Below are 138,525 nucleotides of genomic sequence, written 5' to 3' on the forward strand. Positions count from 1 at the left end.
ACAGACATTACATTCGAAGTACTGAAACTCGCTAGTATTACGTGCATTTTTCTGCTGTCTTGAACTATGACAGGCAATACAGGTCACCAATGAGCAGGTTTCACGTTTGCAGTGCTGTTAATATGTCATATCTATTCTCCAAGATGCGGTGAACTGTGCGATGGTGTTACTATTAGCCAGCGCCGAGTAACATTGTTTGGTTACCATGTTTGATAGTTTCTCATTATGCTGGGCTAGCTCATCTACAGCTGCAGCTTTTGTGGAACTAACTAGCAGAGGTGTCCGAGAATGTTCGGCTTGCAAACGGTTAATTTTAGGTTGTCACATGTGTTGAAAGCAGGTAAAATGCTGTTGCCTAATCAAAACTTCCTGTGTAGACAGTCTTGCAGCATTTTGAAATTGCACTGCACTCGTGCGTATGTAACTGTTACAGGTGTGTATCAATTATGTGTTTTGTTCGTTTCTGTGTTGTATCATAACCTATGCCCTTTTTTTTTTAGTGGAACACCGAGGAAAAACATGTTTAGTTAGGCCAAGCAAGTTTGTGTTAGCCCATATTTAATTCTCCCATAAGTATTTACATGACATGAAACAGCAAACTGTGGATAGAAAGAAAAAGGGGGTAGAAAAATCAAAACTGCAAATGTCATTAAACATATCGTTCCATAGCAGCACTGTTGTGCACATTTGGTCAAAAGGTCTTCCACTGAAGGTTAAGCCGGGCAGATACGAAACGTGGGATTTTAACTGTAAGCGCAGGTAGCTTTATGCCCTTGGCTGCATTTGTATTCCCTGTTTTAAAAATGTGTATTTTGTATGAAGATGTCTTGCACTACAACATGAATCACTCATACGCAAACCTGACTGCAGGTTCGAAGTGCCTTTTTCAGAGTGCACACTCTCGACAACTTGGCTGTGTGTCGACAGCATCCACTGAACGAAGCATTTCACTATTGTTACATGTGCAGCATTTCAAGCTGTGTTGCGTCGAAAAACTTCCTGTGACAGCTGTACAATTTGGTGGTGCAGTGGCTGATTGTGAGAAAGGTTTGGCTCCCTCCTCATTGAAATACATTTGTGCACGCTGAAGACTCTTTCCTTGGGCGACTAATAAGGTGATTTATACGAAACTGCTTTCGCTTGAATGAAGTGGAATTTTAGGAAATCTTTGAAGCGGATTCTTTAAATGTCATGTCTAGAGTCGTGCAATATGATTTTTGTAAATGGTAGCCGTTTATATCACGTGAGTTCTGCGCATGACGTAACTTGTAAAGCATTCGCTCACAATAGTGTATGTATACTTCCATCTTGCCTGCCTTGCATGCTTAACAGGTTTTATCCAGAGCTGCAGTGTTCACTGTTGCAAGAATTCCGCAGCTGCGAATGTGATGGTTGATTCACAAGTACTCCAATTTACATCACCTCTCTGCATAAAACTCTTAAAAGTAAATTTTAAAGTTATGCCTTTTTAACGTTTTATCCAGCAGTTGTCTAGCAAATACATTCCTGCATTTTGCGAGTACTAGTGTTTGAATGGGAGGCTGTGCGCTCAACCTTTCTCTTGACTGTCCAAATGCACACGGCTGTCTTGTAAATCAAAAGGACGACTGCTAGTGCTTAGTGCATACTGTCTGTATTCTCATGTCCATGCATGTTGTTGCTTTGTGTGTGCGATATTCCATGCTCATTTCACGAACATATTTTTGCTACCGATTACATCTTTACTATTTAAACATCCTCAGCAGAACCATCCCAAAAAAAAATAACATGCCTTTACTTGCTGTGCAAAACGTCCCTTGTATTGTTGTGATGTTGGAAAATATGTTGTTACGAGCGTATTTTTGATAACCAAGTTTCACCTTGCTGTGTAAATGTTTTTAAAATATGGGACGCAGTTTCTTTTGGACAGTGTAATAAAATTGCTACACAAGTGGTTGTCTATTGAAGAGTCCAATTTATGAAACAGAATGCTTTAGAACTGGTTACAGCACTTTCGTGAGTAAATTGAACTTTTTTCAAACTTGGAGTGCTAAACTTGCCATGTATACCAGACGAGCTGCACAGAACTTTAGAATTAACGTCATCCGCAACAAGCCACTCAATATTCAACCTGCATTCCTTAAAGAGGTGAATGGCACTTGCAAAAGAAATGGAAACGCATAATTGACTAAACAAAGTTTCACTAAAATGTTTCAGCTAATTAGTTTAGGACACATAGCAATTAAAAAAACCACTCTCGGGATCCCTTATGCATTCACCTAAGACAACTCGAAGGCGAAAGCCATCTTTTTTACCGCCCCCCTCCGACAGCTTTCTGCACCTAACATGGTTTTGCACTGCCTCCGTGATCAGCCAACCAATCATGGAGGCAGCGCAAAGTGACAATGTCACATCATGGTATGTGATGCCAGATCACAAATTTTGGAAATCTGCAATGTCATACGGCGACGTCATCATGTGATGATGCCGCCAATGCAGGCTGCTGCTGCCGGTCAATTTTCGCGTTTGACGAGGCATCTAAGGCTTTCGCCTTAAATAATGGGGTCACATCACTTAGAATGAGTTCTGAAGTAACATTTTTAAAAGTGAGCAGGCAACTGCATGTAAATGCTAACATATATAAATGATAACATGGCAACTTCCACGCTCGGATAAATACAACTTTTGGTGCTAGCTGGATTTACATGTAAAAGATTTAAAAGGTACAAGTGCCCGTCTAGTCTAGTAGTACTTTCTTGCACGTCCTCCGATTGCACAAAAACTTGCAGCATGCAAGAAATGAGCCCAGCCAAGCAAGTGCATCGAGACTTGAAATTTATTCACAGGCAACACGTAAATCGTGCACTGTCTGGGCAACAAAACAGCTTCGGAAATTTACATCAGCATCACATGTCTTGCTTAGTTTGGACTAGAAGTGTCCCAGACATTATATGACAAAATGGCACATGGCAGTGAGTAGCCGATGGTCACATGAAAAATGCAAATATAGAATCTATGTGCGCGTACTATAACAAAGCATGGCAGCAATTGCGCTGAACGAGAACACGCACAAAGTGATCATAACACAGCAAACAAGAACAGCTTGTTTAAGAAGTCGTGAAGCAAGTTAGCTCCTCATTAGCTTGAAAAATGTTGCAAACATGTACACTTTGGAAACTAGGTAACCTATGCTACATTAAAAAGTTCATAAGCAACTTAATTCTGCTGCCTTCAAAACACATTCACAACAGTAAAACCATAACTGATAATGTTGTGGAATGTCATTAAAAAGAACAATAAAGCCTAACACCACTCCAAAATAAAAAGTCTTCAAAAATATATTCGCCAAAGAGGTTTCATCAAAAACAGAAAAAGTGCTCTAAAAATGTTCTAAAAAATATCTTCAAAACAGATTTATCCACAATGGAAAGTTGCTTCTAAAACATCATAAGACAGCGAAACATCACGAGTAACCACAATGTCTTCAAAACAGGTTTATCCAAAATGGAAAGTTGCTTCTATAAACTTCATAAGACAGCAAAACATCACGAATAACCACAAGCCCAGGGCACGAATGTCAGAAAACAGCGAAGTGTAAAAGACAGCTTAAAAAACAGTAGCATAAACACTATTCACTTTTTAAAACAATTTTCAAAACACTAACTGCGTCAAGGACAATTACATAACATTAAAAGGTTCAGTTGCAGATGTTTGTGCTCTTCAGAGGGTGTTTTGTTTCAAACACAAACATGGCCGAATTGCTTAAAAGCACTGAAAAACAAGAAAAGGTCTCGCTAGAAACTGCTAATGGCACTGAATTCGATGAGATCGACATTTACATCCATAGCTGGTTTAACACTATCCCATTATTTCTTTTTCCTTCAAAAGTGATGCAGTGAGACTTCTTAAACTAACATAAAAACAATTTTTGTAAATTTGGTGAATTAAATACGTAATAGCAACAAGTAAATTAAAGGAATTCGTTTTACCTAAATCACAGTTTTCAAAAGTGCTGGAACTTGACATCCTACCTATATTAAATGAAAAGCAGTTGAGCCATTCTCTTTTAAATCTAGCAAATCGCATTCAAACTTTCGAAGCAAATTTCTTATGAGAACATATCTGTTTCAGTCCAGAGCACATAATTAAAGCCCAAGTTTCCGGAAATTTTAAAAATACATGAAAATATTTCTGACGCGAAAAACAGCTCAAAACAATGAGCTTGTCAACAGGCAAAAATTTTAAAAGAAAAGTGACAGCAAACAAGGACAAGTTGCATCAAATTGACTTAGCATGATTTGTTTGCTTACTGCACAAAGCTGTACAGCTCACTTTGAATAATGCTGATATGATTTTAAAAACTTCCTAGGTTCCATGGTTCTAAGTTATCTAACTAGAAAAAAACAGTCCAGTAGTCATGTTCAAAAGTTGCATGTCACATGACCCAGTCATTTGTATAAGGTAGTTTCACGTGCTTTGATGGTTCACTCAAACTACTCTGCTGGTCAGAGAGGTTAGAGCAACGTGTTTTGAATGAGCTTACCGCGTAGTGGAAACTATGGAAACAAGTTCCATAATATGCAAAAACAAGAGTCGCGATGATATATACAATATGGCATAGATTACAGAATAGTGCAAACACACACACCCCCATCTCACAGATGTTTGAGAGATTCTCTGAGAGCTAATCGACAGAAGTGTGACTGCAACAGCTGAGTGCTGCACCACTTGACACCATCCTCAACAAGAAGGAAACTGCGGATGACTAAAAATATTTTCAGGATGTCAAGCTATGCCTCCTTGAGCGCGTAGTTGACATCGTCAACGCTGACGTTCAGTTGGATCTTGTGGAAGAGGTCGTTTGTTCCGAGCTCTGACAGCAGCAGTCGGCAGCTGGACAGGCGCGAGCTGATGCTTGAAACCTCGGAGAAAGTCGGGGGCTTCACTCCTACACCGATAAAATGAAAGAAATAAGCTGTTATCAAAAATGATTAACAAAAACATATGCATTATCAAAAAGCATCGGACAACTGTCAACTAGTAGATTTTTGGCCGTGCGCCTAGTTATTCGCACATCCTTCCAGCATGACGACTGAAACGTGAACGTTGAACTAGCACACTGCGAATTGTGCAAGCTTTTGTGCAGGTGTTTGCAGAGAGTTCGATACATTTCATACATGCTGAAGCGTGGCACAAGCTAGGACATCTGCATCAGACAGATGACACTTTGCAAAGCTTTTGTAGCAAACATATGCATTAAGAGGTGCTTGTGAGGAGCGCACGCACTTCATTTATCGCTAAACAAATTCGTACTAAAAAACCTTCTAAAAAAATTTTGAACATCCCACACACTGCTCATTAGACAGTAGTTGTCTGGCTTCCTTTAATGCACACTTACCTTCGAGCCTGCAAATGGTAATGTGCTGATTGTAGACCTTAGAGAAAGTAGTCTCCTCAACACCTGTTCGACGAAACTCTGCAACTACAGCTCGCATGAAGAGCTGCTCCTGTTGCGAAAGGCACCTGCATAACGAGATATGCCAGTCTACGATGTAAAGGCATTCAACAACCACAATTTTGGAAGCGTTGCAGATGCAAACTATTCAAAACTTCTGCAAGAAAGAAAACTGTACAAAGAAAAGTGCATCCATGCAACCTTCCATCCATAAGTTTTCCCTACTGTACAGAACGTGTAACATGCAAGCTGCCATCTCAAATCACCGTTTCTCGAGTGCTGGCCTATTAATTGATTGACTGGGGCATTTAACATTTTGAATTAACTGAAGGCTTACAAGGGATGCCATAGTGGACGACTCTGGATGTATTTTGACTGCCTAGGTTTTCTTAATCATGTGCTCAAACAGCCATTCACAAGTGTTTTTCTTTTCCCATTCCAGCTCCATCATTTTAAAGCCACAAGGGCTTCAACCCGTAAATTTGAATTCTTCAGACGTAACTAATGAATGATTCGCCATGGTAGGTCCAACCAATGAGAAAATGCCCTTGCATTAATTATGTGATTTAATAGTGTAGGAAAATTATATTTCGGGGAGTGTTTGTGCAGCTAAAGCAATTCGTTAGCTAGCACCACCATGGTATTTGCAGGTGTTTGCAGACCACCAACACCACCATGGTGTTGGTGGTCTTTGCCAGAACAGGAAACAGATGATGGTTCTTTCTTTTTTTTAGTTCCAAAGCCTGCCCTTAGGCATAGTGATTCACGGTATCAAAAATACACATGTAAATTTGCTTTGTGTACAAAGTCTAGCAGTGAACGGCGGTAAGGTCTATAAATCTAGACCATGGTTCTAAGACATGAAAGAAGAAACCTCACCTCATGGCAAGTATCTTGGGTGACGAGAACATCTCCTGAATTGCACGGTCGACGTGGCTCATGCCGACGACGTGCCGCGTAGTCTTCTTGGGACTCTCATGCAATGAGTGCTCCGCGATTTCGGCGGCACGGCGGCAGACGTCGAGCGCCCGCCGTGCGTCTCCGGACACTGCTGCCACCTGTTTCGACGAGAACAAGGAGAACTGCCACGGTCACAAAATTGTCGGTTGGTCGTTCTGCACATGATGTACAAGCTGCCCCAGCACTAACGCATTTTTAGAAAGACCAAACAGGTCTAATTTTTATTGTTTAACCTTCACACACACAAAAGCTGCAGTGTTGCCTCCATACAAAGAAATGGACCGGGTAAACACAAATGTTCTGTCAAGCTCCTAAAGGGACACTAATGGAAAACACCAAGTTAGATCAGATGATTATTTGTGTGGAGGTACATCGCAATTTTCTCTGCATAAATACGAGTTTGTTGCTTAAAAATTGCTACTAAAGGTACCATTGCTGCTCCTGCATTTGAATTACCCTTGCCAAAATGAACTAGTTGACATAATTTCTACATGATTTCCCTCTTTGCTGCTCTTAAGAAGCAGTTGCTGCTGATACTTCACGAGACGTACCATAGTCCAAAACAGGGGGTGCCACTCATACTTTGGAAGTTCGTCAATTCCACACTTGCAAAAGTTGCATTTTCATTACAAGCAATGAATTCGTTATTAGAGTTGTTCATCCTGGCATAACTTATTACATTTTTTAGTGTTCCTTCAACTGCAGCTGCAGTATAACGGACAAAAGATATTAAAGGGAGTAACGGCAATGTCCTCACCTTTCTCGCAACAAGCTGTACCGCATCGGGGTCGAAAGCTTCCAGACCTTGCATGCGGGACAACACTATCTCTTGCAGCTGCTTGTGGTTGTAGGGGTGAAAGGTCATCCTGGTCAATCCCTGCAATAACATGAAAGGACGTGGTAGACTTAGGAAATGCACTGCAGAAACAACGGAAGCATTTAGACTTTGTTGTCTTGACATTTGGTACATGCCACATTCTTCCAGTTGCCGTGCAGGTGCTAAAAACATGCACTAATCTGAGCTTTGAGCTACTGTAACTCGTTTGTTGCATCGTATGGTAAGCTTGGCACACAACCAGGCTAAATATTTATCACTACTCTGACGCATGCTTGTGATTAATGCTAACCACTTTTCCAAGTAATGATCTCATAACCTCAGTATCAGAGTTTACTGCCTCCCGAATCGATAGCCGCAAAAATTTCTCGAATCCGTCAAGAATGAGCGGAGTTACGGGGGTTTGGCGCACGCTCTCAGCGCTTTCTCTCTTTTCTCGTGCCGACGAGCGCACTGGAAGCTAGACAGGGAGGGATGGCACGGGGGTAAGAAGTTACGTCAGCACGCGTCGTGAAACGCGATCGCTCTTCCGCTGTGATTCGCATGCGCAAGTGCGGCTACCGTGTAAATTTAGCAGACTGAGGAGTGCGGCGTGGGCAAGTGGCGGCACCCCGTGGCAAGAAGCGCATCTCATCCGGCTTTCGGCCAATAAGCATGCTATGTCTCTTGCTACGTAAACAGGCAGATCCGTGACGTCGTCAGACGCCCCGCCCACCGACGAGAGTGAGAACCGGCCTCTGTTTGAAAAGAGGGCGCCTGAGGAAACGGCAACTTCGCGCTCCGCTTGTGGCCTTTACGCGGCCGCACGACTGTAATATTTTGCAGAGCAGTTCATAGCCGTGTCAGCCTTCCGCAGGATGTGTTTTTTCAACAAGCCCAAGGGGTGCTTCATAACCCCTTTAACGGGACCTCACATGGATACGAATTTTCTCCGAAATATTGAACGTCTTCCAGATACTACACTCACTGCCTGTTCAGATAGCATGCTTGCTGACATGAATACTTTGCCATGTGTTTTTGCAGCGTGCTGTTAAAATTAACAGGAGTTCTGAAAACACCAAGCGAGCTGCAGTACACTTCCGTTAATTCTTTTTTTGTTGGTTTATAATAATGAATCACTTACATTCACGCATACCGCATCACATCTTTGAAACAAGCTACTCACAGACCTAACAGAACCACGGTCATTTACCTGTTACAAAACTAGCCTACGTTCTTTTACATTTGCATCACTTATCTGATGAGAATGCCCCATATTCCTGCCGTTATACTCTTCTCGTGAGCTCTAGTGTTTGTATAGCAGAATATAACATAAGGGCCCTCTTCACAACTCCTATGCGAGTTATGGGGCCCTGCCTTTATAACATAACTGATGTGCTTATCGTCAAGTGAACCATAAAAGAATTGATCGAATGAATATTTATACTTTGTGTAGTTCCAGCCATCACCATTGAAATGATAAAATGAGGGCATAAGCAGTTATCGCGTAGTGCAATGATGCCCCACTTTAAGTCTTTGATTATGAATGTTCTTGGCAATCTGGAGAGCTGCACAAATTGGAGGACAAACAATGGAAGCAATTAGTCTAGGTGACGGCTGCCATGCCGTTTGCGATTCCTGCCAAGTCGTAGAAGTGTTTCGAGTCGATATCGTTTAAAATAAAATAACAGCTATTGTTACTACTATCGTTAATGCTCTGCTTGCAATACGGAACAGCTCACTAGGTGCAAAAATTTGATTTCGCTTACATTGTCATTTCATGAATACGGTACGTATTGTTGCAGAGAAGCCGATGGCATGCTAGTTGCACACGTATACAAAGCCGCAATAAATACAGCAGACTTTTGTTAAACGAAACGCGAAGGGAACATAAAATATGTTCCATTTAGCCAGAGATCAAATTACTGAGAGATGAACAGGGGTGCAGAATTCAACTATGAAACCAATCATATCGAAGGCAGTTGTTCCATTTAGGCAGCAATTCCGTTTAAGAGATGTTCACTTACTGAGGGTCTACAGTAAATCATTAATTAGTTACAGTTCATCATCCATCAGTGAAATCACATGAAATTACGTGGGCCGGTGAATATCAGAAACCCAGAAACCCACCAGTCTGCTCGAGACTCGATTCGACATGAGCCTTTCGGGTAAATCCATGGTGTTGGCGATGGTCAGCACAATGAGCCTGGACTTGGGCTTGGTGGGCCAGTCGAACAGGTTGTAGAGAACTTGCTGCTTGCGTGTCCACAGCAGGTCAAGCTCGTCGACGAGAAGGACAACCGGATCGTGCCGAGGACCGGGTCGCTCGAAACGACGACTCAAGAGCTCCGCCGCCTGCTCTGGCGTTGCATTTTCTCCGGTCAATGCCTGCAAGAGAGGATGAACGTAACAGCGGGAGTTGTAATGGACTTTCTTGTTCTTTTCTTAAATGCACCACTTTAAATGTGAAGCATTTCTTTGCCTATTGCACCATAAAGAATGCTTCTGACTTGATCCGACTTTAAACAGAAAGGCTTAAGCAGTTTGGCAGTTTCGCACATCGTACTACGTACTCAACAGCCCAACAGTTAATGTCTTACACCATTACACTGTGCGCATGCGCTTTGAATGTACAAATAAACATTTAACCATAAGCATGATGCATATGGTTAAAGTACATATGGATGCAGTTTCACGTGAAACGGCAAATGCTCTTACATGACATGAAACTTCATGTAGGGGAAGTTTAACAGCCACTTAAGCCCATGTACATCTAGTTTTTTTTTCTCCTACGAAAAAACCGAGTAGGGTAGACTGTCATTCAACAGAACCTGAAGGGACGAAAAAATTATGCTCCATTTACTGGAGTTACAGGAATTCCATTTACTGAGAGATGAACAGGGGTGCAGAATACAAGTACGAAACCAATCATATCAGAGGCAGTTGTTTCATTCAAGAGATTTCCGTTTACAGAGAGTTCACTGTATATGTAACATGGCCCGTTCGACGTGAACCTGTTGAACCTTCAAGTTCGGGTTCACGGTTCTTCATGGCAGCATACCAAATGCCAGAAGGCTGCTGCTGCAATGAGTCTTGCGACTAAAGGCGACAACTCACCCTGAGTATGTGAGTGTAGCACTGTGCGGGGCTGGTGAGCTTCATGCCGTTAACCTCGACGAACTTGAAGGGCTGGATGTAGCCGCCATCGACGGACTCTTGCAGCACCCTAAGGACGTCGTGAACGGTGGCCGTCTTGCCTGTGCCAGGCACGCCCGAAATGTACATGCACCTGTGATGCACAAATGAATAATGACATTGGCTTTCATATTGCTGGTATGCGAGTTTGCTGTGCAACTACAAAATGGCGTTTCTAGGGGGTTGGTGAATTCCTCAGCCTTGCAGACAGTCGGTTGCAGTTACAGCGGGCTAACCAAAAAACAGTGATGGATAAACTGTTCATTTTACAAGGTAGGCCACAGCAGGCGAATTAAATATCACAGAGCTTGAACAGCCCAAAGCATGTGCCGCACCGTGATGTAATATCTGGGTGTGCTTACCATTACAGTGTAAGTCTCTTTCACATGAAAGAACCAAGGGCGTAGATAAAGAAATCTGATCCCAGCAGTCACAAACAAACATCACATTATAGAACAACAACGATGGCTAATGTTCACTCCTGATTTTCTTTTCACTGTTTGCTAATGCTCATGTCGAACAGCAATCATTGTTATATCAACGTTCATTACATAGATGTTTCAGTAATGAGCAGGAGTGTCAACTTATGATGGCAACAAGTGTTGCTGAGACCCACGTCTTCGCTCGCACCTTCACGAGAAACGAATTAATGGATTCTGTTCTCACGCAACAGTTAAAGAAAAATTTCAGTGACTCACCCTCCCGTGCCATCTTGCAGCTTGCCCTCAACAAACGAGTAGATGTCGGCAAACTCCTGCTCTCGACACGGAAGGCAGGTCGGCACGGCAGACACATGTAGCCTGCAAGATTGTAAGCGTGCAGATGGTGGGAATGAACATTCGGAACACATTGCAAAGGATGAGATAGGTGGGCTAGTTGGTATTTCATATTCGTTAAAAGTTTGCTTTCAGATTCATTGAAGCTAAAGCTCCTAAGTGCGCTTTCTCATTATAGTAAGCATTTCTGGCTTTGTGAACACACTGATGTCGGTGCAAACATTTGTGAACACACAACTTTGCTTGACTAAGCAAGTGTTCTTGCTATTTGCTGCCCATTGAAAAGCAGCTGCTCCGGATGCTACTAAAAAACCTGACTTCAGCTCCAGTGGTGTAGCCAGGGGATGGCGGCACATCGGGCCCGTGCCCCCCTCGAAATTTTCTTTGCCATGGCATACAGAGCACAAAATGGCAGTCGATCACATCTGCTTGCCCGGCCCCAAGGAGTTGACGATGCTGAATGAGATGGATGAGACGATGCTGAACCGGTAATGTTGCTAGAACCAACATTTCGACGATGGCTCCAGCACCATCTTTTGTTCAATGTCGTCTAGTCACTTCTAAGGAAATGGCAGCAATATCACAAAGGAGATGCAGGGAAGAAGTGCAGGTGTGACCTAAAATAACTTGCCAGAGTTTGTAGACAAGAATTCCACACATAGTTATCTATGACCACAAAAATGGCAACTGTAGTGGTGTAAAAGATATTGAAAAATGAGGCATCGTCAGCCCATGTCTCACCTTGACTTAGCTATGTCAAGTGGTGTCTGTGGTCCCTCGACAGCCTGACTTCTCTTTGGAATAGATGGAGTGAGGCACAGTGTAGACATTCTTGGGGTTCGTGGAGTCCGTGGTGTTCGCGGAGTCCGTGGAGTCCGCGGAGTCCGCGGTGTTCCGGTGAGTGATTTCTTTGCGGATGTGCGTGGAGTTCGCAGTGAGGATGGCTTCTGATTAACAATAAAAAAAGAGAGAGACAGAAAACAAGGACTTACAGCACAGATATTGGTCAAAAACTCTTCTAGTATCATAAACTCAAAATCGTAGAGGGCACAGGTTTCGTGTTGAAAACAGACTCAAGATGACTGACACACAACTTAAATACAGCAGACTCTCGGTAAACAGAAATCTCTTAAACAAAACTGCTGCTTAAATGCAACAGCTACCTCTAACATAACTGGTTTCATACTTAAATGCTGCCCCCCTGTTCATCTCTCAGTAAATGGAACTACTGTTAAACGAAGCGTATTTTCCTGGTCCCTTCCGGTTCCATTTAACAAGAGTCTACCCTACATTTTGTCTCAACATTGTACAACACGAAAAGGTTGAATATAGAAGCACAGTGGTCCAAGTTCTAAACTGTTAGCTAGAATTTTCAACACAATTTTTCAAGAATCTTGCTGTGCACCTTATAATGACATACTAATTACTTTAAATTTCCAAGAGCTTACAATGCTACCTTAGTTCTGTTTTTACTCCTACCTTACAGTGACTCTCTTATACCTAGCCTGCATTTTCTCGCCGACAAATTTCAACGTTTGCAACTTACTCTCTGTTGCTTCTTTGTTGGCGTCTGAAAGTCATCGTCCTCTTCCTCACTGGACGATAAGGAGCGTGCGAAGACTTCGTCAAAATTTGGGTCGTCATCATCGCTCGTGTCGCAGTCCTTGCCCGTGTTGAGCTGCAACTTCTTCAGCTTTGCATCAAGGTCGAGTTTCCGTCTGCTCCGTGGCGTCTGCTTCCGGTCCGCCTCACTGGATTGCAGTTAAACAGACACTTCAGCAAGAATTTGACAAAAGAAGGAGACATCTGATCAGGATGAATGGCGTTAAGCGTTATCATTGCATCAGTGACCGTGGAATAAACAAATTGGTAATTAAAATTTGCTTCCTTTACATGCGCATTGAACAATGTACCTTTCTAGATTGAATACACACGACCCATCTCCATTCCCTTTGGCCAGCACATTGTGAAATAAATCCGTTTAAATCGTTGACCCAATCAGTACGTGACAGCTCACTACAAGTTCAGAGGTCATGCAACTCTAGTTCGGTTGGGCAGGCACAACACGACGCTAGAATATGAATAGTGAGGAGCCGACAAGGTGAAAACTTTGAACTTTATCCATATAATCCTCAATTCATGCAAGTTTGAGAGGTTGTAAACCGCCTGTACGGTCGGTTTCCGAGATGTAAACAGACCCCACATTGCATAGATGCAGCAGATGCATGCAAATGTGGTTTAAAATGGTGCCCGCAACTCGTGTGCAGTGTTGCCTGCTGTGCTGTTGTTTCGCAGCTGCATGTTTGCACTGAGCTGGCACTGTTGGTGGGGGCCTTTCCACACTGTGACCTTTCTACACTTGCTGAAGTGAATGGCATGGTTATGAGGGTGCTATTGCTGCAATACTGATGCAAATAGCAGGATGCAGCACCCCATGAACCACCGTATTTTCTTGTGTATAACCCACACCCTCAAGAATGATTCGCGGAAAACTTTTAAAAAATGATTTCCGCATATTGCCGCAAAGTTAGATATTTTGCATAGCTGTGAAGCACTGCCACGAAGCCACCATTGCAGATCGGAATTTGCGCTTTCTTTTCTTGATTTAAGCTCCGAATTTCTCCAGTTTTTTTTTTATGCGGGCTATACACAAGAAAATTTGGTGTGCGGGTGAATTGAACAGACCAACATGTACACAACACTGCGCGAGTTAGAATTCTTCTCGCTTTAACACATCACCTACTCATTGTCACCCTTGCTAGCATTCGCATAGGCTAGGAACAACTGTACAACGAAGAACCATGGGAACGGTTGAAGGTGTAGAAGGGAAAGGTGGTGATAATGAACAAACCTTGCAAAGACTTCGTCGTCATCGGAGTAGGAGATTTCGGTATAGCGAACGCTCCTAACTTTGCGGCCAGACCTAGTCGATGCGGGTCTGCTGGGAGTGAGGGTGCCGGCGTCTGCGCCTTTTCTGGGTTCTGTGTGAGACTTCGTGGCCCGAGGTAACCGAGCGTCATCGGCCGTCTTGCTGCGGGGTGGCGTCGCCTCGCAAGACTCGTCAACCACGGATCGCGCCTTTCTTTCACTCCTTGACACTGGGGATGCGCATGAGCTGCTTGGGAGACATGGGAGTAAAAGAAGAAGGAACGAAACAAATAAACCAAGAAATTAAGAAAGCATCCCAAGTAGAGCGAGCAAATGTTGAAGTATGAAATGGCAAGTACGACACAGTGGCGTAACCAATCAGTACATCCGAGACAACATTCAGCCCCACATTTTGTCTTGTAGCATATGATCTATCGCCACACTAATAGAGGCAGGCAAAAAGAAAAGAGAAAAGCGAGAGTGCTGCCTGTCATAATATCTGAAAGTACACTGTATGCAGATCTGTCACAGCTGGTGTGGACCATATCTCAGCATAAAAGCATACAGGCCTGACATAAATAATACGCATCACATCCACCCAAAAATTAGGGGTGTGCAAATACCGAATAGTAAGTCTCGAATCGAATACCGAATCGAATTAAGAAAAAAAAGCCGAATATCGAATCGAATATCGAATATCAAGTTTATTTAAAAGAAGCACAAATGTTTACAAATTCTCATGCAAAAAAAGCAGCTGGTGTACGTGATCTGGTCAACTTCTCCCTCCGGGCAGCAACAATGTTACCAGCCGTTGAAAACAACTTTTCACTTGGTACACTTGTTGCGGGAATGCCCATGTATTTCATGGCCATCTTGCACAATTCTGGGAAGTGCTGCTTGCCTGTTTCTTTCCACCATGCTAGAGGGTCTTGATCCTTGCTGCAAGTGGGCTCTCGAAGGTACCGCTTAAACTCCTTGATGTTGGCTGTTTCAGTGCAGTGTCTTCTTTCTGATGACACCGCCAGCTTCTCAATGCTGTTCCAGATGCTGCTGACACGCTCCTTGTGAGCTGTAGATGTCAACGCTTCGACACAGTCACTTGATTCTTTTTCTGGAGGGAGCTGCAACTCAGTTCTTGCAAGCTCCAAGAGCCTTGTTTCCTGGAATGTTTCAGTACAGAAGAGGTTCTTAAACCTTGGGTCACAGGCAGTTGCCAGCACATACTCCTTTTGCTCGTGCTGCCCTGGAAACCTTGTCCTCATGCTTTTCAGCAAATTTCTAGCAAACTCTGAGGTGTCATCATCGGCTGCAATACAGTCTTTCAGAACCATCTGTGTTCCATACAAAAACGGTACCACTGACGACAAAGTTGCATATTTGTGGCCACTAAGATCTTTGGTCGCCGATGCAATTGGTTCAAGAGCTTTGACTAGTCCAGCCACAGCTTTCCACTCCTGTGGTGCCAGGTTGGGCACAGTTGTCTCAGAGGTGGCCAGCTCCAAACAGATGGCTTCCTTCAGCTGCACAAGGCGCGAGAGCATGTCGTGCTCGCTATTTCACCTTGTTTCCACGTCTTGAATAAGTTCCAGAACTGAGAGCTCCATTCGTCGCTGGCAGTCCTTCAGTCTTGCCACAGCTTGGGCGCTGTGTTTGTAATGGCCAACAGTTGCGCGACACTTCTTGAGAATGGCAGGCACTCCTGCTGTTTCTTCCTTGGCATCTTTTATAGCTAGTTGCAGTGTACGGCCCATACACTGCATTGGGACGCAAGAAATACCCCTAAGGGCCGTGCGAAAGTTTGACGCATTGTCCGTCACCACATAGACTGGCACTTTCTGCAGTGGCAGCTCCCAGTTATCCATCGTTGCTTGCAGGTGCTCCGGGATGTTGCAAGCAGTGTGGCTCTCGGTCACGCTCCGGTTTTCCAACGCAAAGCTTCTCATCTCGAAGTTGGAGGTTAAATAGTGGCAGGTGAGGCTGATATAACTCTGGTTAGACCTCGACGTCCACATGTCACTTGTCAACGAGATCGACTCTACGCCTTCCTGGAAGTCCGCGTGCATTCTCTCCTTCACAGCCATGAATGTGTCTTCGTACAACTCCGGGATGATTGTCCTTGAAAATGTAGTGCGGCTGGGTATCTTGTACAAAGGCTCCATGTGGTTCATCAGCTCTTTGAAACCCCGATTTTCAACACACCTGTAAGGCTGGAGGTCGAGCGCCAGCATTCGGGCAATCCTCGTGGTTATCACCATTCTCTCGCACTGCGACAGGTCCTTGCCCGACTTCAATGCATTTTTGATGAGCGGCTGTGCTTCGTCTGGTCGTCCTTGCTTACCGCTGTCTCTCATGAACACACTGTGCAAAGAAAAATGCTTGTTCTTGAGATGATTCGCAAGTGGCGTCGTCGTACTCGATGGCGTGCGAAGTTTCATGTCGCAGCTTTTGCACGTTGCCTCTTGGGCCGAATTCTTTAAGAAATGTTTCCTAATGGCACTTTTCGTTTGTTCACTCATGTCGCACCCGACCAGCAGGACCGTCGGACGACGTTTGCCGGCAGCTAGCGCGGATACAATTCGGTAGCAGGACACGTCGGCGTGGTTTATGATTACGAGGGACTTGGTGGTTTCGGATTGCCCAGAGGAATGACGCAAACATGACGCAAACGGCCAAACGGCGCGGAGCCAGCGGTTGGATTGGACTGGATTTGTGGCCCCACCCAACCGATGCCCTGGCCTAGAGAACTAAACAATGAAATTATATTTAAAAATGAAAAAGTTAAAAAGCGCACGCAGGAGTGGTACCACCACTGACTACGAATATGTTCACGAGAAAAGCTTCGACGAGTCTGAGAAGTTAAACAGTGCCACCTCTATCCCGTTTGCGAAAGTAGAAGAGAAATTGGGTGGCTCTGCGGCTGAGAGGTGGCGCGAGTGCTGCCCAGCCAGCTGTACGCCGAACTTGGGATCTAGGCTGTTGTGTGCGCGTCTCCTGCCTTTGTCGCGTGTGGGTTTTATTGATTCTGTTTTTTTCTGTTTTTATTTGTTTTTTGAGGCCACGACACTGAGCGCGTTCCCCCTTTGCAAAGGGGCAAGTCACTACTACGTCATCATCATCATCGGCCGCGCAGCGACGCAACCAATGCGTGGTTTTGCGGTTCGTAATGGCGCGCTTTCGTTTTGTGCTTGCGAATTGCAGTCTGCGATTCCTCCCAAGTGTATCTACAACTGTTGCATGTGTAGGAAGTGAGACATAGTGCAGCCTGTGTATTCGAGTAACCGAATACTTCATATTCGATTCGCGAATCGAACTATTCGACAAGTTGGAATTCGATTCGTATTCGTATATTCGAGTATTCGCACACCCCTACCAAAAATATAAAAACACACTCCCTTGTGTAAGCATTATACTCATGCGAAGCCCTAGAACTGCAGTTTTTGGCACAACTTAAAAAAATGCAAATTTTATCAGCGCTCTTGAACTCATGCAGAGGATATGGGATGCTCTAGTGGCCCATTTATTACTTTTTTTTTTTGCTCCCTACATGTACCACAACATGCACTGCACAGAACAAGCTAGTTATATACTTCATCTGAATGCTATTTTTCTCAACCCTGATGGCACATCGGATTGAGTAAGAGGCAGAAAAAATGCCAAAGCACACTGCTGATTTACTACAGTAAAAGCTCGTTAATTCGGATTTCACCGGACCGGAAAAAATGTCCGAATTAACCGAATGCCGAATTAACGAATGAACAGGGAAAACGACATTAAAATCAAGTTGGAGAAGCATACCTTTATTTGCTGAAGTATTTTGTAATGGTCGTCCGCGTTTTCACGCAGATTCCGGCTTACATTACAATTTTTCTTAACTTTTCCAAATGGCCAACAGCACGCAAACTGTCGGAAGTGCTCAGGCAAACGCCCTCTAATATCAAAAGCGCCTCCGAGACTTCCCGTGAGGTGCGATGAAGTCGCGACATCATTAATAATTTCTTGATCGGGCAGGAGACCAGTCGTGGCGACACAATCATCAATCGCGATGTAGTCCTGAAGGGTCATATCTGTGGGAAGGACAGCATCGAAGGTCGGGCAGTCACCGTCGGTGGACTCGGCTGACACCTCGTCGATGCCACCGTCGGCTACTGCCGCATGCTCGGGCCTCACATGTAAACACGGTCACAACGGGAAAAAACAAGAACTCCGCAAGAAGAGATGGTGCCGACACAACACAAGGGAAAATGGCGTCGGAGGCGCAGTGGAGCATGCAGTAGAGCGAAGAAAGAAGACGCCGACGTTCGGTGACGCTGCGATCGCCCCCACTAGTTGATGATGATGGCGATGTCACTCAAGTTTCGGTTTCGCCCCAGTGGTGCCAGCGCTGCTTTACCACACATTTGTGTAGCAGCAGCCGTCAGAATTTGTCCGAATTAAGCGGTGCGGAGCCCAATTCTGACGAATTAACGAAGGTTTGGTCCCATAGATTAACATGCACTTTGGCCGGGACCAATAGAGCCGTCCGAATTATCCGAATTTCCGAATTAACGGGTGTCGAATTAACGAGCTTTTACTGTATTTGGAAGCTTTTAACATGCTCCTAAATGGAATGTGTATCTTAGCAGACTGTAGGATTGGGCGTGTTGGTACAACATGATTATGAGTGCAAAACAGCGCAGCCGACAGGAGGGGACAGAAGAGGACAAGTGTCCTTTTCTGTCCCCTCCTAGTTGACACCAGTGAACTTTACCTTCAGTGGATGGAAATTTCTTTTCACTTAAGGGGGGACATGGCTTCGTAATAGAATGCTTGACTGCCCCGCAGAGGGCCTGGGTTCAAATCCCGCTTGATCCTGGATTTCTTTCTCATTGTGCGCGATAGTGGCTAAGGACACCAGCGGCAGACAACTACGCCACCAAAATCAGCTGTTGCTGTGATCTCATAACAGCTTTCGCTGTAAGAACAGAATGCAAAGACTCACCCAACTTTTGGTGCCTTGTCTGAAATCTCTGAGAAAGCCACGCTCCGGCTTTTGCTGCGTGGTGTCGTGGTTGCCTTGGCGCACAGCTCCAGGGTATTTTTTCGAATCCTTCGAGATGAGCGGCTCTTCTTTCTTTCAGCGACGACTGCAGCATCACTGTCCCTCAGCGATGGGCTTTTCTGTAGAATGGCCTTGTCGTCACTGGTGCTGGAATGTTCCTTCTCGATGGTTACGTCAGCCACCTTCCCGGATGCCGCGTTCATGTCAAGCTTGCGTCTGCTGTGGGGCGTCGTCTGCTTTTGCAACTCGCTGTGGAATGACAACAACAGCCTTTAAAGGGCCCCAATAAACCACCTCCGATATCTTTTCTTTAACATTTCAAGTAAATGCGCGAATCGAGTTCAGAATGCCATCACTATCAACAGTGCCAAATACGGCAGTGCTACGAACCACGAGCGTGGGGGAAAAAAAAAGGACAAGGGGTTTTCATGCTCCTCTTCGGGCCTTTCGGTATCCCCAGCACAGCACACGTCCCGGAATTTACAATTAATTCTCAGTCAGCTAGAAATCGTTTTCTCTTCTCTCGACAAAAGATGCCATATACCCAAATGACCGCGCCATCTACCCCAATTCATGGCCATTGGCCGATTTAAGCATCTTGAGCTGCACAGCACCACGATCACACTGAAAAGCGCGAGTTCGAAGAAAAAAAAAAAAAGGAAAAAGTGCTCAAGGTCACAATGTACATGTGACACAACCTCTTTCCCCCGTGCTATACCTATACCTGCTTAGCTTCCAACGTGCTCGTCAGGACGAGAGAAGAGAGAAAGCAATTACAGTGTGCGACGAATCTCTGGAACTCTGCTCGTACTTGAAAAATTATTGCGGCGGTCGATTCGTGAGGCAATAAACTCCTTTAAAAAGCTATTTGATGGATACTTGAAAAAATGTTCCAGGGCCCTTTAAGTCATAATGAATACACTACAGGGAAAAACAACAAATAATGTCCTCTATGCCTTTCTTGGCTTGTCTGATGGTTTCATTGGTTAAACAGATGGTATTCTGTGCTAAGCAGCTAATATTTATTTGCGTTGCATTCACTTGCGCACTTACTCTTAGCTGCGAGCAACCAATGCGAAATTTTGTTACGAGTCACGACTCACCTTGAGGAGTCATCATCACTATCGAATGAGTGCCGCCAACTTTTTTTCAGCAAGCGTCCTGACCGCGAGAACTTGCGTTCGTGCTGTTCCCGCTGTGAACATGATGTGCTGTTGCTGCGTGACGCTGCTTTTCCGGGTTCTGTGTGCCACTTGCGATGCCGCATCACGACTTGAAAATCGGCACTGCGCGGCGGTGTTGCAAAAACGTCGTCGTGCAAGAGACCGAGGTCACGGTTGCGGAGTGTCACCGGCGATGCGAAAGAGCTGGAACACAAAGAAAAGCAAAAAGTGGAATAATGAGTAATGGGAAGTAAAGGCATATAAATATTTCGGTTAGAAGAACAGTAAAGATTACTGTATTTATTCGAATCTGGGCCAATAGTGTTTTTTAAGTACCCACGTACCCAACTCTAGGGTCGGCTTAGATATGAGGATTAAAAGGGACACAAAAGAGAGAAGAAAAAATTTTTTTCTTATAGTAGTAAATTGCGATTTCACAATACCGAATGCACCACTCTTACGTCGAGAAGACACTTGGCGAGAAAACACACAAAACAGGAAATGCAGGTGGCGACGCCACATTGAAGTTTCCGCACCAGCTCGCCGTGACTTCATAGATTTTGATGGCATCTGCTAAGGACTACGTAACTGTTTACAGGTAAAAACTGTTTACACTGTGTTCTAAGGAACACAGTCTTAGCGTAGCAAGTTTCAGAAAACTTCATTGAACCAATGCGGCCAAAATACACAAGAACACTGAAATTTGTGACATCACACTGACATTCATGCGCTGAAGTTTTGGCACTATAATTTAAAGAATGAAACTTTGACCTCCATTTCCTCTTCTAATAATTATCATACGATAGCAAAATTAATGACAATAGAGTTCTGAAAGAATAGTTTATCTGTCTAAGCTGAATTAATATTTCACTTTAGCGTCGCTTCAAAAACACACGCCAGACAAGACCCACCTTGCTTCGAGCAGTTCTGTCTCGGTGGTGGTTTTGCGTTTCCCGGGGCTCCGCGGTGGAGGAGTCGATTTCTGGAGGCAGTTCCAAGTGTCACACTCTTTACGCATCTTAATCGGCGACACGAGAAGCAGCTTGTGCGGCGATGACTGTGATTTGACTGGGCTTGGAAAGTCCGTTCGCACATCCTCGAGAGTGACCGATACGCCTTCTCGTTGCCGTGCCGACGGGGTCGCCCCTCTCAACTGTGCTTGCTTGCCTGTAAGCAAGATTTAAAATTCCTCAAAACTGGGTGTGTTTGTTTATTTGCTGGTACTGTTATCCCCCAAAAGAACATTACAGGAGTGGTAATACAAAACGTAAGACGTGCACACAGAGTTGTCAGATGCCGCCGAGCTAACAAGCAAATAATCGTCACTAAAGAAGCCTAAAAAAAGCGGCGAGGCTTTTGTGAAGCCTAAAGGAAGTGCCAGTTTAATAAATTGCCTCATTCTTGAATATATTTTTTATTACGAAATATGTTGCTCAAATATGAAGGAAAGGTAAAAAATATACCTTTAGTGATATTGTACAGCGAAATTATGTGCAACTTTGAACGAAAGCACATATTCACTTTTGAATATTGGCTCCAGTGTAGTCTCCACAATGTTCATTGCAGGTTTGCCAGTGCATGAATAACACCACAAGTGGACTCTCCTAACATGTGATAATTCAAAGCTGAAGTCCAGAAAGTCATCAACAAATGCTCTACTAGTGAATGTGAAGAGCGCTAAAACAACTATATTTGCAGGAAAAATGCAAATAATCCACAAAAAAAGTGCCAGATGACTGGAAAATTCTCCAAGAAAATTGGCGAGGAAAGAAGCTCAAATCCGCTTATAATACAAGTAGAACTGGCAACTCTGCTTGCATAAGACATATGTTACAGACAAAGCATAAACATAGGAGTAGGCGTAACAGTGCGGATGTTTTGCACGTGCTAGGCAGTAGAATTCTGGGTAACAATAAATATGTTTAACATTCACAGTTGGCACAAAATAGTGCGCAGTAATATTATGGTACACAAGGCAAGAACAAGAAGCTGTAATTATAGGGAACCACGCCGTTGGAAAAACGAATGGTTCTCAAGCACCGTTCAAATTTCACTCACAGAAGATGCTACCACTGAATCAGGAGAAATAGGGATTCTCAAATTACCTAGAGCAAATGAGCAAATTTAATGGCATTGTTTTGTGTAAGCAGTGGTGGGACAAGCATACTACGTCAATGTCTTGAATACTAAATTGACTGAAATTTAAGATATTTGGGTGCACTGATATTTACGTGATTCATTACGAGTTATTACGAAAATAGGCATTGTCTGCCTTGCTTGCATTTCCTTTTGCGAGAACTCCATGCTTCCTGTTTTTTGTGTCAAGTATGCCATATATACTGTACCATGCTAATACGTAATGCTATTTGTGAGAGGAATACCAGTGCACACACCTAAGCAGACTATGTTAGGTTAAGTTCTGATGAGTGGTAATGGCAGATTTATTTTCTATTTCCATACTGGAAACAGCTATGTTTACCAGCTTTTCATGATGCTTCCGCCTGTATTTCAAACATTTTCAAACATCAAGCTTTGCATGGAGCCTCCTCCATATACACGCTATTTGAAACAAAGCTTTTTATACTATCTAAAATTTTGTTGCTTAAGGCCTTTAATCCTTAAAATCAGTGGTTAGAAAGTCACGCACGGATCGGTGTTGAGATGCTACGGCGTGGTGTGTTGCTCAGGGACTGCTCTCGAGACAACGAAGGAGTGCTTCCCTTCGACGATAACTTTTTGCCAGAGGAAGGCGATGGAGGCCCGAGCGCAGGGGTGATGCCATGACCGTCATATTTCCACCGGCAGAAGAAAAGTGGGTTTCCGTTGCTATCAACCATCTCGAAGACAGCCTTGGATGACACGCCAGCAGGCACCGTCAGCACCTGCAACGGGAGAGGGTAGTTGTTGGCTAGGACACAGAGTTGAAACGAATGCTGTTGTAATTTTGTTTTGTTGCCACGCCCCTTTAAATGTTACTACTCAAGTAAACACACCCCTCCTAAATCAAATGCAGTAAAACTTATTCTTCCAACTTTTTGAGCAGCCGTTGCAACCAGCAACAACTAACAAAAGACAGGATTTTTTCGAGGGGCTTGTTTCTTTGTTACACACAGCCAAATGATTCGAACAGACAATCAGGCCAAGGGGAGCATAGGGGACATTAATTGTTGCCTTTATAACTGTACTATAGTAATTATGACGTAAATTGAAATGAATTGAAGTGGACAAAAAAATCACTCTTTCCGGCAATGGGATCCGAACCCACAACCTTAGACTTACACGTCCGATGCTCTACCAATTGAGCTGTGACGAAAGGTGCTTTCCCTGTCCACTTCGTTGGGATGCATGCGTAATTCAAAGGTTGTGGGTACGGATCCTACAAACAGAAAGTATACTTTTTGTCCACTTGAATTTGCTTTAATTTACATCATAATTACTACGCTGCAGTTAAAAAGACAGCAATTAATGCCCCCCTTGATTATCTTGGCCTAACTGTCTGTTGGAATCATTTAGTGGTAGCAACAACTAAGATAATTAAGCCTTGAATTTATAATCACAACTTCAAAAATTTTCTACATAATAAAGTGATTGAACATTGTGCTCAGACAAATAACAATAGTGTAAAATAATGCTGTGTAGAGTGCAAGACCTGCCTGCTAATGTATACAGGCAATAACTCGTAGGTTTGAGACGCTGCGCTGATGGTCGTGCTCAGCCTGACAGACATGCACAACTGCACAGGCTGCTTTTCATGAGCAGCAATTGATAAGTATTTTTTTAAAAAATTGGTTACCCATACGACAAAGCATCATACATCATACAATTCTGCTTACCCACAGAGCATTGGCACAGTGCCTTTTTGTTCAAGTGCACACGTGCCAAAACAAAAGTGCTCAGTAACATCACAGCTCATTAGAAACAATAAGTGATCATATGACCTGCATGTATATTAGATCGTGTGTTTTCCCAAGTGGACTATGTCTCGGATAAAACAAAAACTGCTGGGCGTTGCTTCCCATATAGAAGTGAGAACAGTTGTGTTGGCATAAGTAAAACTTTCTCACAAGCAGGCCAGCCTTCCTACAGGAACTGTAAACTTTGAACAAATTAAAGACAGCTACACCTCTTTTGACGAAGAAGCACACCACCTGTTCACTGTACAGCCGGCCGCAAAATAATACAGACTACGCGAGCGCGTGGCGAAATAACCTTCTGCACCTTCTAGTGGCGAGCTGTTTGCTGTCGAGAGCAATGCTCCGGTGATTGCGTGGCCAAAGCAATCCTCTCGACTGCAGACGGTTCACCACCAGACGACTCAGCAGAAGTTTTGCCACGCGCTCGCGCGGTCCGTATTATTTTGAGGCCAACTGTACAAGCAGAGGTCAAAACAGAGCCAATATTAGTGCAATAGCTCTACGTGAATACTCATATCGTGACTGGCATAGACTATTCCCATGAGTCGAAAGTGCGAATTTGAGAAGCAAATGACAATGAATCAAAGTGGAAAGCTAGCAAAACTCACCGAGCACTTTCCAAAAATTGTCTCGATGTCGACCGTGTCGGACCAGAGTTTGCGTTCATCAAGTAACACTTCACGAAAATAGTCGACGTCGACAATCTTGGCCTGTTGCGAAGGAGGCAGCTCGATTGCCCGGATATACCAGGCCACAGTGACGAACCGATGGTCTCCATCCGTTTCACCTAAACAAGAACAGCACGTTGTAATCAGTGACTAAAGACTGAATGTAATGAAATGGGCCATGCAAAAAGAACGGGATTTTGTGCCCATTTCAAAAAAAGATCGTAAAGGTAACTATGAATGAAGGAAGAACACGGATCGTTCTGCGTGCCAAACAGTGCTGTTGCTACATTCTGTAATATAATCGCACAAGGATTTTGTGAAAGTCATCACACTCAACCAAATATGAAAACTTTCACCAGGAACAAATTCAGATGGCGCGCACACCAAGGCGAAAGGTGCTCAGAACGATCCAGCATGATCACGATAAGCAAATGATCAGCAAAGCTTCAAGTTGGGCTAGTTGGTACGATTTTCTAATGTGGCTGCGCTGAGCGAAAGGCACGAAGGACACAGCATGAAGGAGTCTAAGGCACATATATGTCCTGTTCTCTTTGTCATTAGTCCTTCGTGCATTTCGCTCAGCGTAAGTGCATTAGGAGGATCCAGCATGCATCAGTGCGACTGCCTTACCGGTGTCGAAGGCGCTCTTGATACGGCCAACGTAGCAGTTGCGAAGAGCTTCGGGATCCATGCTGTCGTCATCGCGGATCAAAACGTAGTCGCCGACGGCGTAGGTCCTTCCCGAAAGCTTGAAATTGCTGCGGGTTAAAACATACGACGAACGGATTAGAACACGTCCGACAGATCAAGCAAACAACTACGCTCTCTCACAAAGGCTGCCTGCCGCAAGCGACCAATTTGGCACACGCACCTCCTAACAAACGTAATTCCGGGTTATAAGGGCATCGGTACGCAGTCTTAACACTTCGAGAAGGAAAGTTTGGGAAGCGCTCTATCTTAGGGCGCAAAAACACTGTTACGCAACACTTTGCAGAGCCAAGGTCACGGACCTTTAAATGTTAAAAGGACGGCATGCCCGCGAGGTCCTTCGGCGAATGCGACTGACCTGTACAATCTGTGCTTGCTCCTGCGGTTCCGCACTTCGTAATCGCCGATCCATTCGAAGTCTGCGTCGTCGCCCGGTTTTCTAGCGACGTCTGGCATGTTTCAACGTTTTGGACTACGTGAACAAAGCATACGGTGAAGGCAGTGAAGGCGCAAGATCACACGCCAGCGGACGGTCGCGCGCCAAAAATTGTTATTTGGCGGGAAAACGAGGACCGGCTGTTTTGTGAGCCTGTCACGTGTGTGAAAAGAGCGCTGCCACCGTCAGCGTTGTTTCGGTAGTTATGAATGATTACGGACTCTTGTTGTTGCTGCCTTGTTTCAGTTATTGTTTTCTAATATTTTTTGAAAAATTGCACTAATTACACAACACAGCAATAAAACAATCTCACGAACGTATTATGAACAAAAATTATCGCTATTTTTTTTTGCTTAGTCGTGAAGTGTTGCCGTTTCTCGCGTGTCAGCGAAAGTATGATGCTAGCCACCATAGCGAAAGTGTAAAAAAAAGAAAAAAGAAAAGTTGCTTGAATCGAAATGTGGTCTAGGCTCAGGGAAGTGCTGCCACCTGCGAACTAAGAAACAAAACAATTGCCGATTGCCCGTTTCCCGCCAAAGTGATTTGTTTTCGTCGTGTTTTCGTTTCACCAAGCAGAGCTGCAGAGGTAAGACAATTCTTTTATAATTAGGTGAGAAGCACCTTAGGGGCTCGGCTTGTCCGCGTGTGATGTCGTCACTGTCCATCATAAAACGAGTATGCGCTACAAAAATTGGGTAAATCCCACTACTCGCCACCGGTCCGCTTACGAAGGCAACAGTTGGCCCAACAAATAGCCGACGACGTTAGTGGAGCTGAAACACCCTTCCGACATGCCGTAAGAAACTATGTAGGGATGAGAAAGAAGGAGAATGTAGGGATGAGGAGGAAAAGAAGAAGATAATCAATTCTTGATCAATCCCCCAGAGTGGGTATGAGCCATGTCAGAGGTTACAACAACATCACATTAGAGTAAGCTGCATTCCGACGCAGTTTTCCGATAACCTTAGTGGAGCGGAAACACCCTTCCCTACATGCCCGGTTTCAGGCTTGTCACCACTAGTGCCTTATCAAAGAAATATCTCTCAAAATACTGCATGCTTAGCAACTGCCCAGGTTTCACGTTAGTGGAGCTGTCATTTCGAACATTTAGAGTTTGCCTAAATGCACTTCGCAATAAATTTATTCGGTGAAAATTATACACGGCTCACGGAGGTCAGCTTTTCTTGCCTCCCTTTCTGTTCAAATATGCCACGTATTTTCATTAAAAATTTCGTTGATTAGCACGTGTATCGTGTACTCTCTTGTGTCTCCTGTCAAGTTAATTTGTGCTGACCGTCATGAGGACATTTTAATATTTTACATAGTTCGGTTACTTCTTGATTTCATTCGAAAACAGAAATAGTTATTGATTCTGTATTTTTTCGACTATATATCATACCAAAGTATCACTGGTCCGTTTCCGGCTCTCAACCCGCTTTTTTCCCTGACAGTACACTCAACATTCTTTCAGGGTAGCTCCTAATATATGATATATTTCAGCAGCTTACATAAAGTACAGCAGAATTTCATAGAAGTGAGGGTTACCCGGTACTTGTCGAAGCAAAGGGGTGTGTTCAGATAAGAACGTCGGTGCATGTCAGCCGACCCCCTGTAATTTCGGCGAAAATAATATATTTTGTTTTCCGAGCCCTCAGGACCACAAAACCACTTTTGGTCTCACGAAAAAAAATTGACGTTCTTTAAAAAAATTCACAATTCTCCACTGAGCCGAAACCGCCTCTTTCGAATTTCGCGAAAATGAGAGGCTAAAAAAAAAAGGAAAAACTATTGTAGCTGTAGGTCAGATAAATTTTCTCGAGATACAACGGATAGTTTGCATCGACAAAACATTATTACTTCGCAATTTTGATGCTATTCTTTTAAGAAAAAAAAGTCGCGAAATCGGCACAAAGTTCAATAATGCTCAAATTTAAGATTTTTTTTTCTCCGCGCGTATAAACGCCAGACTTCCCCAAAATTTTTAGAACCTTGCCATATGTTAGGTTAACAAATGTATTGAACGAAATTGCTGAGAGTGACTTCAAACGTTAACTCGAAATGTTCAACTGAGGACAAGTCTGTAAAAATGCAATATTTCGAAGATCATTAAAAAAACACCATCTTCGATTTTTTTTAAACTCTTCAGAACTAAAGCCAAGCACGTGTTCTAACTTTATCGGTAAAAACATGTTGCATTATTTTTGCGAGGTAGGAGTTATGAAGCACGAAAAGTGGCCAAATTGACGTAAACTGAGTAACCACAACATTGAGCGAGCATGGAGCAATAGTTTCCAATATCATTATTTTTAGGTCGTGAATGTGTTCTGTGGTGCTCGAGGGACAAGAGCTTGACAGAGAAAACCAATAAGTTGCCTTAAAGTGCAAATTTGTTCATGTGCGTACGCGTGCACGCGTCGTAGTTTTGGTCCTGGCGTAAGGACTAACCGCAAGATTTCTAGAAATGTAGTCGAATCGTGCTCTCGGAAGGAACAGTTTATTTACCCCTAATGTATACACAGGGCGTCAGAGTCACAAGTCATAGTCAGACAAGTTAGACAATCACAAACATCACTGAAGCAGTTGTGTTTTTTGCTCTTTGTGAAGCAACCGTGTGATCTTGATTACATGCGGCAAGGGGGGCGCCTTGCGCTAGGTGTTAGTGGCACCCAGGGTGACCGTCGTGGAAAGCCGCGGTCGAGCGGAAAAAAAATTACTCCCAGGTGGGAGTAAAATGCTTGTCCTCTATCGACTCCCCCATTGAGATTTTTTAAACTCCGGACTTCCGGAGTAAAGCTTTTACTCCGGCTGGCCGGACTTATTGCGTGGCGCCTCCGGAGTATCTTTTGCTGCTCTTTCACTCCGGCTGGTCGAAGTTCTTGCGTGGCTTCTTCGGAGTATGTTTCGCTGTTCTTTCTCTCCGGCTGGCCGGAGTTCTTGCGCGGCACCTCCAGTGTATTTTTTGCTGTTCTTTCACTTCGGCTGGTCGGAGTTCTTGCGTGGCTTCTTCGGAGTACGTTTCGCTGTTCTTTCTCTCCGGCTGGCCGGAGTTCTTGCGCGGCACCTCCGGAGTATTTTTTGCTGCTCTTTCACTCCGGCTGGCCGGAGTTCTTGCGTGGCTTCTTCGGAGTATGTTTCGCTGTTCTTTCTCTCCGGCTGGCCGGAGTTCTTGCGCGGCACCTCCGGAGTATTTTTTGCTGCTCTTTCACTCCGGCTGGTCGGAGTTCTTGCGTGGGTTCTTCGGAGTATGTTTCGCTGTTCTTTCTCTCCGGCTGGCCGGAGTTCTTGCGCGGCACCTCCGGTGTATTTTTTGCTGTTCTTTCACTTCGGCTGGTCGGAGTTCTTGCGTGGCTTCTTCGGAGTATGTTTCGCTGTACTTTCTCTCCGGGTGGCCGGAGTTCTTGCGCGGCACCTCCGGTGTATTTTTTGCTGTTCTTTCACTTCGGCTGGTCGGAGTTCTTGCGAGGCTTCTTCGGAGTATGTTTCGCTGTTCTTTCTCTCCGGCTGGCCGGAGTTCTTGCGCGGCACCTCCGGTGTATTTTTTGCTGCTCTTTCACTCCGGCTGGTCGGAGTTCTTGCGTGGCTTCTTCGGAGTATGTTTCGCTGTTCTTTCTCTCCGGCTGGCCGGAGTTCTTGCGCGGCACCTCCGGTGTATTTTTTGCTGTTCTTTCACTTCGGCTGGCCGGAGTGATTGCGTGATACCTTCGGAGTATTTTTCGCTGTTCTTTCCCTCCGACTGGCCGGAGTGATTGCGTGTTACCTTCGGAGTATTTTTCGCTGTTCTTTCACTTCGGCTGGCCGTAGTGATTGCGTGTTACCTTTGGAGTATTTTTCATTGTTCTTCCACTCCGGCCATCCGGAGTTTTTTTGTGGCACATCCGGAGTATTGTACGAATTCCCTTACTCCGTCCGGGCGGAATTTCAGTGACATGCATCGGGAGTATTTTTCTCTTTGCTCCGCTGTTACAGTTTCTTTACTCTATGCTGATCGTGTAACGCGTTGGTTAAATGAAGGAATTCTTATCAAAACACTGCCGAGTCACTGTGTACTCTTTTTTCCACAGAGCTCTAGCAGATGAAATTCAGGAGAACACTTGAGTTCTTATTATTTCATTTATTCACAATAAGCTGCAGTTTTCGGTTCATGATCCAGCATTTGGGAAAGCAATACAAGAAACAAAGACGCAAAAAGCCACCAAAGAACAAAGCAGAAGTCAGATCACGTGAAATCAACAGCACTCAAGTTTTATTGCAGTGTGTCAAAATGAAGCCCAGAACGCTGCAAAAGAATGCACAACAAACGAAGGAAGCGTAGTCGCCGGAAACCATCCACGACGGACCATCCATCAGATCCATTTACGACGCAAGGGTTCAGCTCATTTCTTTCTGCATAATTTAGCAAAAAAGTAGTACATGAGAACTGTAAATCATGCCACAGACACGAAAACTGAGGACACTGAAGCCACAGATACTCATTAAATCCCATACAGGGTGCCAGTCCATGTGAACACCCAAGTTCTTACAGCATAGTCAACACTAAAATTAACGACAAAGTTTGACAGAGCAGCACTAATTAAACGTACCACACAAAGAACACAATATCACAAAGAAGTCAATATCAAGAAGCACATCCCATGGACTCTGGTGTCAGCCAGGCGCTCTGTGATGAAAACACACCTCTGCGCCGCGAACAGAGTGCGAAACGCGCGTAACTTTTCCATACATTTCTAAATCGATACCTGTACTCCTGCTCAATTTTTCAAAACCATCTTTTTTCACTAAAATGAACGAATTTCGGTACTCTCGACGAAGGTATCACGAATACCTCTCCCGATTAACTTGCTAATTTTATAAAATATTATTACTGGTTATTACAGTTGCATTTCAATATGTGCTTATCGTCCTACTTCCCGCACATTAGGCGCTTCCAGTTTGTATGCTTCCGGCCGCTCCATAAGAAAAGCGTACCAGTATCTTCCTTGCAAAACAGGCTTCGGGCCAAGTTGGCGTTGTACCTTTCTTTCTTAATTTGCTGCGCCCGCTCTGTCATGAAACTTTTCGTAGCGGACATTTTTCAAAATAGTTTTTGCGTGAGCATGTATAGTTTCCAAATGTACAGCATCGAGCACAAATTAAATAATTACTCCCACTTAACAAAACAAATTGTCAATAAAAAATACAAACTTACGCCACCTATGCCGATTGCATCTTCAGTACATACTGACAGAAATTAGGGAATGTCGAGTCCTTGCGAACGTCGGGCAGGAGGCCACGGATGGTGTTGCACACCGAGGCGTCACGATGTGTGCACCAGGATTCGAGGAATTTCCTTTTTCCCTCTTTTGTTCACGGGCCAGCGTCGTTGCATTGTGCAGGTCCAAACTATGTCCCGTCTTCGAGCACTGTCGTGAGAGAGAGATAGAGAGAAATGTTTTATTCACAGAGACACTCTACTTGAAGGTGAATATCTTGACAGTTTTAACTATCTGGTCGGAGAGATAAACTGAGATTTTATTCTGCCTCCAAACCTCCCCCCCCCCCCCCACAAAAACAAACAAACTACATACACGGCCTTGGCATCAGGTCGTTCATTTTCTTTCATATTCGCGACTCCAGCAATTCATGCGGCACCTAGCGGTAGTGGGAGGAAACTGCGCACGGAGGTCCAAAACAGTCCGTATCGGCTGCAGTCGTGGGCGGTAAGATGGAGCCGCCAGTAAAGAAAAAACGAACGGCCAAGCACTTCTGCTATGTTTCTTAGTGCGTGTCTGCGAGATGGAAAGACAGCGCTATTTCTTTTCATGCATTTCCTTCCGAGGCCAAAGACCGAAGCCGCAGAGCGCGGTGGATTGCGAATCTCCGCATCGGCAAGCCTGTGACGCCGACGATGACCGTTTGCTCGCGGCGTTTTGCACGGGATGATTTCTTCTTTCCAGGTGAGCCACTAGTGTAAACTTGTGAACTAGAACCTATTACATGACCATTGTATCCAGCGACTTTACATGTCGCTGCGGCGCCTGAAGTATGTCAACAAATGTGGCACTGCGAGGTCTCGGTGCGCCATGTGCATTACACTTGCGATTGAGCTGTACCTTATTTTCTTTGTATGTTAACAGGAATACGAGGACTTGATCTATTGGGCACACTTGCGACTATTTGCTGCATGTATCATGCCACTGTTCGGGCCCATGTGCGACCTTTGAACGGTGTCTGCGTTGTTCGCGTCTTCTGCACTACACGTGGCGTCAACCCGAAAGGCATCCTATGCACGTTACAGCACAACGCTCGCGCATCGTGAACGGGTGTAGGAAGTCTTAGTGTTTACTACTGGCGTACCAGCAAGTTCGGGGAAGCGATCATTGTAACATTGGCACTTATTGAAAGTGCAGTCTCTTGCATGGCACGGACGAATTCGCAGTGCACTGAAAAAGCTCTTCGCGCACGAGTACGGATTTGTATTCCAATCACGCACGAATGTGTCTATATGATGCTGGTATTTTACTCAGCCGGTTTATTCAGTAATTGGTGACATGCACGCCACCCTCGCGACAATTTTACTCGCCCTTGCAAGTTAAAGAAAATCAACCGCATCCACTTTTTTGTTGGCGTATACCGTATTACAAGTGCAGTATTAGTACCTAAAGTAGCGTTATGTGGATTATTTCGATTATGCTGACGTCAGCGTCATAAGCATTCATCATTTTATTGTGTTACAAGCAACTGTAAACTGTGTCTTGCAGATGGTACGTTTGGTGTGCAATGTTTCATAGCACTCCAAACATGATCCTAATTTGCTTGCAAGTGCCCTTTCTTTTTTTTTTTTAAAACATTGTGTTTCTGTTGTGAAAAACTAAATGCAACACACATCGACACATAAAGCTTAAACAATTTATTTTTCAGATGCCCCATGCCAGCGAAGACGGCTAAAAAACAACGCCGTACCAAGCCAGAGCCAGAACCCATATAGTATTGTTGTTTTTTTTTTACTATGTTTAAAATAAAATGTGAGTTGTGTCGGTGTAATGCAACAGACTCCTTTCACCGGCCCTATTGCTATCCCAAACTGCTGGTCTGCAGCAGCTCCTTGTGCGTCGGACACGATGAATGATGAAGCGCGAACTGCGTTAGAGGAAAGGAAAAAAAAACGAGTTCGGAATAGGAGCAGGGTCAGTTACGTTATGCTAGCCTTGCTTCAAAAGCAATGAAGCAGTGAGCTTGCTCTGCTTTACCATGCACGTCGATGTAACTAGTCACGGGTCACCTACCTGTAACAGTGGATCAAGACAGCCGAAATGTGCGTGCACTTCGCGGACAGTCCAGCTGTGCACGAGCACTCCGCTTCAGTGATGGAGGGCTCCCGGAAAACACCGGCGATTCGAACGAGGATCTCGTGTGGGTCCGCAGTCACGCCGGATGTTTGCACACACAACGCGACCACTTCCAGCACGCCACTCGCGCTTGCAGGACCACTGGTTCTTACTAAAATGAGATGTTCAGCATCGACAACCCGCTCCCCTTCTACAAAACATCGCGAACTGCAGTCACATTGCAAAAAAGTTAATATTTGTGTCAGACAGCGGATGCGGGGACCTCCGTCAATCCGCCATGCTGCACAGTGTGGCCAGACCGGATGGATGGATGGATGCTATGAGCGTCCCCTTTATAACGGGGCGGTGACATGTCTGCCACCAGGCTCGAAGAAAAAAAAACTTCCTTGTTTTATGTTGGCCTAATACCTTATTCACATTGATTAAATCTATGTTATTATACAAAAAAATATAAATTCACGGTCCATCTCTCTGCCTCTTAAGGCAGAATGACCTTATTTTTCCCCATTATTTATTTTTGTACTTTATCTCTACCTTTCTGCCACCAATACTCTAACCCTCTCTTACTTATTTCTATCGCGGACGTGTTCAGCTTTCCACTGTTGTCCCTAAAACCCAAGGCTTCCTGTAGACTCGTGCCCACACGTATACCTGGGTGAATATCGCCACATTCAATCAGTACATGTTCCATCGCTTCCTTAGTTCCCCCGCAGCATGTACATTGTTCTTCTTCGTTACTGAATCTCGCTTTATAACTACGCGTTCTAAGGCAGCCCGACCTTGCTTCAAACAGTAAAGCGCTTCCCCTTGAATTATCATAAAACCTTTCCCTCCTTATTTCGTTTTTTCCCTTTCGGCAGTTACTCAGAGCCGGCTTCTTTTCCATCGCGGTCATCCAATAAGTCCTCTCCGCCTCTCTGACCTTCCGCTTAGTGCTCCTTGTTGCCATATCGCCGGCACTGCTAGCCGTATATTTACTGGTGAGCCTCCTAGTTCTTTTTCTCCACTGCATGTCAACGCTTTTTCTATACAAATATACCTGAAAACCTTCTCTCCCCATCTACTCTTCTTCATTTTCCTCAGCCTCTCTTCGAATCTCATTTTGCTCTGAGCTTCCCTCACTTCAAAGCCTGTCCATCCCATATCTCCTTTTACATAGCCTCATTTGTCGTCTTCCCGTGAGCGCCCAACGCGAGGCGGCCCACCGTCCTTTGATTTACATCCATTCCTGATTGTACCTCTGACTTCATGCACACCACTGAGTTCCCAAATGTAAGCCCCGGGACCATCACACCCTTCCACAGCCCTCGAAGCACCTCGTACCAATTGTGTCCCCATAAAGCTCTGTGCTTCATAATTGCAGCATTCCTCTTTCCCTTTGCTACCGATGCTTTCTCTTGTACCTCCATATATCTATCCCCCTCATTTACCCATACTCCGAGGTACTTGTACTCGCTTACCCTCGGTATTTTTTGGGCCTGTATGAAGACCGCATGGTCTTCGTGATCATTGAATACCATCAATCCACATCTTGTTGCACTAAATCCTAGTCCTAGAGCCTCACGTTCCCTTCCGCGTATATCTGCCAGTCGCTGTATATCATCTTGACTGTCCGCAAATAAGACAATATCATCAGCATAAAATAGACCTACTTCTGCTCAACCATCGTGCCGACCTGTTTGTGCGACAAATTAAATCCAATTTTGCTACCTTCTAGCGCTTTTTCCATCCTCACCATGTACAGCATGAATAACAGCGGGGACAAAGGACGTCCCTGTCTCAGCCCCTTGCTAATTTCAACGCTGTCCTTGCTACTTATTCCTTCCCATTCTATACAAACTGTATTTTCTCGGTATATTTCCCTCAAAAGCTGTACACAGTCGTCACCTATGCCCACTTCTTTCAATATATCCCACAAAATTTCCTGATTAATGTTGTCATACGCCCCGGTGATATCTAGATAAGCTACGTATAAGGGCCTGTTTTCTATTTTCGATATTTCTATACACTGGGTAAGAACAAACAGATTATCGTCTAACCGCCTGTCGATTCGAAATCCATTCTGAAGTTCTCCCAAAATATCATTTTGTTCTACCCACGCTTCTATTTTTAATTTTACTGCCTGCATCGCCAACCTAGCACCGATGTAATGGTTAGCGGTCTATACGAGCGAATGTTATCCTTTTCTCCCCTGCCTTTATAGATTAAGTTCATTCTAGTTTTCGCCAACTGTCTGGTATTTCCCTCTCCTGTAAGCACTTTTCTACGGCTTTCAGCAGTGCTTCTTTGGTGTTATGTCCGAGTTCGTTAATGAGGCTGATGGGTACCCCATCTAAGCCCGGAGTAGTGCGCTTAGGAATTTTTCCTTCGGCCTTCTTCCAATTGAAATTCTCTAGTACTACATCTTCGTCAGTTGCACTCCTTTGCGTACTTTTACTCACTAAGGGAATCCCCTGGGTGACCTTTTTAAACGAATCGGCTGTTATCTTTCGGATGTAACCTAGCGCTTCACGCCCTTCCAATTGATTTCCTCCTTCATCTACCAAACGTTGTTGCATTGTGACAGACTTCCTACCTAGCGCTTTTAGGTGGCTCCAAAATATCCTAGGTGCGGACTTCTTCTTCTCGCGAATCTCTGTCATCCAGCCTTCACTTTCACCTTTAATTTTTGCCTCGACTAATTTCTGCACAATGGTTTTTTGCTCTAAATATATTTCCCATATTTGGTTGACTTCGCCCTGTGGCCGCTTCTCCTTTTTTGCCTGTCTGTGCTCCCGTGATGCGTCACGTCGCTTCTCGATCGCCTCCCGGATTTCTTTGTTCCACCAACGTTTTGGCTTTCTCTTTCCTTTCCAACAAACAGTTTTCTTCTCTTTTTCCATTTCTTTCGTGATTACATGTAGCAGCTCACTATACTTCCAGTCTTTGCCTGGTAGTTCGTCTACTTTTTCCTCAACTCTTGCGGCTATATTTGTTATTTGTTTGTCATTTAGATACAAGCTGCCAAACTTTGATTCTATGTTCTTATTTTCAGTTTTATATCCCATTTGTAATATTATGCGTTTATGATCACTACCCAAGCTGTTAATGCCTTCCTCGTCTATTCTCATCTCTCTAAGTTTGTCATATATTCCTTCTGTCATGAGACAATAATCAATGCTCGATTGCCTGTTTCCGACTTCCCACGTCAGACTCCGTCAGACCGCGCCAGACTCCGCAGCGCCCTCTCATGTTGATTTGAGTTGCGAATATTAATATCGAAAGCGGACAAAAATTACCCTTTATTTATACTAACCAGGCCAACAATATCTCTTTACCAATTAGGTTTAATTATAACACTTAACTCTTTATTGAATTAACCCACAACTATGATGTTTTCCGTCAATGCATATCTCTAGGGTCACTTCGCGCTCCAAATATTAGTGCCGTGTTTAAAGTTACCGCAATTATCCATATTTAAAAAAAAACACCTGGTCCAAACAACGCGTTTTCGAAATTTCCTCTGGATTTTTTACTGCCATCTTGTAATGGTAACCTCTTTGGTTATCAACATAACAGTACCCAATTTTAGCATTTTTCGACAATATTGACGCAGATAATTCAACAAGAGCTCACTCACCAGGTTTGCGCCGCACCCGCGACCGTCCGCTTGTTCGCCACTCGCGACATCACTATATGTCGTTTGCTGCACGGCACCATCACGCGATTAGGGTCCCGCAATTTGCTGTTGTCGATGAGATGACAAACTTCGTTGACGCTTGTAGTCGCTTGTAATGTCCGCAAGGTGCACGGAACGATTTCCTTTTTGCGAACGCGGCCGAAGGCTTCGCACAATCCTCGCTGCACTTCGATTCGCGTGGCTTGGATTTCAATAACTCGATGATGATAGGTTTCCAAATTATACAAGGAGTTCATTTACATATTTACAGCTGTTAGAGAGCTAAAATGGAATCCTTCATCTATCGTTGCTTGAACGTCTCTTAACTCTTCGGCCGCCGACTTCCTCCGCGCCGGCCACCCTCTCTCCTTGTCAGCTGCACCGTCTTGTCCAGCAAAGCCTGGTCATGATCCCGTTCCCAGAATATATACGCAGGGGTGCCAAACCTCTACCGTGGGAAAGCAAGTGTCGGTCAGAGACGCCGCGACGGTTCGGGGCAAAGGGAAGGCAGCCGCACCGGCCGGCTGGCGAGGCTGCCTACGTCACTCCTCCAGCAGCCAATGGAAAGCCGCTGAGCGATGCGCCGGAGTATTTGCGGCATGAGCATCGGAGTATAATCAGGGAATGGGCGCCCTTTTCCTCCCTCCATCGCCCGCGGGAGGAGAACGGCGGGGAATGAACGTATATACTCCGGTACATTCCGATGTGTTCGAGTTGGGGAGAGGTCACCGGAGTTAGGCGGGAGCATCATCCCCCAAGACCTCCCAGCTGGACACATTTTCGTTTACAGTCACCCACAAGAGTTCACAACACTTTTAAATGCGAATGCATTTCTTAGTCGGGGCATGTCAGGCGTTTGTCGGTGTCCGCGCGCCGGCAGGTGTTACCTCTCCGCTCTCACTCCCTCTCCCATAGCAACAGCTGCGGGCGCGCGCGCTTATCCTCGCCCCTAGCAACCGGAGCAGATGGTGCGGGCGGAGTAGCGGAGAGTGAGTGGAGAGGAGGAGCGCGCTCTGGCGTGTGAGGGCGCTCGCATCGCGGGAGCTCGGCGGAGCTCCCGCGTGTGTGGAGAGAGTGTAGGAGAGGTAGGTGCAGTGCTTCGCCGCTCCTTCTCTTGCCGTTCGCTCTCTCTCCTCCCTGCGCCCCACTCTCCCGTCCGCTCGCTCGCACGTATATATAAATGGAGTGAAGCGATTACTACGTCGTGTACTCTCGGCGCAAGAAATGCATTCGCATTTTCTCACGATTCCCTTTGGGGAGGTGGGGGCATTTTTACACTTAGCAGCTGCATTATTGTTGGTGACCTTCAGTACGATGTTTTCTTTGCTGCCTGTATCGCTGCGTTCTTCGGAACGATGCTCCCTGCTTCTTTGCACGAGGCATGGTTGTCACTCAATAAAATTAACCAAATTTTGCAATGAACGTTTTTCATTTTGTAGAGACTCATTTTGAGCTGATGAAGCACCGCTGTGGAGTTATTCTTGCTTCGTGCGCTGCACCTTTTGTAGAGGTACATGGTTGAAAAGCGCGTCTATTCTGGCACTTTCTTTTTTGGAGATTCGGCTGTTCTTGCAACAAGCAATTCGTGGCGCTCTTGGCTGACGCGCGTCCACTGCCATATGTAGAGTAGAGTAGAGTAGAGTAGACCCTAGAAGCTGTGGCTCATACCCACACTGGGGGATTGGCCCGTAAAATAGGCTGACGTCCTGTTCCTGCGCATCTGATTGGTTCACAGGTGAAAAAATTACAGCATATCCACGGGTGAATGATGAAGAGCTTGGGCGAATCTCCTGAAGCAATCATGGTTACACCGTGAAATGTTCAGTGGTTTCGCCCAGCCGTGATCAACGCTGGTTTTTGGCAGTTATTGTTGACGGTTCTGGCCGGTATTTGAAAATTTGACCGTGCGGGCGGTGTAGCGTAGTTCGCAATACGCGGAAGTAACGCTTTGAAATATTCATGTTCTGCGGACTGTAGGCAAGAAATCACTATTCCCCCACCCCGATATGGGAACATTCTTACTGTTCTTTAATTTTCCGGTGACTATCCAGCCAGAAATGGTACGGGAATGGAGGAGTACACGCACCAGACAAGAACTGTCAAGTACAAGTGATGCTGGAAGAAGCGGAACGTCTTGTGATGACGTCACGAGGTGAGTACTTTCGTCTCAAAAAGAAATACGTATGAAACAACTTATGCTGCCGAAAGGAAAACCTGAAAAGTAGCACTAGTACCTCAGCTTGCTGCCCAGAGCTTATTACTTAAGAAGGGTACGGTGCAAATTAAGTTTAGCTGTTTTGGTGAACTACACTAATACAATACCGAGCAACGTCTTACCACGAGAAGGTCCTTATTAAAGTCATGCAAACAAGTAAAAGTGAAAGTCGGTTGTCGTCGCCGTCTTGAAGTAGCTGCGACGCCTAGTCATGGCGATATTGCCCCGCCACGGTGGTCTAGTGGTTATGGCGCTCGACTGCTGACCCGAAGGTCGCGGGATCGAATCCCGGCCGCGGCGGCTGCATTTTCGATGGAGGCGAAAATGTTTGAGGCCCGTGTACTTAGCTTTAGGTGCACGTTAAAGAACCCCAGGTGGTCGAAATTTCCGGAGCCCTCCACTACGGCGTCTCTCATAATCATATCGTGGTTTTGGGACGTTAAACCCCACATATTATTATTATTATTAGTCATGGCGATATTAATTATGGCACTGTCTTCCCGGGCTCGGCAAAATGTTTACTGCGAAAAGATGATACATTCTTGGTGTCACAGTGATAGCACTTGCAGCAGTGCTTGCATACCTCACGCTGTTGTCATGTTGCTAATTTTGCTACTCGCAGATGTCCTGCCAGTGAAAGCGCGTCCCAGGCCAAGCCGAAGCGGAAGTACGCCAACGCGAAACATCACAAGCTCGGCGTGTGCGACAAGGCTTTCAGCCGCAAATCGAACCTCAAAAGTCATCTCGCGACGCACGCTGGCAAAAACCGGCACGCCTGCCCATGCTGCCCGGCAACTTTCGCGAGGAAATCGGCCCGCGACAGGCACTTGGTGGCGCACTCGGGCGAAAAGAAGCACGGCTGCCCCACGTGCGGCAAAAAGTTCGCCTGCAAGGAGTCTCTTGCGAATCACCTCCGCCAGCACACTGGCGAAAAACCGTTTAAGTGCCATTTCTGCCCGGCGGAGTTCACGAATCGGTTCACGTTAAGAGGACACATTTGCACCCACAGCGGAGAAAAGCCGTACAAGTGCGATCATTGCGGCAAAAGGTACGCGCAACGAGAGACCCTTGTGCGGCATAACCGGATGCACACCGGCGAGAAGCCATTTAGTTGTGACAGGTGTCCGGCCGCGTTCGCCCGGAAGGGAACGCTTAGCCGTCACCTCCTGACGCACTACAAGGAGAAGTCGTGGCAGTGCAGCCAGTGCTCTAAGACATTGGCGACTAAGTACACCCTCAAGATCCACTTGCGGTTGCATACCGGCGAACGGCCGTTTAAATGCGACGTCTGTCCAGCCGCCTTCACCCAAAGATATGCCGTGCATGTTCACAAGCGGACCCACACTGGCGAAAGGCCCTACGAATGCGGCAATGTGCGGCCGCAGATTCACGACGAGTAGTCACCCCAACACCAGGAGCCTACCATCGCGGCCAAGTAACCAGGAGCCTACCATCGCGGCGCAGCAACCTGCAAGACGCCGTCGTAAAGTTGCTGCGGGCAATCCCCAGCAACAAGCTGAAGACGCGAGCCAAATAAAGCCCGATGGCCATCTACGCATCGGTAACAAAGATTCTGACATGTCACTGTTTTAGTCTGATGAAGACACGTGGTTCTCGGTAAAACTTCAGCTACTTATAAACGAAACCTCTGCCACGAACCCGTTTCTCTGGGAAGTGCTGCCGTCTTACGCGATTGCACATCAATCTTCATTTGGTGATCGCCTCCGCGAGGAGAAACACCGCGTTGCTCTGAAAGGCCACGCATTACTGCCTTGCTTTATCGTCTTGTGTTGTGATTCACTGTAATTCAATGTGATTCGCGTCTCTACTTCAGACGACGATTATGATCTCATAACATGGCTCACTGCGAAATTGGGCCAAAATATGTTAGCTGCGCCTTTAGTCAAGGTTCATGATGTAAACTTGGCAGAAGTTCACATAATAAATAATGAATCTATACCAACTAGCCCGCCGATCATCACGCGATCACGTCACCATGACGTCCCAGATCGACAAAACTTGTGACGTCACTATGACGTCATTCAACGTGACGTCATATGATGACGCAATCACATGACATAGTCGCTTTGCATTGCCTCCGTGATCGGTGGCCGCTCACGGAGGCAATGTAAAAGCAGGCGAGGTGCAGAAAGCTTGCAATGCCTTCGATCCTGTGGGCACTCCGAAACCACGTTATGTGGTTTCGGAGTGCCCACAGGATGGGAGAGGGGCGAGGGAGGACCAATGCATCGAGTGTCGAAAAAGATGGCTTTCGTTTTCGAGTAGTCTCAGTCGAATGCATAAGGGACCGTGTCTTTTCTTTTTTTCTATGATGTAATTTTTTCGCATACATTTTACCTATGCGGTCAGTTCTTGAAGATGTATGGATAAGTCTTACATGCTGGCATCGATATTGGTAACCACCACGTTTTTTATAACCTGACGGAAACAAATCGTCAAACCACACATCGTCAGAATTATTTCTGGCTAAAGAAAGCGGGTATGCGCGCCACACCCCATATTATTATTGTTAGTCGTCACGCAAATGGCAAGCATGTCAAGTTAGTGATGCCATGACCCAGGCCCGTAGCCAGGAATTTTTTTCGGGGGGGGGGGGGGGCACTTGCTGAAAGCCTTGACTATTTGAGAAAAAACGCCTATCATAATTTATGTTCGATAAAGCACCATGTGTCATCAAAATTTCGGGGGGGGGGGGGGCTGCCCCCCCCCCCCCCCCCGGCTACGGGCCTGCCATGACCTATCGGTCGTGTTAGGCATACATGCATTCGTGCCCCTCCGTGCCAATTTTTGTGTATACCAAGTGAACGAGACGCGAGTAATTTTTTACTTTTGGTACCAAGGCCACGCCGACTGACATTCGGCTTCGCATGAAATGGCTTGAAACAGCAGAGCGCGGGAGGCAGCTTTGTAAAACAAATCGAATGCACGAAATAAAAGATAGAATATGAAGGGTGCAAACGCGTTAGCATGAGCTGGTTACCACGTGCATATCTGCTACGTTCTCCTTGTTATCTCCAGTTTATTCTCTCCTGCAGCAAGTTTACGTTCGTCATTCCACACGAACGTAAGTTAAGCGCCTTATCTCACGATGAGGTGCGCGCAGGATGCGTTCCTGAAACAGCTGCGGAAGTGTGGACCAATGCGGTGACAAACCAGCTGAAAGGATATATACAAAATCCGCGCTTCACAACACGCAAACGCGTTCTCTGTGCGATGAGTCGCTGCAGTATTATGTTGCAGTGACGTAGTATTAAATATTGCCCAAATTTCCGCAATTTTAGCTAATAGCGGGCAAAATATCAGGCGCGAAGCAGACACTCGCCGCTTTCACGCGGCTTCCGCCGCGGAAAGAGCCCACGGGCATAGAGTAATATAAAAAAGGTTAAGAGAGGACACTCCCGTAGGCCCCTGCGGCTGATTTTAAGGTCCCTAGATAAAACAAGTTTTTTTATCTAGGGACCTTAGCTGATTTGGGTTCGCAGCGCACCAAACGGAAGTGGGGAATCCTAACAGCCGCCTCAGAGATCAAAAATCGCAAAAAAAAATTAAAAATGCCGATCTCAGAGGCCATTACTTAGCTATAGGTAAAATTACACGGCCCCCGAGACCACTTCTGTTAGTGTGATTGTCTCGGAGGTCATATATATATATATATATATATATATATATATATATATATATATATATATATATATATATATATATATATATATATATATATATATATATATATATATATATTGCAACAGGCGGGTTCTTCTAAAGAGGTTTGGCACGGCGCCTTGCACAAGGGTCACAAATGCGAGACAGCGTCAGCACAGAAAACAGACCGAGCGCGCAACACACGAACGTCATCGTCTTCACTCTCGCTGGCACAGAGCGGGCGCCGATGCGCACCGGTACAATCTCTCCTCGCACAAAAAGGAGCCAACCTGGCGACCTAGGGAGAAGATGCTACAGGCGGGTCGTAGCAGGGTTTGAGCCGCGCCACGTGAACTGTTTCGCGGCCGCGGCAGCGATGATCGGCCGTTGAGTCGACTGGCTCGACGACGTAGTTCACGGGAGATGTCTGCTCCAAGATGCGGTAAGGGCCTTGGTACCTTGACAAGAGTTTGGAGGAGAGGCCTGGAGCTGTGGACGGGACCCAGAGCCAAACCAGCGCTCCCGGGGAGTAATGGGCACTAGACGCAGCAGCGTCATGGCGTGATTTCTGGCGACACTGGTCTTGCGCAGTAAACGAACGAGCCAGTTGACGGCATTCTTCTGCGTAAGCAGCAGCTTCAGAAATGGGTTTGGCTTCAGAAATGTCCGGTTGGTAGGGCAGAATGGTGTCCATGGAGCATGAAGGTTCACGTCCGTACAGGAGAAAGAAGGGAGAGAAGCCGGTGGTAGTTTGGGCCGCAGAGTTATAAGCATATGTGACGAAAGGAAGTACTCGGTCCCAGTTGGTATGATCGTCCGACGCGTACATCGCAAGCATGTCGGCAAGGGTACGATTGAAGCGTTCCGTCATGCCGTTAGGGCCAAACAACGAAACGTTCCTTTCCTTCGACCGCGTCCTCACTTTACGTGAGGCCTCTTTACAGCCAAGTACCAACGGAGGAAGCAAGCGTACTCTGAAAGCTCCCTTCACCCGTCCTCGCGGGAGGAATGGTTGCCGCGCTCCTGCGTTCGAGATTATAGAATATAAGCTTTGCTCACAAGCGTTTATTCTGTAAGAAAAAGTTGGGTCACCACATCACTTCCAAATTGAAGTGTTAATATAGAGACGCGCGTACGCTTTCTTCCAACTGCGATTACTAAATGTGAAAAGCCACCGTAGTCGAGCGCAAAACGTGGTGCGTTCTAGCCACACTGAAATGCCCGCCTCTTCAAACGCTGTCAGCCTAAACGCGCTTCACCGTGCACGCACGCTCGCGTCTTCCCGCAGAGGTGGGGTGGGAGGGTTGCCTCGGAAACAAGCATCACGTGGGCTAGCTCATCACGTGGGCTAGCTGTGAGGTGAAGCGCTCGTTCAGGGCCAGGGACGCACGAAGGTAGCCCCAAAGCAACCTTAAGCTGAGGAAGCGCCAAGGAAGCCTTCACCGAGGGCTCCTCAGTGAGGAAGCTTTCAGAGTGACATAAGGCGGCCTCACCAAAATGAAGGCTTCCTTACTGAGGAAAGGAACGTTTCGTTGTTTGGCCCTTAGTTTGGGGATGGTATGCGGAAGCGGTGCGGTGTACAATGTGGCATTCTTTAAGAAGGACCTCAATTGCGTTTGAGAGGAAGACGCGGCCACGGTCGCTTAGCAATTCACGTGGTGCACCATGTCGCAGAATGAGGTGACGAAGAAGGAACCAGGCGACATCTTTCGCGGTGGCAGCTGGTAGCGCAGATGTTTCGGCGTACCGTGTGAGGTGGTCTATGGCGACTATGATCCAGCGGTTGCCGTCAGGAGTGTTCGGGAGTGGGCCGAAAAGATCGATTCCGACGCGGTCGAATGGTCGGGCAGGGCAGGGCAATGGTTGTAGAGGACCAGTGGTGCTGCGAGTAGGTAGCTTACGGCGTTGACACGCAGGGCATGACTGAACATACCGGCGAACGTATCGATACATGCCTCGCCAGTAGTACCTTAGGCGCAAACGGGAGTACGTCTTGAATGTGCCAGCATGACCGCATTGGGGGTCGTCGTGGAAGGCGCTGCAAATGTCCGTACGCAAATGACAAGGAATAACGAGGAGCCACCTGCGGCCATCGGTTAGGTAATTGCGACGATACAGCAAGCCTTCACGAACGGCGAAGTGTTGAGCTTGACGACGAAGGGTGCGTGAAACGGAGGCAGGGGGATGGTAAGACAAAATGTCAAGAAGGGAAGCGATCCAAGGATCTTTGCGCTGTTCGGCCGGCATGTCGGTGATGGTCAGAGATGACGAATCACATGTAGAAGCTGATGAGCAGGCAGTGTCAGAAGGCAGTGGCGATCGAGATAGGGCGTCAGCGTCCGAATGTTTTCGCCCGGAGCGATAAATGACACGTATGTCATACTCTTGTAGGCGTAAAGCCCACCGAGCGAGGCGTCCAGTCGGGTCTTTCAGGGACGACAGCCAGCATAAGGCATGGTGGTCGGTGACAACGTCAAACTGACGCCCGTAAAGGTAGGTGCGAAATTTACCGATTGCCCAAACAATTGCCAGACACTCCTTTTCTGTTACGGAGTAATTTGACTCTGCCTTTGTGAGGGTACGGCTGGCATATGCTACAACATACTCGCCAAAGCCGTGTTTGCGTTGGGCGAGGACAGCGCCAAGTCCGACGCCACTAGCGTCCGTGTGTATTTCTGTAGGCGCGTTGGGATCGTAGTGACGCAGGATTGGTGGGGAAGTGAGAAGTCGGCGGAGCGTCGTAAATGACTCATCACAATCGGTATTCCATGCCGAGAGGTCGGTGCTGCCGGCGAGAAGCTGCGTCAAGGGGGAAATAATGGAGGCGAAATTGCGAATGAAGCGCCGAAAATATGAAGACAAGCCGATGAAGCTTCGGAGCTCCTTTAGAGTGCTGGGCTTGGGGTATTCGGCAACCGCTCGAAGTTTGGCAGGATCTGGTGAAATACCGTCTTTCGAGACGACGTGGCCTAGCATGGTAAGCTGACGGGCGCCAAAATGACATTTCTTTAAAGGGGCCCTGCAACACTTTTCGAGCATGCTCAAAAAGCGCTGCCGATCGGTAGTCGAGGCTCCCGAGAACACGCGAGCCAAATATTATAGCGATGCGCACGGCCTGGAATTTACAATAAATTCTCAAAGTCAGCTGAAAATCGCTCCCTCTTCTCTCGACAAATGATGTATTAGTCCGCAAAATATGACGCGATTGTCGGCAGTTCCACCATTGGCTGATGTTATAATCACGATAACACCCTCATTATTACTTTCGTTGTTAATTTTGAGTTCAATAAGTAGATAATATGTATGTTTATATTATATTATCGCGTTAAAAACACCGAACAAACATTAATATTAGCACTTCCGGTCTCACCGACAGCTCGTCTGCTCGTAGTTGCGTGGTTCCGTTTTCTTCGCCATGCGCAGTGCCGAAAACGTGAATATTTCTGTGCTTTTGACCATCGCCGGTTGCCGTTGAGAGTGGCAGCCGTTCGAGTGTTGCCTCGTCAGCTGAGAACTGCATCGTCGGCACGTTCTCACGACCGACCGAGGCACGGGCGCAGCGTGTCTCCGATAACAATGCTGGCGTCCGGTAATGGCGGCGCTTCGGGGTCGTCTGCCAGTGCCGTCTTACGAGGCGGTGTATCGGAGTATGGGCCGAAACCGATCTCAGCTGTCATTCGTTCCAAACGAGCGGTCAGGTTTGCTTCCATGGTTGGCAGAGCGATGAAAACACTACGGCGTTCGAGGTGCACACCCAACATTACCAAACCGACGCGCAGTTTTCAAGCACGCGCGATACACAGTGCGATCGACTCCGCTCGACGAGAACGACGCAAGCCGACCGGAAGTGGCGGCACAGACCACGTGGTTGCGCCCAGACGTCAGAGAGAAAAAAATGAAGAAAAAAACTCCGCCGGCGCTCTTGGGCGGAGCCTCGCTCCTCTGCGCTCCCTCCGTCGACTCGCTGCCTAGCTTTCCGCGCGCTCGCGGCGTTGAGTTGAGGGAGAAAGCTGCGGAACGTGATCTCTATAATTTGGTAACACCACTTAGACTTGACGGATTCGAAAAATTTTTGCGGCATATGACTCGTGAAGAGTCATACGTCAATAATGAGACTATTCCAATATAACTAAGAAATGTGTTGCAGGACCCCTTTAAGTTTAACTGCAAGCCAGCAGTAGTGAGGCACTCGAGAACTTGTTCAAGGCGAGCGATATGAGATGGAAAATCTGCAGAAAAGACCACTATATCATCTAAATAGCATAGACAGGTCTGCCATTTGAGTCCTCTGAGAATAGTGTCCATCATCCTCTCGAAGGTTGCAGGCGCGTTGCAAAGCCCGAAAGGCATTACATTAAATTCGTATAAACCGTCAGGGGTGACAAAAGCTGTTTTTGGACGGTCGGCTCCAGCCATCGGCACTTGCCAGTAGCCTGAACGCAGATCCAGAGAAGAAAAATATTCGGCTCCTTGAAGGCAATCCAGGGCGTCGTCGATTCGTGGTAGGGGATAAACATCCTTTCTCGTAATGTTGTTTAGCCGGCGGTAGTCAACGCAAAATCTGATCGAACCATCCTTTTTTCGCACCAGCACGACAGGAGAAGCCCAGGGACTGTTGGATTCCTGAATCACGCCGCGTTGCAGCATATCATCTACGTGATCGCTAATAACGCGACGTTCGGCTTGCGATACTCGGAAGGGACGCTGTCGCAGTGGAGCATGGTGACCAGTGTCGATGCGATGAACAACCGCAGACGTGCGCCCCAATGATAATTGGCCGACGTCGAATGAACCACGAAAGCGTTCAAGCAGTTGAACAACCTTTGTGCGCTGAGCTTGCGTAAGCGCGTTATCGATGCTACGTAAGAAGGCGTCTTGGTCAGGTGAGGCGGATGCGGTGGCGGAAGTGACGGCATTTATCGGTAGTGCTGCCATATCGCAGGGTGCATCCAACGGGAAGATGGCATCAAAAGTGTCCAGACGACCGATGCATTCGCCTTGTAACAGAGTTGATGAGCAGGGGAATGGATTGCAAGCGTAGACTGCACCGGCACCATTCGCAAGTGTAACGACAGCAAAAGGGAGTAGAAGGTTTCGTCGGCGCGCACAGTCTTCAGACGGTGTAAACAGGGCACTGGAATCACAGACAGAGTCACAGGAAACGGACACTAAGGCGGCGGAGAACGGCGAAATGACGACCTCAGCAGCGACGACCAATTTAGGCGACGGGCTTGGGGAGTCCGGGACAGTGGTACCCAAAGGGGACAGAGCGAGTTGAGCACGAGCGCAGTCAACGACAGCATGGTGTGCGGAAAGGAAGTCCCAGCCGTGGATGACGTCATGCGACGCATGCGAGAGGACAACAAATTCGACAATATAGAATGCGTCGTTGATGAAAACACGTGCTGTGCACGCGGCCGAAGGCTTAACGTGCTGTGAGCTCGCCGTCCGTAATAGAAGGTCAGAAACCGGTATCGTCACTTTCTTGAGCTTGCGGCATAATAGTTCACTGATAACACAAACGGCAGCTCCTGTGTCAACAAGAGCGTTGGTCGCGACACCGTCTATAAAAACTGCGATTTCGTTAGGGTGCGAAAGATGAGGCCTTGAAATTTTCGACGAAGGCGCAGTTCTTGCCTCAGGAACTGCGGCTCTTAGTTTTCCTCCTGAGCAGAGTTGGAACGGCGGAGCATGGGAGAAATGGAGCGGCGCCGGGGAGAAGGAGATCGACGGGAGGCGAAAGTGGCACGGTGCGAATAAGTGTCCGATGAGTCAGCAGGGGTACGGCGTGCTGGTTGCTGTGGCATGTAGCCGAGGTTGGTGGCGTCATCATGCGAATGCAGACCGCGGCGACGACAGTGGCGTGCAACATGGCCAGGAATACCGCAGGCATAGCAGATAGGCCTGTTGTCTGGAGTACGCCAGGGGTTGTGAGAAGGTCCGGGAGGCGAGAAGGGTGGTGCGTGAACAGGGCGTACCGGGCGGACAGGGCGTGGCGACGAGTAGAAGTTGGTGACTGAGCCGGATGGTACTGGCGTCGGTCGAGCATATGAATGGGTAACGGCTTCAGCGTAAGTGAGAGGCGCCGCAACTTGCGTTGTTGGAACAGGAGGTGGGAGAGCCTCAGCAACTTGACTCTGAATGACCCGGCGGAGCGAGTGATCCAGCGCCGTGGGGCTATCGTTGACACATGCCACAAGGGAGAGCTGGCGAGCCACTTCCTCACGAACGTTCTGCTTAATTTGTGGCAGCAAGGCGGAATATTCAGCGCCAGTGCTTCTAGTTTCCAAGGCTGAGAGTTCCGCTGTCGGAATTCCGGCGCGACGGGTAGAAAGGCGCTCTTTACGCAGCTCATCAAAGCTTTGGCATAGTTCAATGACTTGCGTTACTGTCTGAGGGCACTTGGGTACTAGCATATGGAACGCATCGTCATCTATGCCTTTCAGAATGTGCCTTATTTTGTCAGATTCTGCCATTGACACATTCACCCGCTTACAGAGGTCGATGACGTCCTCAATATGGCTGGTGAAGGTCTCACCGTTTTTTTGGGCTCTGGCACGCAGGCGGTGTTCGGCGCGAAGCTTTCGCACGCCTGGCCTACCGAAGAACGAAGTGAGCTTCTCTTTGAAAGCCGACCAGGTGGTGAAATCGGCTTCATGGTTGAAGTACCATAGCTTGGCCACATCAGTCAGGTAAAAGCTGACGTGCGTCAACTTTCCACTTTCATCCCATTTGTTCGGACCGCTCACGCGCTCAAACTCTACCAGCCAGTCTTCAACATCCATTTCGTCAGTGCCGCTGAACATCGGAGGGTCACGTTGAAGAAACACCCCAGCACACATGACCGACGTGGGTGTAGGTGGGGCTGGAGAGGGAACGGTGTCCTCGGTCATTGCGGAGGCAGATGGTAAGGTGCGGTTGCGGAGCTCCAGGACGAGGAGGGGAACTACCCAGCAGCTCCACCAAATGCAACAGGCGGGTTCTTCTAAAGAGGTTCGGCACGGCGCCTTGCACAAGGGTCACAAATGCGAGACAGCGTCAGCACAGAAAACAGACCGAGCGCGCAACACACGAACGTCATCGTCTTCACTCTCGCTGGCACAGAGCGGGCGCCGATGCGCACCGGTACAATATATATATTTTTTAGCGCGTTACTTGCATGCATAAGTAGCTTCGTGTAAGCCACACCGCCAGAGCGGCGAGCACACAATGCCATTGTTTATGCAGACATGACAATCGTTGGGAGAGACGAAACATTTTATTTCAAGTCACATTCTCAGTAAGCACATACAAAAGATGGGTGCACTGCACAATGCAAGACAGCTGCCACATGTTGAGAAATTGCACAGTAGGAATAAATAGGCGATATTTAGAAAATTCCCACAATACAATAAAATTGCAGAAGACAGCATTAGCATCACAGAGGAAAAGGGGATTTCAGAGTGAAAAGGGGCCACTCGATTTAAGCGAATGAAGAAAAATCACAGCATATCCACGGAGTGAATGATGATGAGTGGGCGAAGCTGCGGAGGTTCATCGGTAAACCGTGAATCTTCCGTGAATTCTGCCCAGTACATCATCACCGACGTGAGATCGGGCGCGTTTATACTAAAGGTTCGATGAGTTATGACGACTTGCAGCTCACTTTAATTTTACATGTACGCTGTGAATTTTCATTGTTTAGAAAACCATTGCTTTAGAAAACATCTGGCGTCTTTCGTTAAGCAGCTGGCCTCTTTTCGTTGTGCTTTAGAAACATCTGGCGTTCTTTCGTTTTGCTTTTACAAAACATCTGGCGTCTTTCGTTGGTTTATTTCATCAATCAACGGCGTTTTGAACAAAATTTTTATTGTTTAATCACGCGCAGGAGAAATCTCACCAAGCACTACCTTGGAGGTAAACAATGGCTGCTAATGGGAATGAGAGACAGAAGAATTCGGCTTTTAGTTAACGCGCACGCTGCGAATTTTTTATTGTTCAACAACGCACAGGAAAAATCTCCCACCGGCACCACCTTGGAGGTCAAAGCGTAAGACTGGTTACGCACTACGACTACGACTACGAGGGACGAACGGGTGCCGCCTTAAGGAGCTTCGCCCCTAATATGTATGACCATCCAAACACTAACTAGCTGAACGGCAAAATAGTGCGAAAGATACGGACATACTTTGATAGTTAGCTAATGACAACCACAACTTCAAAATTACATCTTGGAAAGGTGCAAAGGGCTACCTGTCGTCTCGCGGAATCCTGAACCACTTTGTACCACGCTCTCTCCCTATCCTGCCGTTGTTGTTGCACCACGCAGCGCAGCAGTAGCTGCCGTAGTACTTGACTCCGGACGGCATGACCTGGAAAAGGAGAAAAAAGTTTACCGTATTTTCTCTGGCCTTCGCACAAATTGTCCGACGCACTTCTCAGCGCCCTTTAGCGAAAAAACAGTCCCAAGCAGTTGCCGCAGTGAAAACAAAGCAACCTTCGGTGCATGAACTACTGAGGCAGTATTTAACGAGAATATTACGTCGTAGCCACGGCCAACGAACACTGTTCTCATTTCTCATGTTCTCTCTAATTCGGCTCTTAACATAGGCGTCAAGCAAACTGCGAATACCACAAATAACGATTCTAAGCATAACTGCACTCTTTCACACATTTGCACAACCATGCAGTGAATTAGAACTGCGTGTAACGGCATTGTATGCACAAAGAAAACCTTACGACGCAAGCGGCGACTCATTTTTGGCAAAGCAATTCACGAGCATCATACGCGAAGCGTGAAGCACAAAGAATCTTTCGGCGCTAAAACACAAAGTGCGTCAAATGTCAACTTAAAGCTGTAGAGACAAATACATTGCAAAGTCATGATGGTAAAAAAGAACCCAATGAAGGCGTTCTTACCAAGCAGCCGCCAAGCAGAGTGACTTCCCGGCAGACGATCCCAGCGAATTCCACGGAGCAGGTAGAGCCAATTTTGCATGCGTCGCCGCTCATGCCGCGTCGTCTTGCCATGCCGGCAATCCTGACCATATATGGTCATGACAGCTACCAATCGATGATTTCGAACTGTCCAATCGCAGATGATAAAGACGGATTTAGAGCCGCACTGCGAGCCAGCGGAAGCCACTGCCGCAGCCACATAGTCTGACAAAGACAAGTAGATGTATCGCGAACCAGAAAAGGTACTTCAGTATCAAGGAGGTTATATACTATTTCTTCTGTCCGCCGCGGTGGTATAGCGGTTACGGTGCTCGGCTGCTGACCCGAAGGTCGCGGGTTCGATCCCGGCCGCGGCGGTCGCATTTCGATGGAGGCGAAATGGTAGAGGCCCGTGTACTTAGATTTAGGTGCACGTTAAAGAACACCAGATGGTCGAAATTTCCGGAGCCCTCCACTACGGCGTCTCTCATAATCATATCGTGGTTTTGGGACGTAAAACCCCAGATATTATTATTACTATTTCTTCTGGAGTGGAGGTGGCGCCCCCGTAAGTGAAGCCGGTCGCCGCCATATTGCAAAAGGAAAAACTCGGAAGCAGACGACGGAGTGCGCTCCGTTGCCCCGCCGTCGCAGTTGTCTTTGGGGACGGTGGCATGCTTTTGTAAAGCAGTTAAACATTTTACGAGGCCATGGCGACTTCGTGCGTCGCTTATGGCTGCACAAATCGCAATAAGAAGACGCCTGGGATCACTTTTCACGTGTAAGTGTCCTCACTTAGTTCGCTGACGATTGTCTGTTTTTCGTGCATGCTGTTAAACTGGAAACAATTTGAAAGGTGCGCATACATGTAATACATGCGTGCAGTTGTAGCGACGAAAATTTTACGCTTTAAATGTTCGCTGACACGACGTTGTACGTGACTTTTAAGTGTATACACGAAGTGGGTGCAGTCTAGCTGGACGTATACCGAGCAATATTGGTACGAGTAGGAAGTCAGAACGCCCTTAGAATTCCGAGCTTTCTGGTGTTTTCTTGCAAGTCAAGACTGACGGCGTGCATGCATATTTATCCGGTGCATGGATATCGAATTTGATGGATGTTTATCGAGGAATTGGCAAACGCAACATTCCATGACGTGATTATCCGTGTTACATGTTTCCAAAAGACTGCGCGCAGCGTTCTACCTGGGAACGTGCCGGTCGAAGAAGTGGTTAGAGAGCTAAGGACGGTTACCAGCTCGACCAGCTCTGACCACCTCTGCTCCATGTAAAACAATTTTATCTCTAAAATAAGGTGCCGCCCGTTTCATGGCCGATACCCCGCGGTGGGTTGCGCCAGGTTGCCAAGGAACAACCAACCAACCAACCACCTCTGCTCTATTCACTTCGCAGAATGCTGCTTCGACAGAACGGGGCAGATCGACGGCCTGGCACCTACAATTTGTACCTACAATTTTTCCTGCTTTCCCAGCGCATCTACAAAAGCCTGTTAGTTTCTACCTCCTTGACGTAGCTTCAACACAAATAGTTACGAAAAGAAAAAATTGCGGCAAAAGCAAGATGTAACTCTTTTGAAATCCGACCAAACCGAAATCGAAACACCGAAGGACGCGGCTGCTTTACTTTTTTATGCGTCTAGTCTGAGAGGGCGAGAGCTACCTCGTTCGAGGCTGTGCGCGCTGCGCTTGCCGTGATGGCACACGTCGCCCACGTAGGTTAATGCTTGCGAATCCTCCTTCTGGCCAAATGTTCGCGTGATTGATGTGTGCTTATGTAAAGAGAATAAGTGCGTTCCACGTTAGCTTGTGGTTACCCCTTGAACACTGACGCCGTTACAACACAAAAACCCAGTTCCTAGTAACACATATGTAATTACAGCGCGCTCGATATACGAAGCACCCCTTCGACAACAGATTATTCTGAAAGTCTGCAGCTGACGTAATAGTATGACATAATTTGTTTCATAAACGAGAAGAGGCAACTGTTCGTGGGTTTAAAGCAGTTTCCATCTCATTTTTTGATTGTGGGACTGCAAACCAACGCGCTCGCCGCGCGTATTCCATTGCCGTCTATGGCGGTCGCGCCGTGTTTTTCCTCTAGCTACATGGCCGCCGGCGGCTTCACTTGCTCCCGTTGGCGGCGGCCGGGACTGCCACTCCAGAGGTTCTATAGAACCTCCTTGTTCAGTATATAACTAGTACGCGCGTTCTCTTGGAAACAGGGAGTGACGTGCTGCCGTCTAACGGCCGGCGAGAAGCTGCGTAGCTCCGCCGCTTATAGGCTCGTGTGTCCACTCTTGTCATTTTCTGTTACTCTATGCCACGGGTAGGGTGGCTAGAACCATGGAGGAAGGAATACTAAGGAGAGGCCCTGACGTCACACTCGTGAAGCCGCCACATCGCAAACACCCGCATCGCCTCCTAGCGAAGGCGCAGCGAAACTTTTCGCGACTTCCGTTGCGACGTTTGCAAGCGCATGCGCGCATCGCGAAACTTTGCAGCCTTTTTTTTTGTTTGTTTGTTTTTCGCCGTGCTAGCGGTGTAGTCGATTCACGCATGCTGCTATTTGTGTGTGTTCTTTAGGAAAGCTACGCAATGCCCAGCTGTTGCGTATACCCTGTGCAAATCGCGTGTATACTGCAAGCAGTGCCGGGTGTCACTTTTCATGTGTACGTATACGTACGTTTCATTACTGATCACTAAGGCATGGTATTTGCATGCGGAGCACTCGGATGTGCGCTCTGTTGCTTCTTACTCGTTGTGTCAACTCGGAACATACGTGAAATTTTGTTTTTGGCGTCTGACGCGCCGTACATACCATGCGCTGAAGACATCGTACGTTTTAGAGGCTGTGTCGTTCAAACGAAAGGGCAATAAACTTTTGTTGTTGTTATCGGACTATGTGATGTATGTATCGTGCGGTGTGCGCTCGCTGCGTGCTTGTGTTGTGTGCGCACTGGAATTACAAACTTTACGTGCACGATCGCGTATACAATACGGCGGTGTCTTCTTTTCGACGTGAAGTTACGTCAACTATAGGTTGGCGTTAATTGCGCCGAATAGCTACTGCGCTCACTCCATATACACGAACAAAGAACCGCTAATCGGGCTAGAAGAAAGGAAAAGAAAGGCCTAACGCTCAGCAGAACGCGTAAGTCACTGCTAGGTGAGTTCGAATACGATGAGGCAGGGGCAGAATGTTTTTGATTACGGCACGTACCGGTAATTTCTGTACTGTTGCACAAAAACGCTCCTCGAAGAACTTCAGCACGCAACGCTCGGGCCTGCCGCGCACGAACAGCCTGGTAAACGTCTGCTTGCAACATTTTACTGCGTGCTCCGTGCAGACGTAACTCCGCTCGGCGTCCCTAGCGGCAAGAAGCGCAGATTTGGCGGGATGCTCTGACGCGCTCGAAATGGGGTGAAGTCGAGGAACTATGCCTTTTACGATGACTACACTTTCCGTGCTTCTCGCGCTTGGCTAGTGACCAGAGCGACGGTACGTCCGCGTTATCAACGCGATCAGTCAGCCGCAGGTGGTGGACGATAAGAATAATATAGCACACAACATCGCTCCGCGATTGCACCCCTCCTCGCTCCACGCTCCCGCTGTGACGGCGCGAGGTATTTTCGCGGGCAGTTCGTTTTGTGCCGGTTCCGCTGTTCGTAGGAATGCCGAACTCCAGGAATAATTGCTGCATTGTTGGGTGCAATAACCCCTACAGGAATTCTCTGGGCACGCGTTTTTACCGGTTTCCATTTAGAGAATATGAACGGAATCGGCGTGAACGGTAGATCGCACTCGTCCGACGACAAAAGCGAGTTTTGTAAATAGAAGGGTTTTTTTTTTTTTCTGGGGTTGCATTTGCCCGTGATTGTTGATCTGCCGAGGAACACCTCTTCCACGACGCCGTGAACGTGACCCCCTTCGAGGAGTTCCCTACCCTTCTTCAGGTTAGCTCCTCGGAAGAAACTATCTGTATCACGTAGCTCTCTGAATCCAAACGTAATAATAATTGGCACGCTTTGCAGTGCCATGGTAGCAAAACACGAGCCGCGACGACGAACTCGGCTGCACTGAATAAGTCGGCGCAGCGAATGCAGTGCCATGGCCGTTCGATGGAAAGCGTTTTTTTTTTTTTTTTTTCATTCAGCGGCCGTGACAGTGCAATTGCTGGTGTTCCCGGTTTCAAGCTGCCGCTGAGTTCGCTGCCGCGTTAGCTCGAGGGTGTTAAGCTGTGATTGTTTAGTGAGTGAGACGGCCCGCGTTACACGTGCGCAGTTTCGCTCAGCGGGCTCGTCACCTCCGTTGTCTTCCCCCAGTTAATGCATTTTATGTTGCCGCGTTCGCCTGAGGATACACGAGGTCTGGCGAAAAGAAGCACATGCGCTAACGCTACGTTCTCTGACAGCTGATAACAATTTGACGTTCAAGCGAAGCACTAAAACACGGCGCAGTGGCTGGCCGCCGCCTGTGTCGTCGAAAAGGGGGAGTGTCCAAAGCGCGCGGCGCTTTGGACACTCCCCCTTTTCTAGGTCAGGGGATAAATCTGAGGAGGAAAACGCCACTGATCTCCTAATCAGGGTTGCCACTGACTTTCGAGTGAAAGTCGCCAAAAGACATGCCAAAAGTCGCCAAATGTCGCCATTTTTTTTTCAAATTTCGCCAAAAAATGCGCCACTCTAGATATTTGGGCGTACCTAGTTATAAAAATTTCCAGTTATTTATAGCACCGTAGAGTACAATATTATCCAAACCCCTTCAATTATAATGTTATTTTTAAAGGCCAGTCGCATCACTCGCTTCACCATGGCAGTGCTTGATGCGCCGAATTTTCCGACAAGCCGCGAGAAGGGCTTAGAGGCGCAAGGGCTACCATTATGAAGGGAACGCTTATGATATCCTCCCATTACTGTCCACTCAATTTAAAGGTAAAAAATGAAAAGCACGAAAGCGTTATTTGTAGAAATCTTTACGACACATATATGAATTAAAATGTTTATGAAACGCAAAACGACAGAACTCTTACAGAAACCAATCATTAGTGAGTCTTATTGTTTTAAATGTGAACTAATATTACCGGGCGCCACTGAACATTTCTCATACTCACTTATATCTACACGTGTCAATCCGATGCGTCTAAGGCATAAAATAAATGAACAGCTTGATAAAGTAAAATATTACAAGGAATAATTTTTATTGAACACGCTCATCGAGAACACTGAATAATGCCTGAATAAATAATTTTTTTATTGCACACAAGCCGCGTAAGCGCTTCTCGGCTGTAAATATCCATAGGTACGTGACCCTGACGCACTTCGCGGGTTTCACAGAAGGAACATCAGTAAATGCTGTAAGCCCCAGAATAGTTTGCCGTCATTTGGCGAAACATTTCCTCCGGAACGACGTAGTTTGCTGACGTCTTTTGCTGCAAACGAAGACCAAATTTAATTCTTAAGATGGACTCCAATAGGTCCAGCTTCATTTTATTGCGAAGTTCCGTTTTAGTCAACGTTACTTAAGAAAATACTCTTTCCGCTTCTGCATTCGAAACCGGGAATGTTAAGATCCTGATGGCTCCAGCAGCGAGAACTGGGAAGGGGCATATACCAGCAGCATCCCTGAATGCTAATGCCTCATACCAAAAGCTTGTGGCAGAGTTCGTTTCAGTCGTAACGAATGCAGAGCGAAGCAGTCGTACTTCCGCTTCCAGCTGGTTCCTGGAGATGCCAAAGAAGCATGACGGCAAACTGAAGACATCCCGGCAAGCATTGGGCCCCAAAACTGCTTCCGGACTTATAGCTTGAAGCCTGCGAAGCGCAGATATCGCATTTGGAATGCGCGTTTGTAGCTGCATTGCCATCTTCTGCAAAAAATTTAAACACTGCTCTCTAATGCAGGCTTGTTCCTGGACAGGTAATCCACTTGCCTCAAGCCGTTCTGCAAATGCTGCTCCGAGGTCGGCTTGTTCAGAGTCTAGGTAGATGCCCTCCATGTTTTTTAAATTCAAAGAGAGCAGGTCACCGCTGGAGTTGTGCCGTAACACGGCCGGCTTCAATATGCGCTTTACAACATCTACATAAAGATTTTCTAGTTCTTGAAAAAGCTTCAAGGGGTCCACTGTCTGGCTTTGAAACAACGTGTTCACTCGCTTCATATTGTGAAGCACTGCTGCCAGAAATATCAAGTAGAGGTAGTTGCGAATATCATTGTACATATCCCGAAGAACACGCGCTTTGTAGTCACGGCTATTGGTGCTCTGAAAAAACTTCTGTAGGCTCTCAAACTGACTCACAATTCCTTCGATGCAATCGTACACTGCCAACCACCTCGTTGGTGACAGAGACAGGAGCTTCGGTGGCTCTAGCTTGTCGCTGTCATGATCTTCCAGCATACTATTGTACAATTCCTTGTACGCAGCAAGCCTTACAGTGCTGTGAGCAAAGTAAATGTGCGATTCGCGGACCATGTACTCCAGCGCTGAGGGCATTGTCTCCATCGTCTTAGCGGCAACGAGGTCTAATGAGTGGCACACACACTTTATGAGAATCAAATCTGGATTTCCATCTCTGAGCCGGCTCCAGAGAGAGTTGTGCTGTCCGCACATCGAGTTTGCACCATCTGTCGCTATTCCGACACAGTCTTTAGGAGCTAGCCCGTGATCAGACAGTATGTTCATGACGCAATAATGCATAACTTCTGCAGTTCCGTTTGCTACTTCTTTCAAATCGAGGAAAGTGTCTGAGATGCAGTTCGTCTCGGGGTTGAGAAAGCGAACAGAAACGCACAGATGTTTTGTGGCTGAGACATCCGTGGATTCATCTAGCATTAAGGAGTACCCAGGGCCCTCCTTCACCATTTTATCCAGCTTGGGCTTGAAGTGTGGCGCCAACACATTCTTATAATAATAATAAGAACAAGTTTATTTGCCATCTTTGTGAAATACAGATGGGGGGATTGCAGAAAAAAGCTGTCCCCGGACAGCTTGACTACCCTACAACCCTTTGTATTTGGCAGTGAGGCAATATCACTTATAAACACACATATATGTACATACACTCTTACATTATTATACAAATACAAAGCCACACACACGCGCATATATACAGGGGCATACTAGTGCTTCAACATATTTCAACTCACACTTTCATCATTGATGACAGCTGCGCACTTGGTACGGTGCATTCGAAACTTTCCGTCGAATTCTTCTTGCAGAATTTCACCAAGCTCGTCAACCGCACTTATAGATGCGTGCGTAGCGGTGTACAATGCTATTCGCACTTCCGGGCTGGCTCGGTCAAAATTTGGCTTGCTAACCTGACCCAAGAACTGCTTGAGCTGCTGTGCGGCAGGCACAACGTTATCTTTGTGTTTCTTAGAGTCAGCGTGCTTCAGGAGATCAGTGTAATGAGGCCTCAATACATAAATGAATTATTTGCACTTCACCGCTTGTGCATCTTCTGTCGACAATATCCAGTCTGGAAAATATTTCGACAGTAAACAAAAAATAATAAAAAAACACGTATTGACTTAAATGTAGACACTCCTAAAAAGATGATGGCCCGGCGACAGGTAGTTTGGCAACATAACAAATTCCCTCACTCGCATTCCAAATCGTAAAAGTAAGTCATATATGGCTTGTTATACAGAAACCACCAAATATCGCCTCCGACCCCTTACGTTCCTACGGTACGATACGATCACCCTTCAAGACTCAACATAACCACGCAGCCCGTGCACAAACACACACCTTTAAGTTTTTCGTCCCGGAACCAATCATCACGAAATTTTCTCTTCGCATTAGCGTGCTTTCCCATGTTGTTCCCCTAAACAAGAGACGGTCGTCGTGCGCAGCCTTCCTGCAGATAAATTAAAGAATTTCATTGCAGTCGAAAATGCTAAAATAATTCAGAAAGATAATTTCAAAGCAACAAAGCAACGCAAACTTCTTCGAAAGTATGGCGTAGCCTTCGTAATAATGTTCACAACACGCTTTCTGTGCAGTCAAGCGTGCGCTGCACTTTTGCCTCAGGGCAGTTTCTGAAGGCTTTTCACTTTTGAAGGCTACCCAGACTTTTTAAGAAGTCGGCCCGAAAAGTATCTCATCAGCAAAAGTAAACGCCACGTACCGAATTAGGGGGTACTGCAGCAGTTCATAAGTCGCCAAGTTATTCAAAACAATCGGAGCTTTGGCGGTAAAAAGGCCGGAACAAGCCACCAAACCGTCGCCTAGCCACTCCGAAATGAAAACTTTAGAGGTGCGCTTAAAGCACCGAAATCGCCTCAAGCGATAAACTTATTGTCTAACACCGCCGCCTCGCGGCACGCGAACCAGTCCACTGACTTGCATTTTGCTCGGCTGTCGCTGGGGGACGCGCCAGTACCTCCTGGATCTAGATAAATTGAGGAGTTAGTGGACGGACGTACCGAATGGCGCATAATGTGCGCCTTCAAGCGGTGCGTCTAAAATCAAGAAAAATAGAGAGAATGTTGTCACTCATTCGTTGGGAAGACACGGAGCTTAGAATGTATAACTCAAGTGAGACCTAAGCCGACATTCGCCAAAAATTCGCCAAGTCGCCAATCATAAATTTAGGTCGCCACGGGCCTCTGAAATTCGCCAATTTGGCGAAAAGTAGCCACCAGTGGCAACCCTGCTCCTAATGGAGGTCAGTGGAAAACGCGCGCGTGGAGGAGAGTGTCGCTACGTCAGCTACGTTCTTGAGTTTTCTCAAGGAAGTGCTGCCACCTGTGACAAACGTCGCTTGTCCGTTTCCCGCCACAGCGATTCGTTTTCGCAGTTCGCTGAGTGAAATTCTTCATTTCACCGTGCAGAGGTGAGACGACTGCCTTATTTTTGTCTCGAACATTCAGAATTTTCTGCATCGGGTATTCCGGTGTCCTTTCGCAATAAGTTTATTCGGTGAAAACTATTTACGGCTTCCGGATGTCCTTGCTAATATTGATGTTTACAAATGGCATACATTGTCATTATTGATTGGTGAAACACGTCCGATACATGGGACGCATAGCTTTCTTTTTTTCATGTACCGATCGTGAATACAAACTCGCTGAGCGAATCGCAAGTTTGTTCATGCTTGACCTGCGCACAGTGGTGAACATTTGGAGACTTGCTTATGTTTTGGGCGCGTGTTACCTCATGCAGCGTAGCGCCAGGAGCCCGTGCAGCGGATGGTCCGCAGTGCTGATTTTTGGTACTTACGGGTGATTGCCGCTTCCACAATTTCCCGTCTTTAAGTCGATTGCTTGCCCCGCCACGGTGGTCTAGTGCTTATGGCGCTCGACAGCTGACCCGAAGGTCGCGGGATCGAATCCCGGCCGGCCGCGGCGGCTGCATTTTCGATGGAGACGAAATTGTTTGAGGCCCGTGTACCTAGATTTAGGCGCACGTTAAAGAAACCCCGGTGGTCGAAATGTCCGGAGCCAACCACTACGGCGTCTCTCATAATCATATCGTGGTTTTAGGACGTTAAACCCCAGATATTATTATTAAGTCGATTGCTCGCTCATTTCAATCTTCGTTTATCCGATTTATTAACTTTCGCTGGAGTAATCGAGTTCGGCATTTTGAATCTTACCTTTTCACAGCCGACCACGTGGGCAAGTTACTAACCACGCATGCGCAGTACTGTAATATATATTTACTGTAAAGAGTCTACAGATATAAGACATAATTGCGTCACTGACGCGTGCCCGTCAAGAATCTCGGCAAGTAATCGTGTTTCATTAAAAAAAAATGCAATGCTTCATTGCGTGCTACTTGTCCGCGAGTCATCACATCTGGTATTCGCTTTTCTGTATCCTACAGTGATTGTACTTCCCGCTGGTCGATGATATAAGAAGACAATCGAAACAGGAGTTCGACAACTGGCGGGATTATGCAGTGAACCCTCAGGGATTGTGACAGATATACTGTGAAACCTCGGTGATACGAATCTCACGGGACCACCAAAAATATTCGTATCATCCTAAATTCGTGTAACCAGAAAGCAAGGAAAATTAGCATGCGATAAAAGAAAGCTGGCGTACATTTTCATTTGTTGTTTTTCAGGGCCGCAGCAACGTCAGGAAGAACCCTGAATGATTTTCAGTTAAGTTTTTGGATGTCGGCAATCATACCAGCACTCGTAAATATACGGCCTGTACGCGCGTATTTAATTAATGGACCAGGTGCGTTGTGACCCGCGACCGCAGTAGCCCCTTCCAAAGTTTGGTATGCTTTTTGGCATGAGTAACAACAGAAACGCTTTGACGCGATGGATCAAGGCCACAAAATTACAGAACCACGGTCTTGTGTTATGATTTTGTTATCGCGGAGGTGTCGGGGATGTTTTTTGGGAGATATACGGCCGTTCCCGCACAGTGCGACCTCAAAGGTCGGGCATGTTGCCGTTGTTGAGGCCTGACTCCTTCGCCAAGACCGTTCCTCGCCTTCTTTCGGTCCTCGTCCACCTTTCATAGCATGTCTGATGCACAAGGCAGGCACGTGTAAACACAGTACAACGACAGCAACCCGCGTCGACGCGTTAGAAAAAAGAAAGCATGACGCTAATGTCCTCTGTAATCTAAACGCGAAGGCACACGGAGGCACATAAGAGCTTGAAAGATTCGCGCACACAATGTCGGAAGCCGTGACGCGTCCCTGAAGGTTTATTCTGACCGTAAGAAAAGTGCTTTTCTTACACCGTGATTCTGACGATTTGGCAGCGGCGCGCATGCCCACGCTTGCGTTCCCGCGGTCGCACGTGCTTGGCGCGTCTTCCGCGACAGCGCGGACCGCACCTCTTCGTTCCTGGGCTGTAGTGTACGTTCGTATCAAACGTCGCTGGGTGAAAATCGGTTCGCAACAACCGTACTCCATTACACTGCAGGCCAATGGGCCTTAGTCCGGACCAATGAAAAATTCGTATCACCCCAAAATTCGTATGAGCTGCGATCGTATCACCGAGGTTTCACTACTCGTTTTGGAGCCATATCTCGATCGAAGCGAAGCACCTTTACTCCGTTTCGTACGGTGGTACGCTGCGTTTCGTGCAATAGTGTTCCAGCTACGCTAGAAAGGCCACTAAGGGTACTACTGTGGAGATGGAAGGCAGCGGCTTCACGTCGTTTTCGCGCCCTTTTGCATTTCTGTGCGCGTTGGCGCTCCTTCAATTCCACGCTATTTTTCTCCGGACTAACGACACACGTCCACTCCATAGCGCAGGGGTCTCAAACTCAACCTAAGCTAACGCCCCGCAGTCACGAAATTCTCCCAATGGGCCCGGCCACTGAAGAAGGTTGGAAAGGCGAGGGGGGAAGGGGGGGTGTCGACAACATCTCAGCTAACGTTGCCATTTGAAGGAAGGCCTTTCCCATATTTCGTATATGACTCATTTCTGAAGGTGAAGCGAATTCGGCGTCAGGATTCGAGAAACATATCGATACCGATCTCCAGGATAACTGAAATCTGGACGCCGATTCTGCAGTGTAGAGTTTTTGTTCCGTGGTTATGTTTTAACATATTGTGGTTACTGCATGGGGTGCCTCAGTAGCAAAATGCTAGATACCACTCATGGTTGTGTAGCTCTTGAAAATACGTATCAGCGAAATAAAAAAAAAATGTTTGTGTATATGTCATCGTCCCACACAGATTCAAGAAAATTGAATCTACAAAGGAGAGCTGTTCGTTCCATTTGCCATAACTATGATCGTAATTTATCGCCCTCATCTGCAATGAACTCTTTGAAACTGTCTAATCTATACACCAGGCGGGATAACGATTCCTTGAAGCTCTTACATTCATTTATTCATTCATCTTGTTGTCTATATCCTCCGATTATTGCAACTCATTCAACCGGACGTTACCGCAGCCTCAGCTTAAAGCCTTTCTTTACGCACACTAACATTTTAGGGGCGAAGCTCCTTATAGCGGCACCCGTTCGTCCCCGTCGTAGTAGTGTGTAACCAGTCTTAAAAACGGAGGGGGCGTGCACACATGAAGGCTCCCTAAAGACAATGCGCTGCGACAGTACGTGATATGTATCGCCCTCTCCTCTCCTACGCTTCCCCCTCTTTCTCATCTCCCCCCCCCCCCCCCCCCCGCGGAATTTTTGGCCAAGTAGGTGTTATTACCGAAAGAAATAATGAAAATAGGTGTTTTTCTCAAATAGACAAACAAGGTTTTCAGAAAGCAAGTGCCCCCCCCCCCTCCCCGAAAAAAGTTCCTGCCTACGGGCCTGATATGGGCTATACGAGCCGAAAACCCGAAAAGGGACTCAACGAAACGTAATATGTCCCAAAACAGCGTACTAACAACACTTTTCCGAGGGCAGCAAACGTTCTTTCTTCTCCGCTTCTTATTTATTCAACCTGAAGAAAGAACATTTCGCGTGTGTGCTGGTAAACACGCCGAAGTATTTCTTATTGTGAACGCAGCTACTAATAGCCTCGCTAGTCTATATTGCGTTTCGCGCTGTGTTTTGGAAGCGGACTATGCAAAGGAGCAAATGCTTAATGCGGCACGCACAAACCGCAAGAAGTTAATTTACGTTAGATGACAGACTAGTACTGGGATACAATTGCTAGCGCTGACTGGGAGAAGGAAGGCGAGGCTAGCGCGGTGCCGCTGTAATACGGTGCCCCTCTTCTGTGTAGGACTGTATAGGGCCTACAGTGCTAAGGTATGGGGCGGACTTGGAGCCCCACTTCGATTATCTGCCCGCCCCCCTTCCCTACGTGTGCGCACTCCTATGATCGTGTATGTGAAATGCAAACCGCGCTTCGTGATAGACAAAGGGAGAGAGAGAAAGAAAGTGAGTGAGTTGAACGTCACCCGCACGCATGCCGGCGTAACAGGCGTGCCTTGGACCATCCAGGCAGACTTTGAATCGGCCGCGTCCGCGTGTCCAGAGAGGCCCTGTTACGTCATACATGACCATGGAACGCGACTTCGGTTCTTCATTGGCGAGCGCGCAATGCTCGCGTGATTCCCGCCACGCGACTGACCTTAAATACAGGCGTGCGCAGGGTCCTCCATTAGGGGGAAGAGGGGGGGGGGGTGGCTGCCCACTGCTCCTGTGCGCACGCCATGAACTGTTGATATCATAAATGCTGACGCTGGTTCTTGGCGGTTATTGTCGGTGGTTCTGGCAGCTATATTATGAAAAATAGACCGGGAACACGCTCAGCAGAGTCCGTAGTACGCGGAAATAGCGCTTTGATATATTCATAGTCCACGGCCTGTAGGCTAGAAATACAGTATTCTCCCACCCAATATGCAAACATCTTTACTGTTCTTTCATTTTTCGGTGACTATCCAGCCAGAGATGGCACGAGACCTGAAGAATACGCGCACCAGACAACAACAACATTGTACAAATGACGCTGGAGGAGGCGGAGGGTCCTGCGATGATGTCACGAGGTGAGCACCTTCGTCTGAAAAAAAAAAACAAAACAAAAGAGTACGTGCGTGTGAAACACCTTATGCTGCCGAAAGGAAAAGCTGAAAAGGAGCACTAATACTTACCTCAGCTTGGTACCCAGAGCTTATTACTTAGGGAATGTGAGGTGCAAATCGTAGCTGTTTTGGTGAACTACAGTAATACTATACCAAGCAGCGTGTTGCCATGATAAGGTCCTTATTAAAGCCATGCAAACAAGCAAAAGTCGGTTGTCGTCGCCGTCTTGAAGTAGCTGCGACGCCTAGTCATGGCGATATTAATTATGGCACTGTCTTCCCGTGCTCGGTAAAATGTTTACTGCGAAAAGATGAACCATCAATCCTCACCTTAAAAAACTCCATGAACTTAATTGGAGATGTTTTTACATTCTTGGCGTCACAGTGATAGCATTGCTCGCAGCAGTGCTTGCATACTTCACGCTGTTGTCATGTTGCTAATTTTGCTACTCGCAGATGTCCTGCCAGTGAAAGCGCGTCCCAGGCCAAGCCGAAGCGGAAGTACGCCGACGTGAAACATCACAAGTGCGGCGTGTGCGGCAATGATTTCAGCTGCAAATCGAGCCTCAAACGTCATCTCGCGACGCACGCTGGCAAAAACCAGCACGCCTGCCCATGCTGCCCGGCAACTTTCGCGAGGAAATCGGCCCGCGACAGGCACTTGCTGACGCACTGGGGCGAAAAGAAACACGGCTGCCCCACGTGCGGCAAAACGTTCGCCTGCAAGGAGTCTCTCGCGAATCATCTCCGCCAGCACACTGGCGAAAAACCGTTTAAGTGCCATTTCTGCCCGGCGGAGTTCACGAATCGGTTCACGTTAAGAGGCCACATTTTCACACACAGCGGTGAAAAGCCGTACAAGTGCGATCATTGTGGCAGAAGGTACGCGCTACGACTGACCCTCGTGCGCCACAACCGGATGCACACGGGCGAGAAGCCATTCAGTTGTGACAGGTGTCCGGCCGCGTTCGCCCGGAAGGACACGCTGGACAATCATCTCCTTACGCACACCAAGGAGAAGTCGTGGCAGTGCAGCCAGTGCTCTAAGACATTCGCGAGGAAGGCCACCCTGACGCGCCACTCGCAGGTGCATACCGGCGAACGGCCGTTCAAATGCGACGTCTGTCCAGCCGCCTTCGCCCGAAGATATACCCTGCATGTTCACAAGGGGACCCACACTGGCGAAAAGCCCTACGAATGCGGCAATGTGCGGCCGCAGATTCACGACGAGTAGTCACCCCAACACCCACGCGCACGGCGCCCATGGCACTGCAAGCGCTGGTGCGCGCGATCCATGTAACCAGGAGCCTCCGATCGCGGCGCAACAACCTGCGCAAGACGCCGCCGTAAAGCTGTTGTGGGCAGTCCCCAGAAACAAGCTGAAGACGCGAGCCAAATAAAGCCCGATGGCCATCTACGCATCGGTAACAAAGATTCTGACATGTCCCTGTTTTAGTCTGATGAAGACACGTGGTTCTCGGTAAAACTTCATCTACTTATAAACGAAACCTCCGCCACGAACCCGTTTCTCTGGGAAGTGCTGCCGTCTTACGCGATTGCGTATCAATTTTCAATTGGTAATCGCCTCCGCGAGGAGAAGCACCACGTTGCTCTGAAAGGCCGCGCATTACTGCCTTGCTTTATCGTCTTGTGTCGTGATTCACTATAATTCAATGTGATTCCCGTCTCCACTTCAGACGACGATTATGATCTCATAACATGGCTCACTGTGAAATTGGGCCAAAATATGTTAGCTGCGCCTTTATTCAAGGTCTCAAGATAATGCACACTTATTAAGAAATATAACAACAAGAGATATATCAAGAGAAAACTAAAATTTTTGTGCTGTTGTATTCTGTGGGGTTTACTTGCCGAAACCACGATATGATTATAAGACACACCGTGGTACGTGACGCCGGATTAATTTTCGCCACGCGGGTTTTTTACCGAGCACCCAAATCAAAGTACGCGAGTGTTCTCGCATCATGTCTCGCATTCGCCCCAATCGAAGTACAGTCAACGTGGCTGCAAATGGGGCTTACAACTTGCTTAGCTACGGCGGCTGGTATTGTGGGACTGCGCACACATGGTAGATAGATTAAGAGTTAACATAAACCTGACAATTAAGAATAGGTAGATTAGGACGATGTACCATAAAAATTGTTTCGATTACTGCAATAAGCATATCAAGGAATTAACTGAATACAAAGGTATATGTATATAGTTGTAGGACATAAAAGATCCTAATATATTTAATTGAAAAGTACGCTTAGCGATTTAGCAGAATATTCCGCGATATATTTCGAACATTAATATTGCGGCCACAGTGCTCCCCCAAAAGTATTCATCCCAGATAAATGCCACAACGATGTCTCGATTTGGAAGTGCCCACCGTGCGCACTTCAAGTTGTGCTTTTTATAACCACGAAACGCGACGGTCAATGGGCTCAGTTGCTCTAGTGCTTCTAAATTGTGACACAAATGCTGAATAACAGAACAAAAAAAGTCACAGTTTCGCCGCAACGGCGAAGCAATGAATGCGATAGCAATAAATTGGAATGTAACGCGAAGAACGGAAAGCAGCTCGAAATTGCCAGCGCGTCGCTCGAGCCCAAAGGACGCACGAAAAGAACGCACACAGGACGAGCGCGAACTATCATGCGTCACAGCTCGACACTGGAAGCGCACTGCTCAAACATAAAGCAAGACGCACGAAACGAACGAACAGGTACACACAGGACGAGCGCGAACGAACTGTACCAGTCGTTACTTATTTCCGTTTGAACAGCGCGCCTCTTTCGCAAACGCGGCCGCTGCAGCGTCGAAGCGACCTTCGTACGCTCTGTCACTTCAGCGCAGACATCGCCGGGAGAGCACAAGACATACAACCCCCCGCTCCCCCGCCAGCCGCCCCCTTCTTTCCTCAAGATAAGCGCACGAAGGCGACCACGTTCGCAGGAACGGGGTCACGATCTTTAAAGCGCGCCACGCGCGGACATCGCGCCATCTACGTGGTAACTCAGAAAGGATACTGATGTAAGAGGTGTATATAAACAAGACGAGCGCGAACTAATTGTGACAGTTGTTACTTATTTCTGTTTGAACAGCGCGCTCCTTTCGCAAACGCGGCCGCTGCAGCGAGCGAAGCGAAGCACCCCACCGGCCGCCCCTTCTTTCCTTGAGATAAGCGCACGAAAGCGACGACGCCCTGTAGAGCGAACAGCAACGGCGTTCGCAGGGGCGGGGCGACGATCTTTAAAGCGCGCGCGCACGTCGCGCCATCTATGTGGCCACTAAGAAAGCATCCTGAATTACATAGTGTATATAAATAGCTCGCCGTTAGCAGGCTGAAAGACTGTGCTGTCGTGGCCTAACGTCTAACGCGGCGGGCTGCAAAGCGAGAGGTCGCCCGTTCGATTCCGCGCGTCGGGAAGAATTTCTGAATTATTTTTTCTTTGTGGCTTTTCTATATATATATATATACACATATACATATACGGTGAATGACGGCGGCCACCGACGGCAAAAATCAGCCGAGACTGTCCATATAATTGCTATCGCAATAAAAAAAAGCCCCTTGCCTATCACGCGCCCTGTATAGCAGTGGTCTCAAACACGCTGTCGGCTTGCGGCTCGCGGTCGTTTCGCAAGAAGCCCAGCCCGAACAGGACTGTCTTGGTCTCATATTTGTTTTTAGATGCGAAGCAGATTTTGCGCGGCGCTGTGTCCGTCCTTCCCTCACGCGTCCGCTCCCCACTGCGCATTCGTCAACACTTCCCCTCTCTTCGTGTTAGCGCGAGGAGGTGGGGTGGAGGAGGTGGCGTGAGCGCTGCCTCCGTTTCGTTTCGCCTCTCCCGTTTCTCTCTCCGCCACAGCTGTGCGCTCGTATATAATGCGGTGCGCGCTCGCTCCCGTTGCACTCTCCTTCGCAACGGCGCTATGGACGCTCGCGAAGCTGAACGTAAACGGCAACGCCGGCAAGCGAATCTCGAAGCTGCGAGGCAACGCGAAGCCGAAGCGCAACGGAAACATCGAGCTGGGAGGGGGGGGGGGGTAACATAAGCGGTACACAACATGTACACAACTCCACACACAAATGAAACATACACGGAAAGATACAAATGGAACAACAATGGAAACACAAGTGAACACCCAGCGCGGCTTCGCATCCCCACATGGTTCCCTTTAGTGGCAGATGTAACTTTTTCATTTTCTTAATGAGACGTTCATGAGCTACACAGACGCGAATGGTCGCAAGCATTTCCTTTTTTTTTTTCGTGAGGCACCCCATGTGGTCACCATGTCTTGACACATAACCGTGCTACAAAATCTAGATCTTGGAATCGGCGTCAAAAAATCCCCTCGAGAAATTGCCCATATGTGAGATATTGGAAGGGCCCTATTTCAAAGGCAACGTTAGCTGAAATTTTGTTAAAACTCCCCCCTCTCTCGAATCTTCTTCACTGTCCCGGCCCTTGCGAGAGACTAAACTTCGTTACTGCGGCCATCTAGATGAGATGAACTTGTGTGCATCGGTTTTTTTTATTTGCTTTTAGTGTGAGCTAATGCGAGAAGCAATGATCTTAATGATCTTTTTCAGGGAGCTCAACTTGCGCGTACTATAAAAAAATGAAGGAAGCTTCGCACTACGGGTGCCAAGCCTGAAGGAAGTGCGTAACTGGGCGGCCTTCTTTGTTTCTGTTTATTTTTCGCCTTCTTTCTTCCGCTCTTTCTTTCTTTTTCGTTCATCTCTCTGTTTTTTTCGAAGTATTTTTTGTCTCTGTTTATTTATATTTCTTTCTGTATGTATTTGTTTCTCTTTCTCCTTGTTTCTATCTTTGTTTCTCTTTCTTGCCTTTCTTTTCCTCTCTCTTCTCGCTTCCTATTTCTTTCTGTCGCTTTCTTTCTCTCTCCTTATTTCTTTCTCCCTCGTTGATTCTCTCTCTCTAGTTCTTTCTCTTTCTGTCGTCTTTCTTCCCTTTCTTTCTCTTTCCCTTTCTTTCTATGCTGTGCTTTACTCTCTCCCTTCTCCTCTCTCCTCCTCACCCTCACTTTCCTCTCCCACCACCTTGCTACACAACACTATTCAAGGCTTTGCTATGCTCTGCTCGCGCGCCTGGATAGCCGAGTTGTTACGACGCTCGCCTTCGGAGCTCGGGTACGCCGGTTCGAATCCCGCCTCGACAAGATATTTTTTCGTCAAGAATTACTCTCTCTCTCTCTCTCTCTCTCAGTACTCGTTCTCTCCCCATCAGAGTTATTACATTCCACGCTCGACAGATCGGCGCATGTTTTCTGGGAGCGAAGCAGAAGAGGACGAAGAGTGTGCGTGCCGGTTCATGATTACATGATAGTTTTCTGTTCAATCTGCACGGACTAACGGTCGGCTTAAACCGCTCCGCTGTTCAAATATCGCGTTCCTACCTGCACTCAATGCCTCACGCAGGCTCTGTAGGAAACTCAACAAACCTTTGCTTGGTGCGAGACGCCGCAGCCACAGTGGCGCAGAAGGGAACGAAAAGGAGCAATAAAAAATATTTGGCTATAGTAGTATTACAGTGAACTATTCATTGTAGTGGTATCGTTTGTAGGAAATATCGCGGACAGACATCTAGTGTGCAACGGCGCCAGCCTTGGGGCGCCGCATGTCTGGAAAAATTGTCGATTCATTGCAAGCGGATTGGCGCTGGTTGCTCGCCGTCTTCGAGATAACGGTTTACTTTGGGCGTTCCAGCAAGCCTGTCTGCGGTGTGCTGCCATCTTCTGTGACATTAGAACAGCTGTTCTGAATCCGTTATGCATGGCCTCAAAGACGAGACGCACTCAGCTTGCTTAATCTCGAAGGTTACGCTTTACTGCTGTCTGTTGCGGGCCTGCGTTGTCATTCGCGATAGTGTGGTTTTCCCTCGAACGTAAATGAGCGTAGACAACGTTGGTGTGGATGGTTAAGTGTCACGTGTGTCACTTGTTAGAAAGGCAGATTTGACCATCAACAGAAAGTACATATTATTTTTGCACATACGAAGTGTTCTTTCACGATTCCTTTGTTCCCGGTACCTCGAATGACTGGAACCAGCTGCCCGCCTCTGTTGCCCAACTGACCGATGTCGCTGCATTTACGGCTGCTATTGAATGTTATGTGTATACTCTTGGCCATAGGTCGGCAAAAATGTTGGAACTCACTCAGACTCACTCAAGAAATATATTTTGCTTTGAGATCTCACTCGGACTCAAACTCACCCGCATATTGCTCAGATGGACTCACTCCGACTCAGACTCACGACTTGACCTGAGTCTGAGTGAGCCTGAGTGAGTCGACTCATGAGTCCGCTGTCGTAAAATTAGCTTTTCCACTCATGGCGTAAATTCTCTTTGACGCCAATATCTCACATAATCGGTGCTCTACGTACACATTTTGATCTTATACCTTCAAATACGAGCTATAAGTTGTTGCAATCCAGTAAGGACGTTTTTATGAAATGTGCGACTCACACGAGATATTTCTATCAAGGACTTCCCGTAAAAGAGTTGGCGGGGGTAGGTCATGGCACCCCCTTAGCACCCTCCCCCCTCCCACTCACACCTCTTATCAATAAACATTGAGGTGGAGCATGAACGCTAGTGCGTTGAGGCATGTGTGAAAATAGGTTTGAGTGTAAACGTAAGCCGACTTAAGGCTGATAATAATGCCGATAGGTAAGTAGATAGGACCATTGTTCGGCAGTGAAAGGTGGAGCTCACTCAGACTCACTCAATAAATATATTTTGCGCTTAGGGCTCACTCGGACTCAGACTCACCAGTAATTTCCTCAACCGGACTCACTCGGACTCAGACTCACTAAAATTCCCTTCAACCGGCCTCGCTCGGACTCGAACTCACCAACGTATTGCTCAGCCGGACTCACTCAGGCTCAGACTCACGGCTCGATCTGGGCCTGAGTGAGTCTGAGTGAGTCGATTCATGAGTGAGTTTGCCTACCTATGCTCTTGGCAGCCATATTTTTTCCCTAAACCTGTTGAACAATGTTTGCGGGATTTTACGCTGCGTGGGCGTTACAGATGAGGCATGTATGGAGGCACAGAACGACACTACCAGGCAGGTGGGCACGAACTATCAACTGCTAACCTTTCGTGAGACGCCACCTGGGACTGCCTCAAGAGAGAAGGAAAGAGAACGAGGGAAGGGGGGAAAGTGCTAGCAAAAAATATGATAGGTCAAATTAGAGTAGAGCAACTGCTGTCAAGAAGGGCGCGTAGTAATGTTGCGCAGCGCTCCTCAGCTGCAAGAAGGATTACCAACACCGAAGGTCATCATCCTGTCGGGCTCTCTAGTGCCCTCAGCTGACTTACTCGAAAAGATTCCGACAGTCCTATCCTATGCAGTATCATAGAATCTGCCGACAGAATTCTCTCACGTGGGGTGTCTGATCGCCTCGCTTCAACTTGTAGCCATGATGAGTGTAACTGCCCGGAAATATCGTGAATATGATGGACAACGCGTCTGCTTGTACGCCGGCACCTCCTAAAGCAGCACCCAGAGCAGCGTGTTGCGAACGGATCGTTCGCTCGCCGTGTTCGTGGTACTGTCTTTCCTCGTCGTTCTAGAGCGTTCTTATATGAGCTGAGTTGGCTCTTTGTTCGTGCGCGAACGCTTATACCGCAAAGGACGTGTGGTCCGTGCGTCGTGTGCATCTTGTGGCTCATGTGAAGCACTTGAGCATCTTATACTGTCCCGCGTTTGTTACGCCGCGGGCTTTGCTAATTAAGGAATATAAATTCTTTGGACTTAAGTGCGCACCATTGAAGATTACCTCCTTCCGACTGCTGTCATCTTCCGCGACAGCAAAACATTAACGCATAGGTTTGCAATGGCCTCGAAGACGAAAAGCATCTAGCTTGTTAGATCTCGAAGGCCACGCTTTATTTCTAATTCAGGGACCGTATTACTGCTGTGCCACTGCTCTTGCGTTGGTAGGCGCGGTGGCTTGGTTTTTTTCGCGAACGCAAATTAAGTTAAATGGCGTTCGTTTGTGTGATAATGTAGCTCTTGTGCCACTCGTTTGAAAGAGCGCGTACCTGAAAACAAAACCAGGGACCATACCACCCTGCCTGCAGAATGCTGCCATCTTCCGTGGCAGCAAAACATTAACACGTAGGTTTGCAATGGCCTCAAAGACAAAAAGCATCTAGCTTGTTACATCTCGAAGGCCACGCTTTATTTCTAATTCAGGGTCCGTATTACCGCTGTGCCACTGCGCTTGCGTTGGTAGGCGCGGTGGCTTGGTTTTCTCACGAACGCAAATTAAGTTAAATGGCGTTCGTTTGTGTGATAATGTAGCTCTTCTGCCATTCGTTTGAAAGAGCGCGTACTCGCACTCGCTCTCTTCTTCATTGTCGTCTTCTGCTTCGCTCCCCGAACACGTGCGCCAATTTATCCGGTGTGGGATGCGATAACTCTGATGGGCGAGAGAACGATTACAGAGAGGGGAGAAAGAAAGAAAGAAAGAAAGAAAGGAAGGAAGAAAGAAAGAAAGAAGGAAAGAAAGAAAGAAAGAAGGAAAGAAAGAAAGAAAGAAAGAAAGAAAGAAAGAAAGGAAGAAAGAAAGAAAGAAAGAAAGAAATCCATAAAGAGAGAGAGAAAGGAACGGAAAAAAAGATAGAGAAAGAGAGAAATTCTCGGCGACAAAACTTTCTTGGTGAGAGCAAGCATTTGCGATACAGAGAGGTGAGAGGGTTAAAGCCTAGCCAAGGCAGGACCAGCTAGGTGCTCACCAGCTCTGCTGTGGCTCAGCCTTACGCGACTTAGTGCAAGCTGCGCTAATTTTTTTTTTTGTAGGCATGACGAAACGATAGAACATTTGAAGATTTCCTGTCGAGCATAGCCGTGCGCACGAGGGTGGTAGGGGGGAGGGGGGGCGACCTCACCTAATCATCTGAGGGGGGCGCCGAGCCTGTCCCATACTGTTACTCAGTCAGACGCGCCCCGCCATTCTTTAAAGTGTGCAAACCACGCAGGTTTTCGACGACAATGCCGGCCGAGGACCACTGATGTTGCATTGCAAGAGCTGTTTGCTTCCCATTTTCACCCCCGGAAAGCCGGGCACCAAACTGGTTGCTTGGGCGAGTTGGTACGACATATTGGAGGGAAACAGCGCGAAAGATGAAAGACCAGGCAGAGGACCAGACAGAGAAGCGCTGTTGTTTGTGTCCTTCTCTACCTGGTCTTTCGTCTTTCGCGCTGTTTCCCTCCAATACGGGCACCAAAGCCACGCTGTTGTGGGAAGCACGTAATGACTTCACTTTTGCATACGCTGCGAAGCTTATACATATAAACCATCTTAAGTAGCGTAACGAGACCAGACAACAGAAAGGAGCAGACGAGCATAGGCACAACTCGCGCGCCTGTGCTCGTCTGCTCCCTTCTGTTGTCCTGTTTCGTTGCGCTACTCAAGATGGTTTATATGTCCAAACACCAACTCGCCCAACAGTGAACTCTTTTAATGCGAAGCTTATGTTCTTTGCAAGATGACCAGCGGAAGGACGGAGGTTGGGGGGGCGGGAATTCGGTGAGGCTTCGCCCCCTCCCCTCCCCCTTAACGGGGTACCCTGTGCACGCCTATGCTTATAGTGCACGACCGTTCTGGCCGATGAATGAAACGAAAGTCACTACTCATCGAGCATAGGCAAGCACGCTCACTCACGTGTAAACTCACTCATATTCATTTAGAAGGTGAGTGCGTAAATACCCACGAGTGTGCAGCAAGATGCGAGTGTGAAGATGATATGGGGTACCCGAGTCTGTGAAGACGTGAGTATGAGGCGAGTGAGTCTCTGTGTTAGTGTGAGTGGGATTGTGAGGCATGCGTACTATGAACATGAGCGAGTACTGTTGCCCCTCAGCTGTCTTTCTCCAACAATCCTATGACTTCTCCAGTTTCCGTGGGTCACCATGTGTATGCACGCTGATGTGTGCTGGTGTTGGGGGCATCTGTATGCCGGCAAGCACAGCAGTACAAAGTACAATATGCATGCAGCGGTGTAATCGTCGTGAGGGCTTGGAACTGTCGATTATCACTCATTATGACGTCACCGCGTGCATCGAGCAGCACGCCCAATTGAACGCACTTTCGATCATCGTGGTGCGTTTGTACGAAGCCAAAGTTGCCCAGCGCAAACCATAGCAAGGTAACGCGGCAGTTCCGTAGCTATCTGATGTCTCGTTAAAATGAACGCTATTGCGTTAAAGAGTTCGTTTCGCAGAAATTCTGGTATCGGTGTCGTTGATTGAAAGCGAAAAGTCTGCGTTTTCCGTTATTGAAAACACGGGATAGATGCAAATAAAGAAAGAAAAAAATCTGCGTGGCAAGAAGGTGTTCTACCACAGAGGCACCGCCCGTGCTTGAAACAGTTTCGGGGAAAAAAACCCTATACGAATGTCATGTATAGTGCGAGGAGCGTCCTTATCGCATGTAATATTGCGTGGTATGAAGCGTACCAGGCGTCAAAATACGGGAATTACGCAACCAGTGGTCGCTGTAAAGGCCCACCAGTTACAAAGCGCACAGGCATAATTATTCTTCATTAGCAGCAACAGCATCAGCAAAGTGTGCACGTGTGCGTGTTGCCCTACGGAAGCGTACTGGGTACTTCGCCACTTCGCAAAAGGAAGAATTATCCCATAGTGGGCACTTCGCAACTCTGCTCGCAGTAGGCATTCTAGGATAGTCTGCAACGGCCAGTGTTACGCGCACAGACGTCTCTTTCCTTGCGGCTCGGTTGAGGTGTCCTCCAAGAAGCGAAGCGAGGCTAACGATTAAGAAGGCGATGCGAACGGGTTTTAGCGACGTACGAACTTCATGCCGGGGTGCTTAACAAAAGAAAACACTACTCAACCATTTATATAACGATTGCACCGTAACTGCACATAACCCAGGCATACATTGTACAGGGAACGTGCCAAGAAAGCCCGCCGCCATGCTGCCCACGAGCAAAACAGGGGCGAAGCCGGAAACTTGAAATGCGAAGCATTTTCTTTCTTTTTTTTGCGGACCAAAGGTACTTTGACCGTATCTATCTATCTATCTATCTATCTATCTATCTATCTATCTATCTATCTATCTATCTATCTATCTATCTATCTATCTATCTATCTATCTATCTATCTATCTATCTATCTATCTATCTATCTATCTATCTATCTATCTATCTATCTATCTATCTATCTATCTATCTATCTATCTATCTATCTATCTATCTATCTATCTATCTATCTATCTATCTATCTATCTATCTATCTATCTATCTAGTCACCTACGTCTCGACCGTTCTCGTGGTCGTCTCCCTAACTTGACGCATATGCCATAATTGGTATAGAAAGACGTTAGTGTATGCCGAACAGGATTAACAGGTCATGATATCGGTAACGTGACATGGCTGTCGCGTGCTTCATGAAACCCTTTCTCTCAGTCACGTACGGCGCATACCCGCTTACCAGGGAGTTTGGATTATGAGTATGCACCACTCGTAATTCACAGTCTATATCAACTCTGGAACAGCGAGAAAAGACTTAAGAAATCTTAACGCGATAGAGTTAAACAGTCCGTGTCACAGAAAATGTGGTGCCTGCGTCGCGAGCGTTGTCAGTGAGCGAAAAATGAGATGGACGCAAAAAATAACGATTACGGTTTCAGCTGGAATCGAACACAGGCAATCTGCGCGGCAAGCGGGTTTCTACCACGGAGCCACGACACTCCTTGAAACTGCGTCAGGGAAAGATCCTGTACAGGCTTCATCGGAGCAACGTCAGTCATGGTTGCAGTGTTGCCAATCCGCTTTCATATAAGTGTACTAAACATTAAATATGCACTCTTATGACTGCAAGCTATAGTCAAGCTATAGTTGCTCCGCAGCGGAATAATACGCCGACAACGTCTACTTACGATGTGCACATCATCGCACCGTAGCGTGCACTGCATTTCGATAAATCCGACGTCTGTGTTCTAACGTCAGTGCCGACGTTACGTCGTGTTGTAAACTACCCCTTTGGACGTCAGTGTAGTGGATGTGTTTGGTAGACCCATGATATGCTCACAACTAATCAAAGTGCAGATGGGCATCTATCGACCTCGCAACGCTTGGCTCAAAACAAAAGAAAACAAAAGAAATCACACCATCTCCGCTAAAGGGGACCATGAGGTGATAGCGTTTCGGCATGTCGAGCCCGGGTTTAGAGGGGAAGAGGAGAGGGGGAGGGGAAGTGGGAGAGGGGGAAAGCTGGAGAGGAGGTGTGTGGAGAGGGTTCGCGCATGCGCAGTAAGGGTGGTCACGCTGCACGCCACCACCGCCGGTTTGAACTCCACCATAATATGCTTCGTATCTAAAATAATGCCGCACAGGTTGCTACTCCCCTCCTGCATCGCAGGAAATCGACTCCCACATGCGTAGGATCTGCCGTAATTTTTTAAATGCGAAGCATTTATTAGCGAGCCTCAGGCACTTTGAGCGTATCTATCTATCTATCTATCTATCTATCTATCTATCTATCTATCTATCTATCTATCTATCTATCTATCTATCTATCTATCTATCTATCTATCTATACGCCTACGTCTGGGTGCTTTCGTGATCGCCTCCTTAGCTTGGTGTAGACCAAAATTGGCATCATGAATATGAATGTCTGGTGATGACATGAATAACGTGAAAGTCATGTCGCGTACGTCGTCAAATCCTTTCCTCCAGACACGTGTGGCACATACTCTATACCATGGGCCACGGTAAGCGGGTCTGCGCCACAGGTGATTGACAGTTTGTATCTTCCCAGGAACGGCGAGAACAGACACTGGTAATTTAAATGCAAGAGTGCAAAGAAAAACTGACATCGGTAGCGTTGACCCGATGAAAAAAAATCAGGATCCCAGCAGGAATCGAACCCAAGCATACTGCGTGGCAGTCAGATATTCTGCCACAGCGCCACAACATATACGAAAACTGCTTTGGAAAAAGAGCTTATGCAGGCGTAACGTCGGTGCAACGTCAGTTGTGGTTGCAATGCTGGCTATCTAATTTTATAACAAAGGAATAAACATTACATATGTTCTCCTATGATACAGGCATCATGCGGGGTTAACGTCAATTGTGGTTCCAGTGTTGGCTCCGCTTTTATAGAAGTCTAATAAACATTACATACGTACTTCTATAATTCAGCAAGCTATATTGAAGCGTTGCTCGACCCCGAAGGAATACGCTAATGAAAGTTACCCATGATAGTCGCATCATCGCACCGTAAAGTGCACTTCGTTTCGATAATACTGACGTATGTGCTCGAAAGTGAGTGCTGGCATTATGTCAGAGCATCAGTTACCTTTTAAACGCTAGTGTAGCCTGGTAAAGCCGCCACAATGTGCACACAACTACTACGCTTACAAAAACACGTCACTCCACCTCGTAACGCTTGGCTCAAAGCCATAAAATGCAGCTTAGACAACTAGTCGCCCATTGCTTCGCATGAAACCGATTCCTACAAGACGCGGGATCTGCCGAGTTTTAATATAATAAACCTGGTAACATTCCTACTTGTGCTTCTTTCTTTTTTTCGGGAGGGGTTCAGCTATGCCTTAATATGTTCGTGCCTGGGTTTGTATGTGTGCGTGTATCTAATACACATACGAAATCGAAAAATTTCGGGGGGGGGGGGGTCTGAATTTTCCTCCGCCCCCTCCTCTGACTACGCGAATGATGGAAGATACTGGCGGCGGTGCGGCCCGTAGACGAGCGCTACCGGCGCGGCGGCATCCCCGCCATCCACCCCCATCTAAGAATGGAACCACCCGAGCGCGACGCGCGCGTCGCGCATCGCGCATCTCAGACAACTAGCACAACGGCCGGATAGGATCGCTCGTCGTGCATGGTCTTGCAACGGAAGGTCCGTGTGTCCGTCGCCATCCCGTCGTCCCGTGCGCTCGCGGTGAGTGAGGCTGGATTCCGTTCAACTGCTGGTCTCTTGTGCAAGCCTTTCTTGCAAGGAAGGTATGAAGACATCTTCATTTTTTGTTGTATGCTATCGCAGTAGCCCGGATAAAAAATAATAAATATGCCGCGAAAAGGCGAAGCGCGAGGCAGTTTTTCGTTGCCATAAAGGTATTCCGGATCTCTTGCGTTAGCGGAACTTGTTCGCTATTTCCCAGCGATCTTCACGCAGATCGAATATAGTATTCTTTCCTTATCGAAACAGTGGTTCTTTTATGTGAAGGTAGGGGGACTCTTTTCGAATATGGCTGGTGAGAGTTTTGTAGGCACGCGGTAAGTAAACAGTAGGCGCATGCGAATAGTGAAATTTCACCTCGCGAATTCGAATCGAATAGTGCCGAACAGTGGCCAAAAATATCGAATATCGAATAGTATATTTATATGAAGTGTGTACCACCGGCTACGGCAATACAAAGGAAAAATCAGGGGCGCTATGGTGTGCCGACAGTTTTATTGCGCACTTGTTCGGGAGTGGCTTTTGTTTCAGCTTTTATCGGCGCTCAAGCATGTTGATAGAAGAGCCGCCATTCCAGTCAGCAGCGCCATTCCTAACCTCCTAACGACTAACAGACGGGGGTACGGTAGCTAGTTTTTTTCCCTATGGTCGCGCAATACGGCTCATCTGACAACGGTAATGTTGTGCTTCATCGCCATGGGCGCTCCGGGCCCAAAAATCTTCGGGCGCCCGTTCACAGCGGCGCTTTAACCAAGGGTCGGTTTCTTCGTATACCTCCCATAGGACGCGAAATTCAAACGCTCCGCCGACGCAAGCGCCGACAGCGCCGAGAGCGCTATTGAGTTACGCCCCTTGCAGAAGGCCGCCAAGCTCAAAGGGCGATGACGTAGCGATTACGTTGCTTACGTCGTCAGGGCAACTGTAACAACAGCCGCTCGCCTCCACCCCCTCTTCCTCCCTCTCCGCGCGCCGTTTTCTTTCTATTTTTTTTGTGCGCTTGCTTTTCCTCCTCTCCCATGCCGTGCACCGTTTTTTATTTTGTACGCTTGCTTTTTCTCCTCTCCTATGCCCCGCGCCGGGACATTTTTTTTTGTTCGCGTGCGCTCGCGCGCGTGCTGTGCTTGGCCGCGCATTCGCGTTTGCCCGCAGCCAGCATGTGCTAGAGCATAAAAGATGAATCCACCTACAACATTTCTGTTACCTCTTTTTATTGTTCTGTTTCCGAAACTCAAGATTTGCATGTAATGGGGCACGATACAAGTTCAGGAGAAGAACAGAAGGGAAGAATTCACAGTGTGTGCATGACTAAACACAAAAGTTCATTGTAAAATTTAGAAATTAAAAAATCGAACACATTGGAATGTGTAGGCCCTTTGACGTACACACATATAAGAAACACGATTTTCATTTGGTGCAATACCGAGCAAAGTGCAGAGGAGCCTCTGATGAGGTAATCATGTAGTTTAAAGAAATGTCAGTGCATGACAAAAACATAACGAAGCGCAAAATATGTAAACATGAAATAATATTGCAATGATTTACTTATTAACCGTTGAAATGATACGAAACACAAAACAACCACTTACATATTTGCTCAGATTTTGCACAAATATACACGAAATGCTGGACACCTTCACCAGATAAACAAAATGAAAAAGATAAGATTTAGCACAGTAAGTAGTACATTGCGCTAAAAAGAGCAAGACACAATATATGGTACTTGAACACTACTTGAAAGTTAGTTGGTGGCAACGGGATGCAGGCCATGGTCAGTTTATGCAGCAGCACATGACATTCCTCCTTGGGCAAACGCATCAGTTCTTGCCTTCTCGAATACTCCGAAAACGTTTCCGTCCTGAAATAAAGCAATTGAAAACTATTAATTCCAACGATACAAATTACGCAGTCGCATGAGGCAAACGTAGTTTCGTCGTCTCGGCTCAGTGCAAGCTGCGATACATTAGGCAGTTTTAGAATAGCGTACGCTATTTTAGCGTTTGCGGCTCGCTATTTCCGTCACTACGGGAGCCCGCAAGCGGTTAGCGTACGACGCATGACAGTTGCGCGAAAAGCCAACGCAAAGCTTTTCGTACGCTATTCTAAAACTGCCGATTGAGTCTCAGGAACGCGTACTTAAACGATGGTGAGTGATAAACAGGCAAAAAAAGCAAGACGCACTTCCATCACGCAGTTCTGTCATAGACGCAAAAGTTAAACTATGAGTCTCAAATTCTTTAATTTCATTCCTTCTAGGAACAGCGATATTAACTGCAACATCGTGCTTTTCACGATTCTGCCGTAATTAAAAAAACAATAACTGTGTTGTCCAACTGCAATTCGTAAATGTGTGGCTGCGAACGCAAGCCGCATGCTCACCTTTAGTTTTTCGGAACCTCGAAGAACCTTGCGGAACTCGGCCGGTCTTGAAGTATCCGTGCCCCCGTTCCATGATGTACGAATGGTGCGTGCCGTTAACCACCACGGCGGCAAGAGCGCACAACACGCAAACATCACGAAAACTCCACACGCCGGCCAAAGCTCGCTTCATGTAACGGAACATCACGAAACTTCATGTCAAGGCCAGCGACTAGGACGGGCTCCTGTATGGCGGCGACGGAGCACGGCTGACATAACGACCACTCCGATAAGTCTCAAGAGCGAACAATGACCCGCTAACCACAACGGGAGACTTGCAGGTGTCCGCCATGCATAGCCTCCCTGCACGGCCAGCCTGGTGCCCGCTCTCAGCACTCGCTCCATGCTACAACGGAACTTTCGAGGAATTCAAAACTAGCGTCGCGGCGTCGCGGCGCGCGCGCGGCCTCCGCGGCTGGCGCGGGGTGCACGGCTTTGCCGGCACGGCGGCGGGCTGCCATTGGCTGCTTTAATTTTGAATCTCCATGAACACTAGCGCCAATTTCACCTTCAGTTACGGCCCCTTTTAAAAGGCCGCCGAACTAACAAATTATTCAAGATGGTGTCGGTGACGTCATGATGACGTAATTCTTTGGGACGCCGGAGCGGCAGTGTTTCCGGGTATTGCTTTAACTGCGTGCCGGAACGATGGGAGTTAATCAACAAGTGGTTCAGTGTGGCAGTGGCGACTGCCCAGCGAGAACGAATTCTTACATGCAAAGCCAATGACTGAGGGTTTCGCAGGCAAAAGTCCGGACGTTCTACGGCGCTTGCGACATAGGCGACCGAACTACGCAAGAAGTCCGTGCCTTCGTTTCGGGAACGAAGTTGTGAAGGGATGGACAGTTTTCTCATGTGTTCTTCTACGTGTGGAAATGATATAATCTCCTTTAAGATCAGCATGCACTCGCTTTTGAACCAGGATGCCGGGGAAAGTTTTAACGAGAGGCCTACTGTAACGACGTTAGCGTTACTTTTAGCCAACCCACCCTAACCAAGTTGCACCTTTGGCCTTTGTCGCGTTTTGGAGATCCGTCCTGTCGAATTATTTGAAACTTCGAATACTAGCTATTCGAAAGTCGAATCGATTTATTCGATTAGGAATATTCGAATTCGAAACTCAAATATTCGCACACCCATAGTAAAAAGTAGTGCGTAGACGGCGGCGTCGTACGCGAAAGACCCGGTGCCCGCGAGCGTACACAAATGCGTCCGAGGTAGGTGCGCCGGTCACGTGATCTCTCCCGATCGTGGGCTTGCTGGCGATCAGCCGTTTCTGATATGGCAATCTGATCTTTTATCGAGGTCAGCTGTTTCACAGTTTGCAGCGCAAAAGGACAGTGCTGCTGCTATCGTCTGCCCTCCCCTTTGTTCGTTTTTTTTTTCGCTGTAAAGCATGCACGTAATCCCAATTTTCTATCTTTGTCATCTGACGTCACATTTTATTGTTGCCTGTATGTGAACGCTTGACCGTCGTTGTTGCCTGTAGCAACTGAAGTTTCGCGCTGTTAAGCACATGCATGATGATGGTCCAATTCCCGACGTGGTGGAAGGAGACAGGTTGGTGCATAGCGCAATGAGATAGATAGATAGATAGATAGATAGATAGATAGATAGATAGATAGATAGATAGATAGATAGATAGATAGATAGATAGATAGATAGATAGATAGATAGATAGATAGAAGAGAAGAGAAGAGAAGTAGTGCGTCAGGTACGCGCTTGCCAAGCTTCGCTCGCCATCATTTTCCCGATAAGGCAGGGACTCCTAATTTTTTTGTTTCTTTTTTTAAATTGCGATAGCCCTTATGTGGACACTCTCCGTGGGATTTTGCCGTCGCCTTCATGCTTTGTACAAAGTCAAAATCGATGATATCGCCCCGCGTATAGTATATGTTCTACGCGCTTACAGTAAAAGTGCGCGAGCGCTGAGGACGAACGCGGCTGACGCAGAGATGAACAGTAATAGTCAAGAATGCTGATGCTGCTTTTGGACAGTCATTATCGATGGTTCTGGCAGGTATTTTATGAAAATTACGCTGTGCACGCGCTGAAGTAGAGTCCGCAGTACGCGGTAATCACGTTTTGAAATACTGATATTCCACGGTCTGTAGGTTGTAAGTTCAGTGTTCTTCCTCCCCGAAACGGCAACATCTTTACTGTTCTTTAATTTTTCGGTGACTATCCAACACAAAGATGGCACGAGAACGCAAAAGTGCACGCAGCGGACCTAGTACAAGAGACGTTGGAAGAAGCGGAGCGTCCGGCGATGACGTCATCAGGTGAGCACTTTTGTCTCAAAAAGTAGTACATATGAAACAACTTAGTGTGCTGCCGAAAGGCAAAGCTGAAGAGGAGCACTAATACCTCAGCTTGGTACCTGGAGCTTATTGCTTAGGGAGGGTAAGGTTCAAACTCAGTTTGGCTGTTTTGGTGAGCTACACTTGTACAATACTGATACATACGTCTCTTACGTTCGTTTATTAGAAGCACACAGGAATACATGAAAACGATGAGTCTGCTTTCGGAAGAGGGGAGAGTGCCCTCGGGGCATGCGCTGCGGCTCGGCCCTCTGGCAGTGGGCTCCTGTGTGGCCTATAAACCTAAACTCGCGCACATCATCACTGAAGCCGAAACTCACAAACAGTAACACTTCCCTCCCCTTTCTGTCTGAGTCGCCACTGATCTTGGTAACGATCTGGGGGACGGCGACGTCTTGGAGGCCTCTGTGGTGGTGCTTGCAGAGCGTCGTTACATGTGACTGGTGCGGGCGTGGCGCAGTACTCTGGACCGCGCATAGTCGACGCCTCTTGCTGATTGTCAGCCTGGCTGTCTGCAAGGACAAACGGGAGCACCGAAGACTGGAGGCGATTGCCTGGTGTCTCTGCTGTAGAAGCGTTGTCATGAGTTACTTCTTTCCTTGTAGTCTCAATGGGGTTTTTGTATCCTCGCACGTCACCTCTGTCCGTGCTGACCAAAGAAAACCGACGACCTGCTTGTTTAATGATCGCTCCTTTCATGGACGCCGGGTGGCCTGCGAAGTTCTTCTCGTGGGCGATTTGATTTTTGCGAATGCGGCGCCTGTTGTTCCGCTCGTGACACGTCACACTCCGTTCCGTTTGAAAAAGTCTGTTTCGACCGAAACGACAGGCGATCCGTTGTCAGGGACTTCTCTCCGCGGTAAACCGAATGTTGCAAAAAGGTCTCTGCACTCCCTCGTTAGGTGCTTTGACTGTATGCTCGTCATTTGCCATAAGTTCAAGCCATTTGCTGAATGAGTCTACGGCAAGCAAGAACATGCAGCCCTCAATGGGTCCTGCAAAATCCATGTGAATGGTCCCCCATGGCTCCGTTGATCTTGGATATTCTGGAGAGAGAATAAAACGTCTTTATTGATGTTTGAATGGAGAATAAAGGGGCGCCTGGGAGGAACCCCTAGTCCGGGGTCCCTAGGATGACTCCACCGAAGAGTCGGGCCCGCTGTATCATGGCTCGGAAGACCTCGGGAGGTCCGTCGCGGAGAGCATCGTCCCACAGCTAGCGGTGCCGTCGCTGGTGCCTGTCGGTTCTGCTGGCATGGTCTGCACTCCTGGACAGTCTTTTCTATGTCTCTGCTGAGGCTAGGCCACCAAAGGTAACCTCTTGCGTAGGCCTTCATAGCGACGATGCCTCTGTGTCCTGAGGGAATGATCTTTAAAGCTTCGGGACGAGCTGCGATCGGAATGACTACTCGAGAGCCCCTGAGTAAGCAAGCACCCTTGGAGCGCCGATAGCTCGGGCGCTAGCTTCACATAAGGTCGCGTCGGAAGTCATCGCATTTCTGTGCTCGCAGTTTTGATTGCTGGGCTGCTTAAATAACTGCTGAGAGAGTTTTGTCTTCGCGCGATAGCTCTGCAATGCGCTTGGGCGGAAAGTTGGTGATGAATCGCACATTCTAACATCAGAAAATCGTCGGTAGGGGATGGCTCGTCGTCAGCTCCTTGCAGTGGCAGCCTGCTTAATGTGTCTGCGTTCTGGTTCTGACTACCTTTTCTGTAAACAAGGTCGTAGTCGTAAGCGGACAGCTTTGGGCACCATCTGGTCATGCGTGGTGGCAAGACTTGTGGACGCGGCCTTTTCGGCCCGAGGATGCTGAGTGATCAGTTGTGATTGTCACACGTATCCCAGTTGTACACGTCTGGAAAGGATCAACACCGAATGTCACTGCGTCCTTCCCTATCCAGTTGGGTATAATTCCGTTTCGCCTTGCCAAGCGTTCGGGACGCGAAAGCAACGGCGCTTCTGCTTCGCTCGCATCCATTAGCGGTAAGACGGCGTCAACACCATAGGGCTAAGCGTCGCATGAAAGAAGAGGCTTGCGTTTGTCATAGTGAGCAAGCACTGTGCTGTCGCGAATGAGTTTCTTTAATTCTACGAATGCCTCTTGGTGCTCTTTCCCCCATATCCATTGTTTTTCCTTGTGCAACAGCGAGTGGTGTGGCCACTGTCGCACTGTCCTTGAGGAAGCGGTCGAAGAAAGCAAGCAACCCGAACAATGCTTGGAGTTCAACTCTAGTTTTCGGCGCTGGTGCGTCCATGATGGCCTTAACCTTCGCTACATTTGAATGCACACCTTAATTAATCGATGTTGTGTCCTAAGAACTCGAATTTTTGTCCCCAAATCGACATTTGTTTTTCTCTAGGGGCAGGCCCATACTACCCAGTCTTGACAACACTTGGTCTAGCCGTCCGTTGTGTTGCTCCGACGTTTCGCCGCAGACAATTATGTCGTCGAGGTACAGGGTGGTGCCAGCAATTCCTGCAAATGATGTCTCCATTATTTTCTATAATATAGCCGGTACTGCTGAGATTCGGAATGGAAGTCTCCTGACTGCCTACACTCCATTCATGATATTCCCGGTCGGTACTTTTGCTATGTTTTCAGTGACCGGAAGTTGCTGATGGGCTTGAAAGAGATCAAGCGTTTAGGACATTGTTCCACCTCTGAAAGGAGACAGCATTTCCTCAGTGCTGGGAAGAGGGTAGCCCGCTTTCACAGACGCGGCATTTACTGTGCTTCTATAGTCGCTACACAATCTTAATGACCTGGACTTTTTTCGAACCAACCCCAAGGGTGTTGGTTAGAGTGTTGGTTCGAATGTTGCACTGGTTGCAGAATGCTTTGTTGCCCCAAGCGATCTAACTCTTCCTCCACAGCGTGTCTGAGTGAGCGCAAGAGGAACCGGTCGCGCTTTACAAAATCCTGGTGGGACGTTTGGGTCTAGCTCAGTGTGAACTGGTGGTCCTTCGTAGTTTATGACGTGTTCATTAAAAAACACGTGCATGCTTTTCTAGCAGGCAGTGGAGAACTGCCTGTTCTGTGCGCGTTGCGTTTCCGTTTGGCAACGGACTACACCCGCATCTCAAGTGGGTTTTCGTTTCCCTCGTCGCCATACTACATACGTGCTACATACGTCTGTTTCGTTTGTTTATTAGACGCGCACCGGGGAATATATGAAGACAATATATTCTGTTTTCGGGAGAGGGGAGCGTGCCCCCAGCGCACGTCCTGTGGCTCGGCTTGCTGGCGGTGGGCTCTTGTGCGGCCTAAACCGAAACTCGCGCACATCATCACTGAACCCGAAGCTCGCGAGCACCACAAATACCAAGCAGCATCTTACTGTGTGAAAGTACTCATTAAGGCCATGCAAGCATGCAAAAGTGAAAGTCGGTTGGCGCCACCGTCTTGAAGTAGCTCCGACGCCTAGTCATGGCGATAATAATTGTGGCATTGTCTTCCCGTGCTCGGTCAGGTGTCCGCTCGTTAAAAACGATAACGTGCTACGTGACGTCAGCTGGCTACAAAAAGTGTTCTATGAACTTTGGCTTTGCACATTGGCTGAAATGCGAGATATGCTTTTACGTTACTGGTGTCACAGTGAAAGCATTGCTCGCAGCAGTGATTGCATATGTCATGCTGAGTCATCATGCTCATTTTGCTGTTCGCAGATGTCGTGGCAGCGAAAGCGTGTCCCAGGCCAAGCCTAAGCGGAAGTACGCCAACGTGAAGGATCACAAGTGCGGCGTGTGCGGCAAGGCTTTAAGCTGCAAAGCGGGCCTCAAGCGTCATCTCGCGGCGACACACGCTGGCAAAAAGCCGTACGACTGCCGCTGCTGCCCTGCGACATTCGCGTCGAAATGGAACCGCGACAAGCACTTGCTTACACACTCGGGCGAAAAGAACCACGGCTGTCCCACGTGCGGCAAAATGTTCACCAGAAAGGGTTCCGTCGTGAACCACTTCCGTCAGCACACTGGCGAAAAACCGTTTAAATGCCACCTCTGCCCGGCGGAGTTCACGAATCGGCCCTCGTTATCTGGCCACGTTTTAACCCACACCGGAGAAAAGCCGCACAAGTGCGAACATTGTGGCAGAAGGTTCGCGCTACGAGTGACCCTCGTGCACCACAACCGGACGCACACCGGCGAGACGCCATTCAGTTGTGACAGGTGTCCGGCCGCGTTCTCCCAGAAGAGCACGCTGGACTGTCATCTCCTTACGCACACCAAGGAGAAGTCGTGGCAGTGCAGCCAGCGCTCCAAGACATTCGCGAGGAAGTGCATCCTGAAGCGCCACTCGCGGGTGCATACCGGCGAACGGCCGTTCAAATGCGACGTCTGTCCAGCCACCTTCGCCGATCGCTCTTACCTGCGTGTTCACAAGCGGACCCACACCGGCGAAAAGCCCTACGAATGCGGCATGTGCGGCCGCAGATTCTCGACGCGAAGTAACCTCAAGGTTCACGCTCCCGCAGTCCATGGCATTGCAAGCGCTGATGAGGGCGAGCCAAGTAACCAGGAGCCTACCGTCGCGGCGCAACGAACTGCGAGACGGCGTCGATCGTGAAGATGTTGTGGGCAAGCCCCAGAAACAAGCTCAAGACGCGAGCCAATTAATGTCCGTTGTATAAGCCATCTATGCGTCCGTAACAAAGATTCTCACATGTCACTGTTTTAGTCTGACAAATACACGTGGTTCCTGGTAAAGCTTCGGCTATTTCAAAACGAGACCTACGCCACGTTCCCGTTTCTCTGAGAAGTTCTGCCGTCTTGCGCGACTGCGCAACAGCTGTTCTCAGCTGTTTATGGCATCCATGAGGGGAATCACCCAGTTGTTTAATCTGAACAGCCACTCATTACTACCTTCCTTTATTGTCTTGTGTTTTGACTCATTGTGATTCAATGTGTTTCACGTGGTCTCTACTTCAACCGATGACAGTTCTGAACTTATAACATCGTTAATTGGGGAGTTGGTCGAATATGTGTTAGCTGCGCGTTTAGGCAAGGCCTGGGGATATTACAAAGTTGGTAATAAATAGGACAATAAAAGATATATAAAGAGAAAATGTAATTTTTGTGCAGTTAAATTATGTAGGGTTTACGTGCTAAAACTATGATAAGAGACACTTTGAGAATAGGGTGCGCAGCGTTAGCGTTCGTTGGGTACGATACGCTATTTGCGTAACTTAACGTGCTCACTGAATAGGCTTGCGTATGACGAATGCGCAGTGGCGACGAACGCTAACGCAGAGCTTTGCGTGCCGTGTTTAACACTGCCTATGATTATGAGGCACGCCGTGGTGCCTGACGCCAGATTAATTTTCGCCACCTGGATTTTTATTGCGATAGCAATTATATGGACAGTCTAGGCTGGTTTTTGCCGTCCTCTTCGCCGCCGTCATGCACCGTATATGTATATGTGTGTGTATATATAAAAGCCACAAAGAAAAATAATTCGGAAACACTTTCCGACGCACGGAACCGAACGGGCGACCTTTCGCTTCGCAGCGCGCGTCGTTAGACGGCTAGGCCACGAAGAGTACCGTATTTCAGCCTGCTAACGGCGAGCTATTTATATACACCATTTACTTCAGCATGCTTTCTTGGTCACCACCGAGATGGCGCGATGTGCGCGCGGGGCCAGCGGGGCGCGCTTTAAAGATCGTCGCCCCGCTCCTGCGAACGCCGCTGCTCTTCGCCCTAAAGGGCGTACGTGGTCGCCTTCGTGCGCTTATCTCGAGGAAAGAAGGGGGCGGAAGTGGAGCGAGGGGTTGGATGTCTTGTGCTTTCCCCGCGATGTCCGCGCTGAAGTCACAGAGCGTACGAAGTTCACTTCGCTCGCTGCAGCGGCCGCGTTTGCGAAAGGAGCGCGCTGTTCAAAGAGAAATAAGTAACAACTGTGACAGTTAGTTCGCGCTCGTCCCGTGTGTACCTGTTCGTTCTTTTTGTGCGTCCTGCTTTATGTTTGAGCAGGGCGCTTCAAGTGTCGAGCTGTGACGCATGATAGGTCGCGCTCGTCCTGTGTGCGTTCTTGTCATGCGTCGTTTGGGCTCGAGCGACGCGCTTGCAATTTCGAGCTGCTTTCCGTTCTTCGCGTTACATTCCAATTTATTGCTATCGCATTCATTGCTTCGCCGTTGCGGCGAAACTGACTTTTTACCAAGCACCCAAACCTAAGTACACGGGTGTTCTTGCATTTCGCTCCCATCGATGTACGGTCGACGTGGCTGCCAATGGAGCTTACATCTTACCTGCTGAGCTACGGAGGCGGGTATTGGGGGACTGCGCACCCATGACAGACCGACCAACAGTTAAACCTAATAGCTAAGGATAGTTGCATTAGAATGATTTAGCACAAAAATAGTTTTGATCACTGCGATAGGAATATTGACAAAGGCATTGATTACAAAGGTATAGGTTTCATTGTTTGAATCAGACTTGTACACGTTACAGAAAATAATCAGCCGATTACAACTACAATTGCTTCCTTTAAAATGTAATTGATTACAGTGGCCAAATACAGCCCCGGAAAAGTAACTGAGCAATTACAGAAATGTAATCGATTACTTTTGAGTTATTTTCATTCAAAAATTTATTGCCGTGTGACAACAGCACAAATTTACTCGAATTACCACGATATACTGCCTTGCACGGTAGAGAGGATTCTGGAGGCTCGCTTGAAGGCTGGGAAGCCTACTGTGGCTTCTGTGATATAGCGTTACACGTTGTTAACTTTCAACAGGCGTTCTGGAGGTGTTTTTCAAAGTTATCGTCACTGATTATTCCACGTTTCCGCATTAAGTGGTCAGCTGCTACACTGAACACTCCCTCCATTCATGCTTTGAAGGGAAGGCCGGTATAATAAAGCAGGAACACCTAGCGCGCCAGCTCGTAGTTGCGCAGTGCTTCGATGCTAGGGTTCATGTCCTCTATGAACGTTGCGCATCGCTGTTGCTGATGCTCGGGCTGATGTTGCTGAGCAAGTTGTTGAGCGCTGCGTGCTCTGTGCGCGTTGCGTCTTTCATCTGCCGGAAGGTTGCACAAACTGCCTTCAATGACATGCAGTGGAAGAACGTAATCTTTAGACCTAATTGTTCCGTACTTTTGCTTCCGCAGTGCCAACGAGGCTCAAGTGCTCTGCTGACCACGTGTGAAGGTTTATGTTTGGCATAACGAAGATTGTTTTGTAGGCCAACTCCTTTCATATATTTCCTTGCTGATTAGCGAATATACGCACCAGAATCAAGTTCGAAGTCCGGAAGCTTTCCGTTGACGCGCAGCGGCACCATGAACTTCGGGCTTGCTTGTAGGCTCTTTTCTGTATTCAGGTCTCGTGCTGACCTGTGTCTAGACTTTGCCACGCTTGCAGGCTTAGGCTCCATTTGATGCGGAGCACTTTCGCGTTGCTTTTTCTTCGCAATTGGAAGCTCTTTCAATATGCCCGGTTTTCTTGCATAAGTTGCATGAAGAATTCCGGAGCTTGCACTCACCCGGATCGTGGGAGCCGTCGCATCTCTAGCAGCGCGCCTTGCGCGGAGTGTGCTGGTCTCCCTTCGCGCCTTCTTTCTCGTGGCTTGTCTTGTGCACTTCTATAGTCGGATACAACTTTAGAAGTGAGCGGCATTTTCTCCTCAATGGCGGATGAACATAAGCCTGCACCAATGGGCGCGCACTCGGGACTGACGTCATGAATGGGACGGCCGGTGGCTCCGCCTTCGGAGAACATCGGCGCGTGCACGAGCAGGACTATTTCTTTAGTCGCGGAGGCGATCGGCTGCCGCGCTTCAGTCGTCTTGGAGGGGCCTCTCCTGACTTCTTGAAGGGACACTAAAGGCAAATATTAAGTCGACGTTGATTCTTGAAATAGCGGTCCAGAAACCTCGTAGTGCTACTTTCGTGCGAAGGAAGTACTTATTTTGAAATAAAATCACGTTTTAGTGGTCCGCATCGCGTTAGCGCACTTCAAATCACCCGCCTGAAAACGGTCTTTCTCACGTCACTGTTGCCGTGCCCAACGTTGCCCGCCTTTACTGCGCGGCGGCGTGCACTGGCGGCGTGCACCATTCGGGCATCCTGCAACATCGCATGAATGCGGCATTTTGTCGAACTTTCTGTCAGAGCGACTTTCACGAGCGCGCAAAGCACACGCGACAGTACGCGATACCGAAACTACCACTGAGACGCGACCGCGTGAGCGAAGCAGGGCGCCGGGCGAAGCGCAGTTCGGCGAAAACAGAACTTTTGAATCACGCGCGCCGTTCCCCATGGCAATGCCAAAGAGGTTCTTTTTTCCATGAATCAAACAGAAACGAACAAGCAGCATTCTATTACGTCTCTTTATGTACGGAAGATTCTTTTTTTATTGCAGCTAGTTTGATTACGAGTGATTAATTGTAGTTGGACTCTCTCACGTCATCGGGATCATTTCCAAAATGTCCCGCTCCTGGCGCTCATCGTGTGATACATTTAGCTTAATTTCTCGGTAAGTAGGGCATTGCTGTTGATAATATTGTCGTCTTAGAAGTCATACATTGAGCTTTCACTCTGACATAAATTGTTATTTGCCTTTAGTGTCCCTTTAAATAAGTGTTCTATTTTCAGCTTGATGCTCTGTTGCTGCAGGGCAGCGCTCTCCACTCTGTTGGCGAAGTCGAAAGTCTTCTTGCAGGAAAGGTCCCTTTCGGCGAACAGACGCTGTTGAACGAGCTCGTTTCGGATACCGCAGAGGAAACGGTCGTGTAACACGATATCCAGGGGGAGTTATGCGGCGAGTTTACGTAAACGGCAACGTAAAGAGCAATGGACTCGTCTGGTTCTTGGTCGCGTCTCAGGAATTTGCAACGACAGTACAACTCGGATGGGCGTCGGTCGTAATGTGTAGCCAAGGCTTGGACAATATCTTCATATGAAACTTCTCCTGGGCTCTTTGGTGCGGAGTGCGCGGATGGTTTCAAATGTCTCCGGCCCGCACGGAGTCAGCAGCAGGGCTCACTTCTTCTCGTTGACTGTGATGGAATTTGCCACGAAGTAAAATCCAAGGCGTTGAGTTCATGACGTCCAAGCTCTTCCGAGAAGGGCTCGATGGAAGCTTGAAGAGAGGCCATTGGCAACGGACCACACCCGTGTCTTCAGTGGGTTTGCATGGAAACTCACGCCAGGCTCGGTCGAATACGTTTGGCATTGCGCAATAAACCACACTGAAGCAAAAAACAGAACTTCAGCGTCGGGGGTGAGGTGCAGCGTTGGCGTGGCTTTCGGCAGCAAAGGCGATTCATGTGATGTCGTTTAATACGTCATAGCGATTGCAGCGCCGGTCTCTCCTGTGGTCGCCCTCGAGGCCAATACGTCTTTTACGTTCGTTTACAAAAGCACACTGGGGAATACATGAAGACAATGGATCTAATTTCGGGAGAGGAAGCGTGCCCTCGGCGCATGCCATGCGGCTCGGGCGTCTGGCGGTGGGCTCTTGTGCTGTCTGATTCGAAACTCGCGCACATCACCACTGAACCCGACACTCACGAACACAACAAATACCAAGCAGCATCTTACTATGAAAAGGTCCTTATTAAAGCCATGCAAACAAGCAAAAGTGAAAGTCGGTTGGCGCCGCCTTCTTTGTAGCTGCGACGCCTAGTCACGGCGATATTAATTATGGCATTGTCTTCCTGTGCTCGGTCAGCTGTCCGCTCGTTAAAAAAGATCATGTGCTAAAGGACGCGAGCTGGCTAAAAAAGGTAGGCGGATCCCACGCATTGTGGGAATCGATGTAATGCGGAACAGCCAGGGGGAAGCTGCATATACCGCATTGTTTTGTTTTCGAGGCAAATCAAGGCATTCAAGACACGAGCGCACCATGACTGTGGCACGTAAATGTTGCCGCACATGACATGCATTTTATGATTTTCATGTTACACCTGTAGTTTATTTTCTTCATACAGTCAGACCGCGCCATACCAATTTTGATATATATCCATTTAATGAAACGGCCGCGAGCTCCCGAAGACCGTGTCATGTAAATCAAACCTTACATCGCATACATGCCGTGATTGGTGTCTTCCGTCCTGTCACTTATTTTCGTCACACACTCTTGTCCCGCCTCAGCAATTTTGGCATATATCAAACAAGCGAAATGTCCGCGAGAGCACCAAGACCGCGGCATGAAAATCATACCGTACACGACATGAATATTATGATTTTCATGTTACCGACTGTAATTTATGTCCGATGTACACTCGGGTCACACCATACCAATATTGATACATATCACATTAACGAAGCGTGAGCGTGTCATGTAAATGGTCATGACATGCATATCATGATATTCATGTTACCACCCGCTTTAGTTTTTGTCATAGACTTATGTCACGCCATCCAAATTTTGGTGTATATCAAGCCAGCCAAATGGCCGCGAGGCACCACGAGCGCGGCATGTAAGTCATGCCGTACATGACATACATGTCTCAATTTTCATGTTGCGATCTCTCATATATGTTCGCCATACAGTCACGTCACGCCGTACCAGTATTGGTATATATATCACACTTGCGAAACGGCTGGGAGAGCACCATGAGCGTGGCATGTGAATCATTTCGTACATCACATGCATTTCATGATTTTCATGTGACAACCTATCATTTATGTTCCTCGTAGAGTCGTGTCACGCCATACCAATTTTGGCATATGTCAAGGTAGCGAAACGGCCGCCAGCACATGATGAGCATGATATGTAAAACATGTAGCACACGCAATGCATGTCATGATTTCCGTGATACCACTTGTTGTTTATGTTCTTCATAGAGTCATGTCACGCCATACCAGTTTCGGTATATGTCAAGCTAGTAAAATGGCCGTGAGCACATCATGAGCGTGGCATGTAAACCATGCCGCACATGATATGCATCTTATGCGTTTCTTGTTGTCACCCTTCATGTTCGTCATGCAGTCACGTCGCGCAATACTATTTTTGGTATACGTTAAGTTAGCAAAACAGCCGCGAGCATATCATGAGCGTGGCACGTAAATCGTGCGTATATGACATGCATGCATTCATTTTCGTGTTGCGACCTGTTGTTAGTTTTGTCATAGTCATGTCACGGCATGCTAGTTTTGGTATATATCAAGCTAGCTAAACGGCTGCGAACACATCATGAGCGTGGCGTGTAAATCGTTCTGTACATGACATGGATGTCATGATTTTCATCTTACCACCTGTCATTTATGTTCATCATGCAGTCACGTCACGCAATACGAAATTTGGTATATGTCAAGCTAGCGAAACGGGCGCGAAAGCACCATGAGCGTGGTATGTAAGTCATGCCGTACATGACATGCGTGTCGTGATTTTTGAGTTAACGGTTGTCAGTTATGTTTTTCATGCAGAAATGTCTCGCCTTACCAGTTTTGGTATATATTCCTTTATTTAAACGGCCGCGAGTGCCCCAAGACCATTTCATGTAAATCATGCCGTACATGACATGCATGTCATGATTCGCATATTACGACCTGCCACCTATGTTTTTTATTTGAATAAACAATAAATGAAGAAGCTGTTCGTCATAGACTCGTGTCGCGCCGTATGAATTTTGGTATATATCAAGTTAACGAAAAGGCCGCAAGAACACCAAGACCGTGGCATGTAAATCTTGCCATTCATGACATGCATATCATGTTTTTCATGTTATGACATGTCATTTATGTTTGTACAGTGATGTCATATGCCCTACCAATTTTGGTATACATCCCATTAACGAAACGGCGACGAGAGCACGAAGTCGTAGGCGGACAGACAGACAGACACAGACAGACAGACAGACAGACAGACAGACAGATAGATAGATACGCTCCAGGTCGCAGAAGTTCGCTAAAAAATGCTTCGCATTTAAAAGTGTTCCACAATCGCCATCATTGCTACGAGGGGCGCTGACTAACACTCCCAGGTTTACAAACACAGAAATACCCGTCATAGTGGACGATCATTGGTATAGCATCGTGCGCGTTATCCGAAGGCTGCACGTTCGGTCCCTGCCTTTGTCTTTTCGTCCACTTTACTTTCTTCACGTCTATATCATAAATACTACAGTACACTTAAAACTTCGAGACCGTCAGAAGAAACATCAAGCCGTCTTCACCAGCGAGGTCGTTAACTTCTAAGTCAATAGAAGAACGCTGGCCGCACACCATCCAATTCATGCCCGAGGACTCCACCTTCAGCCTTCGAGCATTAAACGGGCAAGCTCTTTCTATGTACTTTGAGGGGGTTACGCCGAACGAAATTACGGATATCGTTTTGGACACGCGGAAGAATATTCTTGCTGTGGACACAACGATTGCCAGTGCCGTAGACAGGCTTCGCAGAGTATCGGATTTGGCAGACATCAAAGTCCGACCGGTTATTCCAATGGACGGTGCCTGCATGGCGGGAGTATAATCTACGACACCGATTTGGCCATAGCAAACTCGGACCTTCCAATTCTTATAAATCCAGCGAATGATGGAGTTGTCATCGCGAATGTACTTCGCCTCGGAAACACCCGTTGTGTAAAGATAATGTTCAAAGGAGATTCTATTCCGTCGCATGTCAAGGCGCGGGACACTTCCGACATCCTTTTCGGCCACTTGTCCCTAAACCACTTCGGTACCAAACTGCATGAAAATATGGCACGTCAAGGGTGTATGTACAAACACCACAGTATGCCCCCGATGCGCTGAGCCGCACACTGCAGACGCATGTCGGGCAACAAGTCAAGTGCGGAAACTGTGATGGTTCACATGATAGCCAGACTTTTTTTCGGGGGGGGGGGGGGAGGTGTTGAACTCCCAACCCTAGCCTCCCTAGCCACGTCAGTGATTTCTGTGAATGCACTGTTTGGCAGCAATATAGAGAATGTATGACAGGGCTAAAGTCATTGGTACGCACGCACAACATAACGACACCCCATTCCGCTTACAGAAACTGCGTCAGTATGCCATATTATGTAATTGTGACGCGAAGCTGGCTGCGCAAAATGAGCACAGGTTGAGGGTTGACGTTCAGGCACCCTTTTGCAACTGAAGATACGAAACAATGAATCGTAGGCTCGTGCAAATGTGAATTTGGGTATCGCAGCCTGCGGACGTTCAAATATACGTAGCAATTACGGGATCGATAGACTCACGTGTTCAATACGGAAATTCAATTCCGTTATTCAACGCAAACGCTGAAGTAAATTGAAAGAAAACATTTGACTCTTAATCACTCAAATGAAATGCCGCCACACTAAAAGTGTCCTTTTCTTTATTGTGGTGGTGGTAGCAACTTTATTAAGAACTCCGGCAAATTCGTGGCCTGGGCCTAGGCCGCCCCGAGGAGGACCGGAGACCCTGTCTCCGCGCCGCCTCACGGGCTTGCTGGATCGCCCACAATTGATCTTGTGCAACAGCACAAAATCATCACACTGGTGGCGCATACGTGTAGCATGGGCCTGTGATACTAATTTGTCAATTTACAGGCACAGTCATGTGACGAGAGGGCTCGCATGGGTGTTTGCCTCCTTCGCACTTCGTAGTCACCGTTATTTACCGTAACACAAACCACAGACTGGAAGAGCCACCCGACTCCATCAGCTTTTTGACGTCAATATATTTGCGCGTACATTCGCTTCAACATATTTCAGAGCATGAGCAGTCGATGGCAGGAGCTTGAAAAAGAGAAAATGTGCAAACGTAAGCTCTGGAAGCCGTTTTATCACCCATAATAAAGTTGTGCTTTTCTAGCACGCATACGGCAAACCGCCGAGATCCCAAAGCACGGCCCGCAACGTATCTCGTCATCTCTCGCAGAAAGTGCGCAACCACAGGGAGTTGTCTACCTCGTTTGGAGGCAGTGGCGTAGGCAGAAACTTTTTTTCGGGGGCGGGGGGGGGGGGGGTGCGCCTCCTTGATCCGACATTGGGTCCGGGCAGATAAGTGGGGTCGGGTGTCATTTTGTCCTCTGTATCCCATGTGGAAAAAAAATTTCGGAGGGGGGGGGGGCACGGGCCCGTGCCCCCCCCCCTGGATACGCCCCTGTTTGGAGGCCACTTCATGCGCAATAATTCTTCCACCGTGATTTAGTCTGTGCCCTCCATGTACTGGCAACCTGGTAGCCTCGAGGAAATGCTGCCATCTGCGAAAGAAGAAGCAGAAGAATCGCCGCTTGCCCGTTTTTTTTAAAATCTGTTTTAGAAAAAGAATTACAACGTTTATCTTTAGCCTCAAGTATTTACCTCAAAATCCTGCCGCCCGGTTCTTGGCCCATCCCCCTTTGTGGGTAAGCGCCACTAGTAAGAGGTCATCATCATCGTCATCATCATCTTGCCCGTTTCCCGCCATAGTGATTCGTTTTCGCTGAGTTAGGTTCTTCATTTCACCGTGCAGAGGTAAGGCTATTGCTTTATCTTCGTCTCGAACCTTTAGAGTTTGTATATTGGGTATTCCGCTGCCCTTTCACAGTAAGCTTCTTAGGTGAAAACTACCTACGGCTGCCGGAGGTCTTTGAGAATATCGCCACTTACGAATGGCATATAGATTATCGACTGATGGAACACGACCGGTACATGCGACGCACAGCTTTCTATGTGCGGAGCACTTCAGGGGCCCTGGCTGCCGTATGCCCTCGTATGCCATCGTATGCTGTCGTCGTCTCATGTCACTTGGCGTAACGCAGGCAAAACCACGTATAGGATAGCCACGTATACACCAAGGGGGTGGAAAAGGCTGAGGAGGAGCGATGTGAAGTTGAGGAGGAGAAAAAAAAAATTACACCATCTCCCGCTAAAGGGGACCATGAGTAGATGCGAAGCCGGAGCACTTGCACGATCGCGTTCCGTTGGCGTTCGTTGGGCATGCAACCGAGCTCGCGTCGTGGAACGCGAAGAGCGACGCTACGCGCGTCGTATGTTCCATCTAGCCTGGCCGTTAAAGGGGCCCTCCAACACTTTTTTTTTTGAAGCGCCTACATCGTTGCCGACCGCATCAACGCGTAGTGGCGCTCGCCAGAACTATTGCGGACGGAAATGACGAAGATGAGCGCTGGCCTATGATTGGATAAATGTAACGATAGAAGTAATAACGGCGTTGCATCACAAAAGGGGTCATTATTGGGTTTAGTTTTTATTTAGCATGCTTTTTTTCACTGAACACCAACTAGACAGACGATCTTAGACTTTTCAGCTTTAAAACTGCAGCGCCCGGCAAAGAATGCACCGAACGCCACGGCGCTGGAGGGAAACGCGCTCGGGACATTCCAGGCGCCGTTGTTTGTAGAAACTGAAGGGAAAAAAATGCAAGAGCGTTGATATAGACGCCGTCGCAACAAGAAACACGACTAAAACTAGAAAACATGATAGAGGCGTTCACGATCTGCCTCGTTTCGCACGCACAGTTCACTCTTAATGCACCACATTGTTTGTTACTATCGCAACGGCGTCACCAATACGTTGGAAAGAATGGGAAACATTGTATGCAAGCTTCCCGTACGTAGGATCTTTCAGTTCATTTCATTGGGGCGCCATCAGACGTCACAGGGCGAGTGAAACGTGGTCAGGTGACCCCGCGAAAATCGAGTTGAGGGTAGGCCTCCATTTTATTGTATTTTGAGTGTTCTAGGCTGAATAACTTCGGACTGCGTGCCCCTGCCGCTGCCGTTCTTTCTGCACTAATCTCTTCAGCCTCCAGTCTACGCAACCCGAAAGTAAAAAGTGTAAAACAATGAGGTCAGGAAAAGTGTTAGAGGGTCCTTTTAATTCTCACAGGGCGAGCGGGGAACGCGGCCGACAGGCGGGCGAGAGGGGGGCAGCGTAGGAGAGGAGAGAGAAGGGGAGGGGACGTGCATGTGCTCGAGCCCATGGAGGAAGGAAAAATAAGGAGAGGCCCTGACGTCACATTCGTGAAGCCTCCACATCGCAAACACCGGCATCGCCTCCTAGCGAAGGAGCCTCGAAACATTTTGCGATTTCCGCCGTGTCGTTTGCAAGCGCATGCGCGATTCGAGCCCTTTTTTTTTTTTTCGCCGTGCAAGCGGCGCCGCGGCGCAGTCGATTCACGCATGCTGCTCCTTGTGCGTGTTCTTTAGGAAAGATACTTAATGCCCAGCTGTTGCGTATGGTTGCGTATGCCCGGTGCAAATCGCGTGCACTGCGGAAAGTACCGGGTGTCACTTTTCATGTGTACGTACACGTTCGCTTCATTGCTGATCACTAATGCATGGTATTTGCATGTGAAGCTCTCGGATGTGCGCTCTGTTGCTTCTTACTCATTGTGTCAACTCAGAACACACGTGAACTTTTGTTTTTTGGCGTCTGACGCGCCGTCCATAACATGCGCCGAAGGCATCGTACGTTTTTTAGAGGCTGTGTCGTTCAACGAAAGCGCAATAAACTTATGTTGTTGTTATCGGACTACGTGATGTATGTATTGTGCGGTGTGCGCTCGCTGCGTGCTTGTTGTTGTGTGCGTACTGGAATTACAAACTTTACGTGCACGATCGCGTGTACAATACAGTGGTGTCCTCTTTTCGACGTGAAGTTACGCCAACTATAGGTTGGCGTTGCACCGAATAGCTACTACGCTCACTCCATATACACGAACAAAGAACCGCTAATCCGACAACAGATCGGGAAATCGGGCTACGAGAAAGGGAAGGCCTAACGGCCAGCAGAACGCGTAAGTCACTGCTAGGTGAGTTCGAATACGATGATGCAGGGGCTGAACGTTTTTGATCACGGCACGTAACGGTATTCTGTACTGTTGCACAAAAACGCTCCACGAAGAATTTCAGCACGCAGCGCTCGGGCCTGCCACGCACGAACAGCGTGGTAAACGTCTGCTTGCAGCATTTTACTGCGTGCGAACCGCACAATACGCGCTAAGTTTACGCTGGGACTACAAATCTGCGCAGAAGCTAACCACCGTGGAGAGCACGCCGCGGGGCGTCTGCTGTTTTAACGCGGTAGCGTTAGAGAGCTCGTGTCGCAGAAATTCCGCTGTCGGCGTCGGCACCGTTGGTTGTGAGCGGAAAATCATCCGTGAGCGAAAAATCGAGAAAGTAGCAAATAAAATAAACGATAAAATCTTCGGTCCCAATGAGGATCGAACCCGGGCCGTTCGCGTGGCAAGCAGGTGTCTTACCACAAAGCCACGATGTTGCTTGCAGCTGCTTCGGACAAAAACACTACATAAATGTCATGTAGTGAAAGGAGTCTCGACGCATTTTGTTCGGCAGGTGTCACGACGAAAACGAGCCCATACGGTAGGCGTATACGCGAGGCCATCAAGCTACGTCGAAAAACGCCGGGATAGTGCAGCCATCGCCGCTAAATACACACACGAACTTTCAAACAGCTCTAAAAATGGACAACTATGTCCATCTAGAGGAAAACATATCAAGCCAACGCAGCAAACGCTAGATAATGTGCTGCCATCTGTGAGGCATTGTGAGAAATATGTCTCGACTTTTCATGGCATCCGAGAGGGCCGGCGCGCGGCGTATATCTTGGAGGCCATGCGACTCTTGCTTTAGATCGAAAGCCTGTAAAATTCGCGCGCGTGCGTGCGTGTGTGTGTGTGTGTGTAACAATACACATTAATAAGTATGCACTTAGTGGTTGAAGTGCGCACTAGGGGCCGGATTTCGCTATCGCGTTCAACTCTTAAAGGCGAAGCTTAAGGGTCCCCCAATTTTTGTTTGCCCCATACTGGTTTGTTTGCCCCATAAATCTGACGTCACTTCCGCCACACTTTTCGCAATGCATTGAAATACGATAGGGCCTCTCCTTAGTATTCCTTCCTCCATGCTCGAGCCAACACCCTCTAGACTTTGTTCAGTTGTTCAGACAAAATGCCATTAGTCTCCCGTTCTCGCTTATAAAGCACGCTTGCGACCTGGTTTCATTTCCTCTCTTTCATTTTTATTACCTGCCCGTAAGTTTCCCTATCACTGGCAAGCGCAACTCGAGAAGGCAAATGTATGGAGCCAACGTATTTTCGCGCGAACAGTTAACCTTGCAGTTTTACTTAAGGTCGAAAGGTAGCTTGTTCCTATGAATCTTTTTTTTTTCATTCGAACTTCCCTGGATGCATTACGCGAAGATAATTTTCTTCGAGGTGTGACTACGTGTTCGGGATCTTTTGTGGTCGATGTATCAATCAGTCGCAAGCTTGTGCTACCTGCCGGATGTATAACCAAGAACCGATGAACAAAGTTATGCGAAGTTCCTGGACATTTGATATATCTATTTCTGTTTACTACCGAGGTAAAATACAGGGCATAAGCTCATGTTTAAGTACTTGATACTCCTCAGAGCAAACACACGTCTTTAATTTATTCACAAAAGAAAGAAATATGTCAAAATTTGTGAGGCTCATTTGACCGTAAATATTTGCACGCAATTCTTTTACTCCTGAGGAGGGAATTCCTAAGCACCAAACAGGAACACTGACGAAAGAAAAGGCACAGACAAGCGCACAGCAGACGTTACTACGCAAGCCTTCACTGCTCGGTGGCGAGCAACCGCCGCCGCCGCTTCGTGACGTCACGGTGGCAGCCTTCAGGCCTTAAAGTCTAGAGGGTGTTGCGCGAGCTCATCGAGGCGTTGCGCAGGAGAGAATTTCGGCATGTCTAGCCCGCGTTTCAGAGGAAGAGTGGAAAGGGGGAGGGGAGAGGGGAAGTGGAGAGGGGTATGAGAGAGGGTATAGGACAGGGGGAATGGTGAGGGGGAGTGGAGAGGAGTTGTGTGGAGAGGGTATGCGCATGCGCAGTAAGGGTGGTCACGCCGCACACCACCACCGGATTGAGCTCCGCCTTAAGATACTTCGCATCTAAAAGCAAGAAAGGAGGAGGTATAGCATAGAATAGTCATGTATGACATTAGGCAGACAGAACCATAGGTCTCTTCGATTTGCCTGCACCGGCGGCACCAGTTCAACGGGTGCACCAGCTTGCTCCTCGTTTTGCTGGTGCCGCGCGCGCCCACTGCACATGGCTCCCTCGTTTTGTCAAGGTGCAAGCCTATAGTCGGGTACAACTTTAGAAGACAGGAGAGGCCCCGCCCAGATGACCGAAGCGCAGCAGCCAATTGCCTCCGCGACTAATGAAATATAGCCGCTCTCCGTTCTCCGTCGGCGGGGTCACCGGCCGTCCGGCTCACGACGTCACCTGAAGTGCGCGCCTATTGGTGGAGGCTCGTGTGCTTCCGCCTTTGAGGGGAAAATGCCGCTGCCTTCTAAAGTTGTACCCGACTATAGGCACCGGGCGGCCGTCGTAAGGCGCCAGCTACGCCTCTCCCGAAAAGCGCCCCAAGCGGCGGCAGGGAAAGCACTGGCATGTGAAGCAGACGACGCGGAGCAGGCTCTTGTTACTTTCGGCACGTATTCGAAGAGAAGCGCGGCGTTTCTTTTTGAGCAATTCGAAGCTGCATGCTGTTGCGTTTGTCGCCGAGAGGCAGGGAGAAGCGGCAGCAACAGTGTTCTTTTGAACAATGCACGAAGCGTTCGACTCTCGGACATGTGTTCAGACAACGGGGCCCGTCGTCGGGCTTCAGGCAGACTGTCGCGCAGTCATTTGCGGTCGTGGACGCGTTTAATGGCCGCCAAGTCATCTAGAAAGAATGACACGGTGTCCCTCTCATGTCCACACCGATGAGCGCTGTCGGAACATCAAACGAGTCAGCTTCTTTGCGTGGTGCTGTGCTTGTAGGCGTTTGTTTTCGTTCGGAGACGGACCAGAGGGGGCACGATGCCTCCTCCCTTTCTGGACTCCAAGTGAGGCAGGCCCGACTGGCGACACGATGTAAAATAAGCATCTTTGCATTTTAACTGCCGAACTCGCTGTTCCTCATTATTATCTGGAGGGCCCCTGGCGCGAAGGCGAGTCCTGACAGCGCAAGTGCACCCGTGGCGCTGCCATTTTTTTTTTTCGCTGCAGTTTCAAATACTTGACCAGCTGGCGTACGCGTTTTCGTGCGTCTGCTCTAGAGAAGGGTCTCCGCTTGCACGAAGGCCGGTCACGCGCACGACATCAAGGAATATAAAGGCGACAACGAGTGCAAATAGCGTTGCAAGTGCGCCCCGCAGACGAAGCTTAACGCGATAAGCAACGATGTGTAGCTAGATGTAAGTAGCACCATTTCGGTTTTTTAAATGCGATGCATTTCTTAGCGAACCCTAGGCACTTTGAGCGTTTCTATCTATAGGTATCTGTTTATGTAGCCGCCTACGTCTGGGTGCTCTCGTGATCGCCTCCTTAACTTGGTGTAGACCAAAATTGGCATGGGAGGGTAAGCGGAATTTGACGAATATGACTGTCTGCTCATGACATGAATAAAGTGAAAATCCTGTCGCGTACGTCGTCAAACCCTTTCCTCCAGACACGTGTGGCACATACCTGTTTACCACGGGAATCGGTGTACGGGTATGCGCCACAGGTGATTGACAGTTTATATCTACCGAGGAACGGCGAGAACAGACATTGGTAATTAAAATGCGAGCGCGTTAACAAAAACCGACAACGTCAGCGTTGACCCGACGAATGCAGAGAATAAAAATTAGGATCCCAGCAGGAATCGAACCCAATGGTTCTGAGTGGCAGTCAGGTATTCTACCACAGAGCCATGCCAGGACTAGAACCTGCTTTGGAAAAACACCCTATGCAGGCGTAATGTCGGTGCAACGTCAGTTGTGGTTGAGGTGCTGGCTATCTAATTTTATAAGAAAGCAATAAACACCACATATGTACTCCTTTGATACAGGCGTCATGTCAGGCTAACGTCTGTGGTTCCAGTGTTTGCTCTGCTTTTATAGCAGTGTAATAAACAGTACATTTGTATTCCTACATGATTCAGCAAGCTATATTCAAGCGTTTCTCGACGCCGGAGGAATACGCAAACGAAAGTTACGTATCATGTTCACATAATCGCACCGTAAAGTGCACTTCACTGCGAAAATACTGACGTATGTGCTGTAACGTGCGTGCTGACGTTACGTCAGAACATAAGTTACCCTTTGAACACCAGTGTAGTCGACGTTCCTGGTAAGACCACGATGTGTACACAACTACTGCACTTACAAAAACACGTCGATCCACCTCGTAACGCTTGGTTCAACACCAAAAAAAAAAAAAATCACAGCATATCCACGGGGTGAATGATGATGAGTGGGGCGAAGCTACGGAGGGAATCATCTGTAAACCGTGAAACTCTTCCGTGAAATGCGCCCAGTACATAATATAAAGAGTGTGAAACATCGTGTATATATTAAACATCAAACTTTTATTGTACTGTTGGTTTACGTGGTCCCTTCATTATCACTTGTGATCGGTGAAATGCAAGGAAGAAGTCCGCTCCCGAGCGAAAGAGCGCCAAGAGCGACCGCATTCCCCGCTCGCCCTGTGCGAATTAAAGGCAAGGCTAGAGGGAAGACAGGACGCGCGTTCCACGACGCGAGGTCGGTAGCATGCCCAACGAAAGCCAACGGAACGCGATCGTGCAAGTGCTCCGGCTTCGCATCGCCTCATGGTTCCATTTAGCGTCCCAAAACCAAACATATTGCTCAAGGTGTGGCTTGCGTTTTTCGTAGAAATAATTTCTTTATCATGTACATTAAGACGAAAAGTTGAAAGCTCACTAGAGTGTATCGCCCGCAAAGTATGTCTTTTAGTGTGATTTAACTCTCGTACGGCAGGGTCCTCGCGCCGTTGCCGGTCCACATCGCCCGTTGACGATCGGGCGAGGTGGCTACATGCAACTACTACTACTACACTTTAAGAAAAACATCTGGCATTCTTTCGTTCTGCTTTTACAAAACATCTGGCGTCTTTCGTTGGTTTATTTCATCAATCAACGGCGTTTTGAACAAAATTTTTATTGTTTAATCACGCACAGGAGAAATCTCACCAGGCACTACCTTGGAGGTAAACAATGGCTGCTAATGGCAATGAGAGACAGAAGAAGTCGGCTTTTAGGTAACACTTACACTTCTACTTCTACTAACGTTTCCTACTGGAACATGCCAATGGCTGCTAATGGGGAATGAGAGACAGAAGAATTCGGCTTTTAGTTAACGCGCACGCTGCGAATTTTTTATTGTTCAACAACGCACAGGAGAAATTTCCCACCGGCACCACCTTGGAGGTCAAAGCGTAAGACTTGTTACTCACTACTACGACCACGACGACTACGAGGGACGAACGGGTGCCGCCTTAAGGAGCTTCGCCCCTAAAAAAAAAAGAAGCAGAGAACTACTCCCTGACTGCTTCGCATGAAACCGATTCCCACTAGACGTGGGATCTGCCGAATATTTATTACCTTGTTATTCTGTCTACACGTTAACATTGTCTCCCAACATTTGAAAAGGATACCCTACGTCTCCTATTCGATTTTCGGCTTTCTTTACGCAATGCTTGGCCGATCTCACATGTTGTTCCTCCGTTGTACATCGTGCAAACTCCTGTTCTCGTTTTGCTTTCCTTTTCTTTTCGATGCGTCGCCGATTCTAATATTTCAACAGCTCTCTTCAGTCTATGTATTTCATGTAGCTTGACGCAACGAGGGCTGTTATTGGCGGCCGGTGCGCGAACAAGGCCGTCGGCGACGGCGATTGCAGACGGGAAGCGATGGAACTAGATCTACTCCCCAGCTTTATCCATGTTTGCATAGCTGTTTGTGCAGCCTGCAGGTCAGCCTGTCTGCTCGGGCTTGGTTCCCCGAGGCATTTCGGCAGCGCAGGACACAAGCGACGAGAGCACAATGAAGCGCAGCCAACATCCAGCACCGCGTCCCCGCAGCAAGCGCCTGCTCCTTTCTGGCACTCACATGCCATTACTTGCGCGCCTCCACCGAAAGAGGCGCCACCAGTCCAAACTCGCCCCGCGCCCGGTGCCTATAGTTCCGTACGAGTTCTCCGCCGGCCTGCACTCGCTAAAGAGGGGGTGCAAAGAAGTGCAGCACGGCGTGCACCCCCCCCTCCCTCCCGAGCTTAGCGCAGACGACGCTGCGTGTTGTCTAGGGTGCGCAAAAGCAAGTTAAACGGCTGACCCCGATGGGTAATCTTAGCCATGTCTTTTCGGCCGCTAGTAAGGCGGATCTTTTTACACGTCTCATGAGTAGAAAAATCCACTGTAGGTAGCGGCAATACGAACGGTAAAAAAAAATAACAAAGATGTGGCTCGAGCCGCGCTCTCACGTCGTATTTGCGAAAGCGGTAAGCCGAGGCGATGGGAATTAGTTTACAAGAAAAACTGTTGAGTTTAAAAATGTATTCACCATGCGGGCTTCCGTCTTGGGGTCACATTCGGTCTCTAGTACAGCGTGAAGAATAGTGGCGATTTCAATAAAAGGCTGTCAACACAAAGCGAACATACACTGAAGTTTCACGTAAAGTCGTCTTAGCGTCGGTCAAGGGACTAAGATATATTTTTGTTTTTCCTCGTAGTATGGCCTTGCACGCACTTTCAAATCAAGGAAGGCCGAAACTAGCGCTATGTTTGAAACGGACTGTACAGAGGAGAAAAAGCTTAACGAGGCACAGACAAGCCACAAAAATTAATTAACGTTATATGACAAACTAGTGCTGGGATACATTTGCTAGCGCTGTCTACGAGAAAGGAACACGATGCTGGCGCGGTGCCCTGCCACTGTGTAGCACTGCATGGCACCTACAGTGCTAACGGATGGAGCAGACTTGGCGTCAGCCTTTGATGATGTGCCCCCCCCCCCCTTTCCCCCCTCGTGTGCACACGCCTATGACAGCGTCTATGAAATGAAAACGGCTGCGTATTGCGAAGGCGTGCCTTTCCTTTTGCGGAACTGCGCTTTGTGAGAGAGTGAGAGTGAGTGGATACCGTAGGTCATCCGCACGTATATAGAGGCGTGCAGTGTTCATGCAGAGAGGCGCAGTGCTTTTCGTCATGGGAGGGTGGGGTGGTGGTGATAAAACTTCACAGCAGCGAACCCCCCCCCCCCTTTTTTTCCTGGACCCCTTCCCACTGAAGCTCTTGCATTCACAACAGTGTAAAGACGATGATTTAGGGGGGGGGGGGGCTGCCCCCTCCCTTTGTGTTCACGCCTATGCACTGTCAATTTCATTAATGCTAACACTGCTTTTTGGCAGTTATTGTCCATGGATCTGGCAGGTATTTAATGCAGATTACACCGTGCGCGCGCTCAAGCAGTCCGCAGTAAGCGGAAACAACGCTTTGAAATGCTGATATTCTTGGGCCTGTAGGCTAGAAATACAGTATTATCCCACCACGATATGACAGCATCTTTATTGTTCTTTAATTTTTAACACGAAAGTGTTTTTTGCCGGGGGCCACCAAGTCTTTCATGACGTACATCCGCCACGGAAATGCGTCAACAAAATGAGCGCTATCAGATGGCAAAGAAAAAAAAAAAACTAAGAAAAAGTTTGGTTGACAGTCCGGCCGTGGCTAGAGGGAAGACACGATGCTCGTCGCGTTTCTCTTCGCGTTTCACGACGCTTTGAAGGAGCGCATATCGGGTATCAGTGTTTACTACGTGCTTGTTGATGCCATCTTTGCGCGGGATTCTCCATACGCGGTGTCCAGGTATATCTTGACAACTTCAGCTACCGCAAGGGTTAAATCATGATCGTGAGCGTTAGTTCTCGGTACGGAGATGTGCCACTAGGCGTAAACGTGGGCGCGTCCACATCAAGCGGTGCTCTATCTGCCAAACAACAATAGACATTGTACTAGCTCTCATATGTCAATGCACTGTAAGCAGTCAACTACTTCTGTGACGACACCTTTCAATTTCGTGTTATATCGATTCCTATGACGGAGGGATCAGTATTAATTATTTTTGTTGACTATCCAGTCAGAGATGGCTCCAGAATGGAATACACGCATCGGACAAGAACAACCTAGTACAAGCGCTGCTGGAAGAGGCGGAGCGTCCGGCGATGACGTCACGAGGTGAGCACTTTTGTCTCAAAAAGGAGTACGTATCAAACAACTTATGCAGCCGAAAGTAAAAGCTGAAAAAGAGCACTAATACCTTAGCTTGGTACCCAGAACTTATTACTTAGGGAGGGTAAGGTGCAAATTAAGTTTACCTGTCTTGGTGAAATACACTTGTACAACACCAAGCAGCATCCTATGAGAACGTCCTTATTAAAGCCATTCATGCAAGTAAAAGTGAAAGTGGGTTTGCGCCGCCGTCTGGAAGTAGCTGTGGCGCAAAGTGATGGCAACATTAATTATGGCATTTTCTTCGCAGGCTTGGGAAAATGTTTACTGCAATAAGATGAACTCTAGCTGATTCCTCACCTTAGAAAACCTCTTGAACTTTGGCTTTGCACGATGCCATAACTGCGAGATGTTTTCACATTCTTGGCGTCACAGTGACAGCATTGTTCGCTGCAGTGGTTGTATCCCTCACGCATTGGTCATCTTGCTGATTTTGCTACTCGCAGACGCCGTGCCAGTGGAAGCGCGTCCCAGGCCAAGCCGAAACGGAAGTGCGCCGTCGTGAATCATCATAAGTGCGGGCTGTGTGGCAAGACTTTAAGTTGCGAAGCGGGCCTCAAGCGTCATCTCGAGGCGACACACGCTGGCAAAAAGCCGTACGATTGCCACTGTTGCCCTGCGACATTCGCGTCGAAATGGAACCGCGACAAGCACTTGCTTACACACTCGGGCGAAAAGAAGCACGTCTGTCCCACGTGCGGCAAAACATTCGCCCTGAAGCGGAGTCTCGCGGTTCACCGCCGCCAGCACACTGGCGAAAAACCGTATAGCTGCCACCTCTGCCCGGCGAAGTTCACAGATGGGTCCGCGTTAAGGCGCCACATTTTCACCCACAGCGGACAAAAGCCGTACAGGTGCGATCATTGCGGCAGAAGGTACAGGCTACGATATGCCCTCGTGCTCCACAACCGGGCTCACACCGGCGAGAAGCCATTCATTTGTGACAAATGTCCGGCCGCGTTCTCCCGGAAGAGCACGTTGAACGATCACCTCCTCACGCATACCAAGGAGAAGTCGTGGCAGTGCAGCCGGTGCTACAAGACATTCGCGAGGCAGTACACCCTGAAGCGCCACTTGCGGTTGCATACTGGTGAACGGCCGTTCAAATGCGACGTCTGTCCAGCCGCCTTCGCCGATCGCTCTTACCTGCGTGTTCACAAACGGACCCACACCGGCGAAAAGCGCTACGATTGTGGCATGTGCGGCCGCCTATTCACAAGGCGTAGTTACCTCAAGTCTCACGCTCACGGAGTCCATGGCATTGCGAGCGCTGGTGTGGGCGAGCCAGCCAACCAGAAGCCTACCATCGCGGCGCAACAACCTGCAACACGCCGTGGTAAAGCTCTTGTGGGTCAACCCCACAAACAAGCCGAAGACGCGAGCCAATCAACGTCTGATGTGCAATAGGCAATCTACGCGTCATTAAGAAAGATTCTGACGTGTGACTCTTTCAGTCTGGCGAAGACACGTGGTTCCCGGTAAAGCTCCAGCTACTTCGAAACGAAACCTAAGCCACGCACCCGTCTCCATTAGGAGTGCTGCCGTCTTTCATGACTGCACAACAGCTGTTCTCAGTTGGTTATGGCCTCTGTGAGGAGAAGCACCCAGTTCTTTAAGGTCACGCATTACTGCATTGCTTTGTCGTCTTGCGTTGTGATTTACTGTGATTCACGCCGTCGCTGCTTCGGACGACGGTAGTTACGATCTTATAACCTACCTCACTGGGGAAGTGGCCCTGAATGTGTTAGCTTGGCCTATGGCAAGGTCTCGAGATATTAGGCAGTTATTAATAAATATGACAATAAAAGATATATATCGAGAAAATTGAATTTGTCTGCAGTTGGATTTTGTGGAGTTTACGTGCCGAAACCATGATACCATTCGAAGGCACGCCGTGGTGCATGAACGCAGGTTTATTTTCGCCAGCTTGGTTTTTTTACCGAGCACCCTAATCTATGTACACGGGTGTAGCATCCCTTCCTCCATCGAAGAGCGGTCGACGTGACTGCAGTCGCCGTGGATACGAAGAGAGCTTACACCTTACTTGCTAAATTGCAGCGGCGGGTAGTGTGGAACTGCGCAGTCGTCACAGACAGATTAACGGTTCACCTAAGCCTTAGGATTGAGAATAGTGACATTAGGATGATGTACCACAGAAATAGCTTTTATCTGTGCAGTAAATATATTTATAAAGCTATTACAGAGGTATAGGCTTTATTGTTTGAATAAAAGCACAAATGTTATTGAAGGCATCCTTGTTGCTTAAACGCAGTACCGAGGCACCAAAAGTGAGCACTATTTATTGTTAGGTTCAACCCATATTCAGCAACCGGAATTTCTAGAAGTCTTCTTCCTTTTAATGTGTACCGATGGCATAATAAAAGATCACATATATTTAATTGAAAAGTACGATTAGAAATGTGCAAGAATATTGTGCGATATATTTTGAACACTAATATTGCGGCCACAGTGCACCGCCAATGAGCATTCATCCCAGATAAATGCCACAACCATGTCTAGATGTAGAAGTCCCCAGCGTGCCCACTTCGTGCGTTTGATAACCACGCATAGCGACTGTCAATTTGTTCGGGTGCTCTAGTGCAGGGGTCTCAAACACGCGGCCCGCCATGACCCGGCGCTACATCGACAGAGTGCTAGGCTCATCGCCATGTCCTGAAGTACCTATTTGTGCGAACTGTTTTCCTTGCTGAAGGTGAACAAGTCCGGTCAGTTATGTGGAATTGGTGGTCGAAGAAGTTAATGTGGGCATTTATTCACTCATCCCAGCTTGGCGTTGCCAGGCATCAAGTCAGCGTGTGTAGATCTTTAGCCGTTATATGGTGTTTGACAAGGAATAGTTCTACGACCTTGCTAAATAGTACCCGGATTACTTTCTCGCCTATTGCGATTAATAAAGGTTTATTCGGGTGAGTACACAGACGGGACTGGTTTCTAGCATATTTTTATTCGTGAGGTTCCACATATGGTCACCAAGTGTTGAAATATAACCGTCCTACAAAAACTACATTTTAGAGTCGGCGTCAAACACTGACGTCAAATCCCTTGAGAAATGGCCCAGATACGAAATATCGGAAGGGCCCCCTTTATGGTGACGTTAGCTGACTCTTCACCGTCCCAGCCCTTGCGGGGGACTAAAACTCGTGACTGCGGCCCGATAGATGAGGCGAGTTTGAGATTCCAGCTGTAGAGTATCACTATCGGTACCTCGGTATTTTATTTGCTTTTAGTGTGAGGTAATGCCAGAAGCAAATTACCTTTTGCAAGGAGCTCAACTACAAGGCACTGCGGGAGAACGGAGCTCCAATCCATTGGAACCTTGCCGCCGACTTCGCACCTGCGAGCGCTGTTCGTTGGTGCATTGCGCTTGTCGAGTGAGAGAGAATTGGAACTTTATTTACGAGGTCCTTTAGTTGTTCGGGCTACCATGTTTGCACAACTTGAAATTATGCGCGTCTCTTCTTTCTGTGCGTTTCGTCCCAATTTATTTCTTTCGATCGTGGTGAAAAAAAAAGTGTTCTGCTATACAAAATTCGGGATGAATTGAAATAGCTCTAGGATGCAGATGACGCGTACGATCGCGGCCGAAAAGCTCGACCGCAGTGAGCAGGTTCCTGTCCACCAGATTCGGACCGTGCAAAATGAAATAGCACGAGGACGTGAAAATAGCGATAACTTCCAACAAACCTCCTCCGTGGAAAGAGCGACTTATAGATTATTGGAGGGAAGAAGGCGTGTAAAAAAGAATCAATTCTGGGTTTTATGTGCCAGATCTGCAATATCGTAGTGTGGCACGCCGTATTTGGAGACTACAGATTCATTTTGACCGCCAGGTATTCTTTAAAAAGCAATTAAATCTAAGCGCACGTGGGCGAAGCCCGGGTGGTGGAGCAACCTCCCCCACCCGCCACCCCGAAAACACACAAACACACGCGCGATAATACATTAATGTGAATTTATGTATTGTCGCGCGCAGCACTCTTTTAAAGGTCCCACACCAGCTTCTGAAAATACAAAAAAAAAAAAAACGAGCGCAATATTCTCTCCTGGCGTTTCTCGTGTTTCTGGCGCACTTCGTGACGCAAAACAGCGGTTCCCGTGACGTCAATATAGTACATACTCTCGATTGGTCCATATACGCGAAATATCAGATGTGAATTGTGTCCTGCAGTGATTTGCCATGCAGCCACCCATCCTTTCTTCCTTGCCTCGCATGAGTATCGTGCGCGATCAACTTATTTCACTTTACTTTCTGTGTTTGCGACTGCGCAAACGGAGATACCAGCGTGTAGCCGACGAGCGCGAAATCTGGATAGGGTCAACGCTTTGTGCTGACATGGTACACGTGCATTTATGAACTAAGTGGCGAGGGGGAGATATGGCCTGTAGGAAGGGTAGCGTAGGGGAGGAGGAAACCACTCCCTCGTCTTTGAACGCGGTGGTGGTGAGGTGCCCTTTAAGCGGCGGCTACAAGTCGTCGCAGTTTCGACCCACTTTCGTCATCGCGTCACAATTTTAATACGTTTCGTTTCCATTACTCGGTCTGTTCGACGTGAGGTTACGGCAAGTACTTTCCTAATCTTAATTGTCGTGCGTTGACTATATGTATACACTGGACGAGGACCACGCAGTTCGCGATTATCTCCTCTCGGTTCCTGCGAAACCTGAAACGAAAGAAGCAAGAGAAACGTGGCGAGTAAGTACCACTTACTGCTAATTGTTGTGAATAGTGATCAAAATTTCAACGAACGCAAGATTGTACATATGCGCGACCGTTGTCACAGTGATCAATTTCTGGAACAAAGTTCAATCACCGCCCGTCTTCCTTGATTACGTCAACAATGCCTGTTGTCTCGAGAAAGACTCGCTCGCTGTATTGAACTTCAACCATTGCTCCTTGTTCTTTCGTACATTAAAAAAAAATTATATTTGGCAAAATATCAAAGCGAGAGGCACCTTAATGTCAAAACATATTGTAAAAGCTTTCTATTGCCTAATTAAAAAAGCAGTCTGTATAAGTATAAGTGCAATTAAACCTTGAAACATCTTCAACGTAATGATTCAGCAAGTCTGCTTTTTTTAAAGAGGAGGGCTATTCGATATTGACAGGTAGGAAAAAAATGAAGACAGAAAACTAGCGGTGTATTTCGTTCAAGACGACATATTTTTTGTGTCAATTCAAATGCTCGCAGAGTGAAGACCTCATAGGAAAGAGGCGGACTAAACGCTGCCGTCTCTGTGCTGTTGTTCTGTGGTTTTCTATGGACGTGTACCAACTGGTCTAATTAAGCGCTACAGTGCAGTGAAACGCGTCACAAATTACGTAAACGTCTTCGTGAAATGCAAAATACGCACTGTTGTGCAACTCTCTCATGCGGTGCTTACCTGTAGATGTAACCGCCTCACGTGACTCGTTATGGGCACCTGAAAAGTAAAATAGGGTTTTATATATCTTCATCCATGGAATAATTTCATGACCTTACCGGTAGTGGTGGACCCGTCACTCGACGGGTCGCGTGCCGGACGGGAATCTGGGTTTTCGGCCGGAGCATTACGCGCACTCCGTGTCGCTGCGTCACTGAAAAAAAAAAACCATCAGCCCGCCAAGAGTTAGTACGGCGTGATGGGCTAGTTCACATCATCATCGTCAGCCTGACTGCGTTCACTGCAGGGCAAAGGCCTCTCCCACGTTTCGCCAATTAACTCGGTCCTGTGCTTGCTGTGTCCACGCAAGCTTCCAGGGGCGTAGCCAGGGGGGGGGAGGTTGGGGGGTGTTCAACCCCCCCCCCCCCGAAATTTTCCAGTTTTGCTTACGTATATATACACGCGCACATACAAACGCACGCATGAACATACATAAGGTATGGTTGACCCCCCCCCCCCCCCCCCCCCCCCCCGGAAAAAAATTTCTGGCTACGCCTCTGCAAGCTTCTTAATCTCGTCTGACCACCCAACTTTCTGCCTCCTCCTCGCGCGCCTTGCTTTCTGTGGAATCGAGCTTGCTACTCTTAATGACAAGCGGTTATCTTGCCTACGCGCTACATGACCTGCCCATGCCCATTTCTTCTTCTTGATTTCGACTAAGATGTCCTTAACAACCGTGTATTCCCTGACCCACTCTGCTATCTTCAATCAATCAATCAATCAATCAAATCTTTATTTCCACCGTGTACTTTACAGATGGAGGACAACGGAAAAAAAGCTGCCTATAGGCGGCTTGACTAGTCCGTAGCCCGTAATGTATGGCGTGTGGCCAACAGCAAGGAAAAACAGTCACTTAACAAGTCAAAACATATTATCAGTGCAGAATAAAAGTAATACACAACAGCCTGAGAAAAAAAATGCAAAGAAAAAAAAATACAATACAATACAACGCCAGGATAAATGAAATTAGCTTTCTTCTACAAACATCGATCTAGGTTTTGCTAAGGAACAACCAAACAAATCATAATTAATTAACTGAAAATGGTTTAGCAACGATGGTAAAGAATAAGACAAAAGCTGTATGCCAGTATTCAAACGGGGTGTGACAACATTCCAATGCTCTCTGTGTCTTGTTTTATAGCAATGCTCATTTGATTCCAAATGTGCTAGGGTATCTAAATTACGTATATTATTTCTCACTTCATATTTAAATCTAGAACTCAGCCGATAATAGTATAGCTTATGGGCTGTTATTATACGGGTTTTGTGGAAGAAGCCTGTGGTTGTTGCATTATACTCAGCATTGTAAACATTACGTAGATATCGTTTCTGCATAATGTAAATTTTTGTAAATTAGAAAATGTAGTTGTACCCCAGACAAGTTGGCAATAGTTAATGTGTGAATAGAAAAGAGAATGGTAAACTAATATTTTAAGTTTTGGAGAGAGAATGTATCGCAGTCGACCGACTATACCAGTTATTCTAGCTAGTTTTGTTAATACCAAATTTACGTGAGATTCCCAAGACATGTGCGCACTAAATACAACGCCAAGGTACTTAAAGTGGTCAACAATGTCAACTGGAAGGGAATTGAGAATTATATCTGCATGAGGAGGGATAGGCTTATTTTTGGCTCGAAATATAACGGCCTTTGTTTTATTTTCATTAATCTTCATTGAGTTGAACGATGACCACTGTTGGAGTTGAACTAATGTGTTATTACAATTAGAGATAAGATAGTCAATGTTACTGCCAGAGAAAAATATGGTTGTGTCGTCTGCATATATGATAAACATGGCATTATTATTAATGTTAACGATGTCATTTATGTAAATGTTAAACAGCAAAGGCCCCAAAATGCTGCCCTGTGGAACACCGCAATGCAGTGGCAGAACTTGTGATCGCGAGTTATTTATTTGAACAACTTGTCGCCGGTGGGACAAGTATGACCGCAGTAAATTTAACCCACATCCACGTATACCATAAATATCTAACTTACCTAACAAGACTTCATGATTGACCAAGTCAAAAGCCTTGGAAAAATCAACAAATAAACCAATTACTATTTTCTTGCTTTCAAATTCCGTTAAAATATACTCTTTCTGATGAAGCAAAGCTAATTCTGTTGATCTGTTCTTCCGGAATCCAAATTGATGTGGTGTTAATATATTGGAGGTCTCGACAAAATTCGAGATCCTACAATGAATTATTTTTTCAAGAGGTTTTGAAAAGATGGGTAATATGGATACAGGGCGGTAATTGCCTAATTCATTTCGATTCCCCTTTTTAAAAAGTACTGCTACCTTGGCTATTTGCATTTTTATTGGAAATGTTGATGTAGTTAAACACGTATTAAATATGTTTGCAAGAACTGGTGCGATTATGTCTGCTACAAATTTCACGGGTTTTATTTGGATTTCGTCGATATCTCTACTGCTGCTGTTTTTCAAATTTGTGATTGTCGAAATCACTTCCTGCATTGTAACTGGCTGCAGAAATAAAGTTTTGTTATTCCTCATGTTCATACCTTGACATGCATCTGTGGGACTACCTGAAGTACTCATATTTGTAAAAAAATTATTGAAAGCATCAGCCAATTCCACCCCACTCAAGTCTCTTCCTTCGATTGTAAGCTTGTTAATGCTATTACGATTATTACCACGATGCAGTAGCACGTTTAATTTGTCCCAAAGCAGCTCGCTTGGCACGTTTTTCGCATCCATGAAAGACGAGAAGTACTCTTTTCGTGCGATGCGCAGGTTCTTCGTTAGTTTATTGCGATATTTTTTGAAATTGGTCAGGTCATCAAGATTACGAGTTTTAAGAAATTGTCTATATAGTCTGTCCTTTGTCCTCATTTGTTCGTAGAGCTCGTGCGTCACCCATGGTTTCCTAATTTTCCTATTTCTTTTGCGTATTTTAACAGGAAAGTGAACTTGGTAAATACTTTTAAAAATATCTAAAATGCATTGTATGCGCGGTCAGCATCATCTAAGTTGAGGATCCCGGACCAGTCAACCTGGAGCAGCTCCTTTCTAAATACGTTAAGAGCCGCATCAGTTATTGGCTGATAGAAGTTTTCCACAGCTGGGCTTTTTCTGGGTGTATTGGCATTATTTAGACAGAAAAACACAGGAAGGTGGTCACTAATGGAACATGACAAGGCACCGGCTTTTATCTGTGATAATGAAAAATTTGTTATGAATATATCTAACACTGACTGACATTCAGTTGTTATTCTTGTCGGGTCATCAATAACATTTTCAAACCCATATGACAGTAGAATATTTCTAAAATTTGTACTATCTGGAGTATTCACTCCCATATCAATGTTATAATCACCTGCAGCAATCAACATGCACCTGCTTTCTACAACATACGAAAGAAAGCGTTCATAAAATTCAAAGAATGCAGGGGTGTGTCCACATGGCGGCCGATAACATAATGAGTAGAGCACTTTATCTGCAAATAAAGTCAGCACCTCATAATCGGGTGACATGACACTGAATGCATCTACTAGTTCACAGTCCATTTGTTCTTGAGTTAGTATAGCAACACCACCCCCGCGACCAAAAGGTCGGTTGAGATAATGTGTGTTATAACCTTGCATTCTAAATATGTCACACTCGTTTGTGCTCCATGTTTCACTGAACATGATAACTGAAAAATAAAAACGAAATTGACTGAAAAATTCTTCTAAAAGAAATGTTTTGTTTCGAATAGATCTGGCGTTTATATGAACACATTTCAGACCATGCGATCTAAAATCAGATACCAGGTCGTTCAAATCATCTGGCGAGTAGAACTCGTGCTCATTCATCTTTACAAGCTTTCGGCAAGTTAACACTGGTCAGGCGCATTATCTGGGCTGAAGGCGACCAAGGTCCTCGCTGCACTTAACGTGAATTGCATTCGCCCCGTCAGACCTTCGCAAAAGAACTTTTCCATGCGTATACCATGCATATTTAAACCCAGATGCTTTGGCCCAGTTTTTTGTTGCTTGAAGCAGCTCCCTGTTGTGACGAGTCAGGTTCTCCTGGATGAACATGCGCGGATGGCTATCTTTTAGTTTGTTTCTTTTGTTCAGCCACGAATCCCTGACCGCCTGCCTTGTGAAGCGCACGATTATTCCTGGTGTCTTATCTTTCAGTGCCGGCAACCTGTGAACTGAGGCAATGTCTTGTTCGACCAAGTGAGGCGTTTCCAGCATGTCTGCAACTTGATTTATAACTTTGTGCAAGTTTTCACCGGGTACAAAAGATATTCCATGGATTTCCAAATTAAGCTGTCTTCTTCTTCTTGTCCCTTGAGTTTATACCTGTCACTTTTTTTTCATGGCTCGCGGAATAAGGAGCTATACTCGCGGACAACTTTTCTTGGCATTGAAGCGAAGGCTACAGCACCAAATCGCGCGTATCCTACCGCCAATAAATGTAGTTCCACGATTGCGTCCGTATTTTCTACGTGAGATATAAAAACAACACCTTACTTTTCTACATGTACCTCCTTGAGACAGGAAGCAGTACACACTAGCGATATATTTGTATTTATTTCACTTTATACGTTGTCACTTTGCGTTTTTGTACGCGTGAGAAATTCCCGCCTTTTAGGGCGTCTGCGTAGGTATGCAACGCTGAATGCGCGCAGCCATCGCTTTCCACAGCGGTACGAGACGCGCGCCAAACCGGACTACCTCGCGTAGGAGTACATGTGGAGAAGCTCCGCTCCCGTAGCTTTCCCTTCAGTGCGAAGAAAAGTTGTCCGCGAGTATAGAATAATAAAAATGAGGTGGAGGGTATTTGGCAGGCATTCCCAAATCATGAATCGTAGTTTACCTCTGTCCCTCAAGAGAACGGCATATAGCAGCTGCATCTTACCGGCACTTACATACGGAGCAGAAACTTGGAGGCTTACAATGGGGCTTAAACTTAAATGCAGGACGACGCAGCGAGCCATGAAAAGGTCTCGTACACAGTTGTGGATTTCTATGGAGAGAGCGCAATAAGTATGTCTGGTGAAATGTGATGAGGATAATTTATAGGATATGCCCGTAGGGAATTCGTAGTTAAATCGAGGATATGAAATTAAATGTCGCGGAGGATTTCCCATAGGGGAACTGTTGTGTGCGCGGAGGATTAGTTGCTCACAACATGCACCGACAGCACTAGCCACCACCAGGCCACGATAAGCCAACACAAACAAGCACTAACCAACATTAAAAGTGGCGCCAATATGTATAGAGGGTACTAGGTGTCTTTTGCTCATTATTGTTTGCCATGGTTTCCCAAAGGAGCTTTCACTGAAGTATAAATAACATTCTTATTTTTATCTTTATTGTAATTTTGTATGATACTGCCATACGTTACTTCACTAGTGATTTGTTCTCCCAGTTATAGCATCGAAAAATGTTGTTTCTTTAAAGGCAAGTCAGAAATCTGCATGCTCCTGAAGCTCGAGTTTACTTCCCGTAAATTGATTTGCATAAAAGATATCATCCTGACAGATTTAACGTGCCTTGTTGAAATCTACGTACAAGTAAAGGTCCTTCGTATCTTCGTCTTTTATCCAACGCTCAGATGAGCACGACACGGCGAGCCTACCGGGGCTTCTTCCACCCCACGATATCGACGACCATTTCTGACCGAAGTTGTTTGAGAATCCACCCTTATCTAGGCTATGACAGGAATGGGTTACGGTCACGAAGTGGAATCCACAAGTTAAGAAAACGGAAGTGAACGTATGACCAGAAATGGATTGACCGGAAGTCATTTGGACGACTAGAAGTGGAGAAATGAAAGTTAGGTATGACCGCGTTGAATCTGCTGCATTCTTCCCTTTATGTCGTCAAGCGTACCTGATCGATTAGAGAGCAGAACCCAGTAGCAACAATAGTAGCAGCCACGCTTGTTGGCAAAACCCGGGAAGACTCAAAACGAAAGCTTCGCTTTAAAGCGCACCTAAACCACTTCAGATGTCGAAATTTAGCTGTGGCCCTGGAGTTGTGCGCGAGTTTGCAACGAACACGTAGCCGTGAGAATTTTTCGAAACGATGCAGAAGTAGCAGAGCTACGCGTCTTTGATGATCAAAAGGCGCCCCTCGCTCGTTTCGCTCTTCCCTTCTCTACGCTACGTACGCCCGTTCGTCTCTCCGCCTCGCCGTGCGAGGAGAAAGGGCAGGGCGTGCGTGTGTCTGCTGCATGGAAGCCGGTTTTTGTTAGTGCTGGCGTAGCGAGATGCGGGTGATGACGTCATGGCCAAAGCCTGGAAAACCGAAATGCCCGGAAAGGAGCTCGCGTACTGCGTTGCGCCCGCGGCGAGTAGCGCTGCCGCGTTTGCCATTGTTGGTCGTGAAGGTATTCTGAACCCGATGCACTTGAAATGTTGAAGAAAAAAAAAAAACTCACGGGGTCCCTTATGCATTCACTTAAGACGACTCAAAGGGGAAATCCATCTTCTTCTTCTCAGTCGATTTATTGATCCTGCTCCGCCACCCTCCAGAAGTTCTGCGCACCTAGCGTGGTTTTGCATTGCCCCCATGATCGGAGGCACCTCACCTAGTTTTTCACTGCCTCCGTGATCTCCCCACTTTTGACCAAGCTATGATGTCATGTGATGATGGCATCATGTGACGTAACGTGACGTGACGCCAAAATTTGTGATGTACGTCATGATGACGTCACAAATTCCGCCATCTGTGAAGTCATGACGACGTCATATGGTGACGTCATCACATGCTTTCTTGCACCACTCGTCCCCGACGCCGTAGACACGGGACGCCGACGATCAAATTTCGCGTTTGGTGAGGCAATTAAGGCTTTCGCCTTAATACCGGAGGCGGTTTAGGGGATGCTAGAAAATGCGGAATTGTGGTTGATGAGGTCGCAGTATGCCATCGGCATTTTTTTTTTAGACTTACGTGCCCGATTCTGCGTACAGATAGCCGAGTACAGCGCCTGTAACAGCCCCAGCCACGAAATCAGGTCCTTCCGATGAGCTTCTGCGCCGGCTTGTCGGAGCCCGCCCTGCCGATTTCGCGCAACGAGAGATATGTAGAGCGAAAGTGCAAGTCACGTGCAGGGGTAGAGCTTGCGTTGTGACTGAGAAGATTGAGTGACATATTTGAACGCTACAGTTGCAAAGAATCCGCATCAGTGATTCTGCGATAAATCGGACTTTCTTCTCTGTGATATTGAATGTAAGTATTTTGAAATTGAAGAATGCAATTCAAGCTGAGTATTTCGGTCGGTCCAATGCACTAGTCGTTTTCAGTTTGTACGCCGAAATAACGTATAGAGGCAACTGTTCGTTGAGGCTGTGATCCGTACGTTCATTGGCGTACCTTTCAGTGAATTATGCTTTGAAAAGCTTTGAGACTGAATTGTAGCAATGTTTATATCTATGCAGTCATGTAGTAGGACATTCTCAGACACTGGCGTAGTCAGGGGAGGGGGAAATTTAACCCCCCCCCCCTCGAAATTTTCAGCTTTGCACATGTAATATACACGCACACATATAAACACACGCACGAACATGCATAAAGCATGGTTGGAGTCCCCCCGCCCCCTCGCCGCCCCGGCCCCCGGAAAAATTTTTTGGCTACGCTACTGTTCTCAGAACAGGCGTGGGCAACGACGATGGGCCATGTTCTGATATTTGCCATAATATCACTTTCAGTGCGCGCTGATTGATTGGTTGAGGAAGGTCGGGTAGATTATCTCGCCAGTCATTGAACACGCGAGATTCTGCGTCACACAAAGCGACGATGCCGCTGAAGGTGATGATCTCAGAATGCGGACCCAGGAGAGCGAACATACATACGCAAAAGCGGGCGGCCACCGACCAACAATGTCTATATCGTTACTAAATAAATGTAAAGTTCTTGAATTCCGCGTCTTGTGACAGCAAGCTTTTGGGGCGCCGGACAGACGGTAGGCGATCTATAGCGCGAACCAGTTGGTCAGTATGCTGAATTCCGAGACCGTATACAGGTGGATGTAGTGTGGTCACTTAACACGTTTCTACGTAAAGCTGGCTGTATTTGCTGACCGAAATATGCACCGCTTGACCCGCAGACTGTGAGACTCGATGTTGTGCGAAGCGTTTTGGAAGAAGCTGGATGTCGAAACATCACGTTACGTAGACTGTCACCAGATAGCGAGGCATGTCTCTGTACGTTGCTTGATCCTGAGCTATAGCGTGAAGCCCGCAAGAAAGCTGTACACACTATGTTTGGATCCGTAATCCGCGATGTATATTAGTGACTTGTATTACTGCAATATTTTGCTATGTGGAGATGCGCCTAAAAAGCCTGAAATTTCAGCCTTTCTAAGGGACCTTGCTGTATAACGAAGGAGTCTGGACAGGCGAAACACGGGAGTCATTTTAGTGTACAGAACATCGCATCGAAAGACTGAAGTTTCCAGACATGTTTTTCTGCCCATTATCTGGGGACTACAGGACAGACGAGCACGACATCACTTGCGGTTGGATAATATGAGGCAGACGTCAGTTAGATTATACAGGTAACCCTATTTCCAACTAACACCTTATTTCACAACCACTCTGTGTTTATTGTTGTCCGGCTTGTATGGTTATGACCTATCCGATGCCTGGTGACGTAAGAATGAGCATATAGTCCATAAGTGGTCGGTCCCCCACCGCCCTTCCCCGTCTTTCAGCATATGTTACATGAAATACAAGAGAGGAAAAATTTTGAACGCGGGGTGTCGCTAGAGGCGACGTTTCGACAAGCGGACTTTTCTTCAAGGCTGCAGCTGCATGGTGTAGCTGCAATTAGGCTTCAACGAGGCTGCAACTGCATGCTTCAAGGCTGCTAGTTGTATCCTTGAAGAATTCAAGTCCGCTTGTCGAAACGTCGGCTCCGGGGACGCACCGTGTTCAAGAATCTTCCATCTCTTCAATCTTCCATCTTCCCCTGAGCATCTGCCTCGTGGTATCGCTACTTGCCACTACTAGAGCTCCCGCTGTAGAGTTACTGAGTATGCAGTATTCACAGCATAGGTCGGCAAAAAATGTGGAGCTCACTCAGACTCACTGATTAAAGGGTGATTCCACGTAAGATCGAACAATCGATGGCTGGTCGACCTCTAAAATTTATTTCAAAATTTTATATATTATTGCCTGATGAGTGGAAAGAAGAGATCCGCAATTTGTTTTGCCGCCAAAAAATTTTTCGAAGCACAGGAAATCAACAATGGCGAAGAGGTGGAGTGAAGCGCTCATCCGCTCTGCTGTTTTGGCCAACTTTCGTTCTGAATTGCACAAAATATATTAAAGGTGGGTAGCTGAAATTTCTTTAACTAAATATATGCATGTTTTTGCTTCTGCTCAGGTATCTTTAGTTTTGATGTGTAGTGTAGATGTTTTTATAAAAACCTCAAAATTGGCCCAGGGAACGTTATTTTCTTTACTTTGAAGGTCTTTATCTAAAAAAATCTTTGTAGCAGAGCGACAAAAATTGCGCATTACGTTCTTCGCATGCTTATCTACCACACTGCCGAATCTTACATTTATGTAACGTTTCAGTAAAGAGATATGATCGGGCTAAGTTAAAGAAAACACCGGACAATGGAAACTTCTGACGACATTAAAAAAAAAAACATTTTTTATATTTCTTAAACGTTGTCCACTTATTCTCCTCCACATCAGCTTTCATAATCATTGAAAACATGTTGCATAATGTCGTTGCATAATGTCGTTGCACTAATAGTTACGACCCCTCCAATCATACCCTTGGGCAAGGATTGGCAATTCCGACTTCTTGCCCAGCAAGTGTATAAAATGCAGGCAGGATTGAATTTCTTTTTACTAAAAGGCCAGCAGTACCGAAAAAGGTGTTGCCGGCACTGAAGACGTTAATCCTGAAATTATTTCGTTACTACAGCAGCCACGATCGCGGGGCTACCGAGCAGGCGACCGCGCACCCGAGATGCTCGTTGTAAGAGACGGCGCAGTGAGAAACTAAATATATTTTGCCCTTCGGGCTCAGTCGGACTCAGACTGACCAAAATCTTTCTCATTCGGACTCCACTCGGACTCAGAGTCACTGAAATTTTTTTCTCAACCGGACTCACTCCTAGTCAGACTCACGGAAATATTACTCAGCTTGACTCACTCAGGCTCTGACTCACGGCTCGATCTGAGTCTGAGTGAGTCGACTCATGAGGGAATTTGCCGACCTATGATCCACAGTTATTCTATTTCGCTACAATCGTCGCATACGGCGTTTCGGTATTGTGTAAAAGTGAAACACACGTTTGCAGACGGGTTAAAGCTTTCCAACGTGTCCTTACCGGAGTCTGCGTTTGGATTTTGCCCTGCGAAGGTGTAGTTCAAGTAGTAAGGTGGAGGGTTGCCTTGCGGGTGGGGAGCTGGAGGCGGTGCACTTGGGTAGGTTGCCGGCTGGTTTATCAGCGGTTGGTAGGCAGCACAGCACGATGGAGCATCCTGGTGGTTATGGCAGGTGTGGCAGTATCGACGGTTGTTCACGGTACGTGAAGCGGAACAGCATATGAGGCAGAACCAGCAGCAGGAAAGGACAGCAAGGGCCCAGAAGATGAGATTCCTGAATGTTTATCGAGGCGAAAGCCGCAGATGCCTCATCAAACGCGAGAAGTGACCGTCGGCGTAGATGGCGTAAAGACTAGTGATGCAAAAAAATCATCATCATGTCTGCACCTTTTTTTTTGTGGATTCACGGAGGTGCGCAAATGCATAAAAAAAAAGATAATGCGCGTCACATACCTCGGGTTTTCGCGAATGTTCTGGCAGGCTTATGTCTGCATGCGCTTTATCACGAAGGTGAAGTTTGTGGCACTGAATTTGTGGCACTCCTTCCTCCGAAACGGGTGGATTGCGTTTTTTTTTTATTTCCGAAGAAAGCCAGGAAACAAGCGAACGTGTTTGTACGCTATGAAAGGATCAGCGCTTGTTTTTTTTTTTTTGCAATCATTGCAAGCTGGAAACGCGAATGCCTGGTCAGATACGTTTTGCATGTTTATCGGATTGTTATACCCGCTTTTGCATTGCTATTTGTTGACTTGGTTTCACCTCTGAAGTAAGCTGCAGTAATGGAGTACAAAAAAGTATTTTGTTGTAACAGGAACTGTAAGATTGCGGCTCATGCAGATAGAAAAGTACTACTCACGCCCAGAATAATGAGCCTTTGCCAGATCCCGTTCTCTCCAGATAGTATTCCAGCTGTTAAAGAGGGCCGAAAAAAAAATCTTTTGTTTAGGTAAAAGAACCAAGGACATCATATAGCGATATGTGTATGGGGAACCGAAGGGCTTAGTTTTTTTTTTAGTTACATATGTTGAGAACGATACGAACGAAACGCAAAGGGATGCTAGGAAAATGGAAACAACATTTTGAAGAAATCGCAACACAGCATTAAGGAAAACGAGAATGCATGTGTGGCACGTTAAAGAACACCAGGTGGTCAAAGTTTCCGGAGCCCTCCACTACGGCGTCTCTCATAATCAAATCGTGGTTTTGGGACGTTAAACCCCAGATATTATTATTATTAGAATGCATGTGTGTGAGCCAATAGATGATGCTCATTGTCTCATCTAGCAAATACAGTAAAGTCTCGTTAACTAGACCCTCGTTAATTCGGAAAATCAGATAATTCGGACGTGTTTCCTGGTCCCGGCCAGCATATGCATTGTTTAATGGCATCAAACTCTCGTTAATTCGGTCACATTTGGCTGCAATCCGGTTAATTCGGACGATCCTCGGAGCGCCCCGACCGCGAAGCGCCTCAAATGTGCGACTCAAAAAGAGCGAAATTGGCGTTCGCAGACAACGGAAACGAGGCGGCGCTGTCCACATCGCTATCTTCATCATTTAGCGATCACACTATTGTCCACATGCGGATACGGCACTCGGCAGCTTCGTTTTACCATGATGCAATGCGCGTGCAAGGTCACAGAACTCAAACATGGCGGAAGCTGTTGAAGACGAAGAGCTTTCAGCAGCGGTCGGTATGCTGGGGTAAAACTAGTTTCCTAGATCGCAATGGACGAACTATCAGTTGCCGGCCATTTTACCTGCGAAAGAACTATCGTCACGTGCGCGTGGTAGTGGTGGCGGTATGTAATAAGGGAAGGGGTGCTTCGGGCTAATTAAACACGGAAGTCTGGCGCCGTGGTTGAATTGCAGAACGAAATCACAGGATGACGAAAACTGCGGCTTTTACACTGCTCTTGTACAAAATAATATTTACGTATTCATAGAGAAAATGAAAGTGTACTGGTGTAACCGACACTTGTTTATTGTGTTATTGATTGTCGATAATTTGGAATTCGATTAATTCGGACACTTTTTCCGGTCCCGTGAAATCCGAATTAACGATCCTTTACTATATATATATATATATATATATATATATATATATAATACTGGCCACTGCGACCGCATTTTCTATGCAGTCGAAAGGCAAAAAACACCCGTGTGCTCAGATAGGCGCACGATAACGGGGTGCCTCATATTTATATCGTGGTTCTGGCGCGTCAAACCCCAGCAGTTTTTATTGATTACTTTCTGTTTCAATTTAGAAAATGCGCAAAGCTCAATATTGGGCACACGCCAAGGAAATGACCGCACACACTTACGCCACAAGATCCAACCAGGACGTATTCGTCCTTGCGATGGTCGTATCCTTCGCAGGACACTTGCATCCAGCCGAATTTCTGAGTCTCCTTCATCTCCGCCTTGCATTCCCACTGCAAATGTCGCAGCAAGGAGAAGCATTCAAGGTCTTGAAGCACACAATTCACTCAATGTTCAAACGCGCTGGAGGAACATTGTCAGGGCTCTACTGAGTGGTATTCTTTACACTGTTGCTCGAGCGGTTTTACCTGAATCGCGCGCTATCGGAATCACGAGATACGCTTTTATCGCCGCTCTAATAACGAAAGAGATAACAAGGCTCCCGTAGGCAGGAAAACGTTTGTACAGCTAATCGTAATGTTCACATGTATTTAGCGAAAATGAGCAGCAGAATGCAGCATTTTCTGAATTCAGTCTTAAATTACCAATTTAGCAGGTAATGCTTGCAAGCTGGGATCTTGGATGAAGTATTTTAAAAAAGGCTCTGCAACACTTTTCTTCTTTCGGGACTAAGAACGTGTTGCAGTGATTAAATACATGCTCAAATTGTTGAAAGTAATCCAGCACTCAGTGAAATGCCATCACTTTATCTGCTCCCATTCAAAACAACACTTCGTCTTAGCTGTGGTGGCGCCCATACAGTTATGCCGTGCCTGATGTTTCATGCTTTCTCTTCACGCAGTTCGATTATGTTAAGATTTGAAGGTTGGCGTCTGAAGAAACGTGCAATATCGATAGAGAAGAATGTGCTGTAATTGCTTCAGCACCCCCTCTCTCGAATTATCGATGGCGTGTACATGCACGAGTGTCATTTCGCTTGGGTTAGACACAATATTAATGAGAACTAACAGATGATAATGCCAAGGAAAGTATAGGGGATGTTATTTGTTGTAATTATGATATAAATGTGAAGGAAGTAAAGAGGACGAAAGGATAACTTACCGCTGGCAGTGACCGAACCTGCGACCTAATTCGAAGGTCGCAGGTTCGGTCCTTGCCGGCGGCAAGTTATCCTTTCGTCCACATCACTCTCTTCCCACTTATATCATAATACTACTAACACCATCCCCTATACTTTCCTTGGCATTATTGCCTGCTCTCATTAATAACGTGTCTAACAAAGAAAAACGAGTCCTTAAAATTCCCCTGCTTTTCTTCATTTCGCTTGGGTGCAACTCATGGTCGTCAATAGCCGCCCAGTCGCTGGTGTGTACAGGCTGTCACGTGCTGCACTATGACGTCACGCGAGAAGCATTATGGGAAAGCCAGAAATGGTCAGGCGAAGTCAATCCATCTTTTGTGCAAAATTTTGAGCTGCCTGCTCCATCCAGCGGATTAACACTAGGCCCGTACGTTCCTGGCTTATTAATATGCAAATCGCGAATGTTTCCTCACCAGTAGCCCTTTTTACGTACTCGTTAGCGTTGTCATTGTTGCTTTACGACAAAGCTTGTCGTCTCTTAGAAGAAACGACGATAGTTTCATGTTCCACCGTATGTTTACAGATGGCCTGTAGTGAAGTCACTGAAGCCGTCATGTTACTACTAGCACAGTGAGGAGCCAGGTTCGTGACGTCACATGGACGTCATCAGTACGCTCCGCGCTTGTTCGGTCGTTGTCCATAAGCACACAAGCCAGCAACGTGACGGCCGTGTCTTTAGCGAGCTTTAGTACTGCGTACGTAGCGTCCGTAACGGCGTTGCGTGTGTAAGAAGTCGCGTTTCGCGCATTGCGCATGAGCAGAAGATCTACACACACGCTTTATAAAAAAGGCGGCGCCGTTACATGCGCAAAGGCTTTAATGACACTTACGCACGCGATACTAAAACTCGCTTTTATCAAATTGAAGCTGGCTAACCGCAGCAGTGAGTGGGTTGCGTTCACGCCATCCTATCCGCCATGTCGGCATACCACTACCCTGAGAAGCTGCGTCCTTTGATGTCATGTGCAAGCTATCAGTCGCACAGGAGTAAGCGACATAAGACCTGAGGAAGCCATCTGCGTGTTGTTTGTCGGGTGAGAAGATGGTCACCTGGACGTCCCAGCCGTCGGTTCCCCGGTTGTAGCACTGAACCACTGAAGGCTGATGTTTGCAGCCCGCGCTGCCGCCGCGACAGTGCAGCTGTGGCACAGGGTGGGACCGACGACCGGTTGTGTAATATCCTTGCCTCAAGGTGAGAACCCGTACGTCTGTCAGCTTCACTTTATCACCTGCATATGTCAGCGTGTAGGTCAGTGGTTGTGTGCACATTTCGAGGCAATGGTGCAGATAGGATGAGGTCCCAAGAACGAGGCAAAAGCAAGACGCTATGGAACTAAATTTGCAAGCACTACTTGATGGTTCAGGTCGTTTGACATGTAAGAAGCGCATACTAAAAGCGCATGTGAAACAGAACAGGCAACAGCGCATATTTAAGATAAAGAAGTTATAGTCAGTATCCCGAGCACCTAAATACGAGCCGTTCTAAACAGAACCCGTCTACATAATTTACAATGATATTGCGCCCTAGTCTCTCCTGATCAACACTTGAAATCTTCAAATCACGCCCATTAATTTCACCTTGCACTCAGAATATCGTTTGCACCTACGCAGTTCAATGGAAAAAGAAGGCACCGATGGCTTTTAAGGAGTGCGCAGGCATGAAATGCTCAGATCATATTTTGTTTTGTTTAAATAGGAATCTATCGACAGGTTGCTCATGGTGTGGAGCCTCAGTTCCGAGCGATCAACACAAAGCGAATTGCATCGTCGTTTACAGCGACCGCAGTCTAAACAATCGCCAATAAATGCGTGACACGGGGCTGCAATAGTTCCGAATAAGTTACGTTCCGATAATCTCGGTTGGTGATTACGTTGAATAAAATCGTCTATGTCACGGTATAAATGAAGTCGCGGCGGGAAGGGGGGCCGTTGGTTTACCCTCCTTGGCGCATGAATACCAGTAAATGCGTGTATATGCAAGAAATTCAGATGGTCGAGCATGATACCGCGAGACATGGCAACTTGAATTCTGTCACGGTAAAAGAAAGCATGGGGTCTTTCGTTTTTCTTTGTTTTCAAACTGAGTAATATCGCTACCTTTGCGGTCAGTTCTTGGTGATTGCTCCTACAACATCGCTTTTATCACCTGTTCTTCGACCTTCACAAGTTAATTCAAGAAAAAGATATGTGAAACTTTTTTTATATATTCCTGCACCTCTTATACTTTTCGTTACTTTCTCCTGTGAGATGCTTAAACGACCTATAAGCAACCCCTAAAGAGCCCCTGAAAAAGAGAAAATGCGCATTATTCTCTGCTGGTGTTTCTCGTCTTTTCGACGTAATTCGTGACGCTAGCAGTCTGTTCACGTGACGTCGTGAGGAAATTAGCTCTCGATTGGTTGCTATACTGGGGATATCAGTTGGTAATTGTATCTAAGCCTCCTTTGTCACGCAGTAGCACGCCCGCCCTGCCTTATCTCGCATGACTATCATGCGCGACAAACTGATTTCACTTGTGTAGTGACCCGGAGCGGGCAAAAGAGGCTCAGGGAGAAGCGAAAATGGCACCGAACTCGGGAGAGGCCAGAAGGGATGAAGGTGAGAGACGACGCTGTTCTGCTGAAGGCATCGCTGAAGCGGTGGCATCAAAGCCGCAAGAAGTGGGATACACGCACTGAGGACGTCAAGCAACGTCAGGAGGAACGCCAGCAGTAACGTCGGGACAGCATCAAGGCACGCAAACAGGCAAAGCTTCAGACCAAGATGGAGCGGCTCAAAAAGAAGGACCAAATTGTTCCAGGACACTGGGAAGATATGGATGTTTTGGTGGCTGCAAGACTGTAAGACTTAAGTAAAAAAAAAAAACATTGTGGGATTTGACATCGAAAGCCATCGAGTACATTAAAAAAAGGAGGGGTTGGGTGTGAGACTTCACGTACTCTGGCAACCATGTGTCTCATGTGGAGCACGTAGCGACTCATTTTCGTAGCTGGTCTAGGCGAATGTGCACATTTGCTCTATTGATGTCATATGACGCTGCCTATTAAAGTCATCATTAATATCTAACCGCCGTATCTACGTCGCCGAGTCATCTTATCAATTCACGTCGCGATATACAAAAATAAGAAAACGTACGTTCAACAGCCCAAGGTGGCGATGCCCGTATGTCATGTAGTAAAATCGTCCATAGCGGAATACCGTACACGTTAAAACCTCTCGAGTTAGGTGTCGTGGTGAATGCCCTGATCGTAGCGACGAGACTGTGCAGCAAGGACAGAGGAGCAGAAAGGAGGCTAGACTTACCCCATAAAGACACTGAAGGGTGAGCAACGAGGCATAGGAGAATAGCGACGGTGACAGGGTGGCTCATCCTGAAGTGCGGCGGCACGACAGATTTATCAACTTCCGAATCGACGCACCCGTGGACTTTGATGACGTGCGTCGCGTGTGAGCTCACATTGGCGTCTGCGGCGATCAACCTCTACAATTTTGAAAGATCGAATAGTGACATCGCCACTCCAGGCTCCGCCAAGCTTTCTTTTCTTCTCCTTCTTGTTTTCGGTGTTGCACGTGCGATGCGTAGTGTTGGATAAGGTTTGAAATTTGGACATGTTCGCACAGCTAAATAAGTAAATATAAGTAATAAAAATAAAACGGGTGTGTTCTTGTGGTTTCTTTCAGTACAATGAATTAAATAGCAACCAGTGTAAAATGTATGTTAAGATTAGTGACAAAGTAAAAAAATCACAGCATATCCACGTGGTGAATGATGATGAGTGGGGCGAAGCTCCGGAGGGAATCATCGGTAAACCGTGAATCTTCCGTGTAACGCCCCATCAATCGTCATATAAAGAGTGAGAAACACTGTGTCTATATTACAAACATCAAACTTTTATTTTTTTTAATTAGATGATGCTTGGCTTGCGTTGTCCCTTCAGTATCACGGCTTTATGGTCCGTGAAATGAAGGGATAGCGGTTCCTGTACGGGTTACAATTGGAAATTTGAAAATACCAGGTATACGTCCCTAGGATGGTCGTTGGTTTCATATGATCAAAGGACGTGCACGTGAGAGCATATTTGGCTGCCATATGTTGTATTAACCAGTCATTGTTCTTTTCGGTAATGTCGACATTCAGGTCAACTAACACAAATGGTCTATTCTTGTACTTGTCATAATTACACAATGCCGTGTCAATGAATGTCTTGACATTTCCACTCGAAAAATTGGGTGCAAGGTACATGGTCATGATGATGCATCCATCAAAATCGATGGCAGCATATTCACCGTTGTGGCTCTGTGTCGTTGGTAGTAGTTTCAGATCTTGTGCCTATTCTGTTTGTTTGACGTATACGGCCACACCACCTGCAGGACGCTCTGCATCATCGATGCACACGACTGGAACGTATCCTTTGATATACGGTCTTTTGGCGTTCCACGTCTCGGTAAGACAGAAAACGTCCACCGCAGTAAGTATGGGGTCCCGTTCCGCATCGTCTACGTGGGCATGCAAAGTTCCAACTTTCAGCCATTTTATTTACATTCCTCCTGGCTTCTTCCACCTCTTCTTCTAGCCTCTTCTTTTCCGCCTTCTCCAACCAACTCCTTTGGTTCTTTGGAACTATACTAAAACTTGCACCATCTAGCGATATATATATGTATGGAGCGAGCGCCACCAACGCCATCTAGTGAGCACTTCATGAACTAGAGGTGGCTACTACAAACAAACAAACAAACGGAGGATGGACAGGCCCACTGCATAAGGAGCTTCGCCCCTAAAAGAAAGTCCGTGTCAAAGTAGCTGTGCGCCTAAACCGAGACACATGCGTTAGGTCTACGTCGGAAGATGCGGCACCGACAGCACAGCCTTTTATACTATAAGTGATTTTTAAGAGGTCGTTAACCGGAGAATCGGCTTCTGAGTGTATGTCATGTTGTCTAGCTTGTAAGTGCACTCCAAAAATTTGATGAATGCGCAGTTTACACAGGCACTAAACCGAAAAAAGGCTTGTTATATCAAGAGTATAGCAAGCGCATGCTTTAGCCAGCCTTCTATTACCTTCCGTATAGAAAGAAATAAGTGCCTGAACAGTTATCTGTCACGTAGCTTTGCACCTGTGCTTTTACAGATGGTGCACCTGAATCTGCGCAGACAAGTTTTGTGTCCACTATCGATTGCGTCACACTTCGCCCTCACGCTCGCGCATTAACACACGCACGCTAGCACCCGAAGGGACGCGCATGGCCGCCAACCATTCCACAAGCAAGTGAAAAACAGTCGACTTACACGTCCGGAGGACTTGCGTGACCAGTTGCGCCATACAGAAAGTATTCAAGTTTACTGTTCAACTTAGGAGTGGTGAACCGTGCAGCACAAGACGACGCAATTTTTGTCTGCCTACCCGCTAAGTTTGCCCGCCCTTCTACCAGATCTCTTTGTTATTTGCCTGTACAGGATGTCGGCAGCATACGCTGATATGCAATACCACTTCCATGCGAGTTTGTTCAACTTTCTGATAATTCAGTGATTATACATGCGAAAACCACGATGTGCTTATGGCGCACGCCGTGGTTGAGGACTCTGTGTCAATATTTACAACCTCAGGTTATTTCGAAGGGTACCTGTATTAATGTGCAATATTGCGTCGCGCTGCGCTCGTCTTCTTGGTAGGCTGCCCACGCTTCGCTTTGAAAAATATGATCATATTTTCAACATAACCTAAAAGAAGGAAAACGGGCGGGGCAGTTGCCTGCCCATCTCGCAAGGCTAGATCCACCTGGAACCTGTAACATCCTCTTCCTCCTCCCCAGTCGACTTGAACATGGTACAGCAAAAGTTGAATGAGAATGCGGTTTCGACGTTTCCGTGACCGAGCAAATGTGCTTGAATCTTCATACGATACCTAATTAGCGACAAATTACTAGGGGAGACAGCGAAAGGATGAAGTATGCATTCTTTCTGCTTTAAATCGCCACGTGTTGATGCCACTGTGAGCAGGTCTTTCGTGTCTGAGGTGATAATGAGTACCTTTCAGTTGGTGTCTGTTGCCTTTGAACAAGTTCTGAGCACCTAGTTATAACTAACTAGCGCCTTCCCTCGTAAGATCATTCTCTTATTATGTGCGCTGTAAAGAATTATCTCCATGTAAGCAACGATTCTGCAAGGTGTACTTATTACGCCTTCAGCCTGTCTACTTCAGGAACGAAGGCATATACTAGTTGTATTCAACAAAGAGATTACCAAGATCACCAAACAACATGAGAAGAACTGTGTTAGTTTTCTGATTGCACGTTCCAAATTGGCTTTTCCAATGTCGCAAAGAATTTTCGGATGTTTCGCAGGTTCTGTCATTCGTTCAATAAGGTAAAATGTCACTGCTACTAGACCGCTGATGTCGTGCGAATATAAAATAAGTGAGGCTGACGCAGTATAATTCCTTAAGAATAAATGCATGGCGTTCGAAGTGATACAAGTTAGTCTATTCAATTATCTAACAAGTTATGTATGCGGGGGCAAAAAAGCCACCATAAACGAGATAATTGTTCAAATAGCGTTCAGTTGAAAGATTAGGAAGGTGAAAGAATATTGTACAAAATACCGGAATAATAAAAAGAGCGATTGCATATTACGTACACAGCGGGGGGGGGTTTCGACCCCCCCCCCCTGGCTACGCCTCCTGGCACGCAGAAGTATTTAGAAAATACGCACCTCCGTTAGTACTGAGATCTCTGGCATTTTATATTTTATTTATTTTAGCTGCGCAGCTATGAGAAAAGCAATCAGTCAGCGATATTTTCCTAGAAACTTTACCGACGTATACAACAAAATATCTCGTTCGTGCATCACACCGGCTAAATAGGAAACACGCAAAAGAGAACATTTGGTGCGAATACGTGCAGCCATAGCGACGCAGAATGAAAGAATAAAAAAAGAAAAAGAAAGATGATTCTCTCGCGTAGCAGTTATCGTGGCCAGACATATTGCCCGGAATGCAGGGCGACGTGTGGCGCCGCATGTCTAGAAAAACTGTCGATTCATCGCCAGCTGAGCACGCAGCGCGCTCTTCGGCTGTTACGCTCCCTCTTCGGCGTTGAAACATGCTCGCCTGAGGAGTGCTGCCATCTTCAGTGATTGTAAAAGAATCGTTCAAAGTTTTACGTGGCCTCGAAGACTGGAACCTCCAAACTTTTGAGTCTCAAAGGCCATGCTTTACTGAATGGCCTTGTGTCTGCTTTATTGACGGTTGGTTGCGTTTCTTGCGAACGTAAATGGCGTTAAATGATGTTCATATGTACGGTAGCATACCCCGTGTGGCACAAGTTCCAGTGGCCGCGTATTTGAAAACGAAACTGTAATGTAAGGAAGCTTGAAGCAAGCTTGCCTGCTGAGTGCTGCCATTTCTGTGACTCTAAAAATGTTGTTCAGAAGTTGTCATGGCCTCGAAGATTGAAGGCACCCGGCTCTTTTAATCTCAAATGCCATGCGTTATTTATTTACGTTCAGGTGTAGGCTTGCAGTGTGGTTCGCAACAGTTTGGTTTTCCCGCGAACGTAAATGAACAGTGGTGTGGACAATAAAATGTGGCATGTGCCACTTGTTGGAGATGTGGCGTACTGAGAACGAGACGTCACACGCGCTAGCCAAGGTTCAAGCAATATTGCCTGAAGAGTGCTGCCGTGTTTTTAGAACAACTGCTCACAATTGGTTATGGCCTCCGAAAGGGATACACCCGACTTGTTTGATCCCGAAGGCCACAGTTTTCTGCTCCTGTCTGGCGCTGTGATGTAGTGTGGCTTGGCTTTGTTTTCGCGTAGACGTAAATAACTGTAGTAAGCACAATATGTCGCACGTACAACGTATTTGAGACGGCAGTTGCTTGAAAACACCTTCGACACGCGCTCTTTTATTCTGTATACAACCACGAGTAAATCAAGGTGTTGAGGGTGCTCGACTGCTGACCCGAAGGTCACGGGATCGAATCCTGGCCGCGGCGGCCGCATTTAGACTGAGGAGAAATGCTACAGGCCCGTTGACTTATATTTGAATGTATGTCTATATGAAAGAACTCCAGATGGTCGAAATTTCCGGAGCCCTCTGCTAGGGCGTCCCTCACAATCACAACGCGGTTTTGGGACGTAAAACCCCCAGCATTTATTATATGTGTTATGAAGGTGTCGCGTAGTGCTGCGTTCCCTTGTAACTGTAGACAACTCTTTCTCAATTGGTTATTGCCTCGAATAGGAATGCATCCTGTTGTTTAATATGAAAGGCGACGTTTTATTGTTTTGTCTCGTCATCTTGCGTTGTGTATCACTGTAAGCTTGGTTATCGCGCAGATGATATATGCTTAATTAATTCCAGTGTCTCAGTGTTTGGATCAGACATGGCGCTCCTGGTCGCCGTAACGCACGGAAAGCATAACTACACATGCTCTGATTACGCATACTGAGTAGATATGTTTGAAGCCGGCGGCATAATTAAAGAACATATTATTTGAAACCGTTTGCGCATCGGGGTGCGATGAAAAAGGACCGTCAGACGGGTCGCGAAGGGCAATGTGGTTATATAAGTTGGTGGGTTTCGGCATTCCACTATTTGCCGCCGTAAACGGGGGGAGGGGTGTGGTTCGATCTCCGCTCTCATGTGCTTATATAAGTTGGTGGGTTTCGGCATTCCACTATTTACCGCCGTAAACGGGGGGAGGGGTGTGGTTCGATCCCCCCTCTCTCTCCGAATGTTTTCAAGTTTGCATCTGTATATACGCACACAGACACGCACGAACATACATAAAGGCTGAACAAAAAATTCCATCTACGCCCCTGCAACCTTTCAGCACCTCCCACCAACCCCCGAAGACAGCATTCTGGTAGACAGCTGTACGCTCAATGGCGTCGGCCTCGATGAATTTTTAGGCCAAACGTAACAGTGGAGCTCCTGCGTGTCTGCACTGCGCATGCGCAGTACGTGGAGGCCGCCCACGCGCCCTTGCGGACGCGCGTGAGATCTTCGCGCTTGCGTTGCGTGCTTTAAGGGGTATTCAGACGGGGGAGAAATGCTCGGGGTGTAAAGGCGGAGCCTAGTGACGTCAGCTCGCGAGGAGAAGTCTCCACAAATGCCCCCCACTCACACGGACGAGGCAAACGGAGGGGGAGACCAGTGTTACTAGACTACTCTGGTGGCTTGCACCACCCGTTTGACGAGCTGCTGACGACGAGCTGCAGACGACCATCCAGCTGCAGACTGGACACCCACTGCCGCTCTCTGCAGGAGCAAGTGCAACAATGTGGCCAAACAAGAGCCCGAAATTCCGCCACATCCCCCACCGCAGGGGGATCGTTTGTCCTTTCGGGGAAGACGTCCCCGTCTACTCCGAGGAGGCGCGGGGGGTCACGTCCACTCGCTAATCCGTGACGTCGCGTTCACGTGATACGCAATCCCCCCGTCTCAACCGAGCATTCCTCCCCCGTCTGAATACCCCTTTACGTACGTGAAAGTCCTACGGGACGCTCTCGCGAGATCGCGGAACTACCGAGATAGGGTAGCTCGGCAGGTTTCAAGATGGTGGCTCACGAAAAACGCCGCGAGTGGTGCTCCGCGCCTAAAGTTTTCGAAAATTGACGACTTGGATGTGCATCGTGACGTTCGAGAGTGCAACCCAATCGAAGCCAGGATGCAGTATTGATTGAGATAGACTGAAATCGCCCTTCGCATGTCGGCGGCCAGGGAAAAAGTGTTCAGTGCCCGCGCCGGCCGCCCGCACATGAGGTGCGCGATCGTGCAAACAGCAAAAGCTCGGATTTTCGGTTGCGTCTGATCACATCTCCTACGTCGTCCGGTGAGCCCCTTGAATACTGTTGCTCTGTCTTCGTTATGATGACGTGGTGAATTACAAGCCGAGAGAACACTCACAGCAAATGTGGGTCACAGTGCACGCTGAGGGGTATTTTTCTGCACGATTATACGCGGCGACCGTTATGTCTGCCGTGCGTCTCTACGTGCATTCCTGTGTGGGTGTCTTCTGCGCGCTGAGCGGCCCACGTTGAACACGGGACCGAGCGTCTCCCGCTCGCCGACGGCCTCTTTGCTTTTTCCCGTACATGACTGACTAGGAAACGTTCAAAAAGCACGTTTCACACGAATAAACGGAATTCGTCTTGTGGCCTCTGTGTTCGTCGTGCGTCTTTCGACTACCGGTGGTCGTTGTGCCGCCGAATACGCAATAAAATGCGTCAATATGCGCCGCTCGCCTTGTAAGAAAAGCACGCTTCATCGGGTTGAATATTTCGCTGTAGTACTATAGTATGTGGAAGCTCCGTGGCGCTGCGTCTGCGTACGTAAAACTTTATAAACATAGCGGACGCGTGCCGCGTAACGTACGCAGAGTTCTCACGTTTGCGTACGCAAAGAATCCACGTACGTGAAACTAAAACTGTCTAATACCTCTCGTTCGCAACCGCCTTCAACGCATCACGCTGGTTCTGCAGGAAGCTCAGGTAGCAGTATATTGGTGCAAAGTTTCGCA

General features: G+C 47.3%; 3 protein-coding genes across 3 annotated transcripts; 2 read left to right on the plus strand and 1 right to left on the minus strand.

Annotated features, from left to right (window-relative positions):
* Positions 1-2,755: 2,755 nt before the first annotated feature.
* LOC119404988 (origin recognition complex subunit 1) lies at positions 2,756-26,087 on the minus strand. Its single transcript, XM_037671735.2, has 17 exons — positions 25,897-26,087; positions 25,461-25,588; positions 24,771-24,949; positions 22,896-23,130; positions 21,160-21,415; positions 20,189-20,452; positions 19,026-19,334; positions 14,031-14,294; positions 12,726-12,930; positions 11,921-12,126; positions 11,102-11,203; positions 10,326-10,497; positions 9,339-9,596; positions 7,152-7,271; positions 6,314-6,492; positions 5,378-5,502; positions 2,756-4,927 (listed from the first exon to the last, which is right to left on the minus strand). The coding sequence occupies exons 1-17, from the start codon at positions 25,992-25,994 to the stop codon at positions 4,770-4,772; spliced, it is 3,258 nt and encodes a 1,085-aa protein (XP_037527663.1). The 5' UTR covers positions 25,995-26,087; the 3' UTR covers positions 2,756-4,769.
* Positions 26,088-26,537: 450 nt separating this feature from the next.
* Positions 26,538-66,597, plus strand: LOC119405445 (zinc finger protein 845). The gene is made up of 5 exons (XM_037672281.1): positions 26,538-26,560; positions 39,013-39,109; positions 39,795-40,571; positions 57,485-57,535; positions 65,687-66,597. Exons 2-5 carry the CDS (start codon positions 39,015-39,017, stop codon positions 66,462-66,464), a joined length of 1,701 nt encoding a protein of 566 aa, XP_037528209.1. The 5' UTR covers positions 26,538-26,560; positions 39,013-39,014; the 3' UTR covers positions 66,465-66,597.
* A 17,225-nt stretch (positions 66,598-83,822) lies between these two features.
* On the plus strand, positions 83,823-88,512 carry LOC119405446 (zinc finger protein 239). Its single transcript, XM_037672282.1, has 2 exons — positions 83,823-83,908; positions 87,615-88,512. Exons 1-2 carry the CDS (start codon positions 83,823-83,825, stop codon positions 88,510-88,512), a joined length of 984 nt encoding a protein of 327 aa, XP_037528210.1.
* Positions 88,513-138,525: the final 50,013 nt, after the last annotated feature.

This window comes from Rhipicephalus sanguineus, chromosome 9, assembly GCF_013339695.2.
Source record: "Rhipicephalus sanguineus isolate Rsan-2018 chromosome 9, BIME_Rsan_1.4, whole genome shotgun sequence".
In the NCBI taxonomy this organism is placed as follows: Eukaryota; Metazoa; Arthropoda; class Arachnida; order Ixodida; family Ixodidae; genus Rhipicephalus; species Rhipicephalus sanguineus.

Excerpts from the sequence above, each read along its gene's own strand:
- LOC119404988 (XM_037671735.2), bottom strand. The coding sequence starts at position 25,994 with ATGCCAGACGTCGCTAGAAAACCGGGCGACGACGCAGACTTCGAATGG. Across the intron at positions 24,950-25,460 it reads CAAGAGCGCCTTCGACACCG|GTGAAACGGATGGAGACCAT; the intron begins GTAAGGCAGTCG and ends GTTCTTGTTTAG. Across the intron at positions 6,493-7,151 it reads TACAGCTTGTTGCGAGAAAG|GTGGCAGCAGTGTCCGGAGA; the intron begins GTGAGGACATTG and ends TCGTCGAAACAG.
- LOC119405445 (XM_037672281.1), top strand. The coding sequence starts at position 39,015 with ATGGTACGGGAATGGAGGAGTACACGCACCAGACAAGAACTGTCAAGT. Across the intron at positions 39,110-39,794 it reads TCTTGTGATGACGTCACGAG|ATGTCCTGCCAGTGAAAGCG; the intron begins GTGAGTACTTTC and ends TGCTACTCGCAG. Across the intron at positions 40,572-57,484 it reads CCGCAGATTCACGACGAGTA|CTGGTTCCTGGAGATGCCAA; the intron begins GTCACCCCAACA and ends TTCCGCTTCCAG.
- LOC119405446 (XM_037672282.1), top strand. The coding sequence starts at position 83,823 with ATGGCACGAGAACGCAAAAGTGCACGCAGCGGACCTAGTACAAGAGAC. Across the intron at positions 83,909-87,614 it reads TCCGGCGATGACGTCATCAG|ATGTCGTGGCAGCGAAAGCG; the intron begins GTGAGCACTTTT and ends TGCTGTTCGCAG.